General features: G+C 34.5%; 14 protein-coding genes across 20 annotated transcripts in view; 9 read left to right on the top strand and 5 right to left on the bottom strand.

Moving 5' to 3' along the window:
* Positions 1-11,270: 11,270 nt before the first annotated feature.
* Positions 11,271-15,000, bottom strand: LOC144565286 (spermidine synthase 1). Its single transcript, XM_078314999.1, has 9 exons — positions 14,696-15,000; positions 14,222-14,298; positions 13,650-13,772; positions 13,234-13,338; positions 13,032-13,104; positions 12,836-12,907; positions 12,153-12,348; positions 11,635-11,764; positions 11,271-11,493 (listed from the first exon to the last, which is right to left on the bottom strand). Exons 1-9 carry the CDS (start codon positions 14,823-14,825, stop codon positions 11,425-11,427), a joined length of 975 nt encoding a protein of 324 aa, XP_078171125.1. The 5' UTR covers positions 14,826-15,000; the 3' UTR covers positions 11,271-11,424.
* Positions 15,001-18,379: 3,379 nt separating this feature from the next.
* LOC144565287 (golgin family A protein) lies at positions 18,380-22,788 on the bottom strand. Its single transcript, XM_078315000.1, has 6 exons — positions 22,409-22,788; positions 21,719-21,841; positions 21,074-21,241; positions 20,523-20,604; positions 20,036-20,100; positions 18,380-18,896 (listed from the first exon to the last, which is right to left on the bottom strand). The coding sequence occupies exons 1-6, from the start codon at positions 22,700-22,702 to the stop codon at positions 18,597-18,599; spliced, it is 1,032 nt and encodes a 343-aa protein (XP_078171126.1). The 5' UTR covers positions 22,703-22,788; the 3' UTR covers positions 18,380-18,596.
* Positions 22,789-33,381: 10,593 nt separating this feature from the next.
* On the top strand, positions 33,382-41,415 carry LOC144565756 (alpha-N-acetylglucosaminidase-like). The gene is made up of 19 exons (XM_078315583.1): positions 33,382-33,708; positions 34,013-34,089; positions 34,286-34,497; positions 35,010-35,131; positions 35,688-35,773; positions 36,117-36,211; positions 36,407-36,488; positions 36,738-36,844; positions 36,927-36,957; positions 37,287-37,404; positions 37,624-37,671; positions 37,790-37,898; positions 38,031-38,134; positions 38,218-38,316; positions 38,567-38,677; positions 39,011-39,264; positions 40,087-40,324; positions 40,822-40,900; positions 41,038-41,415. Exons 1-19 carry the CDS (start codon positions 33,454-33,456, stop codon positions 41,316-41,318), a joined length of 2,508 nt encoding a protein of 835 aa, XP_078171709.1. The 5' UTR covers positions 33,382-33,453; the 3' UTR covers positions 41,319-41,415.
* A 3,845-nt stretch (positions 41,416-45,260) lies between these two features.
* Positions 45,261-50,185, top strand: TAFII15 (TBP-associated factor II 15). Its single transcript, XM_078314706.1, has 6 exons — positions 45,261-45,451; positions 45,802-45,866; positions 46,172-46,234; positions 49,460-49,517; positions 49,590-49,640; positions 49,972-50,185. Exons 1-6 carry the CDS (start codon positions 45,338-45,340, stop codon positions 50,050-50,052), a joined length of 432 nt encoding a protein of 143 aa, XP_078170832.1. The 5' UTR covers positions 45,261-45,337; the 3' UTR covers positions 50,053-50,185.
* Positions 50,186-51,269: 1,084 nt separating this feature from the next.
* Positions 51,270-57,237, bottom strand: LOC144565076 (uncharacterized). 2 transcript variants are annotated; one of them, XM_078314707.1, is made up of 8 exons: positions 57,022-57,237; positions 56,258-56,588; positions 55,679-55,875; positions 55,126-55,344; positions 54,450-54,563; positions 53,915-54,139; positions 51,944-53,335; positions 51,270-51,645 (listed from the first exon to the last, which is right to left on the bottom strand). In XM_078314707.1, exons 1-8 carry the CDS (start codon positions 57,112-57,114, stop codon positions 51,418-51,420), a joined length of 2,799 nt encoding a protein of 932 aa, XP_078170833.1. In that variant the 5' UTR covers positions 57,115-57,237; the 3' UTR covers positions 51,270-51,417. The 2 variants fall into 2 exon arrangements, with proteins under 2 accessions (XP_078170833.1, XP_078170834.1); XM_078314708.1 differs by lacking the exons at positions 55,679-55,875; positions 57,022-57,237 and having other exon boundaries at positions 56,258-56,463.
* A 4,805-nt stretch (positions 57,238-62,042) lies between these two features.
* LOC144565079 (uncharacterized) lies at positions 62,043-66,693 on the top strand. Its single transcript, XM_078314712.1, has 8 exons — positions 62,043-62,484; positions 62,990-63,070; positions 63,357-63,416; positions 63,736-63,779; positions 64,400-64,442; positions 64,864-64,935; positions 65,448-65,549; positions 66,156-66,693. Exons 1-8 carry the CDS (start codon positions 62,155-62,157, stop codon positions 66,273-66,275), a joined length of 852 nt encoding a protein of 283 aa, XP_078170838.1. The 5' UTR covers positions 62,043-62,154; the 3' UTR covers positions 66,276-66,693.
* A 2,621-nt stretch (positions 66,694-69,314) lies between these two features.
* On the top strand, positions 69,315-73,173 carry LOC144565078 (uncharacterized protein At1g32220, chloroplastic-like). The gene is made up of 10 exons (XM_078314711.1): positions 69,315-69,475; positions 69,995-70,127; positions 70,425-70,513; positions 70,970-71,025; positions 71,123-71,178; positions 71,433-71,526; positions 71,836-71,915; positions 72,250-72,292; positions 72,381-72,472; positions 72,742-73,173. Exons 1-10 carry the CDS (start codon positions 69,414-69,416, stop codon positions 72,913-72,915), a joined length of 879 nt encoding a protein of 292 aa, XP_078170837.1. The 5' UTR covers positions 69,315-69,413; the 3' UTR covers positions 72,916-73,173.
* A 1,980-nt stretch (positions 73,174-75,153) lies between these two features.
* Positions 75,154-79,214, bottom strand: LOC144565077 (putative B3 domain-containing protein Os06g0632500). Of its 2 annotated transcripts, XM_078314709.1 has the most exons (6): positions 78,952-79,210; positions 77,835-78,183; positions 76,815-77,125; positions 76,391-76,612; positions 75,857-75,988; positions 75,154-75,617 (listed from the first exon to the last, which is right to left on the bottom strand). In XM_078314709.1, exons 1-6 carry the CDS (start codon positions 79,048-79,050, stop codon positions 75,366-75,368), a joined length of 1,365 nt encoding a protein of 454 aa, XP_078170835.1. In that variant the 5' UTR covers positions 79,051-79,210; the 3' UTR covers positions 75,154-75,365. The 2 variants fall into 2 exon arrangements, with proteins under 2 accessions (XP_078170835.1, XP_078170836.1); XM_078314710.1 differs by lacking the exon at positions 75,857-75,988 and having other exon boundaries at positions 78,952-79,214.
* Positions 79,215-101,764: 22,550 nt separating this feature from the next.
* LOC144565633 (protein NSP-INTERACTING KINASE 1-like) lies at positions 101,765-109,467 on the top strand. The gene is made up of 12 exons (XM_078315443.1): positions 101,765-102,094; positions 102,375-102,507; positions 103,524-103,595; positions 104,767-104,910; positions 105,468-105,536; positions 105,677-105,736; positions 106,280-106,377; positions 106,735-106,875; positions 107,106-107,263; positions 107,830-108,013; positions 108,208-108,587; positions 108,999-109,467. Exons 1-12 carry the CDS (start codon positions 101,986-101,988, stop codon positions 109,323-109,325), a joined length of 1,875 nt encoding a protein of 624 aa, XP_078171569.1. The 5' UTR covers positions 101,765-101,985; the 3' UTR covers positions 109,326-109,467.
* Positions 109,468-114,713: 5,246 nt separating this feature from the next.
* On the top strand, positions 114,714-118,884 carry LOC144565148 (uncharacterized). Its single transcript, XM_078314813.1, has 6 exons — positions 114,714-115,085; positions 115,929-116,071; positions 116,370-116,513; positions 116,946-117,131; positions 117,538-117,662; positions 118,435-118,884. The coding sequence occupies exons 1-6, from the start codon at positions 114,878-114,880 to the stop codon at positions 118,658-118,660; spliced, it is 1,032 nt and encodes a 343-aa protein (XP_078170939.1). The 5' UTR covers positions 114,714-114,877; the 3' UTR covers positions 118,661-118,884.
* Positions 118,885-122,997: 4,113 nt separating this feature from the next.
* Positions 122,998-124,878, top strand: LOC144565295 (zinc finger protein CO3-like). Its single transcript, XM_078315007.1, has 3 exons — positions 122,998-123,718; positions 124,055-124,266; positions 124,606-124,878. Exons 1-3 carry the CDS (start codon positions 123,101-123,103, stop codon positions 124,751-124,753), a joined length of 978 nt encoding a protein of 325 aa, XP_078171133.1. The 5' UTR covers positions 122,998-123,100; the 3' UTR covers positions 124,754-124,878.
* Positions 124,879-125,672: 794 nt separating this feature from the next.
* Positions 125,673-126,800, bottom strand: LOC144565296 (Acyl-CoA N-acyltransferases (NAT) superfamily protein). The gene is made up of 2 exons (XM_078315008.1): positions 126,485-126,800; positions 125,673-126,123 (listed from the first exon to the last, which is right to left on the bottom strand). Exons 1-2 carry the CDS (start codon positions 126,750-126,752, stop codon positions 125,810-125,812), a joined length of 582 nt encoding a protein of 193 aa, XP_078171134.1. The 5' UTR covers positions 126,753-126,800; the 3' UTR covers positions 125,673-125,809.
* Positions 126,801-130,082: 3,282 nt separating this feature from the next.
* Positions 130,083-133,680, top strand: LOC144565178 (WPP domain-interacting tail-anchored protein 1-like). Of its 5 annotated transcripts, XM_078314853.1 has the most exons (5): positions 130,116-130,608; positions 131,191-131,588; positions 131,631-132,041; positions 132,361-132,489; positions 133,272-133,680. In XM_078314853.1, the coding sequence occupies exons 1-5, from the start codon at positions 130,197-130,199 to the stop codon at positions 133,464-133,466; spliced, it is 1,545 nt and encodes a 514-aa protein (XP_078170979.1). In that variant the 5' UTR covers positions 130,116-130,196; the 3' UTR covers positions 133,467-133,680. The 5 variants fall into 5 exon arrangements, with proteins under 5 accessions (XP_078170981.1, XP_078170978.1, XP_078170979.1 ...); XM_078314855.1 differs by having other exon boundaries at positions 130,083-130,596; positions 131,191-132,041; positions 133,254-133,680; XM_078314852.1 differs by having other exon boundaries at positions 130,083-130,596; positions 131,191-132,041.
* A 3,303-nt stretch (positions 133,681-136,983) lies between these two features.
* The window catches only part of LOC144565388 (transducin family protein / WD-40 repeat family protein), a 7,784-nt gene continuing 2,253 nt past the window's right edge, over positions 136,984-142,514 (top strand). The window contains exons 1-8 of the mRNA XM_078315127.1: positions 136,984-137,394; positions 138,085-139,160; positions 139,680-139,856; positions 140,436-140,549; positions 141,319-141,423; positions 141,504-141,638; positions 141,723-141,778; positions 142,234-142,339. Of these exons, the coding sequence (XP_078171253.1) occupies positions 137,100-137,394; positions 138,085-139,160; positions 139,680-139,856; positions 140,436-140,549; positions 141,319-141,423; positions 141,504-141,638; positions 141,723-141,778; positions 142,234-142,339 (2,064 nt within the window). The 5' untranslated portion in view covers positions 136,984-137,099. The remainder of the gene's footprint in view (positions 137,395-138,084; positions 139,161-139,679; positions 139,857-140,435; positions 140,550-141,318; positions 141,424-141,503; positions 141,639-141,722; positions 141,779-142,233; positions 142,340-142,514) is intronic.

Consider the following 142,514-nt stretch of genomic DNA (forward strand, 5'->3'; position numbering starts at 1 on the left):
CATATCAAACCAAATAGAGTGAGGTTACTTACCAATGATTTCCAAAACAATTTTGGGCTTGGGGCAAAGTCTTCGTTAAATACACGTGATGTTTTAACGAAACCAAGAATCACAAAGAGGTGTGATTAGCAAGTTTGCTTACCTAAGATAACTGATAGCCGTGATATGCATACACTGCCTTGGTTATTGGTGAAAATAGGGATCTTGGTCCTACTGCAAAACGGGAATAGAACAAATTTGCAGTGGGAGTTTTATCATTAGAATAAAACATTACATGAACAAAGCTAAAATCTTTACATTTTAAACATTGTAGTAATATGGCTAAAGAAACATCCTTCTCTCTACGCTCCCTGCTCGAGAAACAAACACTGAAAGAGGACGGATCCAATTTCACTGATTGGTTCCGTGCTCTCACCATTGTACTAAGACGTGAAAAGAAATAATATGTCTTAAACTCACCTGTCCCTGCTGAGCCAGGAACAAATGGCAAACCAGAGGATGTCACTAAGTACAACAAGCACAAAGAGGATGAGCTTGATGTACAAGGTCTCGTAGTAAGTATTATGGGTCCTGAATTGCAACGCCGATTCGTGGATACCAAAACTTATATCATATGCGATCAGCTCAAGAACATGTTTCAAGAGCAGGCGCGTATCGAGAGATATAAAGTGACAAAATCTCTACTTGGTCACAGGTTGGTCGAGGGAGGCTCTATGGGAACTCACATGCTCCGTATGACGAGCGATGTTGAGCAGCTCGAGAAGCTGAATGCTCCGATAAGCAAGGAATTTGCTACGGACATTATCCTGCACTCACTTCCTCCAAGCTTTTCGGGATTCATCATGAATTTTCATATGCTTGGCATGGATAAAAGTTTGCAAGAGCTCCAAGGGATGCTTCGGATCGCTGATGGGGACATGAAGAAAAAGTCTTCTGTTCTCATGATCCAAGCTGGTGGGAAAAAGATAAAGAAAGCCCCAAAGAAGGTGGCTCCCAAGTATCAAGGCAAAGGGAAAAAGATTCTTAAACCGAATCCTCCCAAGATAAAGGTTGCTGCTTCCTCTGAATGCTATTACTGCAATAGCAAGGGTCATTGGAAGAGGAACTGCCTGAAGTACCTAGCGGATCTGAAGTCTGGAAAGGTTTCCAAGGCTTCAACCTCAGGTATTTTTGTTATTGAAGTTAACGTTGCTACCTCTATAAATGATTGGGTATTGGATACTGGATCATGTGCTCATATTTGTTCAAATATGCAGGTACTAAAGAATAGAAGGAAGCTACGTAACAAGGAGATACAACTCCAAGTTGGAAACGGAGCACGAGTTGCAGCCGTAACAGCTGGTAGTATAGAGTTGTATTTGCCCAGCGGGCTTGTAATGGAACTAGAAAATGTATATTTTGTTCCTAGCATTTCCAGAAACATCATTTCAATCTCATGTTTAGAGATGAATGGTTTCTCTTTTGTGATAAAGGACAATAGATGTTCTATATACAAAGATGAATTATATTATGGATCTTCTTATATGATGAATGGTCTTTATATACTGGAAATGAATAAACCTGTGTTTAACATAAATAACAAACGACTCAAAGCATCACATGAAAGCACGACTTACATGTGGCATTGTCGCCTTGGTCATATAAATGAGAAACGCATCAAGAAGTTACATAAAAATGGACTTCTTGGTAAATTTGATCTGGAATCAATTGACACATGCGAATCTTGTATACGAGGTAAAATGACCAAAGCGCCTTTCTCCAAAAAGGGCGAAAGGGCAAGTGACTTGTTAAGTCTTATACACACGGATGTATGTGGACCTATGAGTACTTGCACAAGAAATAGTTTTTCTTACTTTATCACGTTTACTGATGATTACAGTAGATACGGTTATGTCTACTTGATGAGACATAAGTCTGAATCCTTTGACAAGTTCAAAGAATTCAAGACTGAAGTAGAAAATCAATTGAACAAAAGTATTAAGGCTCTACGTTCTGACCGTGGAGGCGAATACTTGAGTTTTGAGTTTAAAGAATACTTAAAGGAATGTGGGATAGTCTCACAGCTCACACCTCCGGGGAAACCACAATGGAATGGTGTTTCTGAGAGACGGAATCGAACTCTACTGGATATGGTTCGATCCATGATGAGTGAAGCCACTCTGCCGAAATCCTTCTGGGGGCACGCACTAGAAACTGCTGCACGAACAATAAACACGGTTCCATCCAAGTCAGTAGAAAAGACTCCATACGAGTTATGGTTTGGGAAAATCCCAAATATGTCTTATCTTAAAATATGGGGTTGCGAAGTATTTGTCAAACGTCCGACGTCTGGCAAACTTGATCCCAAAGCTGACAAATGCTTTTTCGTAGGGTATCCTAAGGAAACGAAAGGATATTACTTCTATTACCAATCCGAGAACAAAATAGTTGTTGCTCGTCATGGTATATTTTTGGAGAACGAGTTTCTCGCAAAAGGAAGTAGTGGGAGTAATGTAATACTTGAAGAAATTCAAGATACATCACATAATACAATATCTGAACCAGATCAGATTAACCCACCTCTTGATACTTCGGCTGATGAGCATCTGGAAGTTCCAAATCCACAAGTAGCTGTGGATGAGGTTCTAGTCCCGAGCTCAAGTACTTCAACGCAAGTTGAAGTAGAACTGGATCCGCAGACAGTTGTGGATCAAGTTCAACAGCCCGAAGAACGAGTACTACGTAGGTCAACAAGAGTAGTCCATGCACCTGAAAGGTACTTGGGACTGCACGAGATATCAGCCTATGACACTGAAGATCCTTTGACCTATGCGGAAGCAATGGATAGGCCCGACTCTGATAAATGGCTGGAGGCCATGAGATCCGAAATACAGTCCATGTATGACAACACGGTCTGGAACCTAGTTGTACCACCTGATGGGATAAAACCCATAGCTAACAAGTGGGTTTTCAAAATGAAAACAGACATGGATGGTAAGATGACTGTATACAAAGCACGGCTAGTAGCGAAAGGTTTCAAACAGATTCTCGGTGTAGATTATGATGAAACTTTTTCGCCCGTGGCTATGTTTAAGTCAATTCGGATACTCCTAGCAATTGCCGCATTTCATGATTATGAAATATGGCAAATGGATGTCAAAACCGCCTTTTTAAATGGAAATTTAGAAGAGGATGTGTACATGACACAGCCTGAGGGTTTTGAGGATTCAAAGAATGCTGGGAAGGTGTGCAAGCTTCTTAAATCCATTTATGGACTGAAGCAAGCATCACGGAGTTGGAATCTTCGATTTGACGAAGAAGTCAAAAAGCTTGACTTCGTCAGATGCGAAGAAGAACCATGTGTATACAGAAAGACTAGTGGGAGTGCCATCGCTTTTCTTATCCTATATGTAGATGACATACTACTAATGGGAAATGATATTCCTCTTTTGCAACAAGCCAAGTCTTCGTTGAAGAAAGTCTTCTCAATGAAAGACTTGGGCGAGGCTGTTTATATACTAGGCATAAAGATCTATCGAGATAGATCAAATAGACTTATAGGTTTAAGTCAAAGCACGTACATTGACAAAGTGCTGAATCGGTTCAGCATGCAGGATTCTAAGAGAGGATTCCTGCCAATGTCTCATAGTGTTCAGCTAAGCAAGACTCAGTGTCCTTCGACAACTGATGAGCGAAGCATTATGAGTAGAGTACCATACGCTTCGGCTATTGGCTCTATCATGTATGCCATGTTGTGCACTCGCCCTGATGTCTCGTACGCTTTGAGTGTGACGAGTAGATATCAGGCTAATCCAGGCCAAGAGCACTGGATTGCTGCAAAGAATATCCTTAAGTACTTAAGAAGAACTAAGGATATGTTTCTCGTCTACGGTGGTGATTCCGAGCTTGTGATTAATGGTTACACTGACGCCAGTTTCCAAACTGACCATGATGACTCGAGATCACAGTCTGGGTATGTGTTCATACTCAACGGTGGTGCTGTGAGTTGGAAGAGTTCAAAGCAAGAGACTACAGCAGACTCAACCACCGAAGCAGAGTACATAGCTGCATCCGAGGCAGCTAAAGAGGGTTTCTGGATCAAGAAGTTCCTTAGCGAACTTGGAGTGGTTCCCAGTGTTCAAGGCCCTGTGGACTTCTACTGTGACAACAATGGAGCTATAGCTCAGGCCAAAGAACTGAGATCGCACTCGAAATCCAAGCATGTTCTACGGCGTTTTCACCTGATACGAGAGATCGTAAATAGAGGTGATGTAAAGATATGTAGAGTTGACACAGTCAGCAACACAGCTGATCCACTCACGAAACCTCTTCCTCAAGCCAAGCACCAGATGCATATTGCCTCTATGGGTCTGAGACACATAGGAGACTGGCTATGAGTTTTTTCTTTAGATCTACGAGATTTTTAGAATACTAGAGATTTGTGTAACTAGGGCCTACGATGATTGGCTCCTAGCTTAGGTGGGAGATTGTTAGTTTGTAATAATCTAGAAGTCAATAATACGATAAGTTAATCATAAAGCTTTGTTCATGAATTGAATGTTTATTTATATATATCATTTTGTTGCCTTGAGTATTATTGCATTTGTGGATCATTTCGAGTTCATGACTGAAATTGTGAAACTCCATAATATAGATAATATATACTCTTAAAAGGTCACTGACCAAGGTAATTAGCAGGAACACTAATTACCGCTATAAGGTTAGTATGTGGATTAAAAGATGGTTAAGTTTTACAAACCACCTGACACGAGATGTCATTTTAATCACATAGATACATGTTCTAGGAACATGGTATTTGACAGACCCCGAATGAAACATTAAATAGAATTGTGTTCGTGTCATTTATGTTTTCATTCAGTGTCAAAGTTCTACAGTATGAGGTATTTATCGTTCCCACTAAGAAATATATATATGAGTGAGTGTTATCTAACGCTGTCCGTAAAAAGCAGCCATAACGGTAGCATTTTCATATGTATAACTTAGCTGAGGAAGTGATAGTCTACCAAGAATACTACTTGTCCCTCGTATCTCTATACGAGCTATAGCATCACTGGGCCCCTTGGTAGAGTTAGATTATCTGCATGCAGTATAATTACAAGAGTAATTATATTTGATAATCTACTCAAGATCAAGAAAAGATACAGTTAACAAGGATGACACATATCTACCTTAAAACTGATCTGATAGCTATGAGACAGAAGAACTGACACAAGTAAATTGTTTACTGGATCGTGATATTGTACAGTACAGCATCATCTGTGTAATTGGATGGTCATGATGTGTTGCTAGATGCCACCCATGACTAATAGAAGTTAAAACAGTTTTAACTCTGTTTACCAACATAACACAGATCCTATTGGGTCACACCATATAGGAGCTACTCGGAGAATCTTATTGATTAACTATAAATTGATTATAATTAATATTAAGATGGTTATAATTAATTATACGTGATATAATTAAATTATAAATGTCATATAAAATTGACAAGCAGAAACAACGGTTAATTTATAAATGTACACGTTACGTTGTATAAAAGTTACCGAACAACAACCGAAACCGAACCGTGAGAAATATAATTGTTTAGAACAATTATATATATAATTTTGATTTAGATTTTAAATATTAATTATGGTTTTAATTTTAGGCTAACCTAGCAAATTAAAACTTTAATTAAAAATTGAAATCCAAAGATTCAAAATATAAATCAAATTCATTTGCATGTCGGCCGAATCAAATATATACATTTCTATATATATATTCAACATATATATATATATATTAAGTGTGGATGTCGGCAAAGGAAAAAAATAATAATAAATAAATAAATAAAAAGAATGCATGTCGGCAATAGTAGCAAAAATGAATTTGATTTTTTCCTTTGATTAGAACCGCCATTCTAATGGCAAATTTTTGTAATTAGGCCAAATGCCAAGGGCATTTTGGTCATTTGCAAAACCACCACATTTGCCTATAAATAGAAGGGTAGGGGTAGAGAGAAAATTACTAATTCACATGTATCGTATCTGATCTGTCTGATCGATTCGAGTTTCTATTTTCTCTCTTTCTCGGTTACGGTTTTGGTGAATAGTGTTTCTGCAGAATTCCGCGATTTACGGTATTTCTGGCAGAAGAAATAAATCGCTCTCCGATTAGTCCTAGTGGATAACCAATAGAGGTATCACACGTGTGATACTGCGAGTCGATTCCATCCCTGGTGAGGCTCTACTCGCTCGGTCTGCATTCCAACTGAGATTTGGAATCAAGGTATAAATTGTTATATTAATCTATTTAATTTGTAAATAGATTTAATGCTTTAGAAAATCAATTATGGAGTAGATCTGTAAATGAATTAAATGAGGTTTTGATGCCGAAGGAATACTGAAGGTGGACCGCCTTGGAAGGTTTCCTGACATACCTCGTTTAATTTTTAGCTTAACTTAACCGTAAAATTTTTTTTTTACACACTTCCGCTGTTAAGCTAAACTAATGGGTTTGAACCGTTCCACAAGACCCAACATGTCATCCTTGTAAACTTAATCTTTTCTTGATCTTGAGCAGATTATCAAATATGATTACTCTTGTAATCATACCGCGCGCTGATAATCTTACTCTATCAAGGGGCCCAGTGATGCTATAGCTCGTATAGAGATACGAGGGACAATATTACTTTTGGTAAACCATCACTACCTCAGCTAAGCCATATATACCGAAGAGCTACCGTTATAACTGCATTTTATCGACAGTGTTTGATAACAATCACACATATACATTTCTTAGTAGGAAAGATGAATACCTCATACTTTAGAACTTAACACTGAATGAAAGCATTAATGACACGAACATAATTCCGTATAATGTTTCATTCGGGGTCTGTCAGATATCATGTTCCTGGAACATATATCTATGTGATTAAAATGACAACTCCTTGTCTATGGTCTGTAAAACTTGACCATCATTTAATCCACATACTAACTTTATCGTGGTAATTAGTGTTCCTGCTAATTACCTTGGTCAGTGACTTTTTAGAGTATATATCATCTATATTATGAAGTTTCACAATTCCAGTCATGAACTCGAAATGATTCATAAATACAATAATACTCAAGGCAACAAAATGATATTAATCATCCAATTCATGAACAAAGCTTTATATAATCAATTATCGTATTATTGACTTCTAGATTATTACACTAACAATATACTCTTAAAAGTCTGTAACCGAGGTAATTAGCAGGAATACTAATTAACCGCTGAAAGGTTAGTATGTGGATTAAAAGATGGTTAAGTTTTACAAACCATAGACAAGAGATGTCACTTTAATCACATAGATACATGTTCCAGGAACATGGTATTTGACAGACCACAAATGAAACATAAAATGGAATTGTGTTCGTGTCATTAATGTTTTCATTCAGTGTTAAGTTCTAAAGTATGAGGTATTCATCTATCCTACATAAGAAATGTATATGAGTGAGTGTCGTTTAACGTTGTCCGTAAAAGGTAGCTATAACAATGGCATTTCGGTATACATAACTTATATGGAGGAAGAGATGTTCACCAAAAGTACTATTGTCCCTCGTATTACTATACGAGTAATAATATCACTGGGCCCCTTGATAGAGTAAGGTTATCTTCTAGTGGTATGATTACAAGAGTAATCATATTTGATAATCTGCTCAAGATTTTAAAAAAATTAAGTTTACAAGGACAACACACACCTACCTTGAAACTGATATGATAGGTATGAGACAAAAGAATTAACACGAATAAATAGTTTACTGGATTGTGATATTGTACAATACAGCATCAGCTGTGTAATTGGATGGTCATAATGTATTCTGCTAGGTGCCTCTTATGATTTGTAAAAGTTAAAAGAGTTTTAATTCTATTTACCAACATAACACAGATCCTATCGGGTCACACCGTATAGGAAGTAATCAGAGAATCTTATTGATTAATTATAAATTGATTATGATTAATAATAAGAAGGTTTATAATTAATTATATATGATATAATTAATACAAATGTCATATAGATGGCAAGCAAAAACAATGGTGAATTTATAAGCGTGCACGACACGTTGTATAAAAGTTACCGAAACAACAATCACAAGAAATATAAGTGTTCATAACAATTATATGGATATGAAATGAATTTTAAATGTTAATTATGGATTAATATTTTGGGCTTAAAGCCCGTTAGAATTTAAGCCTTAATTAAATTTAAAAGCCCAAAGTCAAAGTCCAAAACAATTCAATACATAATGGGCCGAGGGCATTTTGGTCATTTCCAAAACCGCCATATAACCTTACAAATAGGGGTGGAGGGGTAGAGAGAAAATCATTAATTTCGAGATATCGTGTATGATCGATTCGAATATCTATTTTTTCTCTTTCTCGTTTTCTCTTTCAAATAGTGTTTCGGTTAGAAAAAGAAAGTTATACGTAATCCACGTATAATCTTCCAAGTTGTTGAATAGTGTTTTGTGGGATCCATGAATAGTGTTTTTGCGAAGATCGTGGTATTTCTGTTTTTGCACATTATTGTGAATCAGTTTATCTGCGGATCGTGAATAGTACTTTTATGCCTCCCGTGAATAGTGTTTTTGCGAAGATCGTGGTATTTCTGATTTTGCACTTTGTTGTGAATCAGTTTATCTGCAGATCATGAATAGTAGGGTTGCTAATGAGTCGAGTCGGCTCGCAAACCAATGAGTTGAGCGGCTCAATATTTCATAATGAATCAAACTCGAAACTAAAAAATGCCCTAACTCGACTCGGCTCACTTTTGAAAGAAAAAAGCTCGGCTCGGCTCGACTCATGTAAACACTTGGCTCGACTCGTGAGCCGGCTCATATTAAAGAAATGATCAAAAGAAAATTGAAAAAAAGACCATTTCTTTAAAATAATTTCAAAATGCCAGCTCATATTACATGTTGAAAAACTTTGAAAAAGGAAAATTTTGAAATAAAAACAATTTGAAATCTGAAAAAAAATTGAAATCTAAAAAAAAATTGAAATCTGAAAAAAATTTGAAATTTAAAAAAAAATTAAAATTTGGAATTTGAAATTTTTTCAAATTTGAACTTTTTTCAAATTTCAATTTTTTTTTAATTTCAAATTTTTTCAGATTTCAAACTTTTTTCAGATTTTAAATTTTTTTTTCAGATTTCAATTTTTTTCAAATTTCAAATTTTTCCTTTTTCAAATTTTAAAGTTTTTCAACATGTAATATGAGTCGGCATTTTGAAATTATTTTAAAGAAATGATCTATTTTCAAATTTCTTTAAAAAATAATCAAAGTTTTTCAACATGTAATTTAAATTCACAAGAATATCTCTATCCCACTTCGATCATTTCTTTAAAATAGTTAAATGATCATTTTTTTAACATGTAATATGAGCCGGCTCGCGAGCTCACGAGCTGAATCTAGCCAAGTGCCTACTCGCGAGCTCACGAGCCGAATCTAGCCAAGTGCTTACATGAGCCGAGCCGAGTCGAGCCAAGTGCTTACATGAGCCGAGCCGAGCCGAGCTTTTTTCTTTTAAAAGTGAGCAGAGTTAGAACCGAATCATTTTACTTCTCTCATTGAGCCGAGCCGAGTTTGAGCCGAACCTTAATCATTAGCAGCCCTAATGAATAGTGTTTTCACGCCTCCTGTGAATAGTGTTTTTGTGAATATCGTGATTTCAGTATTTCTGGCAAAAGAAATAACCGCTCTCTGGTTGTTCCTGGTGGATAACATATAGAGGCATCAGACATCTGGTGCTCCGAGACAAGTCAGACTTCATTCCAATTGGAATTTGAAAACAATGTATAAATGTTATATTAATTTATTTAATTGTTAAATAGATTAAAGTTTTAGAAATCAATCAAGGAGTAAATCAAATGATTAAAAAGGTTTTGTCAAGGAAAGACTGGAAAATGAACTTTCAGTGGTCTTTCTGACATACCTCTTTTAATCCTCGGCTTGAGTTAGAAGTAATTTTTTTGTTTTACAATTTTTTCGCAGCTTAAGCCTAATCGAAGGGTACAGCAGAACCCAACAGTTATATTGAGAATAGATTGGTTAACACGGTATAGACCAATGCAAGTGGATTGCATTTGAAAAGGATGGCAAGCCAGTAAAATTACAGATGAGGGAAGAGTGTGCTCAAATCAAAATGTGTTAGACAGTGGATATAGAAAAGGAGATAAGAAATGGGGGTGAAGTCATGGTGGCACAGGTGATGGTGATCAAGCCTGAGTCAAGGCTATGCAAGTACTAGCACAGTACTCTGAAATCTTTAAAGAGCCAAAATCACTACCACCAAAACGTTAGTTTGACCATCATATACCCTTAATACCAGGTGCTAAATCAGTAAGCTGGAGGCCCTATAGGTACTATCATTTTCAGAGGATTGAGATGAATAAAATCAGAGGGGTTGCTCAGAAACTCGGTGATTTAGTCGTCATCAAGTCCATATGCTTCTCCAGTTTTGTTGGTGAAGAAGAAGGATGGCAGTTAGAGATTGTGTGTGAACTATAAAAAGCTTAATTCACTCACGGTTAAAAACAAGTATCCAGTTTCAGTAATTGAGGACTTACTGGATGAGCTACATGGAGCAAGGGTGTTTTCAAAAATTGACCTAATTGAGGACTTACTAGATGAGCTACTGGAGAGGCTTGCAAAGGAGATGCATAGTTTTGCATTTTCTATTTGTTAGAGAGTCCTTGTAACTGATTTTGTTATTGAACGGTAATTAGTTGTTAAGAGATAAAATGCCACGTATAGCTAAGCCATGTACAAAAAAAAACGTATTATTGAATAAATAATCTTCTCTTCTTTCTCTTTCTTTTTCTCTCAATTTTATTTTATTTTCTCAGTTTCACTGAATCTTAGCAATTGAGCTACACTGATTTGATTTCTGAGTCAATTCATAGTTGAATTGCCTTGTTGTGTACCTAGGCACATAACACCAAATCCCTCGCTCAACTTTAATTGGTACGTTTGAACGAACTTAATCCCTCGTTCATAACCTAATTGCTAGAGACGAAACTAAAATAAAGCCACTGTTGCATTACCTATTCAAGTTCCACTTCTATTCATCTAAACTGAGCGATAGACATCTGTGAAGCAATCATAGCCCCACACATGCTTCGAGTCATTACAATAGATTACTAGAACATGCTTTAAATTGCCAGAATTACTAAGCGATCCGACTATTAAAGCACACGCCAAAATTTGTCTAGCACGTGAATCTGTTCCAAGCTTCCAACCAAAAAAGTTTAAACGTTCAACAATCAACCATTAAATTGAGGTACAGCAAAGGCCATTGCTACAAGCAACAAATTATCCAATAACCAAGGACACAAAGGCCATCACTCTGCTAATTATTATCACTATTATTACTCTAAGAGAAGTCTCAACATGAAGCCAGATTAATTGGTTGCCTTTGATTCGATAACTCTCTTCGCAAAAGAAGGCAGGCAAAATGCAGCAGAATGGATCTGATTCAAAAGCAAAAAAAAAAGAAAAAGGAAAATGAGTCTGTAGTGCATTAACGAGGCTTTCTATTGCACAATATTTAGGTCTTAATTGGGGCCTTGTTCCCCACTTGAGCAAACCAGAACCCAGAGAGGAAGAGTTACCTCAGAGTTGTAAAATTTTAGAGGCCCTTTAGACTCGTTGGAGAACTCATCCTCATCTATGTTAAACACGGGATGCTTAAAATCGACTGCAGGGCCCTCGGTTGAGCAAACCATGAACCCAATGACGCCACTAGAAAAATTAAATTTGCATTAACTCGGCATAATATCAGCAAACAAATGCCATGAAGCCACAAACCTATATAATTTCATTATGTGTGTTAAAAAACTTCTGTAATCCCCCCGTGCGCGCACATAATTATGCATACAGAAAATAATTGCTTAACTGAGTTAATTTTTCAAGCTAATTAATGCTTATGGATGCAAAAATCCCAATAAACAAAACAGTTTTGAAACATATTAGTAGAGTATTGTAATTGCATGCACTGCCAATACTGGCATCATGAGCACAGCACACCTATTTAATCATGAATATATCACAGCAGTGCAATTACTTACAGAGCCCTTTGTTAACAAGTTCAAGAAGTGACAGAACCCTAGGTTCAGAATGTGAATTGTACCTGGGATAAGTGGGGACAGTGGTCCAAGCATAGTTCACAGATCCCTTGAAAATTTGGCGGCAGTTAGAGACAATGTCTTCAATGATATGCATGTGAAGCCATATGCTCTCAGCTTGTGTGCATACTACCCCACCCGGCCTGAGAGCCCTTGCAACTGACTCAAAAAATGGTTTTTCAAATAGCTCTTGCGCCGGACCTGTAATATGATACCCAAAAAAAATAATTACAATAAATGAATTACAATAAATGAATACACAAAATAACCAAGCGTTAGCTTTTCTTTATGTGCTATACTTTTTTTTTGATGGAAATGTGGTGTACAGTATACACTTGTAGCTCAGTAGTAAAAAAATAGAAAGATAAGCAACATAACCAAGTATCTATATTTGTAACTTCCACCCAGCAAGAGGCAGGTTTGGCTAATAACAACATGTCTTCGCTACAAAATGTTGGAATTAGTACATGATGGGCGAATGCATACAACGTGGTATGGTAGCATCTCAGGTCTACCACAAACAATTTGCTAGTATATAAACATCTTTGTTATGTAGTATTTCTACCTCATATCATGCTTGAACCAAGATTTTTTGTTTGTATAGAGAGAACATGTGTTATTTAAATAGTGTAGATGTTTTTCAAAAAATAGAAGATGTTTTAGACTCAGTAGCTTATGAAGAGCTCACCAATTGGATCCGAGGAATCAACAATTATGGCATCATAGGTACCCTCTGCTGCATTTTTCAAGAAGGCAACTCCTGTTTATTACGTGAACACGAAACACGGTAAGTTTAGCTCAAACATAAGCTGTCCGACATGAACAAATCCAGTAAACAGCAAAGAAGAATGGAATCAATTTTCTGTATTTAAAAAAAAAAAAACCATCGCCAATGTGTAGTGTTACTCGGGAATCTTCATATCCAACAGCCACGTGAGGAAAGAATTCCTTCGATACCTTCACACATACAACAAAAAGGTTTAATACTTGAACAACAACATGCACAAACTCATCCATTAGACAGTTCGCAAATGAATTCTTGTATTCAGTTGAGGGAGATAAAAAGAAAGAGGAAGAGACACTCACATCAACAACCATCTTATCAATCTCACATATGTCAATTTGTTCAACAGATGAGTGTCTTGATACTTCGCGCAATACACCACCATCACCCCCTCCAATTACCAAAACCTTGAGCCATATACGAAAAAGAAATCAATTTTAGGTAAACGTGGAAGTAGAGCTTTTTTGGGAATTGTTTGGGAATGAGTATAGTATTTCACCTTAGTCCCAAATCCTACAGAGCACCTAATTCCTGACAGTAAGTGCCAACCAAATCAAAAGGTACACAATTAAAAATTTCCTAGTGATGCTTAAATTAATTTTTCTAACTACCAAATGTAGCCATTTTTTCTCATTTACACTTCTAAATTGAGACATTTACAATTATGGCACTATTTTTTATAGAAGTGGGCCCCAGGTACAAAAACAATATAATGTACCTTTTTAGGTTTTGGGATGGAGCAGAGAGGAAGGTGAACTATCATCTCTTGGTAGGCGCACTCGTCTCTCTCTGTCAGTTGAATAACACCGTCCAATACTAGAACTTTACCATAAGTCGAGGACTATAACCCCAACGAAAATAAAAGAAAAATGTCCATAAGAAATTGGAGTTCAAAAACAACAAAAGTAGGGTGCGGTGCTGAAATGCACCATAACAAATTGGTCAACTTCAGTATCAGCAAAAACACCAAAAAAAATAGAGCTAAGGTTAGAATTTAGGATAAGTTTTAACTAAACAAATCACACAAAAAAAAAATTGCCAGTATCAGACTGCAGTCTGCAGTGGCCCAATACTGTCAAATTCAGTATAATCATCAACTGATAAGTTCAGTATCACACTTCAATTTAGGACTGAAGAATTAATTTGCTCCAAAAAGATTGTTAAATTTCTTAAAAGATGGTCAGTAGCACAGTACAAAACAGAAACAACCCCACCAATTCGGCTTTCTACACAACACCTGATAAAATCGAAAGTCCAGTAAGATATTAACTAAAGTAGGGTGACATGTACCTGAAAAACCATCACATTTTGATAGTCTGATTTTCCTTGAAACAAAATCTTCTCTACTTTCAAGGAGTGTGCCTCACCTACAAGATATTACACCAACCACCATGAGAGATTTAATTATAACAAGTTTTCTCTTCTTCTCTTTAACTAGGACATGGCATGATATGACATGCAAGGGCCGAAGGGCGATGGATATAACAAACAGAAGAATTAAAACAAAAATCAGGATAGAGATTATTGGAAGTGAACAAACTATTTACAAATTACAATATCGATTGCACGGTTATTACTTTAATATAAAGGACAAGTTTGCAATATTTATCAAAGAATAGTCCATAGCATGTCATTGTCGTATTCAAATTAAAACAAAACAAAACAAAAAACATAAGAAGAATTTACTGTCAAATCTTCACAAATATAATTCAACGAGTATATCAAGGATTAGTACTTATGTACTTATGTGGTAAAAAGAAATACCAGGCCACATGGGACTAATCTCGGAGAACCACCCGGGCATCACAGCCGAGATTCCATTAGCGACAACCTCCGATGACGCCGCCTCACCGTCCTCCCCTCTCGCTCTCTTCGCCGCCGCCTCCGCCTCCATTCCTTCTCCTAAGAACTTTTCTTAGGTAATGTGTGTCTACTGAACTGAGTGGGAGGGTACTTTAGAGAGAGAAGATATGTTTGATTTATATCTGAACAGAGACTGAGGTGGTGGTGGCGCGTCGCCTTTATTCGATATTCCCAGCCCTGCGAGCCGCTTATTATGCTGAAAAGTTAGCCAATCCACGCTGCTATCTTCGAAATATAGAAGGGCTCTCCTAACGCTCAATACAACGTTCCATCGAATTTGACGGTTGGATCTTTCAAGACCTGGGGCGCAGTACGAGCCGTCTGATTATCCATCCGACTTCATCGGTTCAATGATCTTTGGAGAGAAATGAAGAATAATATATTTGATGGGAACTCAGAGAGAATTCGTATCCTCTGAGATATCTCGAACTTTGCGTGACTTTATGGAAAATCCAAACCGTTTAAATACGTTCTGCACGAATCTCAAAGCACACATAATACTGACCCCTACATCACTCCCGAATAGCCACCGGACACGTCGGTCACGCAAAAGTTGAGATATCTCAGAGGATACGCACTCACTGAGAAAGCTATCAAGCTGCCTTGAGGAACAAAATCATGTGCTTCTCCTTGTAAATATACCAGGTGTACTAGTAAATGAACACGCCTGTATCATTGGGATTAATTCTATTTTATTTTCTTGTGTCTGGTGTCTGGTGAGCGGAGATTGGCGAGAGCTCTCCAAGACCAAGTTGACTGACGGCCGACTAATGATTGGAGTTTACTGTTAGGGTTTTTTGGGCAGCTAAAATGTTTTGCCTTTTTCTCGAAATTTTCTACGTATCTTTGTCGTGTTCTGTGTGTATTGATGATGAACGCGCATCCTCTGTATTAACGCAAAAGAAAATCTTTTGAGTCAATGAATATTAATGGTCTGATTTTTAAATGAAGTTAATTCGGCAATTGCCTATAATGTTAAAGTCCTTTCAATATTAATACAGATTATTTTTTGTTTTGGTGAAAATTAATACAGATTAGTGTATATAAATTTTAAGATAGATTAAATGATTAAAATTCATTAACTCAAAATATTCTCTTTTGAGTTAATACAGAGGATACAAATTCATGAATGAGAGTGAGAATGATAAAAAAAACCGAAATTTGAAATTAATAAATAACAATAGAAAAAAATAATGATATTTAGATTAACGTGAAAATAATATTATTTGAATTAATAAAAATATTATTTAGATTATATATTTGAGATAGTGAATAACTGTAATTAAAAAAAATAGTGTTAACAATGTGCTGATTAAGAGAAACAATACATAAATAGTGTCAACTTTTTTATTTCTAAACTTCAATCGCAGAAATCCGAGAAAGAAAGAAATAATGTTTTCTCTCTTTATATTTTCGAATAATAGTTATTTCAACATTTAAAAAAAAAAAAATAGCAATAGTTCTAACTATTCTGAATCATAAAAATATTACTTGTATGTTATTATCCTAATAACTCTATTTTTAAATAACCTCTATTTGATGCATCCAAACATATAGTACTTCTATCTCAAGAAAATTTTATAGGAATGTATAATTTAGTCCGATACTCTTTTTCGAAATTAAAATACTTATTCTATTTAATTTATTGACTGGTGCAACAGACAGAAAAATTACTAATTTATCACAGGCTAATCATTGATATTTTGGTAAAAGTGAAGAATTTTATCCTTTACAGATGTGCTAATTAAAAAATAAAGAATAAATGGTTAATCTATTACCAGGACTTACTATTACTACGGATGACGCCAAAATTTTCAAATCCAATGCTTTCGAATGGTTCAAAATTTTCAAATCTATTGATTTTCTATATATCTAAAAAACTAGCAAAAAGAAAATATAAAAAAAATATAAAATTTAGTTTTTATGTACATTTCTATATAAAGATCATATTAAACTATTCAGATCATCTGTTTTGACTTTTAAAATAGAAATATGAATTCATAATGCATGTCCATCCGTAATATACATGTTAAACCAAACTCGTTCATCCTTATATTTGTAGGTGTGAGAATCTATGTTCACCGTATTAATTTAAAAGTTGAGTTTGGAATATATATCGTTCAATAGACATTTAGGTAATTCAAATTAATCTAAAAATTTATAAAAATATTTATAAATTAATATTAATTTATAACGAACAGTTCATATTTAAATATAAATTTTGGATTACATCGGGAGATCTGTACTTTTGGAGAGGGGCTTGGGTACTTGGGATATGATCGACGCAAAAAAAAAAAAAAAATCCACGTGTTGCTGTGTTGGCGTTGTTTTCTTTTTACTTCCCACCTCTATTTTTTTTTTCATGTCTTGGTATTTTTATCTCACTTACAAAGAAATTATAAATGCACCAATGCATGACTCATAATTTTAATTACAAAAATGCGAAACACTTATTAATTTAATATTATCATTAAATTAAGAATATATTTAAAAATATCACATAAACTTTACGATTACTTCATGGTGATACGAACTTCCTCATTCGTGCAATTGTAAAAGATTGTCTTTCTACTAATTTTAACAATTAATTCTTATTACCACATTGGTAAAATTAGAATTATAGGAATTAAAAAAATAATATAAAAATTTATTAAATTATTAATGTGGTTAATAAATTTAAATATAATGATTGCAGAAATAAAAATGTTCTAAAAAATTCTAAGCCTCCGTTCACCTGCCGCTATATGCCTATATGAAGGAGTTGCTGCCATACTAAGAGTTAGCAGGACCCTACGTTAATTTGTTTTATTATATATATGGAAAAGAGATTGGGTACGGTGAGTTGCGAAGTAAAGCAACTATTTTATTTCACGCTCATATTTTGCGATTTTAAAGTTCAAAACATCGATCCGAACTGTTCATCTTGTTCTCCATATTGAAATGTGCTTGGAGACCAAATTTTACATTTTTTGGAAATTTTTTACTATTTATTAAGCAATTTTGAAAGTCGCTGATCTGATAGTCCTGAAAATTTTACTGTTTTTTACTGTTCACAGCAAAACAATAATTTTCAAAAATGCTTAATAAATAGTAAAAAAATTTCAAAAAATGTAAAATTTGGTCTCCAAGCACATTTCAATATGGATTAAACATCTAACGGTTCGGATCGATCATTTAGACTTTCAAAATAAAAATACAGCGTGAAGTAGAAACGTGTTTTACTTCGCAAGTAACCCATCTCTATGGAAAATATAATTATCCGAGATACGGCCAACTAGTTTTTTATACAAAATTTTGTATTCATTTTTATACCTTTTCATGGACGAGCTGGGTTCCTCTAATTCTTGATCTCATCCCTATCTACATTAAATTGACCACTCGGTAAAAGTTCATTGATATTTTATTGCCTTTTGAAATGGAATCCTTGCATAGTTAGGTCCGGTGAGCCTGCATTAAATTTAACCCAACTATTCTAATCACCTAATAAGAAATGAAGATTTTGATATAATTATTTTAACTTCACGTAGTGCATCAGCTATAAATCTTTTTTTTTTTTTATTTCGTCTCAATTGATCGTGCACTGCATGAAGTCAGAATAGCTTTGTTATTATCTTTACCCCCAACATGGGAGGCAGCTTTCTAGCAGCTCTTTGTATTCAATCCTCTTTCTTAACCACCCCTCAACCAAATAAAAAATCTTCAAATATCCTATTTTGAAAGAATAAATATATCACCTAAATAAGAAAGCATACAGAGAATAGGAAAAAAATGCTAACGTTCCTCTTTTTCTTTTTCTTTTTTCTTAGAACGAGATTCTTACAAAAACAATAATATGAAGGGCTAAAATGTACACGACAAGTGCTGATCTGACAAGTATGCGCCTCTGCCAGCTGTCTATTCTCAGCCCAGTCTGTCTCTTCCCTTTGAAATCATCATAACCTTGGCTGTAGTTATCTGCTGCAGCAAAACTTCTTCCAAACCTGTTCCTTGTTCTGGTATTTACTTCCATAGTTCCTGTTTCGATCATCCTTTGTTGGCTGTTTAACCTCTCCAGTTCCTCCTGTTTAGCTTTTATTTCAGCCATGATGCTCTCAGCTTGTCCCTTGTTAATAAAATTAACAATATCAGATTGATTATAAGGAAATTTCACGCACACCACTTCCAAATAGTTATAATTACAAGTATTTTGGGACAAGACAAGAAATAACACGTCCACGTCCATTTTACAAAACACAGGAAACAGATGACTGACCCTTAGCACAAAGAAACATGAGTTATACAGCACAGAGGTGGAACTATACGCTTTTATTATAGTATCCAGCAAAAGACTTCTTTACAATAGATGTAAACCATGATTGTACTTGGATGAAATTTTCAAAATCACATTATAAAAGCTTGACATATAATACATATATCTTCTATTTTCCATATTTTTGGGAATTTAATAGAATACAATACACAAAGCTTTGGATCCAGCCCTGATACTGCATATCCATGAATAAATTTAATTGAATACACAAAGTGATACTGCATATATCCATGAATAACGAATGGGTGTATATGAGATAATGTTCTTATTTTGATGTTCTCTTGGGAAATTCATTGATAATCCCTTTTGTCCTCCAATATTGTATAAATCCCGCAGAAGAAAAAAGAAAATATCATTTTGATCACTCAAATTAAAAAAAATTAAAAATATCATTCTTTAGGTTGTTTTCCTTGAAGTTAATAATTCAGTCATATGGCCTTTCTATTAGATTCCACTTAGGTACAATGTGTAAGAATGCTTTGCATATAAGTTATCAGATGTTGAATAAACTTCCAGGAAAAGATAAAAAATACTTTATGTCAATCTTTACAATGCGAAAGCAACAACATAAGTAATTTTATATTTTTGTTAAGTAATTATGTAAAAGAAAAACTATTACGCCCCTTCATTGCAATGATGTTTTATATATCTACAAAACCCTTCTTTGATGAAATTATTCCCACTAGGAAACATTAAATAATAGTTATTTCTTCAAATTATTTTTTATGGAATCGATATGGTACTTTACGACGTTCCTTTCTCAAGAAAATATCAGTGAAAGGACCCAGACCAATACAAAATTATAAACACGGGATAGATATGAAAAATAAGAAAATTCAGGGACCAAAATGGGAATCGCTTTAAACTTTCAAGAGCCAATGGTAAAATCTTTACAGAACAAAGAAAAAAAAATTAAAAAAAATTGTACTGACTTGCTTTGCAGTCAATTGTTCAATCAGGCTGTGTAACTGTTTCTCCAATTGCTTCTCTCTTTGAGCTGTAAATTAAAAGAACAGGATATAAATAAATACTTAGTTTGCACTTTATGAATTTGGACAAAACAGCATTAAATATTCTAAATTGTAGGAAGAGAATAACAAATAAGATATTAGGAGCCTTGAAATAAACGAGAAACCGACATTGTCACAGATTAAGGTTCCTTTGCAACTACACAATCAACCAAGCTAACTAAAGACAATAGCCCAAACAGACAGATTAAAAATTGCTCAAATATTATCAGATATACCCCTGTTTCAAAAAGTTCATTAAATTACCAGGTAGTTTGATTAGCTGCCAGTATGGTCGATTGCATCTCAGAAAGTAAGGTATGGAACTCTAAAGACTAATCCATGAGAAGGCAATTCTAATAAGGTATGACAAGAGCTGCGAGAATTTCATATTAAAGGCTTTGAAAAGTACCAGCTGAGGGCTTCTTTTCTGATTCCCGCTGAATGGATCCCCATTCTTTCTCCAACTTTTGTACTAGTTCTTCCATTAGTTCCTGAAATATTAAAAAAAGAACTTCAAAAGGACAAAAAAAAAGTAACATACAACTGTAAAAAATGTAAGTTATTAATTGAGCTTGACCCTTGGTGGCATTTTGCAATCCTAAGGAGCAGAATTTCATATCCAGAATATCCAATAGATCACTTGGCAGGAACACTGCACCAGCCTGCCTATACTGTACCATGCACTCCTACCAGAATAGCTCTAGACAACAAAATGGCTCTGAGGGAGTGGCCCATGTCATACAAAACATCCCAAAGTTCAGGATATTTAGAAATTTGAGAAGTGCAACAATCGGTCAAATTAAAATCAGAATGTGTGCACCCACTAAAGCTTACAGCAAATGAAGGGCATTTTGGCATTTTTGAAAAAAAAATCCTGCATTTAATGGGGGATAGGGTATTTCTCATCCTCCAGGGGGACATACAAACAATTTCTCGGTTTAATAGGGGTACTGAATTTACCAAATCTTTCTTCTTTTCCTCCAAGTCCTTCAGCTTCATGCTTCTGGAAGCTTCCATCTCGCTTGAATCTGAAACTGCTGTTGATGTTTCTGATTGAATAGTAACCTCCTCTTTTTTTAGTGCCTTTTCAAGTTCATCTTTTAGGTGTTTCTTGGATGCATCCAATTCCTAGAAAATTATTTCATCGTCTTACCACTTAGTTGTGATTCTCTCTTCATTGTTTTTAAGCCTATAAACTTCCAGGTCACAGTTTCGGTACAGAATGCACATCTGCTATGGTTATAGCGCATGCTTGACCACAATATTAATTAAGGCCTTTTGCATATCAAAGTGCCGATTAAGACTACTTTGAGTTGATTGCATTAACCGGGGTTACTTTGTCTCAATTGTGGCTTAATTACATGACTGAACGCAAGTTGAGGTCTCATGCATGTCATATGATCACAATCAATGATAGTTCTAGCTAAGTTCATGCAAAACTGAAAAATGGAGAAATTAAAATCAGATTCAGGGTCAACTGTACAGGATAGGAACAATTCTGACTTAAAAGGTGGGTCATTTGGGTAACTGATCGCAGATGCCATATGGGATACTGTATGATTGAGAGTAAACTAAGACCTTAAGGCAAAATAGTAATGATCAGACCTCAAGTTTTGTTCGAAGCAGGTCAGCCTCCTGTACTTTCTCATAAATTTTCTGTTGACAGTTTGATATAGTCTTTTCATAAGCAGAATTCTCCTCTTGCAGGGCAATTTCTCTTTGTTGAGCCTAGAAAAGATTTCAAAATCAAGCCAGTTGAATAAAATTCCTAAGTTTTTAGAATCATTTCAGTCAGGTCAGTACCGGATGCCATGGTAGTATGGTTCATTTACCAATTAGACTGGTTTCAGCCCCTGTTTCCTCTATGCTTTTCTTATTGTCTCTGACATTTTCAGTGCTGGATTCCATCATAGTAGAATAAAAGAATGTGTTATATCATGACTCAATTTAAACAAACTTGCACAATGAAGGATAACTCAATTGAAGCATAAAAGTGTTCTTTCAAAAAAAAAAAAAAAAAGAAGCATAAAAGTGCAACGGAGGGTTATGGTTGAATTCATCGAGCAAGTTAAAATTGAGGTAAATTGGTAGAACTGCCTCAAATTAAGTGTAATTGTACAATTAACAGTTAGTTGCCCTTAGTTGAGGGCAAAGGAGGTTAAATATAGCCTGAATGAACGCTACAGCGGGTGTGATCCATCATCAATGACAAGAATGAACAAGTCATCTAATTACAATGAACAGATAAAATAAATTAATAGATACAAAACCAATCGAGGAAAAATAGAAGAAAACATGTTCTTTTGTTGTGATATGCGCGTTTAACTGGAGAGCGAGTGCGGTGTTGGAGGCGACGGAGTCGGCGTGGAGATGAGGCAGCCGCTGGGAGAGATCGTCAGGTGGGATCCTCAACCGTAGATCCTGGATCGAACGGCGGAGAGAGGTCGCGGCCCGGTCAAGCTCATCGGCGCGCCGTTGTTGGTCAGGCGTGAATGCCACCAGCTCTGAGGCGGACCTCGGGTTGTCCTCGTCTGACGTGGCATCTCCCCTGCCCACCACGTCGGCTGCCCAGGCGAGTAGACCTGCCATGTCTGGTGAAGGCAGGAACTTGGATCTCTAGTTTCCCGGGGCAATTAACGAGAAAACTGTTCTCGAGAGCATTCCGAAAAAACAAAAAAGAATAGATTAAGAATGGCTAAAATTTTTAACAGACTAATTTTAGCTTCATGCAGCGCAAACTATATCTAAACAGCACGGTATATGATCAGTCTGCTCATGAAGTCAAAACTGCTCTGTTAAAATCTTTACCTAACATATTAAGTGTTGATTTAAGTGTAACAATTTAAGTGTCCATATTAACAATTTAAACTCGTTATTAAGTCAAAACGGTATTTAAGAATTACATATTAAGTGTTGATTTAAGTGTAACAAAACACCTAACATTTTTAGTTACACTACGGCTAGAAGCACTTATTTTGAGCTTAATACTCTTTTGATGATATTTCACTATAAAATTTATTGAATTGACTTAATAATGAGTTTAAATTGTTAATATCAATATACCTTTACATACAAAATTTATCAATTTTCAAATCTATATAGTATAAAATAAAACGCTAAAAAAAGAATTTGTAAGTTAATTTAATACATGAAAAAAAAGAGGTAGCATAATTAGTTAGGAAAAAGTTCCAAGTCTGCTGCACTCAAAAGTCCAAAGTTTGATTCTCCCTTACGATTTCACAGCTTATGCCGAGATTTTAAAAAGTTAATTTAATGCATTCATTGTTTATAATTTTTCAACCTTAAATGTATATTAAATTAATTCAAAAAATTATAAAATTTACATATAAATATATTACTTGTAAAATAAGTCGGTCTCAAGAGTCTAAATTTGTTATTTAAAACCGTTTCGATCCACTTGTTATTATTATTATTTTTGAAATATTATGTGTCCGACCTGGATGAAAATATTTGTGGGGAAGTTGTCAATCATGCACTGAGATATTATTAACCGTATGTAAATAAATAAATATATGCGAGTTATGACTTGTAAATAAAATTTTGAGCGAACTTTGCATTATAATTATTTAGTAATAAAAAAAATAAAAAAAAGAAGCAACTGACCACTTGGGTAAAGTCAATGCTCAATTTTTTTATTGTTAGTATTTAAAAAAAATCAAAACTCAAAGAAGTACTTGATACGGAAAAAATATTTAACATGTCTTTCCACATGAGATTAGGTGCGTGTGTGATTCTTTTCACATAAAATCAAATATTTAAACAACCTTTATCGCGTGATAGCGAAATGTTAAGAAAATGACGTTATGCTCATATAACGTCGCTATAACGCTAATTAACACTATAGTTTTTATGGTCTAAAATCATTATAACGCGCTATTTAGAACTCTGCATAAAACTGATCAACCTTTAGATAGAGAGAAAAGTTAAGAAAATAAATTTCTTCTTCGATAAGAAAATGATATGTAATCATGAAAATGAGCAAATTTGTAATCAGAAAATAAATTCCCTCTTCGATAAGTGCTGCTGTGCTGGTTCACATTTTGAGCAGGCTTTGGGAAGAGAGAGCTTTACAAAAATAGAAATATTGTCTGCTTATCTCTCACCGATGACGCATGTACGAGGTCTTCATGTCAATTGTCAGCTGGTAATCTGGTATTCGTTATTTTAGAAAAGACTAAGTAAACTTTTAATTTTGATATTTTAGGAGGGCTACAAATTAAAAAATTCCGCTTAACACCAGATGAAACTAACCATTTATCTAACCTCAATACTTATCCAAACTAATCACTTGTCTAAATTTTGCATCTAAACTCTACTTTACGTCATAAGTTAGTAATTAAAGTAGGATTGAGAGTTTGACACTTAATTTTGTTTTCAAAACCTTTATCTAATTAACGTATAATTCTTTTCTTACAATAACATTCAATATAATATTATAAATCTATTTTTTAGTTTCCTACGGTCGCAGACACACAGGATTTTAACTCTCAATCAATTTCTTCACTTCCCTAGTGAGACTTAACCTAAACAAGCTACATGATAATATGAATTATACTTTGAATTGAGATCGAAAATACCAACACAGAAAGTGTACACACATGGAGAGCCAGATTGAACGGACGTCCGTACACGAATGGTACGGACTTCGGGATGCAATGGCAAATCAAGATGCAAATGATAAAACTGAAGGTGGGGAAGAAGCGGAGGTTGAGACTGAACTTGTTCTGAATGAGGCACTGACTGACGATGCGGAGATGGAAAATGCTGATGAGGGAGGACAGGATGACAGAGATGCAGCTGAGGTGCACCATATCTCAGTATCAGTTTTATTTATAATTTGGATTTACAATCATTTATTTTAATATTACTCATGAATATTGTTGATTAATTATTCTTTTCATTGATCTATTTTTTTATAAAAATATGTTATTTTTTATGAGGTTTTTTTTAGGAAGCAGCTAAAGTCCCCAAACTCCAGTTCCCAAAAAATTCCCGAATATTTTTAAAAATAAATATCATGTAAACTAATGTAGCAAATTCAGTAAACTTCAATACTAATCCTGTAAACTAATTCAACGAATCATATCAACATAAGAATTTCTCATTTTTGTGTGGTCTCCAATAACTTTCACTTTAACCACCACTTTAACCACTTTAACCGCTACTTTAACCACCACTTTAACTGCTTTGACCAGGACCACTTTTAGACCTTTGACTAGAACCACATCTAGAAGATCTCTAATAGTTTTTCAAAATTAAAAACTAACTAGGACTACTTTAAAATTTTGTAAACAAAAATATGTAAAAATAAAAATTGAGTTTTTTTTTCAATTTTTTTTTAAAATATCCTGCTAGATGATACTTACAATTATTTTAAATTATGTAAACCTTATCACATAACTATGTAGATAGTTTCGTTGAATCCTATAAACGGTAAAAAAAAAATTCAAATTTTAATTTTTTTTTCAAAATTTTTTTTTTCAATTTTTTTTTTAAATTTGCATATAGATACTACTTTTAATTATTTTGAATTCTGTAAACCTAATCACATAACTCTGTAAACAATTTCATTGAATACTGTAAATCAGTAAACAAAATTCAATTTTTTTTTTAAATATTCAAATTCTTTAAACAGATATATGTAAAAATAAATTCAAATTTTTTTTCCAAATTTTTTTCAAACTTTTTTCCCAATTTTTTTTGTCAAATCTCCTTCTAGATGCTACTTTCAATTATTTTGAATCATGTAAAACTTATCACATAACTGATAACTGTACAAATAGTTTCCTTGAATCCTGTGAACCTGTAAAAAAATTTAATTTTAATTTTTTTTCAATTTTGTTTTTAAATTTGCATATAAATGTTACTTTCAATTGTTTTGAATTCTGTAAGTATGATCACATTACTCTATTAACAATTTCGTTGAATAATGTAAAAAAAATGTTTCAATTTTTTTTTTAATTTGTATCTAGATGCTATTTCCAATTATTTTAAATTCTATAAACCTTATCACATGACTCTATAGACAGTTTTATTAAATACTGTGAACTGATAAAAAAAATTTAATTTTAATTTTTTTTCAATTATTATTTTTATTTTGCATCTAGATACTACTTTACTACTTCTAATTGTTTTGAATTATGTAATGCGATATTCTATATAATGTAAAAATAACAACTAACCTCATAACAACATAAACAAAATGAATTGCAAATAAATAGAAACAAAACTTTCAAAATCAAAGAAAGGGCTTGTGAAAACAAGAAAGGAGATCAACCTATTTAATCAATATATTTTCAGACTAGAATTTTAAGGAACAAACATTCCATCATACTAATCTCATATCTAAATTCACCAAAAGGGAATATGTTGTTGCTCTACAACTGCTTTTACATGAGGTTCTACTGCTTCTAGATGCTTCAAACCTTTTCTCAAAAGAAAGAGGCTCGTTTATAAGAACTCTTACATGATGCTAAACAATGTTTACTTGTGCATTGTTTTGGCTCAGTCTCCGTCACTCTCTTACATGATGCTTTAATTCTCTTTAATTTTCCCTCTGACTCTTTCTAATAGCTTATCAGTTATACCAGTTTGTTGTATTCGTACCGGTAGTGTACCGATTAGTAATGCATCAACAGAAAAATAGACTTCCAGTTCCTACAAAAGAAAAAATGTCACAAGCTGTCAGTAAAGATAAGTTACTGCCATAAAGCGAACTGTAAATTATACAATCCAGGTAGTAATTATTAACCAAAATACTGAACCTAATGCAGGATTGTGGAGCAATTGAATTGCTTAACATCTTATTTTAGAAATAAATACTGGACGTTCTTTACATGTTATAAAAGTAAGCAATTTCTGAGTAACAAGTCATGCATATTATGAAATTATGTAGTTGAATAGCAAAATAAGGTTTACCAACACAAAAATTAACATATCCGAACCTTCAAATCAAGGAATAACAAAATATTGGGAGCTCTTGTGCACAACAGCTGAAATCTGATCAATTTAACCAGATACACTAATTATAATAAAATTTATAAAAAAAAACACAGTGAAAGCATCAAATATGTTCCCATTGAGAAAGGACGATAAGAAAACATGAATGGCAGAAAATATCATTGAGAAAACAGGCCAGGTTCAGACCGACGAGACCCGATCCGTTTGGTAAACACTAGATGGGGGTGTTATCCATCTTAGTTAATGTCATGAATTAACATATCATGAAATAATTTCAATGCAATTTAATCACTAACAAAAAATTTAATAAATATTTGCTACAGCCTACATACTTTATGGATCAAGTACAAAATATTAAGGGGCATAATATTCGCTACAGATTTCATAGATCAAGTACAAAATACTACAATCTTTACATTAAAGCAATTTATTCACCAACATAAAATTTAAGAAACCAATTTCCTACGCCCTTACCAACTCTCAGGGCATGTTCGTTTGTCACGGGATTACACGGGATGGGATTTAACGGGGATGGGAACTCACTTTTGAAAATGTGGGAACGCAAGCACGAGATTGATTATGAAAATGTGGTGAAATGAGTGTTCGGTTGTACCGTAGGATTATTTGTGGAAAATTATATTTTTCTTTCTAAAATGCTTGATATTATACAATTATACTTATTATTAATAATAATATTATGATTAAATAAATTAGATTAAATAATAACATAATAACATTTATTAATTATTATTCCATAAAAAAATAAGTATTTATTTTTATAATTAAATAAATTATGTTTAATGAGAGAGATATAATCTAATCGTGTATTTATAAACTAGATTTTTAGTTTATTCATTTATTAGTGAGTTGGATAAAATTGTTAAAAATTCATGTATCTTATCCACGCTTAAACCATATCTCAAATAAAAAACCTTTGTCATAATTATTTTGGTCTGAGATAGAACCGAACAAATATGATTTAAAAATAAGATGAAAACAAATCACATTTTTCTTTTTAAAATATTTAATATTATATTATTATTCTAATTAATAATATTATAACATATAACTAATTAAATAAATTGGATCATAACATATCAATAATTATTATTTTATTATTTTATAAAATACAAATATTATTTTTGTATAATTAAATAACTTGTATTTAATGAGTATAATACTTGGTTTCTTCTTATTACTTAGTTTAGCATTATCATGATTCAATTTTTAGTATCCGCATTATACAATGAATAAAATACATAGAGAGAGGGCGCCAACAGAAAATATTTGATTCTTTCCGAGTGCATTTTTGTCCCGATCAGCTTTGGTCTTTAGTCCCACAATTAAAATTATAGAGGAGAGAGGGAGCTTATATAATAATACCCTTTATGAAATAGATGCAAAGCACTGGAAGAAAGAGACAAAAATGTTGAGTTTTTTTTTTTTTTTTTGGTATCTTTCATGACCCGTAGGCCTTACAAACTTCCACTTACAACAGAATTAGAAAACTGCTGAGTATCTAAATCTAGATCCCAACCCATTCTGTCAGTCCCCTCCCTTCTAGCCTGGTTTGCCAAAAGATGCGCCATTTGCAACTCATGATGGTCCCTGCCTTGATGTACCACTGTCAATCCTCTTCTTTGGTCCTTTAATTGCCAGGCCTCCCAAATTTCATGGAAACTCCTCCAGTCATGAATTTTTGGCTGCCGATGAGCTAGGGAATCCACTGTCTCCAGGTAGGGAGTCAGTGTACACAGTACCCCGATTACCACCGTGTGCAGTGAGCAATTTGAGTCCCTGTAATACTGCTATTGCTTCCACTTGAGCTGAATTGACCGCGGTTACCCTTTTTGCAACCCACTGAATTACTCTACCCCTGCTAACAACATACAATCTGATCCCCGCTGACCCATCAACAGACCAAGAACCATCCACTACACATATTGGATCCCTTTGAGACCCGTTAGCCCGTATCCCCTGATTTGGGTCTGTTGTCCTGCTGAAGGACGCATCCTCATTACCTGGCTGCACCTTTACTCCTTCCGAATACAATGGCTGACATGCAAGCAATATTTCATTGTAGTATTTTGAGCAGGTATACAAATTCTGCTGCTGCCCTCCTATGACAGCGTCATTTCTAACCCGCCAAATTGCCCACATCATGCACAAGGTTTTAAGTATATCCAGATCCGATAGAGTTAAAAAGAAAGAAGACATGATTTCTCTAAACGAACCTTGAAGGCTGTCAGACCTGAATGTCAGCGGCGATGCCCACCAAGCCGCTCTTGGGAAATCGCAAGCAAAGAGCATATGCTCTATTGATTCTGGTTACCGGTTGCACAGTTTACAAGTCGTAGTGACAGAGGAGATTCTTGACCCAATGATCTCCAGCACCGGCAAGGCACCAGTAACACATCGCCAGATGAAAATCTTCAATTTTGGTACCAGGCCAGTCACCTTCCACACCTTGGTCCAAAACTCCTTGTCCACCTGATTGCCACTATCCCCTTTGATCATCTGATAAGCTCTTTTGACTGTGAATTTCCCATCTCTCGCATAGGTGAATATAAGCGTATCTGGTGCTGAGGATTGAGATGGAGCAATCGCAGTGTTCAGGTTGATATCCAAGGCCAGCTGAAATCTAAACAGTGACTGCAGCCTATCAAAATCCCAGTTTCTTGTTTCAGGCGAGATGAGTGAGCTAACCATCAACCTCCTCTGCTGGGCGTTGGAGGCATAGTTGAGCTCCCAACCCGGGTACCATGGTTGCGAAAAAACCCGAATTTTGGTGCCATCCCCTATCTTCCAAGCCAGGTGCGATTGCAGTACAAGTTTCAAGGCAATCAGATTTCGCCAGAGCATAGTGCAAGCATTCCTTCTAGTTGCGAGCCAGAAACCAGATTGGGGACAGTATTTAGCGAGCAGTGCTGCCGCCCATGGGGATGCAACTCCTTCAGCTAGTTTCCATGCTATCTTTAACACCAGTGCCATATTCATTTCTTTCAAGCTTCTTAGACCCAAGCTCCTCATTCCTTTCGGGACCGTTATCTTGCTCCAAGCCACGTAAGCCATATGCTTGTTCCCTATTTCTCCTCCCCAAAAAAAGTTCCTCATTATGGCTGTTAGCTTACTAATAACCCTTACCGGAATGACCACGGTGCCCATCGCATAGACAGGAAGACTCTCAAGCACTGACTTGATTAGAATGAGCCTGCCCGCATGAGATAGCCTCTTAGCCTTCCATAGGTTGAGTCTCTTCTCAAATCTGTCAATAAGGTAATCAAAGGAAGTCCTTCCCGAGACCACCACTGGACATCCAAGGTATGTTTCATGTTGGGATGCATCTTGAACATCAAACCTACTTCTGAAATATGCCTTGTGTTGATCATCAGTGTTGATGGAGAACCACACCTTTGACTTGGCCGTGTTAATGCTCAAACCTGACAAGGAAAAAATTTTGAGTTTAATTGTGATGTAATTTGCGGAGAGAGAAGAACTGTTTTTATTTCCTACATAAGAACTGCGGTGAGAATAATTTTTTTTTATTTCCTACATATTTGCACTGACATAGGAACTGCGGTGTTTTTATTTCCTACATATTTGCACTGACATAGGAACTGCGGTGAGAATAAAAATAGGAAAGGTTAGAAAAATTCTGTCCGTCCGAATAGGTCTGGGAATTTAATTGGGTATTAGGCTCAAATTCCATCAATTCCCCGTGGGAACTTAATTGGGTATTAGGCTCAAATTCTATTTCCTACATATTTGCACTGACATAGTCACATAGGAACTGCAGTGGGAATAAAAATAGGAAAGGTTGGAAAAATTTTGTCTGTCCGAATAGGTCTGGGAATTTAATTGGGCATTAGGCTCAAATCTCATCAATTTCCCGTGGGAACTTAATTGGGTATTAGGCTCAAATTCCATCAATTTTCCGTGAGAACGGGACTGTTAAACATGACCTAAATGAATCCTCCATTTCAAATAAGTTATAGGAGTAAATAAGAAAAAGTGAGAGGGAGGGAAAATAGGAAGAAAAGTGAGGTTTACAATGATATTTTGTTAAGAATTTACAAGGAGAGTATTTTGTTTGTTGGTTTGAAAGAAAAGGATAAATTATATTTTTCGGTTGATATGTGCTCATTGAAAATCGTGTCGGTGAGAATTCAGAACTGAATGGTTTTTGTTATTTAAGTTTTGTTGAAGCTGACAGATGAAGTGTCGTGGTTAAATTGATATGTTACTATTTTTGCTGATGACGGAAGATTCTTTCTTTCTTTTTTTAGTTGGGTTAGGTTTTGATATTTTCTTTTTCCAGAATTTCCTGATATTATAAGATAAAAGTATGTCGACATTTCATTTAATGAAACAGATGATGCTCTTCAGCTATTGTGTTGCTTTCTGTAATAAAAGAAGGAAACAAGAGTAAAATTAGAGTGCTATTTAAGTTCACAAAGTTTGTTGACGAGCTTACTTCAAAAATTCATCAAATTAATTTAAACAACAGATTTAAAATAATAAAATTAAGTTACACTAGTAATGTATTTATATAAAAAAAATTATAAAATTTTGAATTAATTTGTTATAAAGTTAAGGGGTGAAAAACTGTTGCATTACTTGTGAAATAAATTGATTTTAATAGTCTAAATTTATTGTTTGAAATTAGTTTAATATATTTTGAGTTAAATTGTTAAACTAAAGAACACCATGCAGTTCTACTCAGAAAACAATGAAGGACCATAAATATATGGACCCTGATAATTGTTCTTCCACTCTCATTCTCCTATTATCTTTCAATTTTATTTGTTCAATTTCATCCACATTTCTCACGATCTATAAAGAATTTTGCGAATCTAAAACCACGGACATCTTCTATGCAATTTTATCTTTCAAATGAGATCCATGATAACATGCTTTCGAGCTCGTTGTCACACAAGTATTTATACACCGTCATTTAAGTATTTATATCTAGTATTTTTCACATATGACACTGCTAACATTTAAAAGTATAATATCAAGTATTACAAGTATTTATACCTATGCACTTAAGTATTTATACCTATGTGGTCAACTATTTTTGTTAGAGAAAGGTTGACGCAGAAATGATTGGGGAAGGTTGTTGCGAGGTCTATGATTGGGGATAAATACTTACAAGTATAGGTATAAATACTTGCACGATGAGGTATAAATACTTGTGTGACGATGAGTCCGAAAGTATGTCATTATGGATCTCATTTGAAAGATAAAATTGTGTAGAATACGTTCGTGGTTTTAGATTCGCAAAATTTCTCATAATTTAATTAAACAAATTTTAACTTCCATAAACTAACTTAACTAACTAGTTTAATTAAATTTATTTAAAACACTGTAGTCTCCCAAGTTTAATTAAATTCATAGATATAAATACTTGGAAGATAATAAATTAATACTTGCATGTCTAACTTGATATGACTATATGGAAGGATTACTCAAACTACATGAGGAAAATAATCATACACGATTTTAGAGATGGATTTTTTTTTTTCATTTTTCAATGTTATCCACATTTCTCACGATTTATGAGGAATTTTGCGAATCTAAAACCATGAACGTATTCTACGCAATTTTATCTTTCAAATGAGATCCATGACGATATACTTTCGGACTCACCATCACACAAGTATTTATACCTCATCGTGCAAGTATTTATACATATACTTATAAATATTTATCTCCGATCGTAGACCCTGCATCTCTGCATCAACCTTCTCCAATCGTCCCTGCATCAACCTTTCTCTAACAAAAATAGTTGACCACATAGGTATAAATACTTCAGTGCATAGGTATACTTATAATACTTGAAATTAATACTTTTAAATGTCAGCAATGTCATATGTAAAAAAAAATAGGTATAAATATTTAAATGACGAGGTATAAATACTTATGTAACGACGAGCTCGAAAGTATGTCATCATGAATCTTATTTGAAAGATAAAATTGCGTAGAAGACATTCGTAGTTTTAGATTCGCAAAATTACTTATAGATCGTGAAAACTGTAAACGAGATTGAACAAATAAAATTGAAAGAATAATGTATGAATGACAGTGAAGGAACAATTATTAATACGATGCCAGGACTTTTAACGTCTTTTTCTCCATCTCGGAAATCGGAACTGGGAAGCATTAGCCTACAAATTAATGACTCGCCATAAATGTAATTCTCAATGAACGCCGCAGATAATCCGAACTACTTCTCATACTACCACCAACTCTGTTTGTCTTCGGTTTGTTTACCTTGATCAAGCAAAACTTAAACGTCAGTGTGCTTACGAGAGTGTTGATAAAGGCATAAACCTTGACACTCTTTTAATAAATCAACAATGCGCTCATTTCTTCCTCTGAGAGCAGCTATGGCCAATCCATGGCTCTTTTTCTCTCTCATTTTCTTCTTCTTCATCTCCGTCTCTGTGGCGAAAGAACAAGGAGAGTTTCATTCTCCTTATTTCTCTCATCTATACGAAATCCATGAACGGGAGAGGAGACCTGCATCGGTGCAAGAGACAGCTGTTCATGGCCTTCTTTTGCGCCTCCTCCCTTCCCATGCTTCCAGCTTCCAGTTTAGAATCATCTCCAAGGTATCAATGTTTGTATAAACCTATTGATTGCGTGGATGGTAGCGAGCATCAGTTTGATCATATGTTATTTTTGCTATTTGTGGTAACCAGTTTCAAAATCGAGAGTAAAGTGAGACTAACTTGAGTTCATACTCTTAAGGCTTAATTACTTCGATTGATTATTAATTTTGCTACTCGTGGTTGCTCAAGCAATGGACTAGAGATGTTCTAAATAAGGACTTAATTGTATAATCAGGTGAACAAAATATAGATTATAAATTCCACTTATTGACATGATCTCCATTTTCCTTTGTGGATTCAATAGGAAAAATGCAACGGCAAAGTATGCTTTTTCATCAGGAATCATCCATCTGGGAACCAAGATGCTTCTCCAGAAATAATGTCCGTACAATTCACTATTCCTTTTTGAACCTGTATGATGCTTTAACTACTTATATAGATTCACTAAGGTCATGCGTGTCCTCTTGCTTTTCTGTGATGTCAGATTGGATGCATTATTGTCCCATGTTTATATTAGTTCTTCTGCTTAGTTTTACATATTTATAGAACTGTACGAACTTATATATGGAACTTACAGAATTGAAGGAGTCACCGGTGTGGAGATTTCAGCTGGCTTGCATTGGTATCTCAAGTACTTTTGTTCAGCACACATATCCTGGGAGAAAACTGGAGGTGCGCAGCTGAACACCGTGCCCAAGCCGGGGTCACTCCCTCCAGTCCCTCATGACAGGATTTGTGTTCAAAGACCCATTGAGTGGAGCTACTACCAGAATGCTGTCGCATCCAGTTGTGAGCAATTGAGCCCTAAAATTCATTAAGCCCCAGTTAAGCTGAATTGAGCTTCAGTCAAAACACCATCCTAAAGATCAACTTTTCCCAATTTCTGCTTAAGTGTTTAATTATTGAGCTTGCAATTATCTCTCACTTTTTTACCTTTGTAAACTTTAATACCGATGAATCACAAAAGCACAAATGAGAGACAAAGGCTAAAGAAGTTGTCATATATCTGCTGGTCACACCAGCACCAGGATATACATGTTCGTTCTGTAAATAAACCCAAGTTCTTAACCCTCTGAGATTTAAGTTTAAAAATAAATAAACAATTTACAGTTTAATTGTACTTTGCTTGACCAGGATATAACAAATAGCTGTAAGACCACTAGAAACAAGGCAGAAGTGAAGGTTTTTTTTTTAATATATACAACAACAACCAAGCCTTTTAGTCCCAAACAAGTTGAGGTAGGGTTTTTTTTTTTTAAGTGAAAAATTCTAATCGATTTCCATCAAATTTCAATTTAAAGATTCATTTGCCTGGTGGGATTGGGAAAGATGGGAGAAGGAAATCGATTGGATGGCTCTTCAAGGCATCAATCTTCCTCTGGCTTTCACTGGCCAGGAGGCCATCTGGCAGAAAGTTTTACAGGTTGATATTTTATAATTTTGGAAATTATACCAAGTTTTACCATTTAGCAATTTGCAAATGCTCCACTACATTTCTTTTATTTCCTACTACTACCAAATCATTAAATCCATCACTAACCTGAGCCAAAAATAGCTAAAAATGTACCTGATTGCATTAACTGAAGCAAACCTCATCGATTTCCTACTAGCTGAAGTAAAAGTAACTAACTCGAATTGGCGGGTAATAGTCAATATTAAATGTAGCATACTTTTTCCATAACAGATTGTACCAGTCAGAAAGAAATGTCGGGTATGAGTTGCAACTTTGAAATATTTTTGGTGGTATTTGCACAAAAAGGCCCATCAACAGCAGCAGTTGATAAGATGGTAACTTTGCCATGCAAAGCACGACATGTCAGTATAATCCACAAAAAGGCATAACTATGTTAAAACAGTGTTGTGCAATAGCAAACTTTAGTTGGAGAATGCTTGCTAATACATTAGTTGCTTCAGTAACATGGATACCGTACGATACAAGGCTAATTTCTTATTTAATTGCATTTTTTCATCTCGTGTAGAAATTTAATTTCAGTACATCAGATTTGGATGATTTCTTTGGTGGTCCCGCATTCTTGGCTTGGTCACGTATGAGCAATTTGCATAGGTAAATTAATTTTCATCTTTTTACCACTTATTTGGAAGGATAATTATTTGGAATATCAACTGGTGCTTGCACATTCCCATGACCAATTTTTGGAAGGATGATAAATTCTGAAAAGGCACAATGTCAGGGTAGAAAATACTTTGGCAATTTGGGGCTCCGATTGCACAACGGAGTGTTGACTGTTCTTAAATTTTGGAGCAGTTTATTATTGGGGTTCAATGCTTGATCCACCATACCAGTGAGTCCTGCTACTGTTTGTGCCAGCCCAAAATTTTAAATTGTCTTTACATTAAAAGGAACTTACTGTGATTTCTAAATATTTGCCTGTTTGGTGATGATTTAGATGGGGTGGACCACTTCCTCAGACCTGGCTTAACTTCCAGCTTGTCCTTCAGAAGAAAATTCTAGAAAGGATGTACGATTTTGGGATGACTCCTGGTAATTTATTTCATGTGATTCCTCAATTTTTTCTAGTACAATAAAATTATTGGATCTTTTGACGGTAATGAAAATCCTATGCTTCTCTTTTTTTTTTTCTTCTTATACAAACCTTCTGGTTCAGTTCTGCATCTAACTGCTAAAATTCAAGGCCTTCGTTCATGCACTCTCCTAAAATTTAAGTGCTTCTTGCAGTTCTTCCAGCCTTCTCTGGAAATGTTCCAGCTGCAATAAAATCGAGATTTCCCAATGCCAGAGTTACCCAAATTGGAAATTGGTAAATTCTATGTTATGTATTTAATTATTTCCTTTTAAAGTGAGTGTCACATGCACATCCTGATTTGTTATAATAGCTAGAAACTCTGAAAATAGAATTGTTATGTAAAGAAAAATGATACATCCTATAAAAACACAAATAACTTCCTAGCAGACAACAATAATCTTTCTGGTGCACAGACATAGGTAAACAAGTGTGAATTTTCTTCCAGGAATGCTGAGTTTTTGTTCTTTTGTTGGTTTAATGTAGGTTTTCAGTTAACAGCAATACAAGATGGTGTTGTACATATCTTTTGGATCCAAATGATCCATTATTTGTTGATATAGGAAGGTCTTTCATAGAACAACAAATCAAAGGTAAAATATTTATGTGTAGGGTTATGTGAATTGTGAAATTGAACAGTGCAATTACTAATGCCAGATTTCTCTTTTAATTCAGAGTATGGTAGGAGCAGTCACATATACAATTGGTACGATTCTTTTATTTCTAAAAAACTCTGTCCTTGTGAAAATGGTATACCAATTACAAAACGAAGCCCACCCATTGGCCGGTTTATTTATTATACAAAAAATGTATATAACATACAGAAAGATACTACATACACAAAATAGCATAATCATATATTCATATATAAAGAACTTATGTTATATAAATGTCATATATACAAAGACTGGTACCAAATTGGCAAATGTATAACAAAATTGGTACTTCTGTTAAAGCAAGAACATAATTCTCTCTCTCTCTCGGGATTTGAAATTATTACTTGGTCATCATTCTTTCTCTTTCGCATTTTATTAGTGACACATTTGATGAGAACACCCCACCATCAGATAATCCACACTACATATCTTCACTGGGTGCTGCAATATATAAAGGAATGCAAAGTGGTGACTCTGATGCTGTTTGGTTAATGCAAGTGAGTGATGCAATTTAAGTTTTTCCAATTCATCAAGTGTGAAATTTAGCCAAACATCTCATAACTTTTGAAAACATTAGTTAAGCCCAGTATTTTTTTATAAGACATGATTTGAATACTGCAACCCTCCTCTTTTGACAGACATTATGTCTTTCAGTTTTTTACGATGCTCTTAGAGAAACGAAACCCAGCAATTTATTTAATATTTCCGACTTCCAGGGCTGGCTGTTTTCTTATGATCCTTTTTGGAAACCACCGCAGATGAAGGTAATAATAGTGCAATGCTCCATCATTGAATTTTTCTTCTCTTTATTTTCTGAATGTGCCATTCAGAAATGTGTATATTACATTCTTGCTAATGAATTAATTAACTTGTTTGTGACAGGCTCTGTTGCATTCTGTTCCTATAGGTCGAATGGTTGTTCTTGACCTATATGCTGAAGTTAAGCCGATATGGTCTACTTCTAATCACTTTTATGGTGTACCATACATATGGAAAGTACCTATTATACCCTCATTCCTTGTTCTATCTTTTGGACTGAAGTTACATATACAGAAATGTGTCTGGTAATGGTGGTGCACAGACCTGACCTAATAGCATCTCTAAATTCTTACTTCTAAATGCAGGTGCATGCTACACAATTTTGCAGCAAATAATGAGATGTATGGAGTTTTGGAGGCTGTCGCTCTCGAGCCAATAAAAGCTAGGTCAAGCTATAACTCCACTATGGTAAGTATCTATAATTTTTTAAAGATCCCATAAAGTAGTAATTAGATGCTGCTTTCATTTTTTCACTTGTGCCATATCTGCAGATTGGTGTGGGGATGTGTATGGAAGGCATTGAACAAAATCCTGTAGTGTATGATCTCATGTCAGAAATGGCTTTTCGTCATGATCCTGTAGATGTGGAGGTATAAAAAACCTTCTCAAATATCTTTTAACGGGTTTGCTTACTTTTTGTCAATTGTTGTTTACTTGTTTATTTTATCAGTATTGATGTTTTTGTTTTTGTCATTATTTATGATCATGATTGATTGTGGTGGGAACACCATGATTGTGATGATAATGTATATGTATGTAATAATTATAAGGATATTCTCATTATTGGCATCACCATCATCATACTTGTTGGTGTTATTGAAAGGTTCTTCTTTATTTCAGGAGTGGCTTCATTTGTATTCAACAAGGAGATATGGAAAGCAAATTAAAGGATTACAATATGCATGGAAAATTCTACTCCATACACTCTACAACTGCACTGATGGTGCTTATGTCAGTTGCTTATAAATACTTTAAAAAAAAAAAAAAACTTAGAGAGATTAAGGTATATACCCATTATGGAATTGAACTCTCTAAAACCCAATGCCATTTTTCTTTATTCCATATTGATTTATCTAAAACCCAACCTTATTTTTCTTAATTTGCACATTACTTACTGCTAAATGCACATGCTAATTGGTATTCACTTTTCCTCGATTATGAAATTAATGATCATTCTCAATTACTCCTGAAATGTACAATTAAGTTATTAAGCAGAAAAACAACCAAGAAAAAATAGAACTAAAAAAATAGACTGGTGATCCTTGGTTTTACTGTTGGTCACAGAACAAGAATCGGGATGTGATTGTAGCATTTCCAGATGTCGAACCATCAGTTATATTGAAAGAAGAAAAGTTGCATAAAACTTGTGCTGGAAATAATTTTCTAGTACAAAAGCTAGCAGAAGGAAACTTACAAGATGATACCTCTGATGTTACATATGAGAAACCACATATATGGTATTCAACTGCTGATGTGATACACGCACTTCAAATTTTCCTTGAAAATGGAGATGAAGTTTCAGACATCCCTACATTCAGGTAAGGAATACAAATTTTTCACTTTGTACTTGTATTCATTCAAACTGGTAAACTGTCACTGTCTGATGTACCAGTTATCCAAACTGCTTAGTGGTGGGTTCAACCGCTGGTGGTTTAAAATGGCACAAGTTGCTAAAACTTCACTTCCAGGTTAATATTTAAAAATCAGACAAGGAATCCGATTGGAGGGCATTCCTTTTTGAAATAGTCTTGAAACTTGTGAACTCATCGCTTGTAATGTAGAAGTTTAATAGTTCATATGTTGTTGGGTTTCCAGGTTCTGAAACATAAATGTTAAAGATAAAATGTGACACCAAAAACTTGTGGCAGCTGAAGCTTCCTCACAAGGCATTTTGTCAACTTTTTGCAACTAAGCCTTATTTCAAATGCACTATTAAGTCTCATTTCGATGCAATTGCACCTCAAATTAACTGCTAATTATGGAATTGGGCTCATTTCTCCTCGATTTTGCAATAAAGTACCAAATAAGACCAGAAAAAAAGGGACAGGAAAGTTTTGCAATACCAGTAACAGACTTGACTGATGATGTCATTGCAAGCTATTTAGTCCTTGATAATATGTAAAACACACAAGTATATGCCCTTTGGTCAATTGAACTTCTGTTATCCCTCTAATCATCTAATTATGCTTTAGCAAATTGCTATCGTTGAGCACAAAAAGAAATAAAAAGAAATAAAAGGGGAATTAACATAGCTTAAAATTGGAAAAACCAGACTCAAATAACAAGGGTACTGAAATCCAGCATATAAATCATTGGCTGCAATGTGTAATTTATTGATCCATTTTTAAATGCATGTGCAGATATGACCTTGTTGACCTAACTCGGCAAGCTCTTGCAAAGTATGCCAACGAAGTTTTCCTAAAAGCATTAGAAGGCTACGGATCTAATGACCTGACAAAAGTAAATTTCCATAGCCAGCATTTTCTTGAGCTGGTTGAGGACTTGGATATGCTTTTGGCATCTCATGATGGTTTTCTGCTTGGACCATGGTTAGAAAGTGCCAAAAATTTAGCAACCGGTTCTGATCAAACCGAACAGGTACAGTAGCTTTGAACTTCTTTCGGCACCATTCGTTACTCCTTTGGTATTGTTTGATCCCTTTTCCTGCACTATTTTTTGGCCTTTTCCAGGGCATGAATGATTCATAATTTACGAGAAAAGCAAATTAAACTAAATGTGTTCAACTAAGGCTGTACTGCGCAGGATTGTTTTAACTCAGGCAATGTTGGAATCAAAATTAAGAACCAACTGTACAATCAAGGAGAAATTTCAACTAGTTGCAACTTCTTCGAGGAATTGTACCATACCCGTCATGAATTAGTCAGTGTAGGCATGTACAAGATGGCGCTGATTAAGTGATAAGTAGTATAGGCAAGTTGTACTGTGTTGACTAGGTTTGCCAGAAATAAGATGGTCAATACCATATTTGGCTAGCTTTTCCTCTCTCAGATTTAGGGTACATGGCCTGGTTGTAGTTGTATGCTTTAGCAGGGTGATTATCTTGCGGGGAGATTGATTGGAGTTTCCTAATGTAGTTTGAATGGAATGCAAGAACTCAAATAACAATGTGGTATGATAACTTGGAAACCAAAGCAAGTCTACTGCGTGACTACGGTAAGTAAACTCTTCCTTGAAATACAGTTATTCTATGTAAGCAAAACAAGAATTACTTGACATGACAGCAATTATTCAACAAACTCTCTGACATAAATATATGTCATGATACATAATAGGTTTTTCTTCTGTATCAGGTAACAAATACTGGAGTGGTCTCCTAAGAGACTATTATGGGCCCCGTGCAAAAATTTACGTTGAGTGCCTCTTATACAGCATGCAAACTGGAAAGTCATTTCCCTTGCAAGACTGGAGAAGGGACTGGATCAATCTGACGAACTCTTGGCAGAAAAGCAAAGAAGTGTACCCTATTAAAGCCACTGGTTCTGCTTATAATATCTCGCAATGGATCTTTGACAAGTATTTAAGCGGAACTGGTTCGTATCTGCGACATGAACTTAGTTCTTCTAGTTTCTAGTGCTGATCCTAATTGTTAAATATTGCATGAAATGCACTGCGAAGAAGTTCAATAATATGATCTAGTAGAATATGTATAGTATAAAAAAAAACTCAATTTCATGAATCGATCTTGAATGTAGGAAGACACTTTAACCCAAAATGCAAAACTTCCTGCTACCGTGAAGACCTAGATATATTTGTTCACGTTGTTCTTACAAACTGATATTTAGAAAAGGTTTCAATAACTTACCAAATTTTATAGACCCGTGGTTAGTGGTTACGAACTCCATCTTCAAGTTTCAGTTTTTAGTTCTCGGAGTGGAGGTGAATGTCAGATCCCGATACGGGCCTGACTCAGATCTGAATGTAGATGAGAAACTAAGTACGGAGAGAGAAAGCAAGGATGCAGTAATGAAACAAGAGTAAGGCTTGGGTGCTAAGGATGCAGTAATGAAACAAGAGTAAGGCTTGGGTGCTATGGATAGCACAGAGGACTACGGTGCTACGGCTCAATATTCGAGTTTTTAAAATTTTAATGGTCAATCCGAATCGTTCATCTTGTTCTCCATATTAATATGTGTTTGGAGACCAAATTTTACATTTTTTGAAAAAATTTTACTATTTTTTTAGCTAAGTAGAAAATCACTTGATCTAAAAAATTCTGCACCATTCAGATATTTGATTTTCTACCTATCTAAAAAAATAGTAAAAATTTTCAAAAAATGTAAAATTTGATCTCCAGACACATATTAATATGGAGAACAAGATGAACGGTTCGGATCAACCGTTAGGATTTTAAAAACTCGTATATTGAGCCGTAGCACCGTAGCCCTCTATGCTATCCATAGCACCCAAGCCTTACTCATGAAACAATATCAACTGAATAACAAGAAATGCAAGTTTGTTCACAAAAAAAAATTGACTTTGAGCTAATTTTTTTTTCCAACCACCGGAGCTCGTAGGAGCTAGGGGTGTTCAAATGGTTCGGTTTATTTGGTTTTGAACCGAACCGGTAAGATTCGGTTTAAATGGTTCGGTTGAATTGGTTCGGTTCGGTTGATTTTGTGACTTAGTTCGGTTTAAATGGTTCGGTTCGGTTTTGATTTCTCAAAACCGATTAAACTGAACCGACCGATTTTATTGATAGGGTCAAGACTTCTAGTATTATTTTGGTTCATTAATCAAAACCGAACTTTAAATTGGTTCATTAATCAAAACCAAAGTTTAAATTGAGTATTATAGATGTATTGAGTTTTGATTTTTGAGAAAGTTCGGTTCAACTGAACAAACCGAAGTTAAAATCGGTTTAAATGGTTCGGTTTTAATTCTGTTTGCTATTTTAGTTCGGTCGGTTCGGTTGGATTTTCAAACTTCGGTTTTAAGTTCGATTTGATTATTTTAGTTCGGTTTAAACCAAACCGACTGTTTGAACACCCCTAGTAGGAGCTACCTTTTACATCAGTTTGTTTAAACAAATTTGAACTTCCAATTATTTTTGTTCTTAACAAGAATGATAATATTTTTTTAAAATTTTTTTATTATTTCTTCTTCATCAACAACATCACAGTAATATTCTAAACAATATTAAATTAATTGATCAAATATAAGACCAAAATTGTAAAATTTATTCATTTTATATAGTAACCATAATTTTCAAAATGAAATTTACTCTTGAAAATATTTTGTTTCTTCCTAAACAACAAACACAATTAAACAAACATAATTTAATATTATAATAAAACAAACACAGTTTAAACAAGCACAGAGATAAAAATTAATTAAACAAACACAACATAATACAAAATTTTAATTAAACAAGCATAATTAAACTATCAACAATAAATTTTTTGAGAATCTGATATATACATTTATATTGATCATATTCAGTGATTAGTATCAATACACTTAATATAGTTTAATTTTAATATTACATCTTCTATAAAAAAAAAAATTCTAACAAATTTCTCATGCATTTGCCGAACACCTATATTCTAAAATGTCTCATGAATTAAATTACTTTTAATATTCACAAATTGATATTCCAATTCCCATATTAAAATTTCTCATTCCCATAAAATTTTTATGTTGCCAAACAAACCCTAAACAGATACAAAATGGATTTTTATTTTTCGTAATGGTAAATAACATAATTTTTTTCACAATATATATTTTACTATATGGTATATATATATATATACTATTTTTATTCTATATGTCACCACTGCATAGAGCAGATGGTCGTGACACCAAGTTCTCCAATGGATCTTGAAATGGAGAGCTCAAAAGAAGCAAATAAATGAAATAAAACGTGTATAGCGTTGTTGCTTCAACCAATCAGCAAATAGAAATGCTTAATGGGCTAAGTTGGGCCGAATTTGATTTCATAAAATTCGGAAACTTCGGCAGAGTTGTTTGTCGTTAAGCCTAATCAATGGGACCCGCCTGTTCCCCAGCCAATCAGCGGCTCAACGCATTGCGCTTGGAATGGAATTGGAGCGTTTTGGATTAAGGTCGGGCCGTGGAAAAATTCCGTAGTTTCGAATTTTTATTCGGGACCGTGGATTTTTTTTGCGGTTCCGAATAAAAATTTGGGGCACGGATTTTTTTGCGTTTTGGGTATTTTTAAAATTTTGATTAAATTCTGGTTATTTTTATTAAAATATTTTTAAAAATGAGTAAAAATAAAAATGTCGGCCCGTTTCAATGAGATTTGAAATCTGTCAATTCAGCAAAAACAAATTATTTGAACTAGAAAATTTACCTCGGCTCTGCAGTGATGTCTCTTGCAGTCAATGTTATTAAATGCGGTATGCGGAATGCCACCACATACCGCATATACAATATTCAGCTGCATATGCATATTTTTATATAGACTTACATATGCGGCTTTTAAAAAGATAATTAAATAAAATAGAGCATAATACGCAATTATTAATGTCATACCCTTTCTGTTAATTAAATGAATAGAACTATGTAATGCAAATATGCAATTAAAAGTTTATGGTGCATGGAACAATGTCATTAATAAATTGGTACTGCGCAAGGCAAAAAAATATTATTTTATTGTTTTTCTTTATGGCCCAACTCGCCCAAGCGCTCAAGTGAATTTGCGCAGAGAAAAGAAAGAAACCGCGTTCGTCCGATTTATAATCCATTTTTTATAGTCACACATCACTTAAGAAACATAAAAGCATTGCTCTATTGCCTATAAAAGCAGCTGGAGATTAGCGTGAACAATCACTCAATTGAACTCCCGTCCGGATGAGTAGTTGGTTAGGTTTCGGTTGTTACCGGATATTCGTTTCTTTTTATTAATAATTTTTTTTTAGATCGGAATGAATTTGGATTTTTTAATAAATAATAAGTTATTTGGATGGACTGCATAAAACTATATACGGATTGTATTGGCTGAATATGCAGTATTTATGCGACCGAATATGTAGAATCATATATATAGAATTGCATAAGAATTTTTATGCGGAACTCAACTGCATACGCATAGACTGCATTTTATTACACAGTGTTGCAGCTTGCTCACAATAAGAGTGCTTCGATCAGAAATATCGGCACTTAATTTGATAGAATCGATCAGAGCCGTTGATTTCAGGGGTAAAATTAGTATGATAACTCTCCGTTAATCCACTCCGCTGTCTCTCCAATAATCATGTTATTTTCCTTACGAATCGATTCGCGCCATAATTCCTTTCCTCCAGAGTCCAGAGACCTTTCCGAGTCTCGAACCATAATTTGAAAGGAATTTCTGGGCCTTTCCGGAAATGAAGTAAAAGACTTCAACCCAAGATATTCCGGTTCAGGCCGAACAACACAAAAAGGAGTCCGATCCGATATCCCGAGGTCCAGGTTCCAGCTGATCCAATCATGTGGTTAATATGGTTCAGGTCGAATTACACAAAAAGGAGTCCGATCCGATATCCCGAGGTCTAAAACGGGACCCGAACTCAAGTTAGTCGACCCAGCGCAGCGCGACGTCATTGCCCCCGCACCTGAACCTGATTTTGTTACTCGAAGTAGAGAGAGATGATGAGCGGAAACAGTAGCGGAGCGGCTTCGGCGGTGGGTGGAGATGGGCGGCACGACGACGACGCTGCGCTCACCGAGTTTCTATCCTCTCTCATGGATTACACACCTACAGTACTCCTTTTTTTTCTTAAGAATTTTTAGTAAAAGCCTGGAACTTTGACCAAAGAAGCATTTTCTTTTACGAAATCGATGGAATATATGGTTGTATGGTTCAACCAATGATCGGAGTAGTAATGAAAAATTACTTTTCATTATAAGATTGTGTTAGGGATTATTAGAGAATAGAGTGGGAAAAAGGAGCCTTTTGTTGTTTCTTTTCCTCTTTGTTGCGAAATAGAGCAGGATCAAAACGGATTACTGTACCAAATGGTATTAGTAACTCATCATGAAAGATCAAGTACAAATATATCTTTATCTTTCTCAATTTTTGGGAACTGAATAGATATTGTAATGAATTATAGATACCAGATGAGCTGGTGGAGCATTATTTGGGGAGAAGTGGTTTCAATTGCCCTGACTTGAGACTGTGAGTACTCACTTTTGTTCTATTTTCTCATTACCTAGTTTGATAGATTATCGTGTTTAATTCCTCCCTTTTTGTGAATTTAGTGGGGTTGGCTTGGTATTTATTAATTATTCCTTGTTCCTACTGGGTGCAAATTTGATCTGAAGTAATGATTTTATATCAAAGCCCAAAAAAGGGAGTAGTGTGACCAAAACAAAAGACTAATTAAGAAAAAAAATGTTTTTTTAAAGAGGTCTAGGTAGCCATTGAAAATGGATTTAGTTTTATCGGATAATTGTAAATACATGTTGTTCATTTATTGACAGTACTAGGCTGGTGGCTGTGGCAACTCAAAAGTTCATCTCTGACATTGCAAGTGATGCTCTTCAGTATGTTACTCGCTCTCTATCTCTCTCTTTTTGAAATGCTGACAGTAGCTGTCAGACCATGCATTTAAATAAATAGAAATATTACATCCATTTACCAGTAGACGGCACCAGGCTAGCAGCACATCAAAACCGGTACCAGTCAACTAAGTAAAAGCCAAAACACCAAAACAGCTATACATCACATCCTAGGAAAAATTAAAACTACCAGTAACTCCTTAACCACACAAAAAAAATGGAAGTCTTAAGTTGTAATCAAGTAAAAAATACAAACAGTAAAAAGATTTTTTTTTTCCTGATCCGAATCCCTAATCAGGGTCCTGTGGGAGGTTGGTCCCCATGAGTGTCCGCCTCCCCCTATTACAGTACTTGATCCAGAGCCTTGTGTCCACCATAATCCTATCTGCCAGGTATCTCGATGGTGTTGTTGTCCCTGTGAAAATTCTTTCATTCCTTCTTTTCCATATATGCCAGTATCTACAGGCAAAGAACACTCCCCAGTCCTTGCCGATGAGTCCCCCTCGTCTGTTTGCCTGACTTTTAGAAATTTCCCATATGTCCTCCATCGTTGTCTGTGGCACCATGAGTCTATATCCCAATCGTACCGCCATTTCATACCACACCTCTGTTGCATTAGGGCATAGGAATATTAAGTGCAGTGCTGATTCAACAGGGCATTACAGACACATCTGACAGTCTGTATCCATGTTCCTACGCCTCATCACATCCTGTGTCTGTAACTTCTCTTTGAACAATAGGAATAGGAAGATCCGAACAGTGGGCGGTATGCAAAGCTTCCAGAGCTATAGCATTGAGGCCCCGATTTTTCCTGCTGCTAGCAGGATCTTGTAAATTGAGCTTGCTGTATAGACACCCAGAGTCGTCCATTTCCATTGCATACGGTCTCTTTGTGATGTGAAAAGCACATTTTCAAGATCCGTGTGATCATCATGAAGATTGTGCCTTATTGGGATTGCATATCTCAGGGATATTTTTTTTTGTCTTGGCCTCTGCCCTTCCTCTAAGGTATCAATAAAAGGTGTTCCTTGTCAGGGGTCATACCAGTATGTGCTTGCTCCGTTCCCCATAATCCAAGTTATACATCTCATAAACAGCGGCAAAATTTGCAGCCGGTTCTTCCAAAAGAAAGTGCCCAAAACTGACCAGAAAACTGATCCCTCTGCATATACTCCGGTCCAGCTGATTTTAGTGATAATTACTTTCCACAGGCAATCAGGATTTGTGTATGCTTGCCACCACCATTTAATTAATAAGGCTATGTTATGCAGCTGGAGGTCCTGCACACCCATGCCACCCCATTGAATTGGCGAGCAAACCGCCTCCCAATTAATCAAAGAGACACCACTTCTATTTGTGTCGCTTTTTCCCCAGAGAAAAGCCCTCTGTATTCGATCTAACACCCATGTCAGTAACTTGAAGCATAACAAGAAATAGATAGGCATGGCCGATAAAACCAATTTAACCAACTGTAGCATTCCTCCACGCGAAATTAACTTGCCCTTCCACCCCTCCATTCGATGTTCAATCTTCTCAGTTAGAGGCAGATAGGACTGTTTGTCCGCCGCCACAATAGTCAACGGCATGCCCAAATAAGTCACCGTTAAGGAAGCTTCTTCAAACCCCAGTATTACCCGAGCCTCTTCTGCCCCTTCCTGGCTCAAGTTGAGTCGCACAAAGCTACTTTTACTGAAGTTTATAGATAACCCCGATATTTTTGTAAATACCCTTAGAAGCAGTTTTAGAGTAATGAGCGTATCTTGATTAGCATTAACCACAATTACTGTGTCATCGGCATATTGCAGCGCCAATATTCCTTCCGAGAACTATAATGGAGTTGGCTCCCTCTATAAGTTTTTGAAAGACATCTGTCGCTATTGTAAACAGCATGGAGGAAAGACATCTGTCGCTATTTAGGTGTAATCTAATCTCTCTCTCTCTCTAGAAAAAAAAATACAATAATTCCACACGGCCAAGTCTTGCATACCCATTGCAACGAGAAAAATCTCTCAGAAGGCATCAGGTAGTTGTGTGTGTGTGTGTGTGTGAGAGAGAGAGAGAGAGAGAGAGATTAGGTTTAGGGTTCCCCTTGCTACGAAATGATTGCATTACCCTCATATTTCCACCAAATGCAATTTCTATCATAGACAACATTATAAAATGAAGCATAGAGTTCTTTTTAATAGAATCTTGACTGAGTTTTCACGACTAAGTGTTTTCTTTCTCCTATGTCTTTTATTTTGTTTTGTTAAAGAAATTTAGTAGGATTTAGTGAAATATCTATGCAATAAAAAATGGCCTCCGTTAAATGTTGTAGGAAATTCATGCAGCAGGGGCTCTGTGTATAACGAGAATTGCTCAGTAAAAATAAAAAATAGAGAACTTCATGGTCCATGTAATTTCATTGCAAAAGAATTATCAATTTCCAAGTGCAATAGAATACTGTGTTTAATTTTGGGAAATTCATTTCTTTTGCATGTTCATTTACCAAATACTTGTACTAAAAAGAGTGAAATTATGCTAGATAGAAGTTAAAGAGTATAATCATAATGTATAACTCTACTTCAAATCGAAATTTTTGATATTAAAAAAAAATGATAGAAGTACTTGATAAGATAGGGTTTAGAAACTAATTTACCTAAAGGATCACTTTTTGCTCAAAGAAGGAACATTCCAAATATAAACCAAATTTATGAAATGGGAACTATTAGCAGGAGCATACATTATCAAATAGATTAGATTACATCCAAATAGCAGCGGCAGGAAGAGAAGTAACCTTTTTGAGAAAGCATATGGTGACCTGAGGAGAGGAGAGAGGTGATTGGGTGAAGTTAAAAATGGAACGATGAGAAGAACAATCAAAGAAGATAACAGAGTGAAAAGAGGTGGTGTTCTGTGCTATAGTCGAGTTTAATCTTGGAATAGCAAAATAGTGTTTTTCTTACCTCCGAATCATGTCGCACAAGCTCCCACCAGTTTTGATGGAAATTCACATTGGGGCAGGGGCGGGGGTATAATGTTTCCTCAAGTTCATGTCCAGTGAAACAAAGTCCCGTCTTCTCTCCCGTTCTGACTAGGAGATCCGGGAAAAGAATAATTTTGTTTTCCATTTTGCAAGTAATCATTCTATTCTGACAAGGGTCTGAATGCTTAAATTGCTATCCGTTATTTTATTGTAATTTTGACCGGTTCACTTTCTTTCTGGATCAGGCATAGCAAGGCAAGGGTAGCAGCACCGATCAAAGATAACAAGAGCAAGCAACCTAAGGTTATATTTTTATTCCGTCTATATATATTTCTTTAACCCGTTGATGGTGCTAAATCAATTCATTTCATGTAGGATAAACGCCTTGTGTTAACAATGGAAGATCTATCAAAAGCTCTTCGTGAGGTAGTTGCTTCTCTCTTTACTGGAATGTATCAAACTGTGTCATCTTAGTAGTGGCAATATAGTTGTTCCTTTCTTGTTGTGAAGGTTGGTTTGTGTTTTTTTCGAGTTTCCTAGTTGGGTTTGTATTAGTGTTTAAATTTGTTTTATTCATATTAATATATAGTCTGGTCAGACCTTATTCTGGACCTAGTTTAAGCATTTGGTTTGAATAATTTGGGTTAGGATTTGGTTCGCCCCTTATTCCCTACTAGATGGGCCTAAAGTTTTTCTGACTGTTAAACAGAGGATAAATAAGGCCTTTTGCTAACTGGCATGTTTCTGTTTCGCATAGTATGGTGTGAACTTGAAGCATCCGGAGTACTTTGCTGATGGCCCGTTTACAGGAACAGACCCTCCAACAAGAGAAGAATAGCTGGAGTTTGTTGTATTAATTCAGTGGGAACTATTTCTGACATTTCTTGTGTTGTTCAAACTTGGTTCTGCTAACAATATATGCACAGTATGTTTTGTACATCTGACATTAGGTTCGGCATTAATTATTCTGCAAGTATAGCATCATTTTCTGCTAAGTATAACATCAGACATTAGGTTCGGCATTAATCGTTCGACATTAGGTTCGGCACTAATGTATCTTCTATGGCGCCTTTTAGCTGACACAGTATCGAGACCTTTTTACTACCGAGTCCTATGAAAGCTAAGCAAACACAGTGGCTATTAAAAGGAATCGAATTGGCAAATTTCTCTTAAGTTCTTAACCCAATAAATTCTCAACCCCTGTAAACTAAGGCTGCCAATGAATTAGCCGGCTTGCGAATCAATGAGTTAAGTGGCTCAATATTTTATAATGAATCGGACTCAAAATTGAAAAAAAAGTCTGAACTCGACTCTGCTTGTTTTTGGAAAAAAAAAAAAAAAAATCGGCTCGACTTGCAAGCGGGCTTATATTTTTACTTCATAACCACAAGGCGTGATGGAGGGACAAATATTAGCTAATATCATATACTAAAAAATATGAGCCGAGCCAAGCTTTTTCATTCAAAAGCAAGCCGAGTTAGAGCCGAATCATTTTGCTTCTCTCATTGAGCCAAGCCGAATTTTGAGCCGAAGCTTAATCATTAGCAGTTCTCATGTAAACTATTAATCCCCTCCCCCGAATTCAGATCCAGTGCAATACTTGAATGGGGAAAATGAGATCTGAGTCGTCGGTTTTAATCTGACACTAATCTCAAAAAGGACCCCTCTCTGCCTTATCCCTTATATGTTGTGTGGTAGAATTAAGTTTAATCCGACTATGAGTATTCAACTTGGTCCCGGTACATGAGGGGATATCCCCCCCCAGCTCCTAGCTCTTAGGTACCTGACAGTAAAATTAGCTCCTGTCAATTTAGCTCTCATTAATTCTCAGCCGAGCGATTGATTGGAATGTGGTGCCTATTTAAACATATGGGGTCCGTTGAGATTCTTGTATTGCACCGGATACTTGGATCCTTGGCCCTATTGCCACTAAACATGTCCCTTGGATCAGCTTCTAGTATGTACTATATTACATTTAGATATCAGTATTCCACATCCACCATATAGGCATATACCAGCTAATAGTCAGCTAAACCACAAAACAAGTATACCACATCACAGCAAAAGTCAGACAAAGCTATAAGTTCGATCACACGGATAACAAAATTTAGTGCCTCGGGCCTACAATTTGTATCCACCGTAGGATAGAAACAACATGAAATTAAATTAAACAGCCCATTAAGATGCAATATATTTGGTGAGCTCATTTTCTCACAACATTGACGAGTATGGTATCACAAGCAACAAGCTTGAAGATACACTTGTCACCTACTTTTAATTTTTTAGCATCTGTGAATTTCTTCCACCTGAGACTGCCTTTGCCACTATTAGGGCTGTAACCTACTCGCCAAGTCTTGCCCTCTGTATCCTTCAGAATCAAGTGACGAGGTGAACGCAGATCGGCCGTCCTGCAGAACTCCCTTGATAACACCTGCATCAACTCTCTAAGTTAATATTCATAATTTACTTGATCAACCCAATTTAGCCTCAATTAATGCAGTTAAGCCTGAACCTATCCAAAGGATAAATGGATTAAAAGGCTGGTCAACCTGTTAACCAAAACTCAATAAGAAAATTCAGTCAGTACATTGTATTCAATGAGCGAAAGTAACTAGACTTGACTAAAACGGTACCGTATTCTCACTTTCTCAGACTTTAACCTTGGTAGTAGGTTTGAATACATGAAATCATTTGTAACATTTTTCAAACTTAAGAAGAAAACTAAATACCGTATAATTGTGATGAATATTATAAGGTAGAACCATCTTCTCAAGCTTTGGGAATCTTGTTGAACTCCAATCACCCATTTTCTTCCGTACCTCCTGCCCCGCAATCAACGGCCTCTTTTCTACACAAGGCAAACTCCAATCTTTTTTTATTTTTTCTACCTTCTGCTTTTGAGCATCTGTACATGGGACTTTCTTAACACAAACTGAACTTGAATTCTTTTGTTCCTCTATAGGTGTATTCTCAAGATCAGCCGAACTTGAGCTGTTAGTATTATTATGTCTCATCTCCTTCTGAGCGTCAATACATGCTGCTTTTTTGACACAAACTGAAATCAAATTTTTGTGTGCCTCTGGTGTCTTGATTAATCGTACCTTCTCAATACTGGTTGAACTTGAACGATTAGTATTTTGTACCTTCTCCTTATAAGCTTCAGTAGGTGGTGTTTTCTCAACGTAAACTGAACTCAAATTCTTTTTCACTTCGTCTGATGTGTTGAGTGATTGCACCGTCTCAATGCCAGTTGAACTCAAATCACTAATACTGTTCTGTAACTCTTTTTGTGCCTCAATTGATAGCTCCTTTACAAGACTTGAACTCAAAGCGCCAGTGGCATTAATAGATAGGGCTCTTACAACACAAATTGAACTTGATTTCTTTTCTTCATTCACAGGTATCTTCTCATAACCAGTTGAACCCGAATCATTAATAATACAAATACACTGCACCTTCTCCTTTTGAGCTTCAGTGCATGGTGCTTTCTCAACACAAACTGAAATCATATTCTTTTGTGCTGCCTCTGGTGCCTTCATTAACTGTACCTTCTCATTACCAGTCGAACTTGAACAATTATAATTCTGTGCCTTATTTTTTTGAGATTCAGTAGATGGAGCTTTTTCAACATAAACTGAACTTGAATTCTTTTGTGCCTTCTCTAGTGCTTCAATAGATTGGACCTTCTCAACACAAACTGAAATCATATTCTTTTGTGCTGCCTCTGGGACCTTCATTAACTGTACCTTCTCAATACCAGTCGAACTCGAACAATTATTATTCTGTACCTTATCCTTTTGAGATTCAGTAGATGGAGCTTTCTCAACATAAACTGAACTTGAATTCTTTTGTGCCTTCTCTACTGCCTCAATAGATTGTACCTTCTCAATACCAGTTGAATTTGAATAAATAATACTGTTTTGTAACTCCTCTTGTGCCTCGATTGATGGCACCTCTACAACACTTGAAGTCAAAGAGCCATTGGCGTTGGTGTCTGTTGCTTCAATTAATGTTTTCTCTAAAAGAACTGAACAATCTTTGGTACTCATAATCTCCTTGTTTGGTTCCTGTGTTGAAATATGCATCTCCTTGCATAAGGTGTCTATACTTTCTTTGGGCACCTGATACAGCGAAGGAAAGAGAATTATATAGGTGTTAGCTTACTGTAACGAATAGAATATGTTGATCTTTATCTGTCATTTGTCATTCAAAAATTGGAATTTGAGCAGGAATTAACCAATACCTGACTAGACTGATAAGCATTCTTACAGTAACAGGATATTAACATGCAATAAATGAGATTTAGCAACATTGTTTAGTTGAAAAGCTGATAAGTTGTTACAATATGTAGCCTATTTAACAAGGTTGATATCACAAAACTGTAAGGTGTATTTCACCAGAAAACATATTAAACCATCATATAAAAAAAAAAAGTCCACCATAAACTCTTTTTATGCCAAAAAAAGAAGAAAATTAAGTTTTCATGAGGTAGAACTTTCATGCCATCCATACTGTGTGTCTATATTCAGAAAATATAGAGGCCTGGAGATTTAAGGGTAGGCTTGATATCTTTTGAAGAAATTGATACAAAAACATGTCATAGTGAATTCTCATTTTGCAAGAGTATCCACTAAATATAGTTGGGACGAAGACAAGGTGTGTTTCCCAATACAAAAGATAACTGCGGTAAGTTTTCATACCACATTGACAAGTAGAACATTTTTCTCTACAAGCTTAAAAATGCATCGATCCCCTTCTTTTATATTATTCTCCCTCAGAAACTTTGTCCATCCAGACCCTATATGCCCTTCACCATTGGATTTAAAGAAGAACCCTACAGGCCATGACCTCCCTTCTTGGTTCATCAGAAGAAGGCCGCATTCTGAAACAAGGCCAATCGCTTTACGAACTCGATTGGGTATGTACTGCAATTGTTATACATAAAAAAGTCCATTAAAATCAATATAAGAGATAAAACAAGTCCAAAGGATCAATGTACTAAATAGCCAAAACGACACCAAATTTGGTGAAATTGAAGGTTAACTGCACAATATGTGGAACCACTATGGTTGTATACCCATCAGATCAGGGGTGAGTGCATTAGTGCCATTCCAAAGCTTTCTAGCACACAAAACATAAACTATCTGAACTCTGAAGATTATGTTCAGATAATAGAAGATAATAGAGCTGACTTCGACTGACTTAAAAATCTATCAAAATTAGTAGAATACATACCATGCTGTGAAGATAGCATCTGGATACAACTCTTTCGAATTCTGGAAGAATGAAATTAACATTATTTTGCACGGATATTGGGGAATATTGTTGCTTCTGAGCACCAGATGACATCTGTATTCAGGAGTATTAGTAGCATCCTTTTTAAAATAACAGTACAGGATTTGGTAGTATACCGATCAGATTTGAGAGAGGTACCTGCACAATCTTTTATCTCTATTTAAGGTTTTTTGTGTTTTCTTTAATTCTTTTGGATCTGTGCTAACACGAATAAGGACAAATTAATGCTGAACATTTGAATTTTGATTAAATTGAGGGGGTTTAGTTGACAGAGGGATGATGCAGGGTAGTTTTTTTTTTTTTTTTTTAAAGAAGGCCTGGAAATCCAGCAACTTTTTAATTCTGCCTTTTTTAACTGGCTATATAAATCCTTTTCTACTCATTGGGGTGTAATTTGCAACCTTAGCTTTGTAAAAGTCCCCACATTATATGAGCAACCAATGTTTGGTAAAATAAACAAACAAATTAGATAAAACTTACCACATTGCCAGGGAGGTTCTTGGCAACTACAATACGAACCTTTTTCAAATTTTACTTTGTGATTAATGTACTTGTCATTTTTGAGGCAATTGCAATACAAAACAAAAAATATATGTAAGTAATAAATTGAACTTGCCACATGCACTAGAAAAGTGTTTTTCTTGACAAGCTGAAAAGTGCATATGTCGCCTGTTCTCAAGCCATTGTCTCTGGCAAAATCTCTGAATCCTTTCAGTTTCCCATCACAAAGTGTGAGAAAAAACTGTGCATGCCACGACTCTCCAGTGGTGCTGACTAAGAAAATTTCACGTTCTGATACTAGGCCATGCCTCATGCAAAATTTCTTTGGGATCCCCTGTCAAATTTAGACGCAGACTTGGGTGAAGAAGAAATATTTTCATCCAGTGGATAAGAAAACAAGTACCCCCAAATTTTCAGTATACCATCAATCCAACAGATTAAGCATTGATTTAGTCCTAAAGGTCACTTTAGCATAATACTTCTTACCATATATTCAAACTACAAATAGTGAACCACTATGGTGAATGAATGAAAATAATCTGGCCAGTAAAATTGCAACATGCATTGGGTAGATATGCAATTTGTGCTCAGTCATGCAATTAAGCACCAAAAACCAATCAAGCAAGCAATACAAACATCTAGGATGATAACTAAAGGTGGTTTCTCACCAGGCAATTAGAAGTTGAGTGGGAAGAGTTGATGATCTTTACAAAACGTGGAAAAGAAGGTGAAAGGGGGCTTGTTTTTAGGGTTTCCTTGTTTATTCTCTCCTCTCTCTTCTCCAACCCTTGTTTTGTTTTAACAATATGACTTGTTTCTAGCTTTTTCCTCTTGCATGATGAATCCAGAGAGCAATACACATTATCTGCAAGCATGTTTAAGAGAATTAAAAAAGAAGTACCATTAAGAGGTTGTAAAATGTGAACAAGTAAATGCATGGTGGAACTGATTGGGTCTAATGCCAGTTTTAAGTTAATATACCGGTGGAGCACCTGTATTTGTTCCAATAGTAACAGATGTACAGACACACACCACAAGCCAAAAAAAATGGAACTAATTTTCTTTTTCTTTTACTTGTTGTTTGTTAGGGGTTTATGGCTGTATTAGGATAGAATTAGGCTCCTATATGAAAATTTTGGGACACTGCAACATAGCCAGGCAGGGATGCTACTTTATAAAATAAAAACAAATACATACTGGTACTAGACTGGTTCAACATGCTACCCTAAGTGAAGGAGAAAGCTCACCTTCAGCACAAGGTGCGCCAACAATTTCAACTGTATCCTCGTAGAGATCCTGGATCGGCCGCTTAAACGAATCACGCACATACTCCTTGAGGCACATTGTATTGTCAAAAATCTTGACTGAAAAAACCATGTTCACCTTGTACTGAAACAGCACAAAATAACCGGTACGCAAATCGAGTGCCTTTGCAAACTCCTTCCAGCCTTCATCAAGGTACATGTCGTCACCTTCATGGCGTATGCCCACATGCCAGAACTTGCCATGTGGGCTGTACAATGTAGCACGCTTATGGGGCTCATTTTGGAGAGATTTAGCAATTTTGCCTGGTATTCGCTGGGAAAAAGAGGAAAAAATACGAAAATGGAGATAAGAGGATGCAGATATCAAATCCTTTACTTCAATATCGTGCCAAATGGTTCATCCAGTACTGACTGGTATGTGCCAATGTTAGCCAAGCTGATATCTTTTTGTATTTGATGAATGGGTTTGAGTCAAAAAAAAAAAAAAAACCTGCTTCCTAATTTGATGGATTTGGAATGGATCACCATTAGATAGATTATTTCGACAAAAAAAAAAACAATAAATCACAAATACTGTGCATCTGTGGTGTATATAAGTACATTACAAGTGCTCTCTGGAAATAACCAAGAAATTTTGGAGAGGTTATAAATCACAATTTGGAGATAATAAAAGATAAATTCATGAGAAAAGAAATCACAACAACCACAAAGAAACTGAATACAGCTGAGGAACTTAGATTACTTACCAGCTTTACAAAGGGATTAGGAATCAGAACTCGTAAGAACTCTAGCTTCGGGCCACGAACACGCGAGCAACTTTTTGTTATATTTTCGGCCATTTTTGTCGTGAATTTTTATTGACAAAGGATAAATTGTTGATGAAATTGACTGTAATGTGGAAATAAATCGAGCACTTTTTTAAGTATCACTGGTCGGCGCTTTGTGTGACTGTACTTCGGAGAATGTGTAAATTGTGACCGTTAATTCACCTTTTGTGAATGGTACTTCAAAAAGATTTCTTTATACACCGCATTCTTTTAAAAATAACAATAATATTCTTATTTTCAAAAGTTTCTGACAAAAGTATATCTATCACTAAATGCGCCGAATTTTGGAAGTAGTCTCCACTAGGGTGAGTAAATCGCTCATAACTCGTGAGCCGCTCATAACTCGCTCATTAAAAGCTCGCCTAAACTCGCTCATTTATCCGCTCATTTAAATTCGCTCATTAACAACTCGCTCATTTACTTAATGAGCGAGCATGAGCATGTCCCAACTCGCTCATAACTCGCTCATTAAGAATTTGCCACATCTAATCCCTGCCACATTTAATCCTATGTAATTATGTGTAACATCAAGCTTGCCTCGTTAAGATTGATAGATAGTGAGCATAGTTTCATATTTAATCTTGTGTAATATAGTGAGCATAATGTAACATTTAATCATGTGTAATATACTAATATTCATAGTTTCATATTAATTTTTTTTTGTAAATCGGCAGAATCAAAACCTCCGTCTAAAGTCCAAAACAAGTAATAGTCATAACAACTCGCTCATTTAAATGAATTATGACAATTTGTTGGATTTTGTTATGATGACTTTTAACAAATTTTGTTATGCGTGAGCACATTATATAATTATGTTATGAGTCATAAGTCATAACTCGTGAGCCGCTCATAACTCGCTCATTAAAAGCTCGCTCATTTACAACTCGCTCATTTATCCGCTCATTTAAACTCGCTCATTAACAACTCGCTCATTTACTTAATGAGCGAGCATGAGCATACCCTAACTCGCTCATGCTCGCTCATTAATCACCTCTAGTCTCCACTCTCCATTCTCTTTTTTTTTTTTGAAAGCTTGGCAGGGAATGCCCAGGCCCCAGGGTATGCATTAATATTAAAAAAAGAAGTTGCAATTACATCATACACCAAAACTTATTTAGTCTCCATTCTCAAAATCTCAAAACTTATTATTATTAAGTTTCGAGATTTCTCTAACCGCATATTACTTTATGAATTTTAAACTGCTACAAATAAAATATTCGACTAAACGCATGCTTTTTATAAATTCAGATTGATTCATGCATTAAAAAATTGTGACTAAATTCGTGCGTTCAGATTAGATGTACATTCATAATTTAATTTAGAAGTATATTTCCCACTCACCACGCATCAAGAAAATTAAATGAGGTAGAATGTACGTGCTCAATAATAGAGCAAGATATTTTTAAATTCGACAAATTAGTAGTACCGTTGCACTTTTTTTTTTCCAGCGGAACAGGCAAATAAATTGTCGTGATTTTCATGGATTCTGTGCATCGGTCCAGCTGTTCACACTACTATACAGCAGTAAATTGTGAGTACTAGCGAGTTAATACAAAAATAACTTCCCGCTGGGGCCCGTACGCGACTCCGATTATGCAACTCTGAAGTCTGATTATACTTTTCCGCCGAAATTTTGATAGTTAGCATCTCAATGATTCATGCATCACTCAAAACTTCAAATTTCAAATTTTAACACCCATGCTTTTTCAGGATGTGCACTAATTTTTTTAGTGCGTGTGCTGAAGAAGCGTACCAAATTTATTTTTTAATTATTTTTTCTATAGTTTTTTAGTTTTTTATGCACACCCTCAGGAAGCGCACTAATTTTTTATTTATTTTTAGTTATGTTCTGTTTGAAATTTTTGGATTAATTTTTTTTATGTTCTGCGTATAATTTGTAGTATAAAACGTTGATCGAATTGTGTGTATAATTTGTAGCAATTTGTGCACCAACTAACTTAGTACAAAACGCTGCTCAGATTGTGCATATAATTTGTTGTTGTATTTTTAGTTCAAATTGAGTCCAAAATTTTATTTGTTAAACAAGTGTGTTTTATTTTATACAATTTCATCATCAAATTTTATGTGTACATATAATTCTAAATACCACAAAATAAAATAGAATAGAACAGGAAAAAAAATTTAGCCCAAAAATTTCTAACAATTTAGAACGTAACTTAAAAAAAATATATTGGTGAGCTTTCTAAGGGTGTGCATCCAAAAAAAAATCAATTTGATGCCGCACACGAAAAAATCAATTTGGTGCTCTTCTTCCGGATGCACACTAAAATATTTGGTCCTGAGAAAACGTGGGTAATAAAAATTAAAATTTGAAGGAATGGGTTGTGTTTTTTAAATTTTGATTAATTAAGGTTGCTGACTAAAAAAAATTTGGACTTCCGCGCTGCCAATTAATTCCAGAAAAGACTTGCTAACAGTATGTTTGAATGGTGGGGATTTTGTTCAGAAGATGAATAAGTCGGACTTTAACTAGTCTGATTCGCGGATTTTTTTTATTTATATCCAAAAAAAATATATAAATTTAAAAAACTAACCAAACCACATGTTTATTTCCAAAACTACTCAAACCGGAAATTTTTTTTCCGGTTTCAATACCAATTTCCGGAAATTGGATCCTAAATCCGGAATAATTTTTTCCGGATTTAGTTTTTTTTTTTTTTTTCTAAATCCGGAATAATTTTTTCCGGAATTAGGAAATTTTTTTTTTCATTTTTCATTTATAATTTATTTATTTTTTATATTGAAGTATTACAAATATTTAATATATTTTTTAAAAAATAGATGGAATACTATATAATTTGATTTATTCGAAAGACTGCTACAAATAATCCGGATCAACATTTTTCATGCCGGATTTTTTATGGCCCTAAGAAAAATTAATATAATATAATATATATATATGTATATGTATATGTATATATAATATAATATATGTATATGTATATATAATATAATATATGTATATATAATATAATATGAGTGAGTCTATGGTACTATGCATATTACGATTTGTTACCGTGCTACGGCTCTATATTCGAGTTTTCAAATCCTAACGGTCGATCCAAACCGTTCATCTTGTTCTCCATATTAATATGTGTTTGGAGACCAAATTTTACATTTTTTGAAATTTTTTTACTATTTTTTAAATTTATTGAAAATCACTGTTTTTGGATGGTCCATAATTTTCAGATCAAGTGATTTTCTAAATATCTAAAAAAATAGTAAAAAAATTTCAAAAAATGTAAAATTTGGTCTCCAAACATATATTAATATGGAGAACAAGATGAACGGTTCGGATTGACCGTTAGGATTTGAAAACTCGAATATAGAGCCGTAGCACGGTAACAACCCGTGATATACATAGTACCATAGACTCGCTAATATAATATATGTATATATATGTATATATAATATAATATATATGTTAAAATGTGTTTGCATATGAAATTTTATATTTTTTTGAATTTTTTTACTATTTATATTATATTAATATTTAAACTAATATTATTTTATTTTTAAATTAATATTTAATTTAATATTAAATTTAGTACTAATCTAATATGATTTTATTTTTAATTTAATATTTAATTTAATATTTAATTTAATATTTAGTTTAATACCAATCTAATATTTAAAGTAATATTATATTACATTTAATATTCAATAAATATTATATTATATTTATTTAATATTTAAAAAAAGATTATATTATATTTATTCAATACTAATATAATATTTAAATTAATATTTTATTTAATATTAATATCATTTGATATTATAGTTATTTAATTATTAATCTAATATTTAAATTAATATTATATTACATTTAATATTTAAACTAATATCATATTACATTTAACATTTAAAGTAATAGTGTATTACATTTAATATTTAAACTAATATTATATTTATTTAATACTAATATAATATTTAAATTAATATTTTATTTCATATTAATGTAATTTGATATTATGGTTATTTAATTATTAATCTAATATTTAAATTACAATTATATTAAATTTAATATTTAAACTAATATTATATTACATTTAACATTTAAATTAATATTATATTAAATTTAATATTTAAACTAATATTATATTACATTTAACATTTAAACTAATACTGTATTACATTTAATATTTAAACTAATATTATATTATATTTAATCTAATATTTTATTTAATACTAATCTAACATGGTATTATATTTATTTAATATTAATATAATATTTAAACTAATATTATATTATATTTATTATTTAAATGACTACGATATGATATTTAATCTAATATTTTATTTAATATTATATTTATTTAATACTAATCTATATTTTAAATTGATATTATATTATGTTTAATATTTACACAAATATTTTATTTAATACTGATCTAATATTATATTATATTATATTTAGTACTAATTTAATATTTAAACATACTTTAATTGAGAGGAATCAAATATTTTATTAATATCACTAACCCCACTAGAGCTATTCTTGCTAACCCACCATTTCTTTGGATTAGTAGAATAGAGCTATTCTTGAGCTAATCCTATTTGCAAATTTGTGTTTGGATCACCAAGATTTGAGAATAGTGGAGCTAACCCAAGAATAGCTCTATTCTTGAGTGATCCAAATACACCCAAAAATTAAGATGAATTGAAATTGCAAAAAGACTGTTTGCAATTGCAAAGCCTTTCACCAATGGAGATGAATTCTTAAAAAAACCGGACAGTCCAGTCCCCAGACCAAACCTGGACCAAAACCAACAACCCGTACTAAACCGGACCAAATCCAGACCAAAATTCGTTATTTTTATTTTTTATAACAATTGATTGAAAAAAAATCAGACCGTCCACTGCCATTTTGCTGGTTACATTCGTTAATCGGACGGTTGGATCACCCCGGCACCCCTCTGCTAGTCTGCTCCGTGCTCCCCTTCCCCACTGGCTAGTGAATTGCGAGTTTGCGACTATCTGTAAGCGCACTCACCGTACAGTCGTACACCAATCCTCTTCCCTGATGCTCTCATGCCCACTCCAACTGCCATCCTCCTCTTCCGTCCCGTTCCCTCCCCTCTTCTTCATCGTCCCTCTCTCTTTCCCATCTCAGTCCCTATCCTCGCGTCGCCATTCACCGATTCCCCAACGTTTATAACTCGACCGCCTCTCGCTGCTTCCAGGGCTTACGCCAGCCAAGCAGAGAGGCGCGTTAGCTCGACACATTGGAAGAGTGAAGGGGGGAGTGATAGCGATGGAGGGGATGAGGCCTTTCAGAAGACGCTTCGCCTGGTGGAGTGCGCGATGTTTGCATCCGTGTCAGGCCTCGCGTACTTCCTTAGCAACTCCCTCTCCATAGAAGTCAGTTATTGATCCCCTTTTTTCTTTTTTTTTTTGCCTTTGTGTAGGAGGTGTTCTGTTTTGAGATGGTTTTCATAAGCATTTTTCCGAACACCTTCGGTGCAATGTGAAATGGTTTAAATGACACCGGTTACCAAGAGTTCGGATCTCCTAAATTAACCCAATTTTTAGTTTAGATCCGGACAGTTAGATTTGAATCGTCAGATTAAAGGGGCCCCGTGCGCTCCATCTGCAATTTCATATATGTCAAAATTAAGGCTGAGAGGTGGAAAATCACCAACTATGCTCCATATAGAAAAAGTACTACTGGTAAATCCCAATCCATGCGTGCGCATCCAAATCCAACCACACAATTAATCATGATTAGATTCTAATGTGTCGAGGCAAGATGTGTGTAAGAAAATTCTAATTTGTTGGTTAAAATGTATCAAGTCAGTGAGGGAGAGCTCTGATATTTTTTTTAACCATTAATGTTTGCTCTCTACTTCTTTCTTGCAACTTACAGAATTATTTTGGCTGTTTCTTCCCATTGCCAATTGTTATCTCTTCGGTCAGGTGGGGTCTCTCAGCTGGCCGGAAAACCATGGTTAGTTTCTTTCTAGGGTAATTGTCACAAAGGCATCTGATTTTGCTGTTCTTATTGCAATGGATCTTAAATATCACTGCAGAGTAGTTCATTTGGGATAAAATATAGATGGAGAACCAGTCCCTCATGTCAACTGCAGGATACATAGTTTAGTTTGGGTTGCTCAACTGTCAATTTCTTAAAGGTTGAATACTGAATTTAAATGATAGTAGTTTGCACTTACGAAATTATTTCATTGTTTTTTTTTTTCCTCTTTGTAACTTTAATTCTTCTTTCTTTTGTTTAGGTGGCCACTGCCATTTTGCTGCTTACATTGGCGGGTCCAGTTAAAGCATTGAATTACTTGGTATATGCTCTTAAAAGAACTTTACTTGCTCATTATACAATTGCGTAATCAAATCTCATGGGTAAGTAACAAAATAAATACAATGGTGCCCGATCGTTGGTGCTTCCTGATATTGGTTATGTATCATATCCTAAGTGGACTTGGACATCAATATTCTGCTGAATGTCCCTAGAAAAAGAAACATAAATTATGCTATACTTTATTGTTAAGCTGGTAGAGTAGAACCATTTGTGCTGATAATGCGACTGCTAGATGGTTTGAGGCACATGTATTGTCATATTTAATCTTTGTATTTTTTTTTACTTTTGCATTTTTCCAGCTAATGCATGGCATAGTTGGTTTTGTTATGGGAACTCTTTGGAGGTGAGTTTTCTCTAGATCCAAATCCAATAAGTCAATGACCAAGGATTTTAATGTCGCTTTTCTACTGTTTTAGTCAGGTCCTGTGCCTATGCCCGTAATGGCTACATTGTATGTTTTACAGAAATTGTTTTAGCTAAAATAAGAAGAAATCATGCACCTCTTTTATTCCACCTTTGGTTCTTAATGGAACTATCATTGTTTATCTACAATATTGTGTGTATTTAGGTCTGGGTCATTTGATGATGATTGTAAGTCACATCAATATTATCAATATAAGTATCATCAGGACTAATGTGGGTTAAAATTGGATGCCATCAATGCTTGATTGAATTGCATATTTGCTGGTATTTTTTTGTTTATTTGAGAACAGATAGTTCTTAGTTGCCACATCAAAGCTAAATTGAGTTACATATTGAGCATTCACATATCTGCATCATGCTGGTCTAGAATTTACTGGTCCTGTGTAGAATGACAGATGCATACCATCATACCATTTATCGTGCCTTTATATGAGATTATTACTGTCTTTCTTTATTTTTTTCTTTAAAGTAGTATTCATAGATATACAGTTTCACTTGGATGACAATGACACTTTTATGATATTTCTATTTTGGTTACAGACTAGAAAGCAGTTGGGCTCTTTCTATCCTCCTAACTACCATTGTAATATTCTTTTGCAATCCTCTAGTTTCTTTTAGTAGGAATTATTCATATTTAGTTCCTTTATATTCAATACCTTCATAATCTTGGTTTTCTTTTATTCTCTCTCTTAAGACACGAGTATTTTTGCTAAAAGGTCCAACACTTTCTCTTGGATGTTTTTATTTATTTATTTATTTTTCTGTGGAATGGTTGGTCTGTGCCATTACTGGGACTGACATACATGGTTCATAAAATAAGCTATCCCGATTAAATGAACTCTTAGCCATGCACTTAAGCCTCAAAATTAAGACAATAAGAAAAGGTGAACCGGGGTGCAGGTACCCATTCTGGCTTGTATATAAAGGGCCAGGACCTGATGAGGATGGTACGAAATCTAGTATGTTAGTTCTTGATTTTATGATATTATCATTCTAATATCCAGGCACGTGCAGTTGGAGCATGTGGTTATGTTTTGGTATCATCCTTCCTGATAAGAGAAAATATACTCTCTTTGGTACTCATCTTATAACCTTTACTTCAAAGATAATTTTGAATAATTTAGAGTATTATGCTAAAGTTCTAAATGTTTTTTGCCCTCTGCAAAAAGAGAAATGTGGCTTAGACCCTTAAAAGTCGGGGAAATATCACCAGCTTCCTCTAAAAATGCCCAAATCGCTGTGCTTCATCACTTTTCTCTCTGCATATCAGGGAGAAATGAGGGTTGGATCGAGAAATTTTTGGAAGAAATGGGGTATAGGTACACACCTAATATGTAGTTATGTCTTGCTGACCCTTTTATTTGTTGAGATAATAATGGATTATGGGGGCTTGCATGTAAGCAATGAAACATCTTTATTTAGAATTCCACATATTGCAAAAGTGGGGCCAACTGATCGTGTATCCTTGCATGCACTTAGATTTGCAATGGTACATCAGATATGCTGAGATCCTTTTCAGAATTGCATAGAAGGTGTACTTGCTAATTTGTTGTTCAAGATTTTATCTCTAATTGACTATAAAATGTAGATTACGATAAATATACATGCTTCTATTACCTATATCCTTCAAGCGCTAGGCGTCTCTACAGTTCCTACCATGCAAGCCATTTACATATTATTTGGAGTTCTGGTAAGTCCACCTCGACCCCTCTCTTTTGGAATATTACATTTTAAGTTTTATGCAAATATAAATTTTGTTATACTATTAAAATCAGTTGGAAATAATAATGGAAAATATGAATTCGTATCCTCTGCATTAACTCAAAAGAGAATCTTTTGAGTTAATGAATCCTGACCATCCGATCTATTTTAAAATTTGTGCAGACTAGATCCGCACTAATATTAAAGGGCCCTCTATATCATAAGTAGCGGCCGGATTAACTCCGTTTAAAATCAGACAGTTGAAATTCATTAACTCAAAATATTCCTTTTTGAGTTAATGCAGAGGATACACATTCACTGGGTCAGCAATATTGTAAACCTGACAAGAACTGCAAAAATTAATTTCATTTATAATCATTTTTTTAAAATTATTCTCAAAAAGGCATTCGCATATAGTGTGTGGATGTGGCATTTTTCTTTGTTTTATTTTTCAATGCATCAAAATTGCGCAATTTGAACTTATTTTTAAAATAAAAATCTTGTAAAACATGAAGGACCATTAGTGTCATTTACTGAAAAATCTTGTGTCAACAATTGTCAGGGCTCTTAAAATTTTCCTCTATTTTGTTAACAGCTCTTGTTCAATTGCGGGTTCCTGGTATTTCTGTTGCACATATTGTATGCAATATGCCTTACGAAACTAGGTATGCGAGGTTCATTGAGGCTGCCTTCATGGATGGATAAAGCTGTCTGATGTTCTGTTCCATAACATTGTACTGCAAAGTTATTTTCGCCACAAGTATCCTTTTGTGAAGCTTGGATTGACAGTGGAGAATTCTTGAAAGGGGTCTTTTTGCTGTCTAGTTTTCAAACTTTTTTATTGCGGCATATAATTTTGCAAACAGGTAAATTGTAAATAATATTTTTAAATATTTTTAGTATTTTTTCCCTCGTTTGTATGGCCAAGAGGGACCTCGTTTGTATGGCCAAGAGGGACCTAGTTAAGTTGGTAAATCAAAGCATCCCAATGGCAGCTAACAGTTGTAAGTAAAGCATATATCCTGCCGCTTGTATGCTGGTTTGTTTCAATTAGCCAACTTTTATGTCGCCAAAATTGCTACTTCATATGGTTTATGGAGAAAGAATTCTTTGCTAGATTAAACTATTGCAAATGACGTCATTGATATTTCTCGTGTTCCCACAGATCAACAACATGTCGTTTTTGTAATGTTTGCATTCGAGCGAATAAACAATATGGATTGTCAATCTGATTAAATAATTTTTGAAAATCAGTGTTTTTCTGAATTTTATTTTATTAATGAAAAGCTGTGATTTTCAAAAATTCTAAAAAATAGTAAAAAAGTTAAAAAAATGTAAAATTTGGTCTCCAAGTACAGATTAATATGAAGATTATGTTGAGAAGTTTAAATCGATGTTTTGAACTTTCAAATTGAAGATATAGAAAACTACTCGCTTTACTTTGTGAAACATAGTAGTCCAACTCTCTCTCTATATAGAGTGATGATACCATGATATATCCTCTGCATTAAAACTAGTCTTAAAAAATTCTTGTAATTAATCTATCACTTTACTAGTTTCATTAAAAAATTTACCACTTGATGTACTAAAAAATTATATTAGAATATTATACAATATTATAAATTTCAAAGTATAAATAAAAAGTTAATACCGATATTTTATAACACAATTTTTTTGTGACATTTCATAACACAGTTTGTGTCATTAAAATTGTCGACTTTTAACAATAAGCAACAGTTTTTGGGTATGTCTATATAAACTTGGACTTGGGCCTTAATTCGCACTAGGGTGGCAAAAAAGCTCGTAGCTCGTGGCTCGATCGTGACTCGCACCTGATTTGCTCACTAACAGCTCGCTCATTATTAGACCGAGCTGTTAATGAGTCAGCTCACCACTAGCTCAGTCTAGAATTAACGAGTTCAAGTTGGGGTTTAGCTTGCTCGGCGGCTCACGAGCTAGCTTGGCTAGGCATCAATTTGTGAATTTGTGTGCATTTTATACTGTCTAGCCCGGTTCAGCTTGATTCAAAAAATTTGTAGAATTTATTTTCTTCTTAAAACAATATCCAATCAGACCCAATGAGCTAGCTCGTCAGCTTACGAGCTGGCTTGTCACGAGTTCAAGTTGAGGTTTTAACTTGGATACCCTAGGTCCAGCTCGCTTGGCTATAGCTCGGTTCAGAATTAACAAGATGAACTAGGACTTAGCTCGGATTGAGCCAGCTTGTTGACACCCCTAATTCTCATCATCTATAAAAGTGTTATGGCAAATTCAAAACAATAATAATTTGGGAATTAATGGACGGTTCTGATTGATTCAAATCGGTCTGCGGTTCGGAATTGACTGAAATAAGCAAAATTACAACAATAGATAAAAAAAAATGATGTTTAATCTGGGGAATTTCTTTATGCCCCTCAAGAACATTGAAATTACTTATTTATGCCTGTGAAATTCATAATAATCATATATTTACCCCTCTGAATTTCTACAACTCACAAATTTATCCAATTTATTATTTTTTCTATTAAAACTCATTTTAAATTTATAAAGTACTATTTTTATCTTCTATTACAAAAATAAAAAATGCACAGAAAAAATGTTCAGTCTTCTTATTGGTTGGTTGTGAGAGCAAATAACCAATTTTCTTACTTGTGATATCCATTCCAGCACATGCCTAAATGCTATGTATATGCATCACAAGTAGAGAAATAAATTATTTGCTCTCAAAACTGTTTAATTACAAAACTGAATATTTTTTGTATACAAATTATATATGAGGAGGGTTCAAATGCCTCCATTTTTTGTGACTCCATCGTGCCTTCATTTTTAAGAACGTTAATAATTCAAAATTTAAACCTTAAAATTTAAAATAAAACCGTTGGATATGAACTACATCACTTTATCTATGCACGTGTAAAAAATTATGGCATTTCAATTTTGTTTTGATTGACATCTTGAGCTTGTAAAAATGTATACTAATGTAGATAATTTCTAGACGTTGATTTTTTAACTTATTGATTCACATAAAAGCAAAATCAAAATGTGATAATTTTTTATGAGCACATAGAGAAAATAACATAGATCACATCTAACGGTTTTATTTTGACGTTTAAGTTTTAAACTTTGAATTATTTAAGTTTTTAAAAATGAAGGCATGATGGAGGCACAAAAAATAGAGGCATTTGAACCCTCCTCGTTATATATATATATATATTAATAAATGATAAAATATGAACTTTATAAATTTAAAATGAGTTTTAGTAGATAAATTGAGTAACTTCGTGAGATTTTTTGAAATTTAGAGTGGTTAATATGATGCTATGAATATAAGAGGAGATATACAAAATCTCGAGGTTTTTGAGGGATATTCATGAAATTCCCCAAAAAAGAAAAAAAAGGAAAAAAAAAAAGGCAGTGCCAAATTGCCAATGTGCCATGCGGGCGCCCGTAAGTGCGCGGCGTTTCATTTCTTGGAGCCACACATCTTTCAACACACCCGAGGCCGAATTCGTTTCTCTGAATTAACTCAAAATTTGAGTTAATGCAGAATGAATTTGAACCGTCCAATCTATGTTGGCGCGAAATTAAAGGGGCCCGTGCATTCTACCTTTGGTCGGATTGGCTTGGACTCTGATTGAACGGTCGAGATGCGTTAGCTCAAAGTTTAAGTTAATGCAGAGGATACGGACTCCCCGAGGCCCCTCCTCTTGCCACCTATCTAACTCCCTCCCCGTTCCCTCCGTCCCTTGCTTCTTTCCCACTTCATTTCCAATTTCCATAAGACTCTCTACATCGACGAGTACATTAATAAGCACAAATAAGGAGCTTTTCTTTGATTCTTTTCCATAATATTATGAAGTCGGCGGTTTCTCGTTTGATCCATTCCTCCGGACCTTCCCTCTCTCGCCTCTGCTGGTTCGTGTTCTCGTCCCGTTCCCCCAACCCCTAAATTGGCTTAATTTTAGCGTAATAGCGCTTGCGTCACCTTGTATTTGTCCAAAAATTATGGTAAAGTAAGCCATGATAATAAAAAAAAATCCCTGAGATATGCGATCGCCTCCTTTGTAATTGATCTCATCCCACATGCATTGCACACAGCGGATTGGCAGAATAAGGTTTTTACTTTTGAGGGGGTTGGTGTATATTTCATCTGTATCACATGAGTGTTTAATTATTGCCCAATGTGGTGTTGAGATTACTTTTGATTTTTCTGAAATTTGCAAATATTTTCTTGGTGTTGAGGGGATTTCATGTGATGAAGGACGGCGTGACAGTTTTTCACAATTAGAGCTGAAATGAGACTATCCTGCGTTCATTTTGTGTTAGCTAAAATTGGATTTTTCTTGCTGTGACGTTGGAAATGGGTTGCACGTCACATGCTTTATATTGTAATGTTTTTATTTTATTTTATTTTTTTTAATTTCTGTTTGATAGTTCATCACATGTGCTGGGTAATGGAAGGCTATTTTCAACTGATACTTCTTCTGGCGATCCTAAAAGGGCAGAAGAACCCTTTAAAGTGGAGGAGGCAGAGACCGTCAAAATGGACCCACCAGCTACTGATCAGGTACTAGTACGGTGCCATATTTGATGAAACCCTAATTTGGAACTAAGGTCCACTTTAACCCAATTAAGTGCTCAGTTATGTTCTGAACCTCAGTTGGACACACTGGTACCTCATTCAAGTGGTCACAGACTTTGTTGCTCAGATGTGCAATTTGTTAAATTGTTGAGCTTTTCTTATCAAATTTAACCTAAATTAACCCGAAGCAATCAGTCATGCCTTTATGCCTCGGTTGAAGTCCTGAATAGCCCAGTTTAACCACTCTTTGACTAAACCAAATTTATTTTGTAATTGTTTCAGTTGCTAGTGTTGGGTGGTAATGGATTCGTTGGTTCACATGTTTGCAAAGAGGCCTTGGATCGTGGTCTTTCTGTTGCTAGCCTTAGCAGGTTTGTTATTATTCGTCACCACATTTAGGACCTTTACCAGTCTTCCTGTTGTCGACAGCGATTTTGTTATCTCTATCTTGTTTTGGCTTATAGTTACCCTTGTTGTATTCATGGCTTCAGCGATGCTAATTTTTTATATCTCATCCATATTAGTACTGTTATGCTAATATTTTTTTGTTGTTTTCAAATCTTTGGCTTGCATGAGGAATTTCATTTCTGCTAGTACACTTAGTGTATGAATGTGCCAAGGCCAAAAATTCAGCACTGATAACCAAAATTTTGAACCTATTCTAATCCATATTTCCTTAAGACCATTGAAATATATTGTCATGAACCGTAAAAACTGAAATCTTGTCAGTGTGATTTTGTCAGTTGTTTATCATTGTTGTTGAACTTCTTGTGCTTCCTTTTGTGTATCATTTTAGTTGGTATTTACTGGATATGTTTCTTATTCAGATCTGGGAGGTCATCTGTAAATGCTTCGTGGGTTGATAAAGTTGTATGGCATAAAGGTAGCCTAATTCTAAATAATAACAAAATAGAGTAAATGAAAAGAAAAGAATAATTTTCTTCTTGGGTTCTTATTCCTGCTTTTGTATTGTTTTGCAGGTAACCTTTTAGAACCTGATTCCCTGAAGGATGCCATGAGTAGGGTGTCAGCTGTGGTATGTACTATTTCTTGCTTAATCTTCTGCTTAGGTTGACCAATATCTTACTAATCAAGCATGCTATTACTTCTCCAGGGAAAGGGTGCGGAGTGCAGACCAGAATTTTTTTATTTATGACTGTGTCCTCTCTAATTGCACAATTGAACTCTAAATTTTCACTTAGTACCAGTCTGGCTCAGTACTTTGGGTACTTTAACTTTGTCGAAGAGGTAAATTGTCGAAAGTAATAACCTTTTGTTTATGTTGATTAGATATCCTGTGTGGGAGGTTTTGGAACTAATTCCCAGATGTACAAAATAAATGGCACAGCCAATATTAATGCTATCAGAGTAGCTGCTGAACAAGGTCACCAATTTACATTTTGCTTTCCTCAAGTCATTTTTTACTATTTCTTTCTTGATAAGTTATTGCTTATAATGTGACAATCCTTCAAGTTACTAGAATCTATCATAACCAATGATTTCAATTTCATTTGGTTTGGTGCCCAGAATCTCTTATAAGGCCCAATAAAGCAAATTAAACATGTAATTTGGGAAGCAGTCTTACTATTGTACCTCATTTAATCGTCAGTTGCACTGTTATCTACTTATTAAGATGAAATATATAATCTATTTATTGGCTTATAAAATAATTAGAAATAGTGTCTTCATACAGGTGTCAAGAGATTTGTGTACATCTCAGCTGCTGACTTTGGTTTTGTGAATTTTCTGTTGCAAGGTTATTACGAAGGGAAGGTAGCTTAACATTCACCTGGATTATTAATGTAGCTTTAGGCATCCACAAACTATTTAAGTCTGCAATTCTCATAATAAGTATATTATAGAGAATGGGTTATAGTACCAGCAAGATGTAGGCAGCTAGAGAATGAAGTTTTAAAGCTATATTTTATGTAAATATGAAATGAGCCAACGGGAATGAAAAACCGGGAAAAATTAGAATTTGCTTCTCTATCACCTGTATTTTATTTGGCATTACCAGTGTCGCTTTGGCACTTGGATGATAAGTTGAGTTGTGAAATCCAATATTCTCGTCATCTTATAACATGTTTAATGTTATTTTGGTGGACAGAGGGCTGCAGAGGCAGAACTGCTATCTAAATTTACTTACGGAGGTGAGATTTCTCATACACTGAATTTTTTTTCTCTTTTAATTCTTTCATCCCTTAATGTGATGCTTACTAATTTGATTTTGTTTGACAGGGGTTATAATCAGGCCAGGCTTTATTCATGGAACTCGTCAAGTGGGAAGCTTGAAAGTACCTCTTGGTCTTATTGGCTCACCTCTTGAAATGGTACTTGATCGCTCTCACTCACACACATGCACACACAAACATATTGTCTTTTACCCTTTTTGCCCAATTTACTCCATCCTTCTTTCTTATGTTTAGCTGAATTTATGTGGATTAGTCGGGCCTTAATAACCTCCAGGCTACACCCCAAAGATAAAAAATTAGCAGTACTTGACATGATTTGGTCAGTTTCTTGATGAACCAACCTGTGGAAAGGTAAACTTTAGTTTAAATTAGTGTTGCATAATAATTAAACTTGTTTTGTTCTACAGCTGCTACAACGCGCTAAACCACTTAATAAGTTACCGGTGGTTGGCCCCCTGTTGACACCTCCTGTGAGTGCAACCTCAGTTGCGAGAGTTGCGGTAAGAGCAGCTACAGACCCAGTGTTCCCACCAGGCATAGTAGATGTTTATGGAATTCTTCGCTACAGTGACCAAAAGTGATGTATTTTCTCGCCTTCCGTGAAATACAGCAAAGAACCAGTCATTTAGTGTTCTTTTTCTTTTTCCTTCTGTGTCATTCTGTTTTTTTTTTGTATCTTTTTTCCTTTTGGTTCTTTTATTAGAAAATAAAACGAGGCGCTATATGGGGCACTAATGAGTTTTGTTGTTTTTCTTATTTCATTTATTTTTACGCTTTTGGCATAGTAATCATCAAATCAGATAATCCTATCAAATAAGAATTTTAAACAGTTCATGGTCCGGATGGTCTCTGCGAGTAATGGAACTTTTGTCCCACAATTTCTTTCTCGTAGCAAACTCTTTTTTCAATAATTTTTCTTTTGTTATGCTAGAAATTTGTGTTGTGGGGTTTGTGGGGACTAATAAAAGTGTACGGATAAGTGTCAGGGCAGTTTAGCCTTCAATTTCGAGAGTTGATATACAAAAATCATTTGAGAGAAAATACAAAAATATCATGTGCACATCCACGAGTAATGTTGATCTTTAGCTTGCACACGAGTGACATAGTATCACGGAACGAATTAAGACATAACTTGTTAAAACTGAATCAGAAGCTCACTGATTTTGTTTCAAGAAGCACATTAATTTGTTTTACATCCGATTATCATTTGGTTGAGCAAGTATAATATTTGACTTCCTTGAATAGCATGCAGTGGTTGAAAGTGACCAAATTAGAAGGCGGCCTCAAAAAGAAAAAGGAAAGAAGAGATGCTAAAAAACTAAATCAGTGTAATAAAATGTGATTTATGGGGCCGCATATGCATATACAGCCCGTTACCACATAAAATATATGTGGACCATGCGGTCTATGATAAAAGTAGGTCCAAAAATATTTAAAACCCATTATCAAACCTTTTATTTGAATCCGCAAACCCATCATTTGAGTCCGCAGACCAAAAGTACTAAAAACCCATTATCTGAGTTCCGAACCCGGGTCCGTTAAAAATTCCAGCGCCTCCTTGCTTCTTTCATAACTCTCCAAGTGGCTCATTCATTTTGTTTCGGAGTTAGGGGTGGCAACAAAGCTCGTAGCTCATGAACCGATCGTGACTCACATCTGATTCGCTCGCTAACAACTCATTCATTAGTGGACCGAGCTATTAATGAGCCAGCTCATCACTAGCTTAATCCAAAATTAACAAGTTTGAGCTGAGACCTAGCTCGCTCACGAGCTGGCGAGCTAGCTCGGTCCAAGTATGAATTTGTGAAATGGTATAAATGTGTGTGAATTTAGTATACATAAATTTATTTTGTGAATTATGTTTGTATGAATTTGAAAATTTAGTATTTTTGTATGTATGAATTTAATTACAAACTTAATTTCTGATAGTTGACTTTATATTACATAGTCTAATACATTTGGACTTTTGGCCGATGAGCAAACACGAGCTAGCTCGGCTCGCTCGTTGTCAAAACAAGTGAGCCATGAGCCACCTTTTCAGCTAGGATCTGAATGTTGACTCGCTCATAACTCGCTCATTGCTGAAATGAGCGAGCCACGGACTTGGTCTAACTCGGACCGAGCCGGCTCGTTGCTAGCCCTATTCGGAGTTGTGGGACCCAAGAATTTCTATTGAACCAGAGTGCTCTTGCTTGATTTGTCGGCAATTTAGGGAAGCGAAGGTTCTTATTCTTATTGAATGCCAGCTCACTGCACAGCTGCAAATCTTTGCATATTTTGGACCGAAGACTTTTGGGGCCATTATTACCCCGAATCCGTATCCTCTGTAGGGATCACCCTCACTTTACGGTTTGAGATTAAATCTCAACCGGTTTGAGATTCGGGTCGCAATAGGGGGCAGTATTTTTGAGCTTTGAGATTTGTGTCAAGTTAAAAGAATGGTCCGGATCCACCAATTAGGGAATCATTCTAAAAGATTCCCTTGTGCGGTAACCTACTGGATCCGAATTCTTATTACCCCCTCAGTTAAAATTGGATAACTTAAACTAAGCATTGCATTGGATACGATATGATCGGATCATATCTTATCATATCAGGTATTCATTTGTGCAAACTCAAAGTTTGGGTCAAAGTATTGGAGAAATAAAATAAAAACCTCAAAATTAAAATAATTGTTATATTAATATTATCGTAATCCACATATATAATACCGCATTAAAATCCGTGTATGCAACCACATACCACATATGTGGTATGCAGTGGCCTTCCGCATACCGCATGAAAACCGCATTTTAAAACATTGCTCAGAAGACATGCCATGCCAATCAATAAACAATTAAGTCTGACTAAAATTATTTATCCAACTAATTGACAAATTAGCGGCAGGTTTGTGATATGGTTACAGAACATGACAGAAAGACATCCCAATTCATGTAAGAACTGGAAGAGGCATTCCAATACTAACCCGGTAAACCCACTTACTGTTTCTCATGGGGCTATTCACTAATCGACAACAAACCACTAGAGAAACCTAAGCGTCATTTTCTGCTTGCTTCTTCTCGACAATAACCCGAAAAGTATTTTCCCCCACAAGAGTAAATATGCACTTCTTGCCTACTTTAAGGTCATGTGCCTTGGAGAATTTGGACCACCCCTTTTGAAACTTAGCCCTCTCATTCCGAATTAAGAACCGTACCTGCCATTTTGTGCCATCTGAATCCTCCAATATGACATACCGCTTTGAAACAAGCCCATTTTCCAAGCAAAATGACACTGGAATGGTCTGCGTACAAGTAAGAGAGAACAAGCCTGAATATTGTCTGTGGGAAAATTGAGACTATTGATTGTGAGAAAATTGAGCTGGTGTCAAGTTGAAAATGATTCTACAGTTGCGGATAATTTGAGTGAAAATTGGTTTGAACTAACGAGCTGAGGTTTTTGATTGACCAACCCAATTGACTATATCACCAGCATTGATATTACTACAAGTGTTATTGCACAAAAGAAGAACATAGAACTTACAAAATAGCCAAGCCTAAGGTTGAAAGGCCTAACGATGTTCTCAAATTGTGGACACTGAATGACAAGTGCACTGTTGCATGCAATTTCCTCCCTAGAATCTTTGTGTGCTTCGAGTTTACCTTGCACGTCTTTCTGTTGATAATGACAAAATTGTTTTATGATGATCATACTTGATGCTAGTGTTAATTATACTATCTAGACAATTTATATTTGCTATCAGTATTGCCCAAACTACGTCTCATTCTTTTAACTATAAATGCATAGGATAAAAGGAGGGTCAGATTGGACATTGTTTAAAAAAACTAAAGGGGGCATATGTGATAGACATTATTTTTTTTTTTTTGAGATACTTTTCTCCATAAGTCATGCTTAGTTCTCTTCTTTTATTTTTAATATGATGACTATTTTTTTTATTTTTTATATTATGGTACTTGGGTTTTGTTATCATCTATCTATTATAGTGTTTAAGTGAACTTAAATCCCAATAATTATCAAATAAATTGGTAAAAATCAAATGAAAGAAAAACATTGTACCAGGCAAACGAGCATTGTTGATTTGGCGACGAGCGTAAAAATGCAGATGTCACCATCTCTGAGGCCATTTTCTGAAGTAAAATCTCTCCAACCTTTCCCCACACGAACCTCAGTATTCCTATCGAACAACAGTACGTCATAACTTTTACCTTTCAAGTTCTTCAAGGTTATTCCTTTCCTAGAAACGAGCCCATGTCGATTGCAGAATTTCTTTGGAAAGCTCTGAAATTGATACAAATTCTACCCATCATTCACATGCACATGTGAGTGCACTTGAGCAAATAAAACCACAGAAAGGTAAAATCAAACACAATACAAAGGCCTTTATGCCCATTAGGCAAAAATGAAAGATAAGAGTACTAAATCTGGACTGACCAAGTAACAGAAACAGCATATGAACATCAAGATAATGCTTGGTGCTTACCATGTAATTAGAGGAGTACGGTCTGACAACCTTTTCAAAGTGTGGAAGTGAAGTTAAGCTAGGAGAGTTTTTGTGGGCTTTCTCAATTGGTGGAGTTGGGGAGCTGGGAGTGGTCTTTTCAATTCTTTTGATTGGAGTTGATGAGACATGAGTGATCCTTTTGGTCTTCTCGATTGGTGGAGTTGCTGAGCTGGAAGAAGTCTTTTTGGATTTCTTGATTGATGCAGTTGCTGGAGAAGCTGTTCTCTTTCTGGAGATCTCAATCGATTTCCTTTTCTTGCTCGAAGGTGTGCTGTTACACTGCACTTCATCTTTCACATGAAAAAATCAGGTCATTCGATAAATATAATAGACAAGGTCCAAAACCATGAATGGACATTCTGGCAGTCAGTTTGCACCAATAATATATGAAAAAAAAGCAACCCCTACCGAAAAAGAAGAAGTAAGAAAAAACACAATTATATATAAGTATGATAGCATTATCCTACTAGTGTTTAATAAAAATAAAGGAATGGTAAATGGGCAGCACAATTCCACAAGTGCAAAAACTTCAAATTAAAAAAAGTTGGATATTAGCGTATGCAGATATGTTCAGGAATTGGTATAAATTTGCGAGTAAGGTAACACTGCCAGTCAGACCAACTTTTAGCCCTCCTATGTTATTTACTTTTATTTATTTCTTTCTTTCTTTTGAAGGTACGCATTGCTCGCTTTACTTGTTGAAAAGTCCAATTGCATAAATTGCAAGGGGTGGGGGTTTGACGAAATAGAGACGCAGACAAACATTTGAGGATTAACTAGCAAAGATTTCATTAACTTCAGGATTTTAATTGCAAACTTCAGAAGCATGCTCTGACAAATTGAAGAGTTGTTGGTTGCTGGTACCACAATTGGTCAGACTGGTTGACCCCTTTTACCATACCATGTTCTACTTGACTAACAAGCTTCCCAACCATTTCAAAGATCAAATGTTAAATTATCATGAATAGCACAAAGTTCAAATCAATGATGCAAGCTTACCCTCGTGCTCTGAACTTTGATTTAATGTCAGAGACTCAACCTCCGAGGACTCATTACTGGTAGAACTACAACCTGGGCTCTTACAAGAGGCAAGCTCATACTCCTTGAGGCAGCAAGTCACATCAAACACTTTAACGGTAAATACCATATTGCCCTCATACCGAAAAACCACGAAATCGCCGGTACAGAGGTCGTGCTCTTTCGCAAAGTTGGACCAGCCACCATCAAGGTACAAATCATTCCCTTCCTGGTGCAAATTGATGTGCCAGAATTTTCCATGCGGGCTTAGTAATGTGGCTTTGTTGTACCGGTCTCCATCAAGATGTTTCATAAAATTTTGTGGGATGGGCTACAAAAATAAATAAATTATATTAAATATTAGAATGTAAATTAAAACCAAATAAAATGAAAGAGGTTTGACTAAAGAAAATTAAAACAAGGGAAATGTTTTGGCTTGCCAGGGAGCATTTATTCAGTCCCAGCTCCTCCAATATAAAGAGAGCGCCATGTCAAATACTAATCCTTGTGTTAAATTTGTTCATGGTTGGCACTTGTTAAAGTAGTGTAGGCACATGCGGAAGACATGGTTAGTTAGCACACGTAAGCATAGTAGCAAGCTCTTATTGGTGAGCGAGCCAAGGGCAAAATTGGCCCAGAGATTGTTTAAAAGAAGTATTGTTGGCTGTGTGGCAAATACTGAAATCTTCTTACAAGTCTAAGGGCGTTTCACAAAGAATTATGTGGGTAATTTGTACTTTGCAAGGCCTTTTTTACTATACTAGAAGCTGCTAAGGTAATTATTTGGTAATTCTTATAACTCTACTGTCTCTACAACATTTAATTTTGAAAAGGTAATATAAGACGAAATTTTGATCAGAAAAATTGTTACCAATTTGGGGTCTATTTTTCCGTTATCCATAATGTCGCCTTTTGATCAGAGAATTTGTTACCAATATAGAAAGATTTTGTCTGCACTTGATCGGACAACTCGGTGCCAAAAAGAGACGAAACATTTGAAAATGACTAGTTAATAAACAGTAAAGGCATAGATCCCGGCAAATTTCAATCAAAGTCAAATCAAACTATTAATGGGGTACAGAGAGGAAAAAAAGAATACCAGTTTTACAAAAGGATTGGGGATGAGAACTCTGAAGAACTGGGGTCTCTTGGTAAGACTTGGAGAGGCGTTTGCATTCGGATATTTTAGGGGCGCCATGATCTCGTCGCGTGCGTTGTTTGTTATAAGAACTAAGAAGAAAGAGGTGCGACTGGAGAGTGTGATCAGGATTTGAGGTTTAGCTAGGGGAGAGCGAACAGAGAGAGTGCGCGCGCGGCGCGCCTCTCTCTCTCTCTTGTGGGATTTCGAGACGGTGGGGGTCCAATTCCACTGTCGGAGTGAACACGTATCCTCTGCATTAACTCAAGGGAATCTTTTGAGTTAACAAATTTCAGCCGTCTGATTTTAAGCGAAACCAATCCGACTGTCTGATTTTATCACAGGACATCTTTAATGGTAGTGCGGATCTAGTCTACACGACTTTTAAAGCGATCGAATGGTTCAGATTCATTAACTCAAAAGATTCCATTTGAGTTAATGCAGAGGATACGAGCTCATGTCGAGTAGCGAATTTTTTAGGAAAATGATTCTGCACCGGGCCTTGTGAAATTATTTAAAATTGTTGCTAATTATGCATCGAAGAAGAAGGAACACAGTTATATTCGGTTTATTTTTATCTGTAGCATTTTAAGAAGAAGAATTATATGATTCTCTCACACTCATTCTCATCATCATCCATCTCTTAAATATATTTTAGAGGTATTTTTTTTTCAATGTCGTCCATATTTCTCACGATATATGAGGAATTTTGCGAATTTAAAATCACAAACGTATTCTACGCAATTTTATCTTTCAAATGAGATTCATGATGACATACTTTTGACCGAGATTTTTATTTTTACCCAAAAAATAAATAATTTTATTATAAATAACCACGTTTTTCGAAAATTTTTATTTCTACCCAAACCGCATATATTCTGTGCGGCCCGAATTAAAAATTCGGACCGTATAGAATATATGCGGCCCGATTTTTTTTTTTGGATTTAAAAATTCGGACCGCATAGAATATTTGCGGTCCGAATTTTTTTTTTTTCAAATGGCCGAGGCAATTTTTGAGTGATGATATCTCACGATCTGTTTGGAGATTTTAAATAAAACTTGACAGTCTTGTTCTATGATATCAAGACTAGATGTCGGTCAATTTTCATAATGGTTAAAGATGTTTTCCTATGTTAACCAGAGATGCAAAGTTGGACTCAGAAGCACTTCTTCAGCAATTCGGGCAATTTTTGAGAGATGATATCTCACGATCTGTTTGGAGATTTTAAATAAAGCTTGACAGTCTTGTTCTACGATGTCAAGACTAGATGTCGGTCAATTTTCATGAATTTTGAAGATGTTTTCCTATGTTAACCAGAGATGCAAAGTTGAACTCAGACGACACTCCTTCAACAGTTCGGGCAATTTTTGAGTGATGATATCTCATGATCTGTTTAGAGATTTTGTATGAAACTTTATAGTTTTGTTCTATGATGTCAAGACTACATGTCGGTCAATTTTCATGAGATATTATCTCTCAAAAATTGCCCGAATTGCTGAATGAGTGCTTCTGAGTCCAACTTTGCATCTCTGGTTAACATAGGAAAACATCTTTAAAAATTATGAAAATTGACCGACATCTAGTCTTGACATCGTAGAACAAGACTGTCAAGTTTTATTTAAAATCTCCAAACAGATCATGAGATATCATCTATCAAAAATTGCCCGAATTGCTGAAGAAGTGCTTCTGAGTCCAACTTTGCATCTCTGGTTAACATAGGAAAACATCTTTAACCATTATGAAAATTGACGACATCTAGTCTTGACATCATAGAACAAGACTGTCAAGTTTTATTTAAAATCTCCAAACAGATCGTGAGATATCATCTCTCAAAAATTGCCCGAACTGCTAAAGGAGTGCTTCTGAGTCCAACTTTGCATCTCTGGTTATCAAAGAAAAACATCTTAAAAAATCATGAAAATTGACTGACATGTAGTCTTGACATCGTAGAACAAGACTGTCAAGTTTTATTTAAAATCTCCAAACAGATCGTGAGATATCATCACTCAAAAAGTGCCCGAACTGCTGAAGGAGTGCTTCTGAGTCCAACTTTGCATCTCTGGTTAACATATAAAAACATCTTCAAAATTCATGAAAATTGACCGACATATAGTCTTGACATCGTAGAACAAGACTGTGAAGTTTCATACAAAATCTCTAAACAGATCATGAGATATCATCACTCAAAAATTACCTCGGCCATTTGAAAAAAGCAAAAAAAAAAAAATTGGACCGCAAATATTCTGTGGTCCGAATTTTTAAATAAAAAATAATAATAATTCGGGCCGCATATATTCTATACGTTCTGAATTTTTAATTCGGGCCACACAGAATATATGCAGTTTGGGTAGAAATAAATTTTTTCGAAAAACGTGATTATTTATAATAAAATTATTTATTTTTTGGGTAAAAATAAAAATCTCGGTACTTTCAGGCTCATCATTACACAAGTATTTATACCTCATCGTGCAAGTATTTATCCTCAATCGTAGACCTCGCATCTCCGCATCTCCTTATCGTCCCTCCATCTCTTAAATAGATTTTAACTTCCATAAACTAACTTAACTAACTAGTTTAATTAAATTTATTCAAAACAATGTGGTCTTCGAAGTTTAATTAAATTCATAGGTATAAATATTTGGAAGATAATAAATTAATTCTTGTATGTCTAATTTGATATGACTATATGAGGGGACCACTCAAACTACATGAGGAGAAAAATCATACACGTTTTTAGAGATGTTTTTTTTTTCAATGTCGTCCACATTTCTCACGATATATGAGAAATTTTGCGAATCTAAAACAACAAACGTATTCTATGCAATTTTATCTTTCAAATAAGATCCATGATGACATACTTTCGGGCTCATCGTCACACAAGTATTTATACCTCATCGTGCAAGTATTTATAACTATACTTGTAAGTATTTATCCCCAATCGTGGACCCTGCATCTCCTCATCAATCTTCCCCAATCATCCATGCGTCAATCTTTCTCTAACAAAAATAGTTGACCATATAGAAATAACTACTTCAGTACATAGGTATAAATGCTTGTAATACTTGATATTAATACTTTTAAATGTTAGCAGTGTAATATGTGAAAAATACTAGATATAAATACTTAGATGATAAGGTATAAATACTTGTGTGACGACGAGCTCGAAAGTATATCATCATGGATCTCATTTGAAAGATAAAATTGCGTAGAAGACATTCGTGGTTTTAGATTCACAAAATTTCTTATAGATCGTGAGAAATGTGGATGAGATTGAACAAATAAAATTGGAGGAATAATGGAGGGATGAGAGTGGGGGGACAATTATCAGGCCCTTTTAAGAAAGAGAAAAATATTTTATCACAACTTCTTTAATTAGATATTTATCCATTCAAAATTAAAAATTAGATATTTTTCCACCTAAACATAGTTTATTTATTGAGAAATGTTCTGGTATCCCAAGCCATCAAACCCGAGTCTGTCCCCGAACTGGTTTAACTGGGTTTAACCGTCCGCTAATAACGGTAATTTATTAATTTGCCATTAATTAATGCATCGCTGTTTTAATTTGATTGTTTTAAATGTTAGCTTTGTATGCTTTTGTACTGTGTTTTAATTTCGTGGACAGTTTGTTAGGAGCAGTTGGAATCACCAATCCCCGAGCTAGTCCCCCAGCTTGTTAACGGTCTTCTAATCATTTGCTAACTACTTAAGTATTTTAACTAGTTAAACTAGTTATAAGTACTTTAAAGTACTTTAAAGTACAAGTTATAATGATTAGCTCTGGGACTAGCTCGGGAATTGGTTATAATTTAAATGATAAGCACAAATTTTGATGAAAATTAACTGTTTTTGATATTTAATAACTAAAAAAAGAGTCTTCATTTTGAAGCTCAATTTTATTTTTGTTTTGCTTCGTTTCTTCTCTCTCTATTTTCTTCCTCTTCGTGCTTTCCATCGTTGATCGATGTTGCAAACCTTACAGCATAGTAAGTTTGAGCATTTTTTACTGAATACTTTTATTTCTCACTTTTGTTTGTTAATTGATGTTTAAATTATAAAGTGAATAGATTTATATGGTTTGTACTTTAGCTTTGAATGTTTCTAATTTGTTATAGTTAATGGTTTAAAAAGGGGAAGTATTAGTTAGCTTTTAATGGTATTTACGTTAGCTTTCAAAGCTTCTAATTTGTTATAGTGATTGGTCTAAATACGGGGATTATGAGTTAGTTTTCAATGTTATGTAGTTTAGCTTTCAATGTTTCTAAATTATTATAGTTAATTATTTACACAGGGTTGATAATGAGTTAGATTTACATTGTTTATGTGATTTTTTTTTAATATGTGCTCGAAGCGTTCAAAGTAGTAGTTTCATTGTTATTTAATAGAGGTTTGCTTGGTTACAAATTATCATTGTTGTGAAAAGTTATAATTTTGACAACTTAAAATAATTGATGAGACTGGTAAGAATGATTGTTTCAAAGTAGTAGTTTTATTGTTATTTAATAGAGATTTGCATGCTTAGAAATTGTCATTGTTGGGAAAAGTTGTAATTTTGACAAGTTAAAATAATTGATGAGTCTAGTAAGAATGATTGTTTCGAAATACTAGTTTCATTGTTATTTAATAAAGGTTTGCATGCTTAGAAATTCATAGCTGTAATTATTCTAGAATGTATGGAAAAAATTTGTGTTGGGGGACGCGCTCGGGAATTGGTACAAATTTAGAGCTATAAATTTGTGCTCGGGACGCATTTGGGGTTTGGTTAAAATTTAGAACTATCAACATTCTAGAATGTTTAAAAAAAATTGCGTTCGGGGACAAATTCGGAGATTCGTCTTTAAAAAATAAAAATAAAATTTAACTCATTTACAATGAAAGTTAAACATTAGGACGTAGTTGATTAAACGCTTTCATTTACATGTTTAAATTATACGATTGTTTCACTGCAATTGGCACTACTTTTGTTAACTTTTTGAACAAAGTATTTTTCGCTTCATGCAACGAAATGCTATACAATAAAGAAAGATTTGTACTGTTATTGCGATGTATGAAGTAAAACCTGCTCGGTTTGTCACCGACATTCTAAAAGGCTAGGGGATGCGCTCAGATATTTTATTTCAGGTACAATTATCAGCTTCCTTATTTATTAATATACCTATTTTTCACTTTTTCACTAAAAAATATAAATTAATATTAATAAAATATTTTAGAGACCATTTTACCCCTATCATTCCTTTCCTATATTCTTTTCTTTTCTAATTTCCTGCGTGACAGTTCTTCACCCCACGCCAGCCCTCTCGCCCTCCCCTGCCCTCCCTCCCCTCAAGCCCGCTCTCCCTCTCCCATGCAAAGATTCTAATTAATGAAACTTTTTAATATGTAATTAAAACCAGGAGTTTAGTTACATGAGAGCAATAATAATCCTAAAAGTTGCAATATGCTCAAAACAATCGAGCTAAAAGAAAAATTGTGAAAAAGCTGGAAAACCAGAACCATAGCACACATATGCCAAAAAGTTCATTTTTAAAATATAGAGTATATGATTAATTGGTTATTTCATAGTTTAACCAAAATATTCATTATCAATCTATATGGATCTGTACCAAAAGGAAGGAATGTGTCATACACTTTCAACTCTTAACAATTAACAATGACATGGAAAAAAATTATAGCACAAAAAGACTCGGATATAACGTTACACATATAGCTTGAATGAAAATGTCTCTTTCTTTATATATATATCAACCTTAACTATTGTGTTGAAACATCACACAAAGCCGAGTCAGAAAAATTCAATAATTGGGGACAAAAATCTTATAAAAAACTTAAACTTCTCACATAAATTCAGATTTCTTTTTAAACTATAGTGTCAAGTGGGTATGATCTTAAATTCAACAAGGAGATTCATGAGCATATATATTTTGCCACATGTAGTGGAAGGCATAGTTGCAAAGACCATCTTTGATTCATGTTTCCTGTAACACATTTAGAGCTTGAGCATTCACTAATCCTGACTTTTTCTTCTTAGGGAATGAGACTGGTACAGGTACTGTACCGAGTCAAAATAGTCTTTTGGGAATATATTTTTTTCCATTCAGTTTGTTATCTCTTTTTTTTTGTTTAGCTTTTTTCATTTTTAGTTGTTGTTTTTATCTTTTAGGAATTGAGAAGTGTTATTACTGTACCAGCTCTTCTCATTTTTAGTTGCTATAACTGGTACTAGTACTATATCATGTCACTCGAGTTTTTTTTTTTTTCCTTTTAGTTGTTGTTGTAGTTTTTTATGTTGAGTTGTTGTTTTTATCTTAAAGCCTTGTTGGTTAGTGCATGTAATGACTCTTTCTATCTAAACCGAGCATTTGATTCTACAACTAAATGACTCAAATATAACTACCTAAAACATCTAAATTTGAACCTTAAGAAAAAAAAAACATTTAAATTTGTGTCATTCCTAGAGTTCCTAACCAAGAACAAGAATTATTTAATTGGTGATGCCCACCAAAATTACACATATAAAAACCTATTCACACATTATTTCTAAATCTCCTTATTAGGTCAAAATGTTTTGATTTATTATGATCTTGATTTTTAGCATCTGATAATCCATCATCTTCATCAAATATAACCACATAAATACTAGATCATGCATCAATTTAATAGCACCCATGTGGTTTCACTTTGACAATAAAAAACAACCTTTTACATCATAATAGGGAAAACAACACCATTAGTAGATCTGAAAATTGAACAATTGAAAATGGTCACACAAAATCTTGGAGGAGAAGAAAGGTCACGCAAGAAGTTTAGGAAAGAATCTGTGAAGGGTAAAATTGTCTTTAAGTGTTTTATTAATATTTAGATATATTTTTTAGTGAAAAAAAAGTTGAAAATGAGTATATTAATAAATAGGTTATGTTTAGATTGGTAAATATCTATTTTTTAATTTTGGATGGGTAAATATCTAATTAAAGAAGTTGTGATGGGTATATATCCAAATTTCTCTTTAAGAAAATAAACTTGTATCGTCAAATTAGAAATCTGCAATCCATTTGAAAATTCCTTGCAATTAAATTTATTTATTACGAAAATATTAATATTGCTAGCATTTTTTTCTTTTGAAACTAATAATATTAACGTTTAGAATCTGATGAAACGCTAACAATAATAATATTTTGTTATTTTAGAATTTTTGGAATAAAATTTATTAGTATTTCACGTTTAAAGAAATCAAATACTAGTATTGTTAGCATTTCATTATGTCTGAAATACCATTTATTTTTTTCATTCCGGAATATTTAATGCAATTTTTTTTTATATAACAGTGGACAATCCACCGATTTCATTTATAAAATGAAACATACATAGTCAACAGATATAGGTCCAACTATCTGGTACCAGATCTGATTAAGTATGCAAAAAAGCACAAATACAAAGTTCCAAACCTTCAAGCCTACTACAAACGTCTAGCCTTACGAACACAATTTTATACAAAACATCCTCCAACCAAAACATTACTGGTAATCTAACAGAATAAAACTAAGGCACATCTTCTCTTACTTCAAATTCATCAAACATCAGCATCTCATGGCTGTCTGGTCAATTTAAACTTCTTCTCATTGTCGGTCCAGCTATAAATGCATGCTCATTTAATTCATCAGAGAAATCAAGTATATTCAATACATCACTTGGTAAGATAAGATATAATTTAAGAATAGAACCACTATTAGATGATTTTGCCTAAAAAGTTGCCAAAGAGATGACCCGAGCACCTAAAGCTCTTGGCTTGTTAAAAGTCCTTCAAAACATAACTTGTTTCTAACCAACCACGCATACCATAAAATAGCCCCTTGTACTAGCTCCAACAACAACCTATCTTTTAAAGGAACAATTGCATCAAGAGACCACAAATCCTCAATTGTTTGAAAATCAAAGGCAAAATTATTAAAATTTGCTATCTACTCCCAAATAATCATAACAAAAGAGCATTGAACAAACAAATAGTCCACTGTTTCATGTTCTGAACAAAGATGGTCCACTGTCATCCCCTTTTACTTAGGTTCACCCTAATTAACACTTGTTCCTTTTAACCAACAATAGAAAAAAAAATTAACTTTAAAAGGTACCCTTATTTTTCAAACAGTATCAAATTCGTTATTTTTTAGGCCCTCGTACTCAAGCCAACTGTATAACGAATGAACTGAGAATTTACCATTGGGAACCCATCTCCACTAAAGGATATTCAGTCTATCAGGAAACAATTGAACTGTATTATGAGACTTATTAATTGTTGCCATTCATCCCTAATCAAACATGTTAGTTGCCTTCGAAAAGACAAATGAAGAACCCCATTTTGTAACGATGAATTGACTGTTATATCGCTACCTACTGCTACAAAATAAAGATTAGGAAACAAAGAGCTCAAAGTACAGTCATGGATCTATTTATCTATCCAAAAAAAAAAATATGTTCTTATCATTCCCTAGATGCTTACTGCATCCAGGCTCAACAACAAACTTAACTTTAAAAATAACTGATCAAAAAACATACATTCTAAAATGGTACCCGTGTCTACCATATTCAAATAGTAGCATAGTCTTCCACTTACCAGTCACAACAGGATTACTAAACCTATACCACCATTGAGCTAAAAGAGCTATATTAATTGTATTAAGATTTAGCAACCCTAACCCACCTTGATCTTTTCTAGCACACAAAACTTGCCAATCAACTAAAGAGATTATTTTCCTTATAGAACTACCCCTATACCATAAGAACCTCTTTCTCAACTCATCAATATGCAATCTAACTTTAGCCGTCATTCTATAAATTGCCATCCAATATAAAGAGTATTGTTAAAAATACTGAATTTAATAAAGTTACTCTACCTCCAATAGACAACAACTTACTCTTCCAACCCTTATTACTTTTTTTTTCTATCTTATCTATTAAAACATTCCAACATTCAACATGTAGTTTCTTCTAATGAATTAGTACCTCTAATTAAGTTATAGACAAATGTGTAACAAAACATCCAAATATGGAAGCAAGACTATTATACTCTGATTCAAATAAATTCAAAGGAATCATATCACTTTTGTGAAAATTAATTTTCAAACCTGACATATTTTCAAAACCATATAATAATAGTTTAAGTGTTTCAGCCATTTTGTCGTTAGCCTTTAGAAATAAAAGGGTGTCATATGCAAAATGAAGATTTAGAATTCCACCTACACCATCAAAATGACCTAACTCTTTAAGTAAACATGCATTTTTTAGCCTTACTTAAAAATTTATAAAGAGCCTCTGCCACAATATCAAACAAAAATTTGACAACTAAAATAGGCTCCTAATATCTATTCAAGCTAATACAATCAACTGCTTTCTAAGGCATATGCAATCCATCTCCTAAAAGTATCGCCAAAACCCTTTCCACCTAAAACTTCTTGCAAAAATTTCCAATTCACAAGATCATAAGCCTTTTCAAAATCAAGCTTAAATAGTACCCTTTTTCTTCTTAGCTTTCCTAACCTGATGTAACACCTCTGTGGCACATACCACATTATCTAAAATGTACCTACCCTTAATAAAGGTTGTCTGTGTATCGTCAATTAGAAAAACCGTGACCTTTGAAACCTGATCAGCTAAAGTTTTTGTGATAAGTTTAAAACTACAATTTATAAGACTGATAAGCTTGAAATTAGAAATAGAAGGAGCAATGTCCTTTTTAGGTATGAGGCAAACATAAACTAGGTTCAGTTTTGAAATGTTCAAATCATGAAAATAAAAGGCAATAAACAATTTATACAAATCATTTTTAACAAAATCCTGACCAGATTGATAAAATGCAAAGGAGAAACCATTTGTACATGGAGCTTTTGTTGGATTACATGCAAAAACTATTTTTTTTTCCATAGTAAATATTTTTTCCAAATCCAAAAGTTGACTCTCAGATAATTGTTCATGAATCTCGCATAAACCCTTTTGCAAAGTGATATCCCTATCTAAACTAGTACCTAGCAATTGTTTATAAAAACTAGTAACATGAGTTTTCAATGCTTTTGGATCACAAATCAAAATACCCTCATGTTTTAAGTGCAAAATGGTATTCTTTATTGTCCTATTAGAAACACAGATATGAAAAAAAATTTAGTGTTAATGTCGCCTTCTAGAAACCATTTTAACCTTGCCCTTTGTTGCCAATAAGATTCTTCTTCAAGCATAATAGACCGAAATTGAGTTTGACAATCAATCCATCTTTCATATTCAGAAGTACCCAAATGTCTAGATTTATCTAACTCAAATTCCTCTATTTCTTCTAACAAAGGAATTCTTTCTTCTTCGTTTTTCACTAATCAAGTTACCTTGTCATCCTCTCAGTTTCTGTCATAAATGTTACAACTTAACTTTTCAATTCTCCCCTATGTTACTCAGAATCACAAACTCACACCACTACTGTTCTAATTTTTCTAGAAAACCCTCTTCTTCTAACCAAGATCTATCAAATTTAAAATTATAGGTTCTAGTATTGCTCTCACTACCTACCATCAACAATGGCGGTGAATGATCAGAATAAATTCTAGTAAGAAGAAAGATTTGAAGAGCTAAAATGCTTATCCCACTGAATAGAATATTGAAATATATCAAGCAAAGCTAAAGAAGTTTAGGTATTAGATCTTGTCCATGCATATTTCCTATCATTTAGAGATAACTCTAAAAGATATAAATCATAAATTAGTCTATTAAATTTGAAACTGATCACATGATTATAACCAGTCCCCATCCGCTCACTTCTTTGTCTTGCCATATTTAATGCTATTATTTCTGTCTTAAATAAAAATATTTTTAATTTTTCGGTATAATTTTAATTTCTTTAAAATGTTACAGATAAAAAAGTAGCAGTTACATACTTTAGAATCGTAACATGATTATCTCATACACACAAAAGTAGTACATAGGTTCGGTAAGGAATATAGCAAGACTGGAAATTTATAGTAGGAAATTAGGAATCCTGAATTAAAAAAAAAAAAAAAAACTGGATTTGCCGAAAATTTACAGCCAAATTTTGAATTCGGAATTTCGGAACCCCCCTCCTCCCGGGGTCCAAAAAAGTAAGGTAGTTACTAATTAATCACACTTCCCTTGTCTGACAAACTATTATGAGGAGTACTATGTACAATCTGGGTCTTTTATTAAAGAATAATTATTTCAATCCCCACACTCCAGTACCCCCATTGTACCCCCATCTCTTAAACAGATTTTAACTTCCCATAAACTAACTTAACTAACTAATTTATTCAAAACACTAGTATAAATACTTGGAAGATAATAAATTAATACTTGCAAATTAAGATATTAATACTTGCAAATTAAGATATTAATACTTGCATGTCTAACTTGATATAACTATATGGAGAGACCACTCAAACTACATGGGGAAAAGAATCATACACATTTTTAGAGGTGGGTTTTTTTTTTTCTTTTTTTCAATATCTTTCACATTTCTCACGTTCTATGAGGAATTTTGCGAATCTAAAACCACGAATGTATTCTACGCAATTTTATCTTTCAAATGAGATCCATGATGATGTATTTTTGGATTCATCGTCACACAAGTATTTATACCTCGTCATTTAAGTATTTATACCTAGTATTTTTCACATATGACACTGCTGACATTTAAAAGTATTAATATCAAATATTACAAGTATTTATATCTATGCACTGAAGTATTTAAATACTTAAATGACGAGGTATAAATACTTGTATGATGACGAACCCGAAAGTATGTCATCATGGATCTCATTTGAAAGATAAAATTGTGTAGAAGACGTTTGTGGTTTTAGATTCGCAAAATTTCTTATAGATCATGAGAAATGTGGACAAGATTGAACAAATAAAATTGGGGGTACAATGGGGGGATGAGAGTGCGGGTACTCATATCATCTCCCTTTATTAAATAAATATGATTATCGCATTATCCGTTCGATAAGACTATATTAAGCCCAAATTCTAGTGTTAGAAATTGCGGGCCTTCAAAGTTTGTTATAGTCCAGACATAAATTACAGGTTTCACAGTCATGCTTGTAAGAACATTTACATTAATAAACCATGACAGCCATTGTCATGTCTTCTAAAAAAAAAACATTAACATTAATAATTTTATTCCAGTTTCAAAATTCTAGATGATAATTTAATTTGTAATTTCAGAGATAATGTCATAAATAGATATTTCTGTTAATAAAATAGTTTTCAAAACTTGACATAATCTAACATAACTAGTTCGAAATACATAAAAATCACATAACATAATATTACAAAACAACACATAAGTTCAAATTATAAATCTAAAAGAAAAGTGGGACGTCATAATGTATGGCGTTCAGGCGTTCCACTTTAATGAATATATATTTTTTCTTTTACAAGGCATCTGTCTTGTATAGTGTCTTACCGAAATGCCATACAAGAAACATGTATTCCCGTTTTTAAAATTTACCCATATCTTTTCTCATTTTTAATTTTTATTTATTTACTATAAATAAAAAATTCGGTGGTAACTGGTAAGAACATTTACATTAATAATTTTATTTCAATTTCAAAATTTTAGATGATAATTTCATTTGTAATTTCAGAGATAATTTCATAAATAAACATTTTTGTTAATAAAATAGTTTTCAAGACTTGGCAAAGATATTAATTCCTATTTGCTCAATAATCTCATAAATTAATTTTAAAGTGTATGAGAATTTTTACTTCAATTTATGAATGCTAAAAGAGATAAAAAAAAAAAATTGCATGAGTGCAGTATTTTTTGAAATTAACTTTAAATTTGTTTTAGTTATTTCTGTCCCAATTTCATTCTAATTTTATAAACGTAAATGCTATAAATGTTATCGACACCCTATCCAATAAGGGTCACAATAGTAATAGATTTAAACTTACACTTTCATCGGAACCAACTTATAAACAAGTTCAATTAATTTCAATAAAATATAATGAAACAGAGTCACAGATATAATTTGAAATTTGTATTTTCTTGATCGAGAAGTATAACCTGTAAGTGAGAATTCGTTTATATAAGATTAAAATAATCTAAATTGTTCGTCTAATTCATCAAACATGCCACTCATATTGGTAATTAGAGTTTGATGTACGTTCAACTCAACAAAATCGAAATACCAAAAAAAAAATACAAATAATAAACAAAAATAAATAGATTTTTTTTTTCTCTATTTCATGATTTAACTATTGGCGAAGATTTTCATTCAGAGCCTTACTGCTTAATATAGAAAATGGAATAATAAATCAAGCAAAACTTGTAATATTATGTTTGATGGCCAATAATTTTTTTTTATGATTCACATATGTAGATGATAGACATAAATTATATATACATTCGATATGATTTTTATCACGAAAAAGACATCAAATATCTTGTATTTTCATATAAAAATGATAGAATACACATAGAATTAAGTTACTGCGTTTATTTGATTTTAATTTGCAGAAAATAAAGAAAATGAAGGAAAATGAACTTAATGCGGATGCACGGATTTATGGATTTCAATACAGCCGCACTAAGTACTTAGCCGGATTTTTGGACACGCGCCAATTTTAAAAATGTATAATGAGCTGTGCATCAAAATTTGTGAGGACGCATGGATTTCGATGTGGCCGCAGAGGGGGCCGCACGCAGACTGGCGCTTGAACTTAAAACAATCATAGATTTTGAGTTTTCATCAAAAAAAAAAATCATAGATTTTGAGTGTATGATAACTTTTTGAAAAGCTCGCGAGAAGATCTACAACCTGAGAAGCCTGTGCGAACGCACTCTAGTCGCAGATAGCCTAAAAAATACATTTTTGACAGTTTTTCTATTTCTGGCACTCCTGGACGCGTCCCAAGGGCCCAAATTAGCACACGCCAGTTAGGGAAACTTGTGGGACAAGTATCTAATAACCTCCCCACGTCCATTGGCTCAGAATGGGCAGAATTTCAGCTATAAAAGGAGTAGAACTTCTCCATTCAAGGCATCTCTTCGCAAATATCTCTCCTTCTTGGTCCATCTATACTTAGCGTAAAATTCTGCAGTCAAGGAAGCAATTCAAGGAATGTGTATATACCGAATGTGTATATACAAGATATTTGATGTCTTTTTCGTGATAAAAGATAAAGAAATAGTTTACACCCTTCAAGGAATGTGTATTTTCAAATTAAACATGAATTTAAACAACTTAATAGATAGAATTAGCAAAGGATTGTAGACCGAATGCCCCTAGACTTCCAATTCTTGAAAGCAATCAAAATTCTCTTTTACTTTCCTTATTTACTTTAATTGTTTCAAAACATCTTCTTCGGATATTGAACTCAAACCTTAGGAACTTAGAACAAACAAAACCCCCCAATCAACTTTACTTTCTTGAATAATCTAAAATGAATTAATAGAGTTAAAGATTAGTATTTAACCATATTCCTTGTGTACTGATACCCAAGTACTACAAGAATAGATTGTGCGTTTGCATCGGACCATTCTTTTGAGTATTAGGTTTAATAAATTTAAAACTTCAAAAGTATAAAATTCAGCATAAAACTCTATACACAAAATACTCAACAGTAGAGCATGTCTAAGAGATTCAACAATAAGGAACTAGAAAATCTTGATAGGAAAACTGAAACTTAAAATACACACTATGTGATAAGTGAACTCAAGTCTCTACCACCACAAAATAAAACTTTAATCACTAAATACAAATAATATTTATTATTTTATGAGAAGAGCTTGATTATATAAAAACCATAAATAAATAAATTCAAATTCAATTTCATATACATAATTAAAATTTTAAAATCATATTATTGAAATTTTATTTTTTCGGTGATTACATGGGCCTACTGTAGGCCCAATGAATGATTCGCCTCTGCAACCAGATATCTGATTATTCTGGACCTTCTGATGTTGCAAGTTGTCATATGATTTTCTGGTGCATTCACTTTTAAGTCGTCTTATATAAGAAAAAGGAGCGCCAACAAAGAGATCCAGTCTATTTTGGTGGCATTTGCTTCGCTTAGCACCTAATGTAGTACATTGGGAGTTGGGACCATTTTTTAGGTCTTTGTTTTTGCATAGATGGATTGATTAGGAGGACAGGAATGTTTCACTGTGCTTAGATTTTCAACTGTGGCAATATCTGCCAGGTTAAAAAAAAAAAGATAAAAGAGAGAAAGACACTAATTTTTGTCATTTTTTTATTTCAATCTTGTTTTGCTCAGGTTAATTAAAGAAATAATAAAATGTTCCTAAATTGTTCATAAGCTGCAAAATATTATATCTTTTCTGTTGTTGATATTTGCAAAGAAGCTTCTCCAATGTTGAAAAAAAAAATGGAATCTACCGGTATTAAGCTTAAAGGATGGATTAGATAACAAAAGTATTTTCAAATTATAACTATCCAAATTCTGAGGTACGACTTTATAGAAACGAAGGTTTTATATATGACTTGTTAGTTGTTAGTACATAATACAATTAATGCATTAACCAGGGGCAAATCTATACATTCATTCATTTATAGGGGTTCTAAGCACCACTATGATTTTAAAATTTTATTTATATATATATTATGATTTTCAAATTTTAGTTATTTATATTGAATTTTTTTTTTTTAAATTATATGGTCCAGCCCTCTCTCACTCACCCAATATACACACTCATAAAATATCACATTTCTACTTATAACTTGGTAAATTGAGGAGGGTTCCAATGCCTCATTTTTTTCATACCTCATCATACCTCATATTTTATATTTTCGTTTTCAAAGTTCAAATTGTCGATCCGAACCGTTCAATCAAATATTTATACTAAAATATGTCTGGAGATGAAATTTTATATTTTTTGAAATTTTTTTGCTATTTTTTTAAGATAGGTACAAAATCACTGTTTTTGAACCGTTCAAAAAACAGTGATTTTCTACCCATCTTAAAAAATAGCAAAATAATTCCAAAAAATATAAAATTTCATCCCTAATCATATTTTAGTATGGATATCATGTTGAACGGTTCGGATCGACAATTTAGACTTTGAATATGAAGAAAATGAAGATATAAAATATGAGGTATGATGAGGTATAAAAAAAATGAGGCATTGGAAATTGTGAAGAACTTAAGTTTAATTTTCATCTCCACATATTGTGCATTTTAATTTTAGTCATCCCTATTTAGATTTATAGTTCTTCATCTGACATTAACATTATGTCAAAATAAATAAGTAGCCCGTTGCTTTTTATAAATAAAATTTTGTTCCTTTTATTTGAAGAAGTTCCAGCTAAAGTGCTTTGCTACATATAGAGAGAATCGTACAGAGAAACTCGAGTATTTGGTATTGAACTTCATAGTTTTTGTTAACTTGTTATAAAATTAAGGATAAAGATATTGACAGTACTGTTTTGATTTTAGGTAGCGTACAATTTTATTTCTTAGAAATTTTCACTCTATTATTTGTATATTGCTTGAAACTAAAACGATATTGTCAATATTTTTGCTCCAAAATTAGTATTATGAAAAATATGTATCAAGTACTGACTCAAATTATTACTTTTTTTTGCTCATGTTACGAGCCCAACATGCATATCTAAGTCATTCGATTTGTGACAGAAAGGATATTTTCCAAAATTTGTGACAGAAAGGGTGTTTTCCAAAATTTGTGAAAGAAAGGGTGTTTTCCAAAACCTATTACGACTCTTATTCACATTGCATTATGAAAAGATTAATCCGGATAAGAGTACAAGAGACCTCACTTAAATAATGCAACTTTTTAGATGCAAAAAAGGTGAGATTGCCCACATAATTGTGTCTCCTCTTTGAAGGTCCCATAAAAGATTAGTGCCCGCACACCAACATGCATGATTATCTTTCTTTTGCTAAAGAAGGTTCTTCTTCCCATTAACATGCTTTAATCAGGCAACTTAAGATTCTAATGAGGTAGCCCTTTTTCGGTATAGGCCTAACGAGGTGTTTCGCGCGGTACAAGCACTCATAATTTTGAATTTAGAGAATAATGGTCCCAATAGACCCTTGAATATATATATATATATAGAGAGAGGGGGTTGGCTAATATCAAATCGATTGTTTTTAAGGGCTTATGCAACTAAGTTGTTTTTTAATTTGCAAAGTTCAAAAAGTCGATCCAAACCGTTAGATGTGATCTCTATTAAAATGGATTTGAAAACCAAATTTTACATTTTTTTTTTTTACTATTTATTAAGTCACTTTGAAAACCGCTGATCTAATGGTCCAGTCTAGTTTTACTGTATTGTTAAGTCACCATTGAATCAACGATTTTCAAATTGACTTAATAAATAGTAAAAGAAATTTCAAAAAATGTAAAATTTGGTCTCCAAATACATTTTAATATAGAGATCACATCTAACAATTTGAATCGACTTTTTGGACTTTAAAAATTAAAAAACGACTTAGTTGTACGGAACCTCAGAAACAATTGATTTGATATTAGCCAACCTCTGTATATATATATATTGTTAAATTAAACCTTGAGTCCTCTTTTTTTCCCCACTGTGTTTTGCATGAATAAATCATTAAATCTACATGCTATCATGGTTAACATTTTTAATTTCTGATCGAAACATAATCGTCTCCGAACAGATTTCTTGGTCGGAAGATAATACCAATGCAAGAACAGAGCCCAATTTGAAGAGGTAGACTTCGTCCAGCAAAGTGTAGCACAAAATCATGGTGTTTGTTATTGAGTTTTATCTGATTTTTGATTCACATGAGAGCATGACTCCTTTCATTATGATCTGCAATTAAATCTGAATCCAACATAACTTTCTAAGAAATAAAACTGAAACCAAGCAATTAGAGCCAGAAATTTTTCGTAATCCATTCTAAAAGATGAACGATCTAAAATCCGAGACAACCTGAAAGCGCATGATCCAAAATCGAAGACGATTTGTACTCTACTCGATCATTCAAGAAAATTGCGGTCTAATTAATATAATTCGGCTCAAAAGCAACTCGATTTTAACTAACCCGACTCGAACTCACACAATACGAGATTCATAAATAATTCTAACAAATATAACTCAAAACCAACTAATTCTGACTCAAACTTGACCCAAATGATCCAGAACAATTCGGTACATGATAATGATCTGAACTCAGCCGTATTGCATATGTTAAAGATTGATTAATTAATATAGCTTATAAGAGATGGATTATTTTGTAACTGAAGGCTTAAGCTACAGATCAATTGAATAGTCCTCAACAGACACTCTGAGACATCACAGCTACTTTGCCGCTGCTAAAGATAAAATAATCACTTCTGATTCAAATGCAGATCGTCTTTATATGCATGGCCCACAATCAGCAAGTGCATGCAACTATGAAAGCGCTTCACAGTTCACAGTATACTTCCAATTTAAGGATCCAAACCTTAATTAGTACTGTAATAAGTGTCTCAAATAAAGCTCAGAAGCTCATTTTCTAAAGACTTATATATTGAATGATTTCAATGGCAGTTGTTAAATTCAAATTGAAGTGCATCATTCTACGCAATCCATGTCAAGCGATGTTTTCACGGTGGTAGAGACACGAAGATCTTTGAAATTTGTGTGCCATCTATGAGATTCGTGCTAGGTTAAACCGAACGGATGAGATTCCTCATTCTACACGATAGGGTATTCTACTGGATCTGAACTCTGTGTGTAAAAAATCGCATTTTCAAAATCCGGATAGATATACTTTGTAGATATTTAATAGTAGACCTCCAATTTTACTTCAAAAAAAAAGTAGGTTTAATTCTCTGTTGGAAATTCTTCTAAGCCACTGTTGTGAGATTTTCAAATCATTGCATTCAAAATTAGGGGTCCATAATTCAATTCAATGTGGGAAATTATCATTCCTGGGACTCTAGAATTCACTGGAAAAAGTTAGGATGCCAGCGAATCTAACTTATTAGAAAGAAATACTAATATATATCTTGTCATCTTTTTGCAAGCATAAGTTCTCTCAACAAGACATTATATTCAAATAAGAATGGTGAAAAGAAATATTCAAGAAAGAACAATACGGTTAGGCCGGAAGACCCTTTCTAGCATTTGTTCGATTTTGCCATAGGCTAAAAAAATAGTGTTGATTTTAGGAAAAGTTTGTACTGACACTTCCATTTATTAATCATTCTTTACGGTTTCTTTTATCAAATAATACTTTTTAGCACTTGTATCGATTCAAAGAAACAAAACCATGTACAATCAAAACAATCGTGCAAAATATATTTTCACAATTCAGATGATATAATAGTATATAAAATCTTCTAGAATCTTTTTTCCATAAAATACTGATAACAATCGTACACGGTTTCTACAATAAAAACTGTGTACAAATATATTCAATAATCGTACATGTTTATTTTAAAAACCGCGCATGTGCAAATGATAAACACTTCGGATGCATATAAGAATATGAGTGAGTCTATGGTAATATGCATATCACGGGTTGTTACCGTGCTACGGCTCTATATTCAAGTTTTTAAATCCTAACGGTCGATCCGAACCGTTCATCTTGTACTCCATATTAATATGTGTTTGGAGACCAAATTTTACATTTTTTGAAATTTTTTTTACTATTTTTTTAGATATTTAGAAAATCACTTGATCTGAAAATTCTGGACCATCCAAAAACAGTGATTTTCAATAAATCTAAAAAAATAGTAAAAAAATTTCAAAAAATATAAAATTTGGTCTCCAAATACATATTAATATGGAGAACAAGATGAACGGTTCGGATCGACCGTTAGAATTTGAAAACTCGAATATAGAGCCGTAGCACGGTGCCAAATCGTGATATGCATATTACCATAGACTCGCTCTAAGAATATAATATCCCTTAAATTTAAATTTGTTCTTTTTCCGACCAAAAAATGGTACCAAATTAATTTAGCAATTCGTTGATACAATGTTGACAGTTCAACTAATTAAGCTAAGCATAACATGACACGTTTAAAAAGTAACTTCAAACGGACTAATTGAAGTATTATTTGTCTACCGCAGCTCAGTTGCGGTGTCATCCAAAGATGCATGCATGTATATATATATATGCCGTTTTTATCATTTTTAGATCTATCCTTTCAGTTAAAGCTAGACCAAATCCAAAGTATATATTTTCACTGCTCAAAGTGCATAACACGCACGCATTACACTGTCCGAATTAATTAAAAGCTCCGATACGGTAAATATTCCCCGTTAAAAGAACAGCCTAGAAGAAGTACGTACACTTGTCAGTTGTCAAGAATCATACCCAGCACCATCTAGAATTCATATCTTCTGCATTAACTCAAATTTTGAGTTAAAATGTGGACCGTCCGATTGAGATCTGTACTAATATTAATATTAAAGGACCCCGTGTGTTATAGGCTTGGGCCGGATTGGCCCGAATTTTGGTCGTACGGTTCAAAAATTAACTCAAACGGTACGTTAATGCAGAGGATACGTGTCTGCACCATCTATCATGAATCATTTATACAGTAGTTAAGAGAATGATCATTTTACTCATTTAGAGTGAGGCTAAAGTGTGTTAGGCTCATCAGGAAGGTCTCGTAAACTTAATTTTAAAATTTATGAAATTTGTTTTAAATTATTGAAACCGATCTAAATCACGAGTGATGTATGTACATATAAAATTTTCAATTCATTAATACAAAATCAGGCAATTAAAAAAAAATTATAAGTTATTTTAATATATTTATTTTCCATCATTTGTTATCTACAAAGAAGATGTCCTCCGTATGGGAGATCGTAAATTTAAAATCTAAATAGATAAATCTCTTATGAATATTAAATTACTAATGATCTTGACCTCAAACCTTTATTTAACCAAAAAATATTATTTTGTAAACATTTAGTTCCTTTCTTTTAACAATTTTTTTTATTATGTTTAAAACTAATATATTTACGATTATCATGACATATTTGATGATAGTACGGAAGTACAATGGTGACTGTCGATGAGACTTCGTCCTTTACCAAATATGTGTTGAGAATTGTAACTATTTGTGTTAAAAAGTACAATAAATGTATCATAAATTGACATAGTACGTATTATCTGCTTCCGAATTTAAGAATAAAGGAATGTGGAGGATGCATGTAAACTTTATTATTTTAATGTTCCTTCATTCATTTTTATTTATTTCTTAAAATTAAAATTTAGAAGGAAAGCTGGAACCAAATATCCTGCATCTCTGGGGACAGAAAATTTCCGCCCCTAGAGTCACTGCCGGTGGGTCCAAGGTGATCCCAGATCAAATATTTAAATTTTAAAAGTGATCCCGGCTCCACCTGGCAATGGCTTTAGGGGAAGGAATTTCCTATCCCCAGGAGAACAGGTGATCTCGTTCCAGAAAAGCTACTGTCGGACCTTTATAAAAAATAAAAATAAAAATAAAAAAAAAATATATTGCTTCTTCATTTTCTCTCTATTTTCTTCTTGATGATCAATTCATCTTCTCGAAAATCTCATCTGTTCATCCATCTATGATTAAAGTATGAAGAATGTTAAATTTTGAGAAGACAACTTAATAGTTTCCATACTTCAATTATAACCATTCAGATTATAAATGAACGGAGAGATGGACTCTATTAGCAGGTTTTCTTACCAACATGGGGGCAGTCGGTCTCGTCGGTAATATGCTGTTATTTTTATTATAGAGTTTCAATTGTACGTTGTCTACTTCTCCAGCAACAGTATATATAGCGCAATATATGCTCTTACTGCACTTCCTCTCTCTAATAAAAATGAATGCCATAGATTGGCATATAACATCAAAATTCATTTTATTATAAAATTTAAATATCTTCATTAATAATGGAACGATATACTATCAACATCATCATTATCATAACAACAGCAACAACATGTAGACTCACATGCATAAAGCAACTTGTAGTTTTCTTTCCTATCATTTTTTTAGCACCCCCAACTAGGCAAGGTAGTTTAAATTTGTAAAGAAGTTTTTGAGTTACAAATCAATATTGTGTGGGTTTTCAAATCTGAAGGTCGACTTATATAAAGCAAATTATTAAATAGAGGAGCTATTATTCCGTGCACTCTCTTATATGCGTTCTTTACAAAATTTTCTTATTTGTTTTTTCAAAAAGTGTTTATATTTGATGATAGAGTTATTCTAATTAAGTTACTAGGAATAAAACTGTAAAAAAACTGTATATTTACTTATTTAGCAAAATGTTTAATTTGAATTTCTTTATAGTCATTAAAAATAGGAAAATGGTGAATATTTTGCGTAGCTAATATAAATACTTATTGATTCACAGATATAGAGGAGTGCTTGACAATTTTTTTTTTTTTGACAATCTTAACAATATTTAATAAAAAAAAATGAAAATTATAAGTAAATATATAAGTATTGTTATTAAAATTGTTGAAATTTCAAATAATTTGATGTACCCCAACGTATACACTAAATTTACCATTTTAAAATAGACATAATATGTTGATAATATAGATGATGCCATAATTAATGTTGGATTTCTATCTTAATTTTTTTTAAAGATTATTATGATCGTCGAATATATAATTGTCAATTAATCTCCTTTCAACATATATATTAATAATATTTTTCAAAAAATAAATAAATAGATTCTTCAAAATTGAATAGTTCCGTTTAACTGGAGAGGATCAAACCTGCCGTTGTGGTCTCTCTCTCTCTCTCTCTCACTTTAAGTAGGTACGCAGGCTAGACTTTTGCTGCTCCATGCTCCTCGCTCTCCCCTGACTGACAAGAGCGTGACATAGAGAAAGACGAAAGAAGCATGAGCTTTTCAAGAAGAAAGAGAAACTCACTGTCAGAACTCTGAAGCAGGAGCTAAACATTAAAACAGACAAAACAAAAGAGAAAAAAGGCTTGTTTAAGTGTGGCAACTGGGAAAGAAAGAAAAGACTTACAAATTGAGGAAAGAAAAAACAAGTATCAGATGAAAATGGGAGAGAACAGAGGAAGAGTTGAAGCGTTTTGGGTTCTATTCTCCCTCTCATGGTTTTCTTCTTCGGCTCTTCTTTCTCCTACCGGTGTCAACTTTGAAGGTACACAAGATAGATTTATCAAAGAAATAAAAAAAAATGCTACATAAGGCTCATGCACATAATCATACAAGTCACTATAGAAATTGAGCATAAATTAATCAGCAATAACATAACAATTATTATTGTTCTTGATTTCTTGTTAATAATTGTTGTTGCTATTGCTGACATTAGGAGAAAAATCGTAACTTCAGTACTAGACTATTTGATGTTCTGTTCTGACTTCCGAGTAAGATTGGATGCTAATATATATATATTTTTTTAATTACTGACATTTGTATAGTTCAAGCTTTAATGGGGGTAAAGGAATCATTGAAGGATCCCCATGGAGTGCTCGTAAATTGGGACAAGGATGCTGTTGATCCTTGCACTTGGAACATGGTCCTTTGCTCTCCTCAAAATTTTGTCATCAACTTGTAAGTTACCATGTCCATATATTAATTGCACACAATCAATTCTATACAAGGAATGTTTTTGGTTGAAATAAGCCAGTCACCAAACCAAAGCCTTAATGTCTCCATCTGATTTAGCTCCTCTCCAATCGGAATAAATCATTGGATGGTCTTAGGCCATCATCTGAGATGAGACGGTTCAGATCACTCGTGCCCAGTAAAAATGTGAAATTGAGATCTGGGCATCTGTTCATTAATAGTCTTTGGACCGTTAAATTTTAAATGGGCAGCTTAGATTTGTTTACGGCTATCCCATGGATTCTTTACTGACCGAGAGAAACCCAATCACTTTGTTCTTTTTTTGTGTATATTGGTTGGTGGATTGAGCGTATGGTGTAAATGGATTGGATACCGACGAACAATAGCAAAATTGTATCTGTATCGGTTCTTAATTTTCGGATAAAAAAACAGATAGAATACAGATCAGATGTTAAATACAAATAGAATATAAATATAGATCAGATGTTAAATGAATACGGATATTGATCAAATAAAAATGAATACAGATACAAATATAGTTTGGACACTAATTATGATCGTTTGGAAAGTAGAATTATCGTTAAAATTACGGACTCAAATCCTCATCATAGCTGCAAATAAAGTAGTTCCCCTTCATAAAAATAAGGAATAATCAGGGACAAAATGCAGGAGGAATATCTATTGCTTTTTGCATTAATTGAAGACAATCTCTCGGCGTGTTATTTGTGAGTTGGTGCTATGTAAAATTATTTGGATTATGTCTCCAACATGTCCTCTCTTCTGGTTCTAGATACAAGAGCTCTTCTTTTTTTTTTTTGACAGGGCTTACATAAGTGTACAGTACCAAGCTTTTTTCGATCTATGGTGGATTGATCAATTTGTCAATTTGTTCTTGAACTTTTAATTTTATAAGATCAACAGTGAGTGCACTTCCTCTTATTAAAAAAGGAACTATTTATATCTTTTTTCTGCAGTTTAAGTTGATTTTAGTAAAATTGTAGGGGAATTCCGAGCCAGAACTTATCCGGGACTCTTTCTCCAAGCATAGGCAACCTGACTAATCTTAAAATTTTGTAAGCTACATTGATTCCTCCATCCACACATGCATGCATTCATTACTGAGACGAGCATCAGCATTCTATACTTATCTTATTAAGTTTGGTATTTAAAAAAATGTAAAGATGTGAAAGCAACACACTCAATTTTAATTATAGTAGATCATGCAAGCACTACTTTACTATGAGTAATTTCCCATTTTGCTCCTCTCTGCTCTGAAATTCTCATCTTTATATATATATCCATGTAAGTGTGTTTTGTGTCTGTTAGAATTGGTTTGAGATTCATTGACAATAAATTGCTTGATAATCTTATTGACGATATTTTTCAATTTAAGACAAGAATTTTTATAAATGCAGATGTGTGGTTGACCTTCTAGGTTGTGTATCTAATTTCATACAACTTGACTCAAATTAACTATTCGAGTGTAATTTCATATTTTATCAAAGGCAGATTTTTATGAACCGTTATAAATTTTAACTTATTAAAAGTTGTAAAATTACAGTGCATGATATATGTGCAGAATATATCACATTCTCAATGTCAGATTTAAAATTTTGAAGTTGTTTTTTTTTGTTTTGTTAAGATTATAAAATAAATTCATTGTCAATAAACCCCCCTCTTCAAAATTTATTACACCATAATTGGGACTTTGTGCTTTTTGTTATCCAAACTAAAAACTATGAAACTTCCGGACCATAAAAGCATATACATAATATATATAATATAACGAGTGTGGCTAATTTGCTACCGGAAGCACTTCGGCCGAGGTGCTTCCGAGGTTATATTTTAGTGTGTGATGATCAAATAACAAATCTAAACCGTTAGATGTCCAATCTATTATAAAATCTGCTTGGAAACCAAATTTTACATTTTTTGGAACTTTTTTACTATTTATTAAGCTGGTTTGAAAATCGCTGTTTTTATTAAATTTCTGAAGCATTGAAAACAGCGGTTTTCAAACCAGCTTAATAAATAGTAAAAAAATTCCAAAAAATGTAAAATTTGGTCTCCAAGCAGATTTTATAATATATTGAACGTCTAACGGTTTAAATTTGTTGTTTGATCATCACACACTAAAATATAACCCCGGAAACACCTCGGCCGAAGTGCTTCCAGTAGCAAATTAGCCACACTCATAATATAACATGATATGTTTTTGTAATTTACTTCTTTTCTTTTTGACAGGCAACTGCAGAGCAATAATATAACAGGGCCAATACCCCAAGAAATAGGTAAATTGTTGAAATTAGAGCAGCTTGACCTCTCAAATAACCATTTCTTTGGTGATATTCCCAAGTGCATTGCCAACCTTAAGACACTTCAGTATTTGTAAGTGGCCATATTTACATAAATTTTAATTAATTCCAAGTTTCCATATACTGGCTATTTTGAAAAATAACGACCATAACATTCCCAAGATATCTATTATTTTTGGGAAGAATTTAACAGAAAACCAAAACAGAATTCTTTAAATTCAAAAGGAAAAAGGAAAAAAAAACTCAAAACGACAATTTTAATACAAGTAGTATACTACATGGCAATACAAGCTAATATATGATGCATATATTACACTGTTTCAAATTATACTAAAAACCTAACCAAATCCTTCAATTTTTTTGCGAACTGTTATAATGATGGTTCAGAACAAATAAGAAGCCTAAAAATGTTTTAACCATTGATGAAAAAACATCACAGTAAGTGAGTATTGATAAAAAAAAATAAAAAATCATGATTGTTGGCAAAATTATAATTCTTTATTTAATCAGCTCAATATTTGTTTGCTGGATTGGTGGTGTTTACGTTTGTCACTATTTTGAATGACTGTGTTATATGCATATGTCTGCAAATTGTACACTTATGCTATGATTTGTTCTCATCCTGAACAGAAGGCTTAACAACAATAGTCTCTCAGGACCATTCCCGACATTGGTAGATATCCCAGGGCTTGCTTTTTTGTGAGTGTTATTTCATTGTCATTACTTTTTTAGAACTTATAAAACATTTAGTTTTAACAGTAGGTGCTTAGCTCCTAAAGAAGATTCTGTGGAACTTTTACATTTTAAAATTAATGAAAACTTTTCATGCTATGTTGCAGGGACTTGTCCTTCAATAATTTGAGCGGACCTGTCCCCGAGTCACCGGCGAGAAGTTTCAAGTACGCCTCTGATTGTTTAATTGTAAAGATTTATTTTACTATTATTAACAGAACCATGAGTATTAGATTTTCCATGCAAAACAATTATTTGCAAAGCTCGAATGAGAACTAATGAAGTGATGGACTTAAGGCTTTAATCAACCTTAAATTGAACAAAGTTTTTCTTTTTACCAAAAAACTTTTTATTAGGAGAGTAGGAGTCCTTTGAATGATGCAACGCAATTGTTTATTTGTATAATTTGTAGTATGATCCCTAATTAAGGAATATATTACATAAAAAGCTTTTTAGAGTGACCAGTCTCCTTGATCATCTGGTTAGAATTCTGATGTTATTCAACACAAGAATATAGAGAATGTAATTATCGATACAACTTGGTGGCTGAGCTATGATTCTATGAAAATATTATTATCTATTATTTTTCTATTTGGCTTTGCAGATGATTTGATTCTTTAATAGTAATAATGTTCAAATTAAAGCAAAGGAGCCCAAATTTTTTTCTTTTCTCTTTTATGATTCTTTCTCTCTTTGTGCCTTTATGATAGTATTGTTGGAAACCCTTTGATCTGCCCCAAGGGCTCTGAGAAAGAATGCTACAGAGTGATGCCTATGCCGGTCTCCTTGAACTTAAACAATTCTCAGGGTATATTTTCAGTTGCATTTTCCCCTGTTTCTAGTGTCTGTTTTATTTTTGGCTTCCTTATTGGTTAGCAAGACAAAATTTAGACTACTAGGTTTTAATTCTCAACTGAGATTTGATAAACATTAATTATTCTTAATTAAAACTTTATTGCTACTTTGGAGGAACTGCCATTGCATCACACCATTCTCCTGACACTATGGCAAGAAGAGATTCAGATTAATGACCTCTTGGTTCTGAATTAAATGTCTTTCTGGCATATATGCTGGCTGTTGGCCAGTGTGGTGCTGCTGCTATCTTCACAATCTTTTAGTTTTATTGTTGGTGCTGTTTTTTCCCTAAGCTGAAATGTGTTTATAGCTGGAGGAAGGACTAGAAACTGCAAAGTAGATTTAGCAGTTGGATTGAGCCTGGGGTTCACTATGTTGCTCGGAATATGCTACAGTCTGTACATTTGGAGGCAGAGAAAACACAATCAGCGGATCTTATTTGATACCAATTGTAAGTATTTTTTTTATAAACACAACAAGAAATAGCAGTCAGGTTATGTCAGGGATAAGCGTATTGGAGTTTGTTACTACACATAGTTTACTGGTGCATCATCAAGATAAATTGAATATCATTTTGATAATGCAATCATTGAATACAATATGGTTCATGTTTGGTACATGAGATGCTATTGGTAAGTGTATTGATTGTTTTGTATCATTTGTAACTTCAATGTATTACAGACCAACATGAGGAGCAAGTCTCACTAGGCAACCTCAGAAGGTTTTCATTCAAAGAGCTTCAGGTAGCAACAAATAACTTTAGCAGCAAGAAAATACTGGGGAAGGGAGGCTTTGGAGATGTGTACAAGGGCGAGTTGCGAGATGGAACTCTTGTTGCGGTACCTAAAATTAATTACTCCTTTTGTTCTTATTTATGAAGCTTTTGTCTTTGCTTATCAGGATTGTTGAAAGATATATTAGATAAGTGTGTCCTGGTGTACCTGGCTTGGATCCAAGACAAGTCCAGAGTTACACTACTAAAGTATTTTTGCCTTCAGTTGCTCAAGTTTATATGAAGCCCAGAATTTGAAAATAAAAATATAACCAATGAAATATCATGAACATTTAGACATTTAGTCAAATATTAAATAACTGTACTAACATTGTAAAAAGCTTCAAATATGGTACCAAACTAAATTATGATGTATGCATGCACTGACATTAATATAACATTAGGCACAGGCATCAATCTGAAAGATATGAAAAAAACACGAGTCAAATTTTCAAATTCAAGTGCGGATGTACAAAGTTGTGGCTGCACCAGTAAATTGTTATCATCCATATCATTTGGACACTGGTTTGTTAGTTATATTAAGCTCCAGTCAGATTTAGATACTGGCCAGAGCTTCCACTGTTAGCTCTGTCTAAGCTGTAACATTTTTATTAGCTAAACTAAGTGAAACAGGTGAAAAGGCTGAAAGATGGAAATGTGGCTGGTGGGGAAAAGCAGTTCCAAACAGAATTGGAAATGATAAGCCTAGCAGTACACAGACACCTCCTTAGATTGTATGGATTTTGCATGACCGCAACCGAGAGGCTTCTGGTTTATCCTTACATGTCTAATGGAAGTGTAGCATCCCGTCTCAAAGGTACATACCATATTCCCAGTAACCTTTGGGAAAGCATCACTATGCCCCTTCTTGTCACAAACTTTCGGTCCTTGTGTCTAGACCACCTAAGCTTACATATCCTGAACAAAAGAAAAATAATTTATCTGTTAAAGAATATTGTAGTTAGTTAAATCTTATTACTGCACTGTAACCAGTGTCTTTTTTTCCTTTAGAAAAGCCAGCATTAGATTGGGGCACAAGAAGAAGAATAGCTCTAGGAGCTGCTAGAGGTCTCCAGTATTTACACGAGCAATGTGATCCCAAGATTATTCACCGAGATGTGAAAGCCGCTAATGTTTTACTAGATGACTACTGTGAGGCTGTCGTGGGTGATTTCGGCCTGGCAAAACTCCTTGACCATCGAGATACGCATGTGACGACAGCAGTACGTGGTACAGTAGGCCACATTGCACCAGAATACCTGTCAACAGGACAGTCATCAGAAAAAACAGATGTGTTTGGATTTGGGATTTTGTTGCTCGAACTTGTGACAGGTTTAACAGCAATGGAATTTGGAAAGGCATCCAATCAGAAAGGGGCAATGCTTGAATGGGTGAGGAACAATGATTAAATACCAAATTTGAAACTTTGTGAATTTTGTTAGGGTTTGGTTGGCAATGTTAGAGGAACTGATTCAGTTCGGTTCCTTGTACATTCTTTTAGTGTTTCATTGAACCAGACTGTAGATTGGTGCTAAAGGAATATTGGAATGGTCAGAAAATGGAGGGTAAATCCAGGGCAAATAATGTAATTGATGCTTGAGAACACTCCTTCGATTAATCGAGTATGTCTATCTAAGTGAGCTCAATTGCACCATTTGAGGTTCAATTACAAATTTGGGCCAAGGGAAACAGGTTAATTAGAAAATGGGAAGTATGGCAACCATCTACATTACTATTCAATTACAAATTAACTTTTCTCCAAGATTTGATCTTGCCCTCAGGATATTGCAATTTAAATTCAGGTTAAAAAGATCCAGCAAGAAAAGAGGCTAGATACAATAGTAGACCGGGATTTATGGAACGGGAACGGGTATGGATATGACCGGGTCGAGCTAGAAGAAATGGTTCGAGTCGCTCTCCTGTGCACTCAATACCTACCAGCACGTCGGCCTCTCATGTCAGAGGTGGTACGAATGCTAGAAGGTGACGGTCTTGCCGAGAAATGGGAGGCAGATGCGTCTCAGCCAATCACAAAATGGCAGGAACCTGTGTCATTAGGTGGTTTCTCTGATGTTACTGATGATTCTTCAATCGTGGTTCAAGCCATGGAACTCTCTGGACCAAGGTGATTTGAAACTACAATTTGAGTATATAGATAAATATTTTGTATAGGTACATATTATGTGCTTTGCTTGATAAGGTGTGTTAGTGTGTAATATAACTGTTAAAGTGAAAGCATTGAGAATCAGATCTACTGATAAAGTTGCAGAAGAAGTGTTTGCGTAACCAAATCTTCAACAAAAGCCAATTTCTTCTGTATATAATTGGAAAAGAGTCCCTTGAGAAAAAAAAAATTAAACACAAATAATACCAGTCCTCAAGTCATATTTTTCTTCGTTCCAACGAAGATAACACAAAATGGTCTCAGACGCTCCCACAACGATCTAACGGAAGAGAACTATGAAATAAATTGCTTGTTGTAGACTTTATTGTTTGATCGAATTTACTTGAGAATTCATGTGTTAAACATTTGAAAAGGGAAATTGTTTCGACCAAGGAGGCTAGTGGTTTCTTACACAGCCCGTAGGGGCCTTACATCACATCATTCATAAGCAAATCGGTTGTACATTTCCATTCCGGCCCCAACCTCTTAATCTAGCTCGATTTGTCGGAAATAAATATGCTGTTATTCCGATCAACTGTTCAATTTTTTTTGTGCACAAATCTCAACTAAAATTAATACAAGAACGAGCAAGATGTGCTTGGAGATTAGTGTTCTCGACCAACTCAGCCCCGATAAGGCAGAGTCCGCATCGTCTGCATTAACTCAAAAGAGCATCTTTTGAGTTAATAGATATCAGCCGTTCAATTGTAAACGGAGCCCATCCGGTCCCCGCCTAAAATATAGGGGATCTTCAATATTAGTGCGCACGAATCTTAAAGCTGATCGGACGGTCCATATGTATTAACTCAAAAGATTCCTTTTTGAGTTAATGCAGAGGATACGAATTCGATAAGGCAATAACTAGATGCAAGCACCTAACCGATACAAGAGATCTTTGAGGTGTGGCGATCCGTTTTATTAGAATATTTATTTGATAATTAAAAATGTATATATAAAGGCAGTGAATCACGAACCATCTTTTTTATTCACGAAGAATTACCGTTAATTCTTTCTAAGTCTGCAAATTTGTTCTACGTGATATAATAAAGTTTTGCAAAAAAAAAGGTCGAGTTTTTACGGCTGAGATAAAATAAATCATGCACAATAATCCAAATGATTTGTTGTATTATATGGAGCTTGCTGCCAGTTTATACTGGGGTTATTTTGAGTGCCTGCGTGCACTATGATTTTGCTTTTTGTTATATCCTATTATATGTGATCTGTAGAGATGCTCATCTGAGCAATATGGCTTGAACTTTGAAATAGGTTTTTGTAAGTTACCAGTTTCATATATATGAAACGGGCATATACCTTTTTTAAAAAAAAAATCCAAATGATTTTTAATATAAAACTAGAGGCTTCAAATTTTGAATATGCAACCTCACACATATAACATTATCTTTAATCACTAAATCAAGAGCTAATCATTCAATATACAAGAAAGTTAGTTTTTCTTCTCTCAATACAATAACGTTAAATTTGCTGAAATTATCAACAAACTTAAAAAATAACTACCTCCATATTTTATGATATATATATAGAGAGAGATGGGCTATGGTGCATTGCAATGTATGGAGGGATTTGTGCATTGGACCATAAATCTAAAATTAAAAATCCAAATGACCGATCCAAACCGTTCATTTTGTTCTCCATATTAATATGTGCTTGGAGACCAAATTTTATATTTTTCTGAATTTTTTTTATTATTTATTAAGTATTTTACAAAATTGTTGATCCAACGGTGGCTTAACAAAACAGTAAAATCAGCAGCCACAGTTGGATCAACAATTTTGTAAAATACTTAATAAATAGTAAAAAAATTCATAAAAATATAAAATTTGGTTTCCAAGCACATATTAATATGGAGAACAAGATAAACGGTTTGGATCGGCTATTTGGATTTTGAATTTTAGATTTATGGTCCAATGCACAAACCCCTCCATGCATTGCAATGCACCATAGCCCATCTCTCTCTCTCTCTATATATATATAAAGTAATTACGTCCATTTTAAAATTTACATTTTTTAACTCCTTTTTTCTCAATTCTATTCACTCTATGAGGTAAAAGAAATGTTTTATTGTCCACCTCCTTAATATTGTTTCAATGGTAATTATTGTATTTAGATTTACAAAAAATGATAACTGCACACCCTATCTGTACCATTTATTTGTGCATCAAATATGTTTGTCCTTGTTTCAAACGAGTTCATACTTTGATTATAAAAGTGTTTGACTTGAATTCAGGGGCGAAACTAGAAATTCAATATAGGAGATGCTAAAATTAAAATGAACAATATGATGTTGGTGGGAATTGAACACAAGCTCTCAAACCTCCACAACCACAAAGTTATAACCACTAGACTACAAATTAAATAAACATGTAATATTTTATGAGGGAGGCTAGGCTATATACGAGTTCTTAAAAAATAAAATTCAATTAAATTGTAATATACATAACTAAAATTTTAAAATTGACTTAGCACCCGTACGGATAAATGTAGATCCGCCCCTGCTTTAACCTTCTTATAATTATTTAGGAAAGAAAAAAATATAGAAAACACTTACATACTAGATATATAACTATATAAGTCATATATGAATAATATACATATTGAGTAAAGCTAATATACATTTAAGTGTACCAAGTGTACTGTACACTTAACCTTAGGGCCGTCAGATTTCTTTAAAAGTCATGCTACCACGACTATTAAAGAATCTACACGACTTTTAAAGAAATCTGATGGCCCTAAGGTTAAGTGTACGTTACACTTAAGTGTATATTAGCTTTACTCATACATATTAAGTATACATACATTTTGGGTGTATAGAACATGGAATGCAAGAAGAGAATTTTTTGAATTTTCTTATGATATATGAAGTATAGACGGAGTTAAAAAGTTTTGAAATAGAAGTATATGTATTTTATTTCGGAAAAAATAAGTATGAATTATTTAGGTGAGTCATAATTCTGCCAATACATTTTTTTTCTGTATTAATATTCAGAATAACATTACAGGCCGGTTAATCGTGCAAGGGGTTTAGTCAGATAAAAAATATTGTACGAAAGAAATATTATAAAAAAAATTGTCAAAAAAGGACGAGAAGAGAGGAAGAGCACTCTTTCTAGCGTTGTTCAATTTTCAAATTGTCAAATGCTGTCGGTGCTATTCCAAATAGCATTTCTCTATAACTATTTCAGAGATTATTTGTCAATCACAGTTCCATACAAATATTATTCTTTAAGATTAATTAAAAATTAGCACCCAACAATTTTTATTAGACAATAAGACTTTACAAAAATGATAAACAAAATGAAATCCCAAAAAAAAAATATCTATTAGAGAGGTAAATCCTCAACAACATAAAAAAAATGTCTTCTATTTTTATTGAGTGAATATCGCTTTGTGGTATTGCACGAGATAGAATTCCTCGAGCCAATTCAAAATCATTTCAAAGCTTATTTGAGATTTGTGCCATATTAAAATGGACGATTCAGATCTCATTCTGCATGGTCAGGGATTGCACATCTCTATCTGCATATTCTTTACGACGGAATTATAAAAAGTTAAAAACATACTTTCCTTTAACTGAAAAGATTGGTCTATTTTTTTCCTTTCCACAGCACCCAACATCCATTATTCAAATTAAGTCTAATAAACACGTTAGCACGATTTTTACAGTGAAGCATCCTGAATTGTTGTATGAGATAGCAAGAGATTGACTTTGAAGTTTGAACTGGGTGAAGGCACAATACAAAAGTTTTCGGTGAAAGTGCATTACCAAATAAATGATGACCGGTTTTAATGCGGCAAGTTGTACAAAGAACACAATGTGCATGATACAAGATCCAACCTCTCTCGAGAAAATATACAAAGGTTATTAACAAAAATAAATTTATTATTTAAAAAGAGTACTAAATAACGAGTAGAACTAGAATATTATTAAGCTCAGAATTTAGTGCGATTAACTCTAAAATCTATCTTATTGACTTCGGACAACAAATTTAAACTATTAAAATTAAATTTTTTTTCACGAGTAATATGTTTACATGTAAAATTTATAAATTAATTTAGTATAAAACAAATATATAAAAAAAAATTCTTTCTAATTGCTTGACTATACACTAAATTAATTTGACATGTAAACACATCACTCGTAAAATTAATCAGTTTTTAACGATTTAAATCTATCACTTAAAATTAATTTGATAAATTCATACTTTGTATTTGAGCTCACCAGACATCAATAGCTCGGAATAGCAGCTATTCTTAGGTTCGGAATAACTGCTAACCCAACATTTCATAGGAATAGCAGGATAGCAGCTGACCCGAGCTATTCCTTTGTTGAGAATAGTGTTTTTTTCACTCAAACGTGTTGTGTTGAAAATAGCTCGTCAGAAATAGCAGCTATTCCTGGATTAGCGCTATTCCTGTGTCACCCAAAAGATTTGATAAACTTAAGAATCATAACGAATTGAACTCGAAACCAAAAAAAAAACGAACTTAACTCGGCTCGCTATTGAAAGAAAAAAGTTCAGCTCAATTGTTCATCATTTCATATAAAGTTAATTTTAAAAGAAAATGTATTAAATGCAAATTTTAAATTTCTTTCTTTGAAAACCATCCAATATTGAAATGAAATTCCAAATTTGCAATATAAAACACAACACGCGGCAGCGTCCCAACTCAATTTGAAACAGAGAAAATTAACAAGAGGAAAGAAAAAAAAAACTTCTTTATATCAGAAAATAAAAAGAAACCAATGAATCCAATAGTATACTGAGCAATCTTCGTTCTCTTTTCACATGATGAATAATTGTTACATAGTTATGAATAATGCAATAATATACTGGCTCACGGCTCAAGTAAAAATATGAGCCGGTTTGTGAGTTCGCGAACGAACTCACGAACCGAGTCAAGCGTTTACATGAACTAAATCGAGCTAAGTTTTTTTTTCAAAAACGAACCAAGTTAAAGCCGAATCATTTTACTTCTCTCATTGAACCGAGTCAAATTTGAGTCGAAACTTAATCATTAACAGCCCTATGTATTCTGCCAAAGCAAGCTCCTACATATTCACCTATGTATTCAAATCAAATCATGTCTTATAATTCACAACGTACTTTTTACACTGTCCCACTGTAATACCTGCGTCCTGCTATCGAGCTTTAAAATCATTAAACAAGATCCGAATCCGAATTGGATTGGCATTTGGCAATTACTAGTAGTAACTAGTAAGTAAATCAATATGGATAATGAAGCTCATTGGATCGTTTACCATAAGCGGTATTCATTGGATTTACCCGATCCGAATGCATTCGGACCATCCCGCGCGTTGACAGGATTCACAGCACCCCGCACCTAACGGAGAGAAACACATACGACCTGAGATAATTAAATTTCTTCCAACGTACCTCTCAATTCTCTCACCTCTCCTGAACAAGTCTACTTCCCATTAAACCGAGCAGGAGAGAGAGAGAGGTAGAGAGGTAAAGAATCATTTTCAATATCTTCTCAATGGGGTGTTCCTTTTCGGGGCTGAACGCGATCTACGGCGCGGCCGGAGGAACTGGCGAGGTCTGGGTCAACGACAACCGCTTCCGAATCTTGAAGCAGATCGGAGGTACGGATGCATCCTCCACCGTCTTTCTCGTCAAGGAGAACCTTCCCGACGGCGCTAGCGGCCTCGCCAAGAAGAAATCAATCGACCCCTCCCACATCTCGGGTAGAATAACTCCTCCTTTGAATCTCGTGCTGTTTTTCTTCTTTTCCTTATAAATTTTGGTGCGTGTTAGACTTTGTGATGTAGTGGGCTTTTGCTATTGTATTTATCAGTTAACTTTTTCCTGATAAATGGGAGTGGATCTGTTTCTGTAGATAGATCCTTGTTGCTTAGTCCTTGTATTTCAGATCTCAATTTGTTGGATCTGATTGATGAGGTAAGGTTTGACGAATGTTTTTTGAATGCAGGTACCTTTTTAAGGTTTTCTTAGGTGGATAAAATGTATTTTCTGTGTGCATTACATTCATAATTATTTATTCTACCTTTTATATGTTTTGCACAAGAAACTTTATTGACTAATTGATTATTTTCTTTGGCCTACTACTTCAGAAAAGAGTAATGGTTCTTTTTTTTAGTTCTGGTAAAATGAGAATAGATGAATACAAACAATCTTTTAATCCTAATTGTAAATAACTGTCAATATTGACAAACTCTCTCTGGGCCAGATTTTGTTTGTCCACTACTTACCACCAACAGGAAGAACTTTCAAGCTTTCTTTGTTATACTGTTTGACTTAAGATTTAGATCTCAGGTCAACACTAAACAACTTCAGTTTTTTTGTTTTTTTAAGGATACGTTTCCAATAAAGTTGAACATTAACTTTCAGGTAAGCAACATGTTGCCCAAACATATAGAAGAAGTAAATAAGAAAAAAATGAGTTTAGTGATAAATCTTTGACGACAATGTCACTAAGCAGAAGAAAACCGCAAAAACCAAGAGTCAAGTTCTGGAATTTAGGTCAGAACTTATGTTGTTGTTTTCTTTACTGTTTATATGTTTTTCAGCTGATGGGACATATGCAATGAAGAAATTTATGATACATAGCAAAGAACAGTTGGAATTGGTTAAACAGGAGATACGTGTTTCCTCTCAATTCAACCATCCCAATTTGCTTCCCCTTCTTGACCACGCCATCATTTCCGTTAAGGTAATACATTGCATTAGAAACAGCAGCAAAGTTTGATAATTGTGGAAGATTGGCAGCAGTGTATGGTGCCAGTTGAAATGCTACATACTGGCTTTTAGGCTTGCTTGTCCAACTGTTCAATTGAAGTCAATTAATTATGAATTTGATCTCATTCAGTAATTGATCCTCATTTTAATCCAAGTTAGCCATTATAACCCTTAAGTCTCTTGTTTATCAATTTGACCAGAATTTGCAGTGTATGTGATATGATTTCTTTCTTCTTTGCTGATATTAATAAACTATAATTGTCTATCAATAGGGAAAAGAAGATGGACTTCAAAACTATGAAGCTTATTTGCTATTCCCAGTACACTTAGATGGCACGCTGTCTGAATTGACCAAAATTATGCAAGCCAAGAACGAGTTCTTCCCAACTGTAACTGTCCTCCAGATATTTCGCCAGGTGATTTCATAAATTGATTTTACATTATTCCTCTTAGTGCCTTATAGCTTATTTTGGCTTTATTGTCAGCAAGTATGCTAAAAAGTACCTGAGGATTTAGCTGCATCTATCTTGATTGGATCAGAAATGGCATGGTTATCTTCCGGTCTTTCTTCCCTTTTGTTATTGCTCTTGGCTGCGGTCTATATTCAAAGGCCGTGAAATCACACAAAAAAACTTCTTTTTAGAGAGTTAAAAAGAAAAAAAAAGAAAAAACAATCACAAAAAGAAGAGCTTGTCCTTGTACTTTTATATAAGATTATTTTGTTTGAGGGGTTAACTCAGCTATTGAATTCAATAGGCTTGGCACTAGAGAGATTATCATATCGCTTTTCTTGCATAAATCAGTCTTTTCAAATGCAGTTGACATTTTATATCCTTGTATCTATGTAGCTCTGTGCAGGGCTGAAGCACATGCACAGTTTTGACCCGCCACATGCACACAACGATGTGAGACCAGAGAACGTGTTGATAACCCAAAGAAAAGGGCAAGAGCCACTTGCCATGTTGATGGATTTTGAGAGCGCCCGACCTGCTAGGAGGTCAATCCGGTCCCAGTCTGAAGCATCACAATTGCAGGTATGCGTGTTGTAATTTTCCTATTGTGAATGAGCCCTGGTTATTGATTTTTAGACATTCTGTAAGTTTTGTGTGTATTCCTTGTGAACCTCTCATTGTTTGCAGCAAATTTATTTTTGTGTGCGTGAGAGAATAGGCAGTTGCTTCTTATTCCATGTGCTGCATCACAATTTAAATTGAACAGAGAGAGTCAACCATCCCCCCCCCCCCCCCCCCCCCCACACACACACACAAAAAAAAAAAATTAATTGATGCACATCCTCTTCTTCGGTGGGGGATAATTTGTTTGTACCAGGTTCTGGTGGGACTAAGCTGAGTATGGGCCAGTTGCTTAAAGCTTAAGATCTTAAAAGGTGATTTGAACAAGTAATAATCTGAACGCCCTTTGAAATGGTATCAATTGTAGGAATGGGCGACAGAGCATTGTTCGTCTCTTTACCGGGCTCCTGAACTATGGGATGTGCCAAGCAATGCTGATATAGACGAGAGAACTGATATCTGGTCTCTCGGTTGTACTTTATATGCAATCATGTATGTACTAGCCCTTCTATCCTGTTATTTCTTCCCTCTGACTACAATTATTTTGTTTGTTTTTTTTTGTGTCGACACATGGAAGAGATCTTTGAGAGAGCTATTGGTGAGTTGTACTGCACATTTGAGGGTAAATGGAGGCTTATCTCTGGAAGTGGGGGTGTCAATGGGTTGTGGTGTGGGTCAGGTGTCCATGTCTTATCCTTGTTTGTTAAACATTAGCCTTACCGATATCCTATTCTTACCCATTATGGTTAATGATTAGTGGAAACTACATGAAATATTGCATAAATCAATCTTTCCTTAATCGTCAAGCTATCAAAAAAAAAATTTCTTATCCATATCCTTACCAATAAGCTAACAAAAAGAAACTGCCTTAATTGAATATGGTACGCTTCAGGCAATCTGGTAAATCGGTTTCATTGCCACCCCTACTTCAAAGGTTAACAAAGGCTTAATCATATAAACTTGAGCTATAATTGCATCAGATTGAGTTTTAATTTGCACTATTGGAAACCATTATATAATTGAGGTGAAGTTAGATTGAGGCTTCTTTATAATTATGATTGCGTGGAAAGATGTTTAGCTTGTGCAATTAATTGAGGCCTAATTGAGTATTAGTTGGGTTCAATTGAGGTCCATTGCATGATTGTTTAGGTACAATAGCACTTAGTTGAAATTTCAATTTTTGCTAGCATCTGATTCATTCTAGAAAGATTTAGTAATAAGATATTAATTGAATCTCTTTTTCTAACTTTTGTGAAAACTTTAGGTATGGAAAATCTCCTTTTGATTATGAAATTGATGAATCTGAAGGAGGGCTCAAATCAGCTGTCAAAAGTGCACAAATAAAATGGGCTGATGGTCCAAACCCAGCATACCCAGACCCACTTCGTCAATTTATTATATGGATGCTTCAGCCTCAGCCTGCAATCCGGCCCACAATTGATGACATCATCATCCACGTGGATAAGCTCATTGTGAAATATTCCTCTTAAGAATACACATTTGAAATGAAATTATAATACCATAAAATATGTCACTTGATAATAGTTTCGGTCATTGTTCTCTTTTGTTCAGACAATTAAATGTTCGTTTGTCGCTATTTATCTTATATCTTGTTGAGGAAAGGAGTACACTTTTGTAGCCTGGCATGTAAGTTAGATTATTTGTTGTTATTTATATGAATTTATACATTAATAATAATATTATTATTTTTTGACGATTTCTCTTTTCTGTCCTGTCTCGATTATCAGTATTTAACCATTTATTTGTTTTACGAGTCGAAGCGCACCAAGTACTTACCTTATCCAATCTTGAACAGAGTCAGACAACAGCAACAAAGAAAGTGAGAGAAAAGATAATAATGGCCTAGTATATACGAAAATTTGCACGGCAAAAGATAAATCAAAGACAAGTGGTTGGCATGTCTGTTTAAATGTAGCCCAAGTATCGGGCCACGTGGGTAGCTAAGTAGCTCGACTCCGAGTTGTCCTTTGTGATCTGGCCTTTAGGCTTCAGCAACCCACATACATAACTTGAGTATCCCCTGCGTGTCTTTCACGTGGCTTGATAGCAGTATGTTCCAAATCAGCATTTGAAAAGGAATAGCTAAGACTATAACATGAGTGGCAACTGTCAAGTGACATCATCAGTTAATTAGTTCGGTTCCAATGTGTCGCCAAAGGTGGTTGTTTCCTGTGCATGTTACCCGGTATTTCGGCTCTGGAACCCAAGTTGTTTTGTGTGATTATTGATTACGAGTCAAGTTACTCGATCTTTTTTAATATTCAATCAAATTTTGAACTTATAACTTTTCACATGGTGCCATTAAATTAAATACTGATTTTCAGCTCTAAAATCCAAATTAGTTATTTTATTTGTTGTAAAGAATCCACCTGCAAATCACATGGGGGTTGTTCGGCTAGACGGGATTAAGCCTCCTTAAGGCTAAACGAGCCTCCTTTAGATTCCTTAGCCGCTTAATTCTGCCGAACACCAGTTCCTTAGCACGGATTAAACTTACCTCCTTTAGCCTCCTTTTGTCCGGATCTTAATCCGCTCTCCATTCCTTAAGACACCATCCCCCCCCCCCCCCAGCTTCCTTAATCCGTTGCCCCTTCCTTTAGCTTACCGAACACCGGTTCCTTAAGCTTCCTTAGAACTTAATCCTAACTAGGTTAAGGGTGTTGCCGAACAGCTCCATGATAATTAACGAAAATTACTTTTCCTTATCCCAAAATAATTTTTGTCTAGAGCTTGCTGCAAAAATTAATTCAAACACGTATACAAACTCTCATGTAAAGGTTCGGAGTAAAGATACTAGAAGAGCTAGTTTGATTTTTTTTTTTTTTTTGACTTGAGCTAGTTTGATTTTATGTAGCATACGAGTCACATACTTTTTCATTTTGTCTTTATTGATTGTGCAACAAAAAAAATTATTCAGAATCTCAGATAACATGCTACAAATATGTTCATCAATGAAACGTCTATTTACAAGAAGTTATCATAAAAGTCAATGATATTTTTTTTTATTACGAGTTTGTTGACAATCACTTATTGTCGCGATTTTGATCATCTTTACAACACTTTCTCAATCATGTAAAAAAAAATTATAAAATAGAAAACAATTATAGATATGTTAATTTTCATATATTAACTGTGTCTAAATTTTTATGCAATCGATGTTATTTGATGTATTATCAAATATATGTTAAATATGATAGCATCTATTATGTCATTTTTATAGACTATATTTTTCACATACCAATTTTTAAATTTTAATGTATTTCTTATTATTATCAAAAGTACATGAAATAAATCTCCGTCAAGATAAATTGCTACAAAAAAAAAGAAACTAGAGATGCACATAGAAATCTACACTTTGTCATAGCTATCTTTCCGCAGCAGCAAGTATTCTTAAATTCTTTTCTAATACTTTTTTTCCCTTTTGTTGTGGAAAAATTCTGCGAAGAATTGATGTTTTTTGTATTATATACATTGCGGGTCGTTTTCTAATAACTAAGAGGGTTAAATGTGTTATTTACCTTCGATCGGTAAGAAATTCTACAATTCTATATGAGGAGGGTTCAAATGCCTCCATTTTTAAAAACTTTAATAACTCAAAATTTAAATCTTAAAATTTAAAATGAAACCGTTGGATATGAAATATATCATTTTATCTATGTACATGTAAAAAATTATGGCATTTCAACTTTGTTTTGATTGTCATCTTGAGCTTGTAAAAATGTATAAAAATGTGAATAATTTCTAGACATTGATTTTTCAACTTATTGATTCATATAAAAGAAAAATCAAAATGTGATAATTTTTTATGAGCACATGGAGAAAATAACATAGATCACATATAACGGTTTTATTTTGATGTTTAAATTTTAAACTTTGAATTATTTAAGTTTTTAAAAATAAAAGCACGATAGAGACACAAAAATGAAGACATTTGAACCCTCTCATTCTACGTGTATCAGAGAAAAAAGTCTGAAAGTAACGTGCTGGTGTGGGCCCCGTTTCATCTGGATTCAACTTGTAAAGAGAGAGCGCAACGCCAACGCATCAAAGCTAGTGCGAAAAAAAAAACACTTTAAGTTTGAGATATATCTCATCTAAGCGCCACGGACGTGATCGGATTGTCTATGCGTCTCGTCCTGTTTCTGTGTATTGAAGTATAACATAGTTGCTGGCCACACCATAGTCTACACGGATTCAGCGCAGAAATCAACAAGGCTAAAGGCATACCCGCTGTTCATATCTACAAGATACGATCCAACGGTTATAGATCTGCGGATGTAATCGCATAATTAAAAAGAAAATATACAATCAATTAGTTTTATATTATTATTATATTAAAAATAACTGGATTGTTGTTAAAAGCAACTAATTAAAATTAGAGAAATATTCTGATCCCCCGAGCCATCATATCCGAGAGCGTTCTCCAAGTAATTTAATAGAAAAAAAAAACTTTCAATATTGTCTAACTTTCATTTCCAGTACTAATATCCAAACATTTAAAGCTATATTTATAACATTTTAAAATGTTACTCACAAGCATTTAAACCTCTATCTGAAAGCATTTATAGATAGTTTTAACTCTCAATTACTTTTGTCTTCAAACCAGAAAAAAGAGATTATTTTCACCCTCTATTTTTTATTTTTTCTCTGATCAATATAATTTATTTTTTCAATGATCTGTGATGAATTTTACGAATCTAAAAATACGAATATTTTCTATTCGATTTTATCTTTCAAATAAGATCCATGAAGAAATACGTTTGAGTAATTTTAAAGTCATTTGTTTTTTTTTTAAAGTAAAACTCATGAGTACTTTAAATTTTCAAGTTTTTAAATCTCAGTCTATAACTATTAAAATTTTCAAGGCTTTCTACATGAGGTTTATAAGCTTTGTAAATGCAGTGTTATTGTTGAGATTTATACGCTTTGAAGTGTTATTGTTGAGGTTTAAATTCTTTGTACATGAGGTGTATACGCTTTATTCTAGAGATTTAAAGTGTTATTAATGAGGTCTATATGCTTGTACATGAGGTTTATACGAAAGATTTGAAGGCTTATAAACGTAGATTTAAATTATTTTGAAGCAAAATAAAAAAAAACTAACTGTCACACAGATTTAAAGTGGTAAAAAAATTATGACACAAATATAACTTGAAAGTCATTCTTCATGAATCTCATTTAAAAGAGAAAATCAGGTAAAAAAACATTTGTATTTTTAGATTCGCAAAATTCATCACGGATTGTCAGGAAAATGGACAAGAATGGTCAGAGGAAAAATAAAAAAAAAGTGGATGAAAGGAATTTTTCTGTTTTTGGCTTGAAAACAAAAGTAATTAGGAGTTTAAACTATGTAGATTTAGAATTTTAATGTTTGCAGATAGATGTTTAAATGATTGTGAGTAGCATGTAATAAAGAGAGCTTTAAATGTTTGAATATTGCAATTGAAAATAAAAGTCGGATAACATTGAAATTTTTTTTTTGTTAAATTATTTGAAGAACGTGCTCAGAAATTTTGGTTGAGTTACAATTATTAGACTTCTTAATTTTAAGTATTTATAATTATATACCTCACGTATCCGCTACAAAAATTAAATAGTAAACGTATCAGGAGACCGGAGTGATGGACAATTGAGGTATGAACTGAAATTTTTTCTTACAGATTCGTTTGCTCTGGGCCCCACAAAAACCCAGTTGACCCCACCTACAACACCAGGCAACCGCAAGATAAGAGACCGGCTGTTCTCATCCTCTCATTTACAGCCACGTGTGACCAACTCGATTCTCCCCTCCTTAATTTCATCCTTGGGCCTTCTCTCAACCACTGCTCAATCTCTCAAACTTCACAGTCGATTCCAAATCCAAAGTACACAGTAGTAAGAGACAGAGAGAGCCAGAGTCAGTTAATTATATGAATGACATGCTGAAGTTAGAGGAGGGAGGCATGGGTCGTTGGGGCTCGGCCGTGCCGCAGACATGCGAATCTTGCAAGGCAGCGCCGTGCACGGTCTACTGTCGCGCCGATGCTGCGGCACTCTGTTCAGCCTGTGACGCAGAGGTGCACTCCGCAAACCCACTTGCCCGACGCCATCACCGGGTCCCAATGACAGGGTCCACACAGATGCCAGGGACACTTGGAGCCGGTGGGTGTGTCGTTCGACCTGGGCTTGGCCTGGCCCACCACCATGCCTTAGGACCTGTCAGAGCAGACAGGCATGACGATATGAAAATCAAGGAAACAGAATACGAAGACGAGAATTATGACGAGATCAAAGAAGAGGACGAGGAGGAGGCGTCGTCGTGGCTGCTGCTCGAGCCTATGAAGAACAGTGAGAAATTGGATTTTGGATTTGGGGACGAGTATTTGGATATTGGAGGGAGCAGTGGTGATTCAGCGGGCGAGAATCCGAAAGATTTTATGGTGGTTCCAAATGACCAGCTACAAAAAGAACAGCAAAGGCTGCATGGTGATATAATGTATGATGGATCAAAGTGTGGGTTTGGTTATGGTGCTTCACTCAGTCATAGCGTGAGTTAGTCTATATGAATTAACAGAATTGGTAGGTAATTGTACGAAAAAAAAGGCATCAAAAAGATAAGAAGGATACGGTATCATAGTAAATTGTTTCAGCCTCGGAGTAAAAAAAACATGAACTAATGTGCATATTTTCAAAAACTTGATTCCATGTATAATTTTTTATGCGTTATCTTCAATTAGAAAATATCAAATGACTTTAGGAAAAGAAACACACAATTAGAGCCAATAAATGAAATTCAAAACATCCTATCACTTTAGTGCTAGTTACAAATTACTTCTGTTCATGTGGAATTAACCATCAACAATTTAATTGTGTTGCACATGTAGGTCTCAGTGTCATCACTTGATGCAAGTGTAGTTCCAGACACTGCAGCTGCAGACATAACCAGCTCCTGCTTAAGGCCCTGCAAGGGGACCATAGACCTTTTCTCTGCCCCACCAGCTCAGCTGCCACCTCAGCTCATGGCCCTCGACAGGGAGGCCAGAGTTCTTCGTTACAGGGAGAAGCGAAAGACTAGGCGCTTCGAGAAGACTATTAGGTTTGCTACTTATCATCTAATAACATATATAGATAAACATCAGGCTCAGAAGACTTGAAATTCTTTTTTTTTTTTTTTTTTGCAATACATGAGAAGGGTAAGACTTGAAATCCAGCAAATTTAACAATAAAGGCTTGAGCTTGTGATCTTTTAAGTTTTAACATTTCAACAAATCCTCCATTCAAACATGGAAACACAGCAATTTTTTAAAAGAAAAGGATTTTCGACAGGCATTCTTCATATTGCATGCATCTGCCACGTACCAATGGAGAATTTTCCTGAGGTGTGAAAAGGTGGATTAATTTCATTATTACTAATATCATCACTATAATACTGCAGGTATGCATCAAGAAAAGCATATGCAGAAACCAGGCCAAGGATCAAGGGACGGTTTGCAAAAAGGTCGGATGTTGACCTGGAGGTGGATCAGTACTTCTCAGCTGCCGCATTGTCAGATTCTGCCTATGGTGTCGTACCGACCTTCTAATATACATTTACCATCACATAGTTGTTCATGTATTTTTAGTTTTCAATAGATAACTTGGATGCTTACTATGTTGTTCTTTGCTCAAGAGCTGTACATGAAATGAAATTACTGTTGCTTTTCTTGAATTTTTCTTCTGTTTAAAACAGGAAACAAAGTAAATCCCCAGCTCATCACAATGTTTCCATTAACCTCCTCCTATATATATTGGAAACATTCATTTCTGCCCCATCAGAAGTTTATTCCTACACTGCCACCAATTTGTCAGATTTTGGGAACAGCATTTTGCCAATTTTGATCTTCTAATTAATTTCTACATTAATTGTACACATAAATGTTCTTTATTTGTTATAGATTGATGCGTAGCTGTACTATGAGTAGACATGTAATGGAATTAGTGTAGCTTTGAATTAGCACTTGAAATTAATCTTCTCTCACTTTTATGATCAAATTTCCTGACGAGAATTATTTTTCTAGTGTAATTAATGGAGGTTCAAAATATGTGTGACTTTGTTGCTCTTACCTTTATGAGAAGAACTCTACGTAGACGTACGTATAGGCTGGCTTATGTTATCTAGCTATAATTTTAGATCATCATTTCAGCAAAAATATATAACCTTCTGCTCCGACTTAATTCATTGTGAATTAATGTTATTTTTTTTGGGTTTTTTGCTTCTGGAAGGAATGATTCAAATGCACATTCCAGCCAAAACGTATATAATTTGATCCTAGTTTGTAATTCCATTGTCCTTGAAATAAATTAAATAGTGATAAAGTTTTTTTTGCTATGGATAAAAGTAAAAGTTTAAGATTTATTTTACTAATTGTATTATTGAACCTATACTGTTGTTATCTTCTGTTACAAATTGGCAACAAATATTTGCAAAATACAAAAAATAGAAGTTATAAACTAGTGCAATGCGTATGCACAAGATTACATGAGAAGATTACTTGTGGTGAAGATTCTTTTGGAGAAACATTTTCTGTGCATGAGATTCTTCATTTTTTATGGAATTGAGGAGGATCCTAAAAAATGGATCCTATTTTCCTATTCCATTGTCATCTCTTCTTCTTCTGTAGGTTTTTGCGTGAGTACACCATCCCCCTGATTCCATCCGGGTCGGGTATGAATCCTAATGGGCGGTAAAAGCTGATGACCCTGGGTTCTGCATACAAAGCTATGTTCATTATCCCCTTCTCTCTTAACTCTGCAATGACCCGTTCCATCACAGCCTTGCCAAGCCCAATGCCCTGGTATGAGGGGTCCACCACCACATCCCACACAACAGCATTAAACACACCATCACCGGTTGCACGTGCAAATGCTACTGGTTTGGTTGGTTCTTTGGTTCTTGACAGCCAGACAAGAGAACCTGATAATAGTTTAGATGGTTACTTTGATTAGCTCAATACTGATTCCGGCTTAAAGAAAGAAATGCATAACTAAATTTTATTACGTAGCATATTTAGGGGTGCTGCTTGTTTCTTTTTCTAAGTTGATTTCTTGAAATTATCAAGTTTAAATCAGGGTATGGTACGTTGATGGGGCATCAATATATTCCATTATTTTTATTTCCTGAAGTTATCAAGTCAATCTAATTTGCTTTTTAAAATCACAAATGCCCACAGATAGCAATTACAATACCAGTCATGTTCGTTACTAATGAAGTGGTAATTAGGTATGCCATTACTGACATGCAGAGATTGTTAACATGAGATGTTCTATTTTCAGACCTGATGGGTGCGACAGTGCCAGACTGAGCCGGGCCGTGTCGCGGCGGGGGAATCCTACTCGTGCAAAGATGTCATTCAAGGCAGTGGGATCGAGGTTGGTTGGAGAGTAATTGATGGAGAAGCCGCGAGAAGAGAGCTCCGAGTCAGGCAGGGACAAAGATGAAGCGACAGCAGTTGGGGTGCATTTTGGGGTAATGTAACGGCGAAGGGAGAGGGGCAGGATGGAGGAGCGGAGCGGAGGTGAACGGATGAAGGTGTGGGAGTGCATTTGGAATTTGGAAAACTCTTTGATTTTGGTTGGTTGGTAGAGAATGAGAGGTTTATCCGGATACCTTTCATGGAGTTCTTTAGCAACGGGGCAATCCCATAAACCCGACCCGTTTGACTTTTTTCTTATTGTGAGCTGAAGTTTAGTTTCATCTAAAGTTTTTTTTTTTTTTGAAGGTTGTCGACAAATTATCGGCAACGATATATATTAAAAGAAAAGTATTAATACACTTAGTTAATAATCAAATTCGTTTTATTATGCTTCAAAATGTAAGTAAATAAAAAGTTGTAGTTGCCAGTTAAAGTGTATAGTTTCATGTCCGTTTAATAGTATTGGAAACAAAATTATTCCTTGGAAATAACAGGAACCTGTAATTCAGATTTTAACTGTTGATTTTCGATGAGATTTGCGTATGATTTTTTTTTTCATTGATATACGATCTCAACCGTTGGGATCGGAATAACAGGTTCTTGTTATTTTCAAGTTATTTTCAAGGAATAACAGCAGATTTATTTCTTATTTGACATGTATATCAATATATGACAATTTACTGTAGGGGTGAAAAGCGGCCATTTTTATTAATAACCCAAAAAAAAAACATTTTTTATCAAAATAACCCCAAATTTTGAGTTTTTTCAGATCTAACCAGACCGCCAGAAACCTGGGCGGTCCAGTAGGGACCAGACCGCCAGTATCCCTGGCGGTCCAGTATGCTGGCTTATAACCACTCTGTCTCTCTCTCTCCAGCACACAGTATCATTTGTTAAACCACAGAGAAGAAAGAGAGAGCGATTTTGAAGCGATTTTAGACGATTTAGAGGCAATTGCTACAGGTATTTTATTTTTTATTTAATTATTTTCTGTTTAATTTTTAATTAATAATTATTATACCCGCAGTCTGTAAATACTATAAATTAGTCTTTAATTAATATTATAATTAACTTTTAAATTGCAAAAAATAATGAATCTATTATACTGTAATTCTTATGAATTTTTTTTTTAAATGTAGTTTGTTAAGGAAAAAATGCTGGTTGCACTGTACGTGGGCGGTAAGCTAATTAAGGGTGTCGAGGGCGTGTATTACTCGAAAGATGCCTCATTCGGCTTGCAGGTTAATGAAAGAACCACATTTATTGAACTTAAGCAACTAGTATATGAAAAGACTGGTGTAAACCCCAACCGGTATGACTTAGAATTGGCTACCCGAATTGACACACAACAGGCTGGGGCGGGTAAACCTTACTTTGTGAGTTTTCCTATAACAGATGAGGAGTTGTGGAAGGCTGTGTACCAACAATTTGAGTCTAGGGGGGTCGCGATGATAGACTTATATTCCAGGAGGGTTCCCCAGGCTGGGGCTAGACCTTTTAGTGCGGCTGGGGCTGGACCTTCTAGGGCTCCCCCTGCTGGACCTTCAGGTTATGACAATTCGGCTTATGACAGCCAGGGGTACCACCACTCCCCTCATGACAACCAGGGGTACCACCACTCCCCTCATGACAGCCAGGGGTGCCACCACTCCCCTCATGACAACCAGGGGTACCACAGTCCCTGTTATGACAACCCGGGGTACCATAACTCCCGTGAGTTTACTGAAGTTGTACCACCACCACCACCACCCAGACAGGCACCCATAATCCCTACATTTCCAGCTATACCAGAGTCAGTACCGATACAGTTATCCGTTAATCGAAATGATACTAATATTGATGCCATACCGGAAAGAGAAATGGAAACTGAAGATGAATACCAAGGAATTTGGGAATCTGATGACTTATCAGATGGTGATGCAAATGTACCAGGTTTGTCCAGGGAAGAAAAATTCCCAATCAGGGGTCGGGGGAATAGGCATCATGTCACCACATTCAACAATACCACAGCTTTTGAAGAGGCTGACATTAGTTTCTTTGGTCCTCGTGTTGTATACAATCGTGAACTTGCCCCAGGGCAAGTCTATACCAACATAAATGAACTTGTAAAGAAAATCCATGAGACTCATGTTCACGGCAACTGGGAATGTATATTACAAAAAAGGGAATCAAAAAGATTGGTTGTGATATGCAAAAATGCCCCTCGTTGCGAGTTTCGCCTTTATGCAACCCCTGCGGGTTCGGGGGAAGCATGGATAATTGAAAAGTGTGAACCACCTCATACATGCAAGTCTGCGTCCACAAGGACAGACCATTCAAATCTGACAGCATCACTAATTGCCGATGCAATTGAGGCATACATTAAGTTGGACCCATCGATGAGCATCAAGGCGGTGGCTATGGCCGTTAGACACAAATACATACATGTAATCCCAAAATATAACAGGTTGTGGAGAGGTCGTGAACTTGCGATTTGCAGAATATTCGGTAGTTGGAAGGATTCATACAACTATCTGGCACCATTGCTCCAGGCCATGGCAAGTACAAATCTTGGCACTGTATTTCAGCGGTGGCATGGCCCCATTTTTTTTTTTCGCGGGTCTGCGGGTCTGTCTGTGGTGCGGGCTAAACAGAGAAGAAAGAGGGGGGGAGTTCGGATCCGCTGCATTAATCCATACTGGACCGCCAGGGATCCTGGCGGTCTGGTTAGATCTGAAAAAACTCAAAATTTGGGGTTATTTTGGTAAAAAAATGTTTTTTTTTGGGTTATTAATAAAAATGGCCAGGTGAAAAGGAGCGGATAGTAGTAAAACTATATATATATTTTTTTTTCTTTTCTGGATACAAATACGGAGCAAATATCAAATGGATACAGATACAGATCCAAATCAGATCAGATATTTATAAAAATAATATTAAAATATATTAAAGTTCGTAATATTTATCTAATTATAATGATAAATAACATAAATTTTCATAATATATATTAAAATATATTATATATATCTACTATTCAGATACTATTTAAATACAGATAATTGAAACATAAAATCATATCAGCATGATATTCAGCATCTAAATTTTCGAATACGGATGGAATATTATTCTTATCATTTTCACCCCTACAACTGAGTCATTAAATTTGAACAGCGTGTTGTACTTTTATTTGCTGTCATACTGATACCGTTTCCGGCCCATATTTTCATCCCGCCTAATTACCATAGTTCTGGCCCAGTCCGTTAAGCCCTCAAGTGCTTATTTTCTTACAGCGCTACACTCTGGATTTACATGCATGATGGTAGGTTTATAGTTTTTACTCTTGAGATGAGAGTTTGCGGGGATCTGAACAATATCAGAGTCGTCCAATCTGCCACAGAGGTGCATGTGGTCCCGAGTTCAGAAATTTGCTACACCCCACAGGTCATGTACCAGCCATAAATAATCCTTTACCTTGTATCAGAGAATTCGCGATCTCTACCCCCACCCAACCTCTGACCTCTGTTCCCTCTCCTTCATCAGATCAACTCGGCCAATCTCCCTCCCTCCCCCCTTCTCTCTCTCTCTGTAACAAACCATGGAGACTATAACAAGGATACAGCATGACCTTGCCTACTCCTCGGACAAGGTAATGAACCTTCAGATACTTCAAATGGAGGTAGCCTCACGATCAGGCCAGATCGACTCTCTTTCTCTCGACACCGACTCCTTACCAGACAACGAGTCTGTGCCAAAGGCTTTTGAATTAGATATACTATCTGCGTACTTGAACTCTGAGGTGAAACAGTTGGAGGAATTCGTAGGATTTCTTAAGGAAGATATAGTTGAGGTGAAGAATCACCTTGTTGGTGAAGAACCTGCTAACGCAATGGTAGAGAAGATGGTGCAAGCGGAGACTGCCATGGAGGATTTACAACAGCTTCTTTCTGATCTCAGTGCAGGGTCAGCCAAGTTCAAGGGAACCCTAGATTTGCTAGGTGATCCATCTCGTAAGCTTGCAACTAGTATAATGCTTGATACAAGTATTATCATTATGGAGTACATATTACTTTAGCAATGATTGGTACTGATAGGGACCATGTAACAATGGTACTACTATGGGTTTTGCTATCACTTTTGCCAGTTTGAAGCTATTATTTGCTGTCTTCCCATTTTAATGCCAGATTATTAGGTTAACTGAACTCCTAATAAATTGATGCTCATTGCAATCAAAATTTGGGCATAGGTTGGTGCTAATTTTGAGTCCCAGATACTCAATCTGGGGTTAATTAAGAAGACATGTTAAATTGAGAGATGATTGTGAAGTTATTTTTTTGATAAAGAGGGAATGTACTAAATTAAGCCAAAGTAGATTGCATCATTGGCACTTAATCTAGTGGGTCACATTTAAGCTTAGTTATATTTCATTATGGTTATACCAGGATAAGTTTGGGAAAATTGCATATGGATCGACTATACCTGACTATTGCTAAAAGTGTAATCACCTGTCAGTGAATGCTATTTCCGGAGCCAATCTTCATTTTTTTCTGAAAAAGAGATAGTATGTCCTAATTCAGTGTATCTAAATGCAGGCTCTAGTGAGGTAAGCTCACCTGACTCGGGCCACCTGTCACTTGAGGGCAAAATTCTCTCTCCTCGAAAACAAAGGAAAGTGTTACAGATGCTCGAGAAATCAATTGCAAGAGAACTCGACCTTGAGGAAAAGCTCAGTGAAGCCAAATCCATAGAGGATGACCTTAAATTTAAACTTAGAAAAGTCGAAAGGGAATCACACTTTCTTGAAAAGTCAGTAGAATCACTTCTCGCTAAAGCTTTTGTGGCTGAAACCACTTCTGATTTGCATTTGTGTACTTCCAAGGATATAGTGGCCAAGTTGAATTCTGCGGAACAAGTGAACCTACTCAAAGTTCAGTTACTAGAGAACGGGCTGCGTGAAAGGGAAAACAAAATTGATGATCTGAGTGGAAAGGTTTCCAAAATGGAAATAAAGTGCGCTGAGCTGAGTGGAAAGCTTGGTGAGCAGATGGAAAATAATATAAAATTAGAGAGGAAGGTGAAGGATTTGGAGAACCAGCTGGAGCATTCGAATGCAGCACTTGAGGCTGTAAAGGAGAATGAAAATATGCTAAATTGCACAGTGTCAGACATGGATACTTTGATCAGGGATTTGAAGGGGAAGATTGCAAAGGCAGAAACGAGGGCTGACAAGGCAGAGACCAGGTGTACTGGGTTGACTGAGACGAATGCTGAGCTCAACGAAGAAGTAGGATTTTTGAGGTCTAAGGTTGAGATGCTAGAGAGATCTCTGGAGGAGATGAATAGTATAAAGGCTAGCACTGCAAGGGATATTGGTATCAAAGCCAAGATTATAGCAGACCTTGTTTCTAAGCTTGCTTTGGAGAGGGAGCGTCTGCATTTACAGGTTAGGTTCTTGGATTTCTTTCCAAAACTTTGTGATTCAATTTTTAATGCATTTCTGCACAAGGCCTGTTATACAGCATGTACATAGCAGTACCAGACCTGTGTGGTGCAATACGGGTATATATGTACTAAACCAGCACGGTGTTGTGTATATCCGCCGAGTTGGTGATCCCCATCTGGTGTGGTACAGAGTCTAATACCAGCAGGTATGGATTTGGGAAGGTACCAGTCAAATAGCAAAACATGCAATTAATTGTTGTTTTTCTAATTCATGTTGAAAAATTGCATTCGATGGACCTTTCCTATATTTTTTTTTGTAGGTTGCAACACTTTCGAAGAAAAATAAAGTTATGGCACAGAAATATAAGAAAAAGAATGGAGCTCACAACAAAAATGCATTTGAGAGTCCCAATGTGGAATCATTAAATGAATCTGCTACCCCTACTAAGGCGAGTTTTTCTTTCTTTTTTAAAGTTATTTTGATTTCTCCATCTATTTATTAGTTTATTATATGTTTTTTGGGTTTGAATCTTGGCTCTGGTCCTGACTGGTGGTATCTGTTTAGTTGCTTTCCTGAGTCTAAGCATTAAGACCCGGGTTAAACCAATTGTGTGTAATTGTGAAATGGTGCTCCAACTAAGCCCTTGATGGCACAGTCACGGTGTATACACCAAAGGAGGTATAGTGGTGAGGCAAAAATAGAATAAGAGAAAAATGGTGAGGCTGTTTGATCAGTGAGTACTCAAAGCTAATGCCGCTGTTGGGGAAAACCAGTACGTGCACCAGCCGTGGTGAAGAAATAGTGCAAATGTTGTCCTTTAAATGTCAGCTTTATATATTTCCAGGATTTAATACCTTCCTTCATTGTTTATGCATCTTTACTCATCACTCCCCGAGTTTCCAACACTTTCAGTCAGGTCCTAGCACAAGCTAATTCACCTGATATTATGGTATTTATCTGACCGACTGATGGAAAGTGCTTTTATTTTTGTTTGAATTTCCTCATCATGTTTGTGTTTGAACTCAAAAGTTGGAGTAACAATTAAATTAAGTTGGAACTTAATTTGACTATTGAGGGTTACTAGAGACGAGATTGTGGGTTGGAGTAACAATTGAATTAAGTTGGAAAATAATTTGATAATTGAGGGTTACTAGAGAAAGATTGCATGTGTTAACTGAAATTATGATGCTTGCCATGACCCTTTTTTTACAGCCTTCTGCCTTTTATTAGGTAAATTCAGCTGCAACAGAGATGATTAGCGAGGTTGAAACAGAGAGAAGTATGCCAGCTGATGAAAAATCTCATACTGATTTCAGGCTCGAATCCGTCAGAGATATTAAGCCGGCAATTCCCAGCTGGAAGTACCTTTTGTTGGCTTTACTTGTGGTTCTAGTCTCCTCTATTATCTACATAATGTATCAATAAGTGTGTTCCTTTTTGTTTCTAGTTTTGTGTTAGCATTTTTGTAACATAGTAAATTTACAATATAGTTTTGGCTTATATAGTTTTTGTATTAGTGCTTATCAGTGTTTCCTTGTTTGCTTTTACTTTGGTATTTTAGGAGCCAGGACGTTGAATTTTTGTCCTTTTGTTAGTGATAACCCTCTCTGGCATTTTTAAGCTTTTTATTGTAGCTGTATTGTTGCTGTCTGTATTTGAGCCAATTTTTTTTTATATGATTGAGCCAAAAAACTAAGTGTATTTTATTTTATGTTCCAACCCCGGAACAACTGCATGGCGGAATTTTACGTGAAGCACGACTTCAATGAACATTGATTCCGAACGAGAATAAACTTGTGCTTCAGTAAGTCCTGATTTCCGATATAAAAAAAAAGGGAAAATTGATTATTTGTCACTCCAAAACCTTCAAATTTGAAAAATGTTATTCGAAAATTTGAAATTGTAATAATGTCGCTCTAAACTTCATTAATTTTTAATTTTATTACTCCAAATAATTAATAACTAAAATATCCTTCCTTCTTCTGCCTCCTCTTCTTCTTTATATTATCTTTTCATGATCATGGTTATATCGAAAATGAAAAAAAAAAAAACTCTCAAATTATAAAACATAAAATTAAAAAAGAAGCTTCCCTTTCTTCATAAGATAATCAGCAATTTTGTCATTATTCTTCATTTCTTGTTTTTGTTTTGTCTGTGAAGTTTTTGAATTATTAGTTGCCTCTAATAAACTAAACAGATATATTCTGAATTGTCTGATTGCATATTCTTTTGGTTAATTTATGCATGCTCAACCAAAACAAGTGCTAGCTGCCTTAATTATTAGCCTCTTAATTAAAGGTGCGGTCAAATGGGTTTATTTTAGCTTATTTTAGGAATTTGTTCAGTGCACTCTAAAACTAGATCATTATTTTTTTTTAGAAAATCATATACAGGGTGTCCGAGTACTTCCCACCTATCTCACCCACCACATGTACATAATTCACGTTTTCTTAATAATGATTATTAGTGAAACGAAGGCACAAATACAAAACGGTCTTAATTATTACAAACCATTTTTCTAATTATAATTTGAGAGCTTCTTTTTTTCATTTTCGACATGGCCATGACTATGGGAGGAGAATATAAAGAAAAAGAGGAGACAGGAGAAGAGGGGAGTGTATTTTAGTCATTGATTATTTAGAGTGGCAAAATTAAAAATTAATGAAGTTTAGAGTGACATTATTACAATTTCAAATTTCGGAATGACATTTTTCAAATTTGAAAATTTTGAAGTGGCAAATAACCAATTTTCCCTAAAAAAATGAATTCCTTATAAATTCATTTGATTTTTTTTCTTAATGAAAGGCTGATAACAGCACAGAAATTCATTTGAATTCAATTGCATTATACTTCAATAAGTATTGATTCTGATTAAAGGGTGATTAATTGAGCTAAAAGAGTTAGAGCCTGCTTTAATCCCAAAATAATGACAAATAATGGAAACATTGATATGGTTTGACCAACAGAACAGGCAGAGTGCTAAGAGTAAAGCAGGTGTGATCTCGGACTTAATTGGTATCAACTAGATTGGCTTCGAATGACGAGCTTGAAGTATTCTGGTCTGCTTAATAAATCAAGTGTCTGCATTCAAAGTATACAATATTTTGAATTTATCTTTGTATAGAATCAATTAAAAGTTGTTGAAACAAATATAAATGACTAGATAATTTTTCAATGTATTGATCTTATACAAAATAAAATTTAAATATTAAACACGTAAATTGTGATTTCTTAACTTGTTAAAATATATCAAAATTAGAGTGAGTCTATGGTACTATGCATATCACGGGTTGTTACCGTGCTACGGTTCTATATTCGAGTTTTCAAATCCTAACGGTCGATCCGAACCGTTCATCTTGTTCTCCATATTAATATGTGTTTGGAGACCAAATTTTACATTTTTTGAAATTTTGTTACTATTTTTTTAGATATTTAGAAAATCACTTGATCTGAAAATTCTGGACCATCCAAAAACAGTGATTTTCAATAAATATAAAAAAATAGTAAAAAAATTTCAAAAAATGTAAAATTTGGCCTTCAAATACATATTAATATGGAGAACAAGATGAACGGTTCGGATCGACCGTTAGGATTTGAAAACTCGAATATAGAGCCGTAGCACGGTGCCAAATCGTAATATGCATAGTACCATAGACTCACTCTCAAAATTATGTATTGGAATGAAACAAAGAAAAGTTTCATTTCAATTAATTAGAAAAGAATAATTTGAATTTAAATCTGATGACTGCAATCAAATTTTCTATTGCAAGAATTCATTGGCATAATATTAAAGAGAGTCCGTATAATCTGCTCAATCTACCCTCCGTTTGAAGTTGTTGTAATACAAACAATAAATCCAACAATCTAAGATCAATTCGAACAACGAAGAGAAGGCGTTAATCTCAGCTGCCGGAAAGAAGCATGAATAAAAGAGACTTTTTAATCATCATGCGTACGAATATGAATATATCTTAAATTAGTGTGCACAAATTATAATGTGCACATCAAAATTTACGACAACGTTCGAATGAGTGCCAGTCTGCCAGATAATCATTCCAGACGATAGTTAGTAAACTAATTATTTTGATATACTGTACAGATTACAGTCAATTTCAACATACGAAGACAAATCTCATGCGAAGTGCTTTTCTCACAAGTTTCGCTAACCGTTTTTAGTGCAAACTGGTAAGCTTATGTGTTACACTTACCCAATGTTACCCAATGTTGTAAAATGCAATTTTGTTTATACAAGTGAAAGATCACTGCACATTATATGTGCAAATTTGTATGCAGAAACACATATGCAGTTTTACTATAGTTTGTTAAAGAAATATCAATAAAATAAAACTAATTTATATCTAAAAACTTGTTTAGTCTAATGATTTATACTCTTTCTCCACCGCAAAATAATTTTTAAACTTTTTTTAAGTTCATATGTAACTGTATATATACTTAAACTTAACTGTATGAGATTTTGTATGCAAAAAAACCACTACATAAGCATATGTGAATCATGCATCCGCATTTTAAATCATTGCACCTACCTGACAGTCGATCCTTACTACGGAAAAAAAAAAATATACAAGGTGGTCATGGGAGTATGGGACAATCTGATTATAAACGCACGAGCATTTTGGGGAGATCTAACGGCCGGATCAAAGCCGCGGAAGCCTTCTCATCCATCCCTTGAATTCATATCACCCAAGGTAACAGAAGTTACAGTGGAATTATGTTTGGATCCAGACCGTCCGATCAGAATCCACACGGGTATTAAAGGCCCCGTGCATTCTGCCTACAGATCGACTCGGATTCTGATGGTCCGGATCTAAACAAAAATATTATGTTATCTCAGAGGATATGAACTCCCATTCCTTCAATCCTTTCCCGGTTTCCCCTAAACCTCGGCCCAATGTATTTTCCCGCCAATTTTTCTTCACGCCCCAAACCCTATTAAAAGTACCAAATCCCAATCTCAGATCAAACCGCAAAAGAAAAGGCTCAAAGCAAGGCTAAAGAGGTGAATTTTACGGTCACCAAAGAAAAAGGAAAATCAACCCCATGGGTAGATTGCTGAAGCTGAAAGAAGCGCACAAGTCGGACACACCAGTGACATGCTCCGTCGTGTGGGCCCACGACGGGTGCCACCTGGCAACGAGCTGTGCTTCCGACACGGAGGTGCTGATTCACGATATGTCAGCGCCTGCACCTGGTCGTTCCGGCGCCGGGGTGGTAAGTACACCGGTGGTTCTCCGACACCACAAGGAAGGAGTCACCGCAATTGCTCTAGGGCCCACGTCGGGTCCACTTGCGTCAGGCTCCATTGACCACTCGGTCAAACTATGTAGTTTCCCAGGTGAACTTGCTTTTTCTTTTTTCCTTTTCTTCGCCTCAAATTCTTATCTGCTTGATTAATTTATTATTTTTCTTCCTGTGTGCGACTTGTATTGGTGCCTCCACACGAATTTAGCAGAGTACCACTGGTACGGGTCGGAGGGTACCCTTGTTTTTTAGGTTTTCTTTTCCTGATTGTCTGTCTTTTTCCCTCTCTCTATTGTTTGATAGTACTCTTTGCGAGCACGTGTAGTCAGGGGCGGAACTAGAAAATGCACAATACATTGTGGCTGGGATTTGGGTTCCCAAGTGTCTACAACTACAAAATAGAGTTCTAATCACTAGGTCACAAGTAAACATTTGATAATTTATGAAAGGGCTGGACTGTATAAAAAAAAAAAAAAAAAAAAAAATTCAATTACATAATCAAAATTTTAAAATCACAGGGGTGGTTTAGCACCCCTATGAATGAATGTAGATCCACCCGTGTGTAGTCAGATCTTCAATCTTATAATCTTGTTTTATTTTCATATAGGATTTTTTTTTAAACCTTTCTCTGTCCAATTGAGATTTTCTATAAAGGCAGTTACTTACAAAAGCTTAAGCATACATATGTGGCCAAACTTTTGGAACTTACGTGTCTGTCATGATACATTATCCTTGATTTACACTATTTCACTCTCTAACTTCTTTAGATTTTGTAACCCTTTAGGAGGAGCATTTCAGGGCAATGTGACTCGCTTCACGCTTCCAATAAAATCCCTAGCCTTCAACAAATCTGGGACTCTCCTTGCTGCGGCTGGAGATGATGATGGCATCAAATTAATCTCAACTATTGATTTGACTATCTCAAGAGTTCTCAAGGGCCACAAAGGTCCGGTCACTGGGCTCTCCTTTGACCCCAAAAACGATTACCTTGCCTCAATTGATTCCTTTGGTACTGTTATTTACTGGGAACTCAGTACTGGTAAAGCGGTACACACTCTCAAATCCATAGCCCCAAATCATAACTCTGATTCATCAGTTTTAAATACTATAAGCTGGCGACCTGATGGTGAGATGCTAGCTGTACCAGGATTGAGAAATGATGTAGTCATGTATGACAGGGATACTAGCGAGAAATTGTTTAATTTGAAGGGCGACCATGAAAAATCAGTTTGCTCATTTTGTTGGTCCCCAAACGGCAAATACTTAGCGACTTCAGGGTTAGATAAGCAGGTTTTAATTTGGGATGTTGACTTGAAGCAAGATATAGAGAGGCAAAAGTTTGAGGAGAGAGTCTGTGGGCTGAGTTGGAAGCCAGTTGGAAATACCTTGGCAGTAATTGATGTAATGGGTCGGTTTGGTATTTGGGAGAACCCGGTACCAATTAGCATGAAGTCTCCTAGTGAGGGTGTGGTCTTGAATGAATCCAATGCTTTATTTGAAGATGAAGATGAAGATGAAGTACTGGGAAAGGGTATTAGTTGTTATTCAGGAAGTTTGGATGATAGCACCGAGAAAAGTGCTGGTGATTTCACTCCCATCAGCAGTAAAAAGGTGAAAAAGAGGGGACATTTGTTTGATGAAGGGGAAGAGGTCCTGCAAGAGACCGAGTCTAGAAAGAGAAGAAAGGAGAATGTGAGTAAGAGAGGAGATGGTGATGCTAGAGAAAGAGGAGGGGTGATGATGCAAGAGGCATTTCAGGCGGGGTCTACACCAACTGAACAAGGGAAAAGGCGGTTTTTGTGCTATAATTTGCTAGGTTGTGTCACTTCCCTGGAAAATGATGGTTTTTCCCATGTAGAGGTGAGAAGATAGATCTTATTTGCTAATCTTTTGGAAATATTTCATGTGTGGGTGAACCTATCAAAATAAGAACACGATGGAAAACCTTTCTTAACTTTGCAGGGTATATTTAGGTTATGTTGATAGTTATGAATGGTTTACCTTTTATTTGAACATTTTATCTAATGGAGCTTCAGATTTCTCCTAGAATGCTTATTTGCTATTGGGGCAAAAGTTATTGAAGAAGGATAAAAACAACACCGAGCCAGTGTGTTATCGAATAACACTGTTATTGCTTGCGTGCTAACTTTATGTTTTGCCCCCAAATTCATAAATCCATTGGTTCAAAAAGAGGTACCCAACCAAGTAGGTGTCAATCACCCTTTTGTTGCTTGCAGATTTTTCTTTATATTTGAGCTTCTAATTGATAAAATCATCCCTGCGTCCCTGCAAATACACATAAAAAGAAATAAAGAAAGAGAAGACACTCAATGCAGCAATTATGCAGCTCAAAACTAATTCGGGCCAAACTGCTTGTAGGTCGACTTTCATGACACAGGAAGAGGCCCAAGGGTCCCATCCATGACCGATTATTTTGGCTTCACCATGGCTGCATTAAACGAAAGCGGTTGTGTGCTCGCAAGTCCATTCAAGGGAGAAAAGAATATGAGCACTCTCATGTATCGGCCTTTTGGTAGCTGGGCTAACAATAGTGAGGTCTCTCTCTCTTTCTCTCTGGTTCAGGAGCTACCTATATACTATAGGTCATTTCACCTATTTCTGGAAATACCTTGTAATTTCTAACAAAAATACGGGGTGCAAATTGTGCGACAATAAGATGTGAAAAAGCTATCCCATGTGCCTTCCTTCCCTATTTACTTCAGAAAATGACCAAAGTACCATTCCTCCTTCCCTAACGTAACAAACAAGAACAAAGGGCTAGTTTGGCACAACATGTCTTTTTCAGTTGTTGGTATGTGTGCAAAACTGTCCTTTATGTATTACCCAAGTAGTGCAAATTTCATATGGCACGCTATAAGAAACTGATATTTTCTGTTATGCTTGTACTGGGCTTAAGTTACAGTTAGGCATTATTAAATTTATGTAGCTAACCCTTGTTTATACAAGTAAACCTTAATGAGTTCTCAGTTTATCCTATCTTATGCAACTTGAACCAACAAATTAAGAAAAGAGGATGCCAATAAGGACCTTGAAGCTGGTTTGCTTCTGATTTATAATATTATTTGGTTTAATTGTTTCTGATAATTTAATAATATACCGAATTTCCTTTTCCAGTGGTCAATGAGATTTGAGTTAGAAGAGGTAAAGGCTGTCGCGCTAGGTAAAAATTGGGTAGCTGCTGTTACTAGCTTCAATTTTCTTCGCATTTTCACTGAAGGCGGTTTGCAGGTTTTTCCTCACTTTTTTTTATGCACGCTATATTGAAAGTCTTAATGTATTTGTCGCCATGTTTGATAAAAGGTTTCTAATATATTTTTCAAAGTTCAAACTGGAAGTATATTAAGAAGGCTTACGAGGCACAGGCTCCCAGGGACTCATATATCAAGCAATTTTGATAGTCATTTGGAAGTCGGGGACTCTTTTCTTTGGCTGAACCAAAAATATTTCAAGCAATTTTAATACCTCTGTTATTCCTAATAACCTAAAAGATATTGGACATTGGTTGCAAATTTGGAGTACATTGGTTGTTTTCATGAACAGGAAAACAATGTGTATGATTTGCAACAACTTGCTCTCCCCACCCCACCCCACCCCCCAAAATAAAAATAAAAATAAATAATAACAAAAAAAGATTACTTGTTGGGACCCTCCTGATTTGATCTGCTGTAAGATGTGCCCGCTCACATATAACATACAACATTTTTCCTTGTAATAGGACAACATACAACTTCTTTGTTATTGTAATTTAATGGCATTGTTAGCCAGCATTTCACCCACTAACCTTAAACGAAAAACTATTTCTGCAGCTTGTGTATTTGCAGAATTAACTGATAAAAGCTGGAAACTGTACCATAGAACATTTGTTTGTGCGATAGATAGTCTATATGTGGCAATACCCTTACCTAACTAATATTCATGCCTAAATAAATTATATGATGAATGCATTTAAGTCTTAGTGCTTAACATATATTGTATGTATTATTTATCTTTCTTGTAGATGCATATCCTTTCTGTAAATGGCCCAGTAGTCACGCTTGCAGGATTTGAAGATCTCTTGGCAGTTGTGACTCATGCTTCTGATTGCCTTTCCTCTGGAGAACAGGTCTAGTTGGTTGAGCATGCTAGTTTTTTTTAATATATTCTCGTACATTTGGAATTTTGAGTTGAAATATTTTTGTTCAGGTACTTGAGATGAAAGTTTTTAACATAAGGCACTCAACACAAACCATAAGCTGTCGTCTTCCCTTGACTCTATCTTCCCATCTGACATGGCTTGGGTTTAGTGAAGATGGCCGAATTTGTTCTTTCGACTCCAAGGTCAATAAACTTTATCATTGCTATTGCCATTGTTGTTCTTCCTGTGTTGGTGTTGTGATTTATTTTAATACTTATGGCTTTCAGGGAATCTTGCGAGTATATAGTGACCAATTTGGTGGTTCTTGGCTTCCAGTGTTCAGGTAATCACAGCTTTAAACATAAATCATTCTACTCTGCCAAGAGATGACATTTTACCTTAGTGAAAAGGAAGCTTAACTTTTTATCAAATGTTGTGGAAGCATACATTTGATCTATTTTATGTTTACCAATTGAAGGATTGTATATATTCATAGAACAATCCTGCATGCTAATGCAAAAATATAGGAGCATGCAGCTTAATATTGGTACAAGTGGTACGGATATGGTGTTGCCAGTAGGTGAGGGTGAAAGGGGGTGAGATGTTGATGATAGTTTCATTTAGCTGAAGGCATTGCTCATCTGTTTTTTTTTTTAGGGTTGTTTCTGTTTTGGGTCCTTGTATCTATTGTTTCATTTTGCAATGAAATTGGTAGCATAGAGCTTTTTTTTTGTGAAAAAAAACAAAAGCAGGGGCATAATGATACTAGGAATAAGGATTTGTATGCTACTTGTGCAGTGTTGACAAAGCTAGGAAATCAGAAGATGAGAATTACTGGATTGTTGGGTTGAATGCAACAAAACTTTTTTGTGTAGTCTGCAAATCACCTGAATCCTATCCTTCTGTAAGTTTATTTACTGGTAAAAGCCATTGAGTAGGTTAATATAATATGGTCCCACCTGTGATGGTGTCACTACTGGTTGATCAATTTAAAGCTTCTCTCTTTTTGTCTTCTTGTCACTTGGTGTCTGAAATGAATGATTTTGGATTACTTGAGTTTGTTTAGACTGGATGGTTAG

This window comes from Carex rostrata, chromosome 14 (assembly GCF_964058835.1).
Source record: "Carex rostrata chromosome 14, lpCarRost1.2, whole genome shotgun sequence".
Lineage (NCBI taxonomy): Eukaryota > Viridiplantae > Streptophyta > Magnoliopsida > Poales > Cyperaceae > Carex > Carex rostrata.

Coding starts and splice junctions, on each gene's coding strand:
- LOC144565286 (XM_078314999.1), bottom strand. CDS start 14,825: ATGGAGGCGGAGGCGGCGGCGAAGAGAGCGAGAGGGGAGGACGGTGAG. Junction 13,773..14,221: donor AAAATGTGATGGTTTTTCAG/GTACATGTCACC, acceptor TTGGGGTTATAG/TCCTCGACTTATGGTAAAGT. Junction 12,349..12,835: donor TGATTCCTCGGATCCAATTG/GTGAGCTCTTCA, acceptor ATCATATTACAG/GTCCGGCGCAAGAGCTATTT.
- LOC144565287 (XM_078315000.1), bottom strand. CDS start 22,702: ATGGCAGGTCTACTCGCCTGGGCAGCCGACGTGGTGGGCAGGGGAGAT. Junction 21,242..21,718: donor TGCTTCGAACAAAACTTGAG/GTCTGATCATTA, acceptor ATAATTTTCTAG/GAATTGGATGCATCCAAGAA. Junction 18,897..20,035: donor AACAATTGACTGCAAAGCAA/GTCAGTACAATT, acceptor TTTATTAACAAG/GGACAAGCTGAGAGCATCAT.
- LOC144565756 (XM_078315583.1), top strand. CDS start 33,454: ATGCGCTCATTTCTTCCTCTGAGAGCAGCTATGGCCAATCCATGGCTC. Junction 36,958..37,286: donor AGCAGTCACATATACAATTG/GTACGATTCTTT, acceptor GCATTTTATTAG/TGACACATTTGATGAGAACA. Junction 40,325..40,821: donor GTTCTGATCAAACCGAACAG/GTACAGTAGCTT, acceptor TTCCTAATGTAG/TTTGAATGGAATGCAAGAAC.
- TAFII15 (XM_078314706.1), top strand. CDS start 45,338: ATGATGAGCGGAAACAGTAGCGGAGCGGCTTCGGCGGTGGGTGGAGAT. Junction 45,867..46,171: donor AATTGCCCTGACTTGAGACT/GTGAGTACTCAC, acceptor ATTTATTGACAG/TACTAGGCTGGTGGCTGTGG. Junction 49,641..49,971: donor TATCAAAAGCTCTTCGTGAG/GTAGTTGCTTCT, acceptor TGTTTCGCATAG/TATGGTGTGAACTTGAAGCA.
- LOC144565076 (XM_078314707.1), bottom strand. CDS start 57,114: ATGGCCGAAAATATAACAAAAAGTTGCTCGCGTGTTCGTGGCCCGAAG. Junction 54,140..54,449: donor GATGCTATCTTCACAGCATG/GTATGTATTCTA, acceptor TAACAATTGCAG/TACATACCCAATCGAGTTCG. Junction 53,336..53,914: donor ATGTTCTACTTGTCAATGTG/GTATGAAAACTT, acceptor TCGCTGTATCAG/GTGCCCAAAGAAAGTATAGA.
- LOC144565079 (XM_078314712.1), top strand. CDS start 62,155: ATGCCCACTCCAACTGCCATCCTCCTCTTCCGTCCCGTTCCCTCCCCT. Junction 63,071..63,356: donor CAGCTGGCCGGAAAACCATG/GTTAGTTTCTTT, acceptor TCTTTTGTTTAG/GTGGCCACTGCCATTTTGCT. Junction 64,443..64,863: donor CTATCCTCCTAACTACCATT/GTAATATTCTTT, acceptor TCTAATATCCAG/GCACGTGCAGTTGGAGCATG.
- LOC144565078 (XM_078314711.1), top strand. CDS start 69,414: ATGAAGTCGGCGGTTTCTCGTTTGATCCATTCCTCCGGACCTTCCCTC. Junction 72,293..72,380: donor ATCTAAATTTACTTACGGAG/GTGAGATTTCTC, acceptor TTTGTTTGACAG/GGGTTATAATCAGGCCAGGC. Junction 72,473..72,741: donor TTGGCTCACCTCTTGAAATG/GTACTTGATCGC, acceptor TTTGTTCTACAG/CTGCTACAACGCGCTAAACC.
- LOC144565077 (XM_078314709.1), bottom strand. CDS start 79,050: ATGGCGCCCCTAAAATATCCGAATGCAAACGCCTCTCCAAGTCTTACC. Junction 78,184..78,951: donor CCAATCCTTTTGTAAAACTG/GTATTCTTTTTT, acceptor TTATTTTTGTAG/CCCATCCCACAAAATTTTAT. Junction 75,989..76,390: donor CAACAATGCTCGTTTGCCTG/GTACAATGTTTT, acceptor CATTATCAACAG/AAAGACGTGCAAGGTAAACT.
- LOC144565633 (XM_078315443.1), top strand. CDS start 101,986: ATGAAAATGGGAGAGAACAGAGGAAGAGTTGAAGCGTTTTGGGTTCTA. Junction 102,508..103,523: donor CAAAATTTTGTCATCAACTT/GTAAGTTACCAT, acceptor GTAAAATTGTAG/GGGAATTCCGAGCCAGAACT. Junction 105,537..105,676: donor ATCCCAGGGCTTGCTTTTTT/GTGAGTGTTATT, acceptor GCTATGTTGCAG/GGACTTGTCCTTCAATAATT.
- LOC144565148 (XM_078314813.1), top strand. CDS start 114,878: ATGGGGTGTTCCTTTTCGGGGCTGAACGCGATCTACGGCGCGGCCGGA. Junction 115,086..115,928: donor CGACCCCTCCCACATCTCGG/GTAGAATAACTC, acceptor TATGTTTTTCAG/CTGATGGGACATATGCAATG. Junction 116,072..116,369: donor ACGCCATCATTTCCGTTAAG/GTAATACATTGC, acceptor GTCTATCAATAG/GGAAAAGAAGATGGACTTCA.
- LOC144565295 (XM_078315007.1), top strand. CDS start 123,101: ATGAATGACATGCTGAAGTTAGAGGAGGGAGGCATGGGTCGTTGGGGC. Junction 123,719..124,054: donor GTGCTTCACTCAGTCATAGC/GTGAGTTAGTCT, acceptor TTGCACATGTAG/GTCTCAGTGTCATCACTTGA. Junction 124,267..124,605: donor CGCTTCGAGAAGACTATTAG/GTTTGCTACTTA, acceptor ATAATACTGCAG/GTATGCATCAAGAAAAGCAT.
- LOC144565296 (XM_078315008.1), bottom strand. CDS start 126,752: ATGCACTCCCACACCTTCATCCGTTCACCTCCGCTCCGCTCCTCCATC. Junction 126,124..126,484: donor GGCACTGTCGCACCCATCAG/GTCTGAAAATAG, acceptor AACTATTATCAG/GTTCTCTTGTCTGGCTGTCA.
- LOC144565178 (XM_078314851.1), top strand. CDS start 130,197: ATGGAGACTATAACAAGGATACAGCATGACCTTGCCTACTCCTCGGAC. Junction 130,609..131,190: donor TTTGCTAGGTGATCCATCTC/GTAAGCTTGCAA, acceptor ATCTAAATGCAG/GCTCTAGTGAGGTAAGCTCA. Junction 132,490..133,271: donor AATCTGCTACCCCTACTAAG/GCGAGTTTTTCT, acceptor GCCTTTTATTAG/GTAAATTCAGCTGCAACAGA.